Source organism: Emys orbicularis, chromosome 17 (assembly GCF_028017835.1).
Source record: "Emys orbicularis isolate rEmyOrb1 chromosome 17, rEmyOrb1.hap1, whole genome shotgun sequence".
Classification (NCBI taxonomy): domain Eukaryota; kingdom Metazoa; phylum Chordata; order Testudines; family Emydidae; genus Emys; species Emys orbicularis.
The window spans coordinates 2230491-2352247 of NC_088699.1; the positions used below are offsets into that span (position 1 = coordinate 2230491).

The 121757-nt window shown below is 50.1% G+C and overlaps 4 protein-coding genes and 1 long non-coding RNA gene across 7 annotated transcripts; 2 read left to right on the forward strand and 3 right to left on the reverse strand.

Moving 5' to 3' along the window:
* Positions 1-1487: 1487 nt before the first annotated feature.
* On the forward strand, positions 1488-16847 carry TRAF4 (TNF receptor associated factor 4). Its single transcript, XM_065418393.1, has 7 exons — positions 1488-1669; positions 13240-13291; positions 14766-14870; positions 14968-15129; positions 15543-15704; positions 15874-16029; positions 16215-16847. The coding sequence occupies exons 1-7, from the start codon at positions 1527-1529 to the stop codon at positions 16845-16847; spliced, it is 1413 nt and encodes a 470-aa protein (XP_065274465.1). The 5' UTR covers positions 1488-1526.
* Positions 16848-34953: 18106 nt separating this feature from the next.
* Positions 34954-35781, forward strand: LOC135890980 (carbonic anhydrase-like). The gene has a single exon (XM_065418465.1). It carries the CDS (start codon positions 34954-34956, stop codon positions 35779-35781), a length of 828 nt encoding a protein of 275 aa, XP_065274537.1.
* A 16088-nt stretch (positions 35782-51869) lies between these two features.
* Positions 51870-102150, reverse strand: FAM222B (family with sequence similarity 222 member B). 3 transcript variants are annotated; one of them, XM_065418265.1, is made up of 3 exons: positions 102100-102150; positions 63957-64084; positions 51870-56115 (listed from the first exon to the last, which is right to left on the reverse strand). In XM_065418265.1, exons 2-3 carry the CDS (start codon positions 64036-64038, stop codon positions 54530-54532), a joined length of 1668 nt encoding a protein of 555 aa, XP_065274337.1. In that variant the 5' UTR covers positions 64039-64084; positions 102100-102150; the 3' UTR covers positions 51870-54529. The 3 variants fall into 3 exon arrangements, with proteins under 3 accessions (XP_065274337.1, XP_065274335.1, XP_065274336.1); XM_065418263.1 differs by lacking the exon at positions 102100-102150 and adding an exon at positions 97842-97903; XM_065418264.1 differs by lacking the exon at positions 102100-102150 and adding an exon at positions 86180-86278.
* Positions 102151-105181: 3031 nt separating this feature from the next.
* Positions 105182-112583, reverse strand: ERAL1 (Era like 12S mitochondrial rRNA chaperone 1). Its single transcript, XM_065418500.1, has 11 exons — positions 112517-112583; positions 110516-110677; positions 110053-110180; positions 109870-109947; positions 109652-109698; positions 109155-109216; positions 108577-108689; positions 107848-108249; positions 107367-107516; positions 106982-107062; positions 105182-106118 (listed from the first exon to the last, which is right to left on the reverse strand). The coding sequence occupies exons 1-11, from the start codon at positions 112581-112583 to the stop codon at positions 105996-105998; spliced, it is 1413 nt and encodes a 470-aa protein (XP_065274572.1). The 3' UTR covers positions 105182-105995.
* Positions 112584-114768: 2185 nt separating this feature from the next.
* Positions 114769-117259, reverse strand: LOC135890668 (uncharacterized). The gene is made up of 2 exons (XR_010562227.1): positions 116877-117259; positions 114769-115667 (listed from the first exon to the last, which is right to left on the reverse strand). It is a non-coding gene; the product is annotated as an uncharacterized LOC135890668 (long non-coding RNA).
* Between the last annotated feature and the right edge of the window lie 4498 nt (positions 117260-121757).

Sequence of the window (121757 nt, forward strand, 5' to 3'; positions counted from 1 at the left end):
CTCCAAACTCTTTGAGAAAAAGGTGAGACGCTGGGCAGGAAGGCTATTGCCTGCTGGGCATAGCTGGCCATGCAGTCCGAGCAGGGCCCCCCCAAGGGTACTGCCCAGGGGAAGAGGGCCTAAGCTGTGAGTCTTGAGGATTTGCATGGAGAGTGATGGAGAGAAATCGGAAAACAGGGAACAGGATTTTTCTTTGCCCTCATCAGGACTGGGGCAAATGTCCTTCGGTGGGGGTGGATGTATAGATCTCAGGAGCACACAAAACAGTTGTTTGAGATTAGCCACAGGGGTCACTGCAGAACTTTGTGCTCTCTGTAGCCTAGGGAGCCACACAGCACCGTATTCGCCTGAAAAGGATTGTCTAGTGCAGGGGGTCTCAAACTTCATTGCACTGCAACCCCCTTCTGACAACAAAAATTACTACATGACCCCAGGAAGGTGGGGGACTGAAGCCTGAGCCCCATAGCCCTGGGGGAGGGGGGGGCAAAGCCCAAGGGCTTCAGCCCCAGGCAGGGGGCCTGTAACCTAGTCCTGCCGCTCAGGGTTGAAGCCCTTTGGCTCTGGGCCCCAGCAACTCTTAGGCAATCCTGGTGACCCCATTAAAATGGGGTCCCGACCCACAGTTTGAGAACCGCTGTGGGTAGTCTCACCTTGCTCCAGATGTGTAAGGTTTAATAACTTGTGCAGGCAACAGGTGTGCTCGCTAGATGGCGCCCTTCTCCCCTGACTGTAGCCATGTGCCGCAGATCAGGGTTTGGGTGGCTGTGGGGAGCCGGGAGAGGAAACTGGAGTGTGGTTAGCCTGGTACTGGGAGTGATTCAATGCGGAGAAAGAAAAGGGCTAGTCCGGGAGAAACAACCCAGGGAAGTAATCGCCCCCCCCCGGGTGCTGAGCCAGTGACTGCTGGGCCACCACACCCACTAGTCACTGGGAAGCCCAGTCAGACCAGAGCTAATGCCTCCTCCAGGCACAGGTAAGTAAACAGCCCCAGCGGGGGACACTGAGGCACAGGGTGTCAGTGACTCAACCAAGGACACCCCCAGTGAACACGTGGCAGAGCCAAGACTAGCACAGAACCGGCTCCCCTGCCGGCCAGGCCTGGGCTGCTTCCCCGCGGGCTGCCGCACCGGAAGGGAGCCAGGGGCGCTCTGGCCCCCGGGGGCAGGGGGTGTCCCTGGCCTGGCTCCGGACTCGGACCCTCTGCCAGCCGAACGGGGGCTGTGAAACCCGCCCCCGGAGCGACCCCGCCCTGCCCCCGACGCCTGGTGGAAGAAGATGCGGTGACTTGGCTACGGGGCCGGGCCGGGAGCAGCCGCTGTGGCGTTACCCCCGGGGCCGAGCCGGGAAGGCCCCTGAGCCGCTGCCCCGGTGCAGCCCCCGAGGCGGCGGGCGGGCGCTAGGACCGCGCGGAGCCCGGGCCCGCCCTGGGCGGAGCCGCCCGCTGGACCCTGAGCCGCCGAGCGGCGCGGCGCGGCCCCAGTCGGTGCCCGGGAGGCGCGGGGGAGCGGCGCCGGCCCGGCCCCACCATGCCCGGCTTCGACTACAAGTTCCTGGAGAAGCCGAAGCGGCGGCTGCTGTGCCCGCTGTGCGGCAAGGCCATGCGGGAGCCCGTGCAGGTCTCCACCTGCGGCCACCGCTTCTGCGACACCTGCCTGCAGGAGTTCCTCAGGTGCGGGCTCGCGGCGGGCTCGGGCTGGGCTCGGCCCGGGGCGGGAGCGGGCAAAGTCCCGCCGCGCGCTGACCCTGGCGAGCCCCCGGCCCGGCCCGGCCGCCTCGAGCCCGGGCTCGCCGCCGGGACTCGCGGGACCTTTGGCCGCCCCGGGGGGCAGCGCGGGGGGGGGTTGTGATGTCAGAATTCCCTTCAGGCGGGGGGAGCCCCGCGTAGCGCCCCGGCCACCTCCGGGGTCGCGGCTCTCGCTGCCCCGGGGCCAGGTGCGGGCGGCTGGGACCGTGCGGGGCTCGCTGCTCCCCGGGAGCCGGGCTGGCGGCCCGGGGCAGCGGGGAGACGAGCCCGGCTCCTGCCGGGGGCTGTTTGTTCTGCTGCGGCTGGTGCCAGCCTGGCCCCGCACGGCACCGCTCCGCCCGCGGGCCGCCAGGTGCTTTGCAGCCCGGGACACCCGGGCAGAGCGGCCCGGCCCTGGGTTGCTCGCGGCTACCGGGCCCGGGCGCGGCGCGCTGGGGGAGGTGGGGCCGAAACTCGCTGCTTTCGTGACGCGCCAGGGGCAGGTGCGGAGCCGTCGCCGGAGGAGCCGCGGTGTCTGGCGAGCCTGGGGCTGGGCGGGACGTTCCCCCATCGCGGCCCGGGGGCGTGGAGCAGAACTGAGCGGGGGGCTGAGATCCAAGTGTCAGGCGTGGCCCGAGGCCCCCGGGGAGTGAGACTAGACCTGGGCTCTGCCCGTCACACCATGACAACCACCTGCGCCCGGAGAGCCCGGACGCCGAGCCACGTGGCTGCTCCCGCCCGCCCGGGCTGCCCGGCTCCCGCAAGCGGAGCCAGGGTGTAGCACTGCTGGGAGCTGCTGCCCGAGCCTGCCCTGTCTCCTGGTGCTCCCAGCTGGCCGGGCCCAACCCAACACCATCTGGGGAGCAGGTCCCAGTCCCAGCCGCTCTCCCGCTGCTGGGGGTCTCTGTGGGTAATGGCAGCCTTGTCCCCCCCCTTCTCCCCCGCCGCGCTTTCCAGGCTGGGTCCCTGCACTCCGAAGCCTCCAATGGGGCACCACAGGGGATGTCCCAGTTGCCCCCCTGCCTGGCCCACGTACAAGGTGGTGGTAGGAGCCCCACGTTTGGAGCCTCGCCACATGGTGACTGGGACCAGGCAGCCCCTACCCAGGATATACAGACTCGTGTTTCTCCATCACTCAGGCCCTAGCTGGGGGTTGTCCTTCTCTTGGCTCTCAGTTCTCGCTGGCTTCCCAGGAAGCCCCTTTTCCTTGATGTGGGCTCAGTCTGTGGGGGTGGGGGTTAACCCTTCAGTCCTGGCAGCCTCACACTCTGGTGCGTTCCAGGCACTGACTCTGCCTTGGGCGGTGGCGCCATCCTGTCCGTTCTGCTCTCTGCCCCCTGCCACCCTTTGTTTGAACATCCCTCCCCGATACCAGATACCAGCCACACCGCAGCCCTCTCTGCCTGCCCCACATGGCCTGGCAGTGGGACGGACGCTGCAAACATGGCTGGCTATGTGCCCAGCTCAGCAGCTGCTTCCCCGGCTCTGCTGCAGCTCCACACCACCCTGGGCCCTCCTCCGTTTGTCTGGAGACCAGCGGGTTCCCTGCCATCTGGGGGGCGGGGCAGGACAGCCACCTTACTGCAGAAGTGGGTTCTGAAGGTGGAGCACAGAGAGGGGAAACCCTTGTCCAGGGCAAGACCCTCTCTGAGGAGCCAGAGCTCAGCCAGGCTACATCCCACCCCGCTGCGGGCCCATAGACCCTAGACCCTTCGGCTCCATGTGGAGGTTTTGGCTACAGCGTTCTCTCCGGGTCTGCTGCAGTGAGCAAGCCCCTGGAAATGGGCAGACCCTGCTGAGAACCTGGGCTGTGTGCATGTACAGCGCCTGGCACAGTGGGGTCCTGGCCTCTGACTGAGGCTCTGGACAGGACAGTGAGACAGATCACAGTAGAGCAGCTGCAGGTGTGGGCAGGGCTGGGAGCTGTGCACTGGCTTAGGAGAGGCCTCGGGGAGGGGGATAAAGGCTGTGAGAGGCAGTGCGGGGTCAGCAGCCCATGCAGTGGCAGTGGGCAGAGTCCTATTCCCGGTGCATCCAGGGCTTTTGGGATCCCTGTGCCTGTTGTGCTGGGGACACTGCTGGGAAATGTGTCAAATGGGATTTATTTCAGCCCTTGCCGGACTTCCCTGAAGAGCCCCAGACCAGCTTAGCTCTCAGCAATTGCAACACGGACTTAAAAAGCAGAGTCTTCACATTGGTGCTTGAGCCCTGTCCACACCACAGCTTTTAAACCCTGCCGTTGGGGATCTCGTGCATGGGGCAGCAGCTTTCCACACTGAGCAGTTCTGCAGCTCACAGCCTGAGACTGGGCGTGAAACTAGAATTGCCAAATTGCTGCCAGCGCTTGGCATGTGCTGTCCCAGGTCCCCCCTCCCCTGCTGGGCAAGCAGCGTCTCGGGCTGGCCAGCTGTCCACAGCCTTGCCAGGGGAGCCTGGAGTGCACCTCTGAACACTCCCAGAGCCACCAGCCAGTCCTCTGCCTTCTGCTTCCCAGTTGCTCTCTACCTGAATGAGGCCAGGCGGAGTGACAGGCAGCTCAGCCTATCGGCGCTCAGGCTGGGGCCTGGTTCAGCAGAGCCCCCGGGGGTCTGATTCATTCATGTTCCCCAGCCTGTAGCTCCCTGTCTGAGGCTCCTGTCTGGGGGGCTCAGGGCAGGGCTGGGGGCGAAGGAAGCTCCTCCACCGCTGAGATCTGTGTTTGTGTAGAATGATTCGTGTTTAACCCCTTGGTGTGTGACTCCACTGTCACCAAGTGCAAAGCAGGCAGCTGTGGGATCTCTGGGGCAGAGTGTCTGTGCGATGGGGGAGGACTAGAGCACAGGTTGGTGCCAGGACCCACTGCTGGCCCCTGGGCCATGGCCGTGCTCCCTGTGACGGATGCCCAGGCCCACCGACCAGCACAGCAGCCTGAGTCTCTGCGGCGTTGCCCAGAGTTAACTAAACCCCGGCTTGGTAATGAGGAGCCCGAAATTGGCACTGGTGCCTGTGAGCAGGAACAGAACTGTCAGCACGGATCCCACTAAAGGGGTGCATGTGCCTCGCAGACAAGGCCTGGTTTTTCGTGACTGGCAGGGTTGCGTGTGCACCTTGTGCTCCTGCACAGGGGCATAACGGGAGGGGTGGCTGTGACTCGCCTCAGTTTCCATTTAATGCCCGTGGCAGCGAGACCCAACCTGGCGCATGTCCAACCCGCACGTTCCCTGACGCCAAAGCCAGCACAGCCCCTGAGGGGTGGCAGCCCTGCGCTGAGGGACGTTGGGTCTTCCCATAGGCACAGCAAGTCCTCCCAGCCCTGCCTGCAGCGGGGGCGGGGAAGGACCAGACGTTGATGCTTCCTGGCCCAGCATTACTGGTGCTGCCATGAGCGTTGGCCCCGCCAGCGGATGAGGCTCTGGCTGAGCCAGGCCCATCGTCTATGTCGAGGTGTCCACTGGCAACGGTACAGACTGGGGCTGAAAGCGCCTCCTACCTCGGCACTGCCCCAGGGGAGGTCTTCTCTTTGCAGTCACTGCTCCCCTCCTGAGAGAGCTACAGGTCCCCCCAGCCTGCCAGGACTGGCGCTGGCGAGCTACCTGTGTCCATCCGCGATGCCAGCGTGGCATGACCGGCCCTCGTCCCTGCTCTCAGGAGCCCTTGGCCGCCCGGGTTTCAGTTGTGAGGGGGTTTGCTGCCCAGCCGCTGTCTGGGAGCTCACGGAGGCACAGAGCAAGTGTGTGGCCCTGAGGGATGCTGCCAGCCCAAAAAAAGTGGTCTCGTGCACGCAAGGTGTATGGGCTCCTCTATGAAGCTGCACTCACCACGTCTGGAAGAACCACAGCTCCTGTAGGGCAAGGAACCGTCCTACCCTGGCGCCTGGGCTTCCCCGTCAGCACCCCTCCTGCAGGAGCCTGTCCCGGGGTGCAGCGTCCCCTCGCCAGCAGGGCTGGGCTCCGCGTGGCTTGCTGTCTCCCCCTGCGGCCCCACTCCCCAGAGGGGCTGGTGCGGAGTGCCATGGCAGGGTGCGAGCTCGCTGGGCTCTTCGGAGGTGTGCGAGGATGTGCTCCAGGCATTGCTCGCAGCTGCCATCGGGCTAATGGCGCGAGGGCTGGCTGCGGCTCACAGCAGTGTCTCCCCGGCCCCTGTGGCGCTCTGCCCTCCTGGTGGTGTGGGGGCCGGGCAGGCCCAGTCCTGCCCAGCTGAACCTTTCCAGGCTGGCTGCGTAGCCAGGAATTCGGAAAGCATTTTGTGATTGCTCGGTCCAGGGCCGGGAGTGGAGTGAGACCGGGCCTTGGGCTGCACCAAGGAGCTGAGCCCTCTGTAAACTGTGTCTGTTTCTGCTGTCCGATGGTCCCATTCAACAGCCCCTGACCCCAGCCCCACTTGGGGGGCGACCCCTCCAGCAGGGCGCCCTTCCGCTGAGCAGAGCTGTAGAGTCCCCAAGGCAGCTGGCTCTTGGGAGGAGCCAGCCGAGTGCCACATGAAGCCAAGAAGAACTTAATTTGTGCAAAATGGGGGGTTCCTCAAGGGAGGCTCCCTCCATCCTCTGGTGCTGTGGAGGGGGTGACTGGGCCGTAGCTGGGGGCAGCTGGAAGCTGACTTATTTCCTGGGTCACCTGCACTGATGCTGCCTGGAGCCTGCATCCCGCTCTTGGCTCGAGTTAGGATTTCTAATGTCAGGGAGGGAAGAGGGGAGACGGGAGACGTCTACTGGCTTGGAGCAGGGGGCTGGGAGTCAGGACTCCTGGGTTCTGTCCCTGGCTCTCACATGTCCTGCTGCCTCAGGGGATCTCTGTTGACCCTCGGGAAGGTGCTGACCCTGCTTGGGGCTGACTCGGGCAGGGTGCATGGCTGAGCTCGCTGCTGGCGCCTGGAACGGAGCAGGGTTCCAGTGAGGGTGCTGTGACCCTCCTCCCCCCTTGGGCAGCCCGGCCTTCAGACTGCTCCGTGTTCATGGACGGTCAAAGGCAAGGACTTCACTCGCTGAACTCCCAAACCGCTGCCTCAGCACATTCTCTGCCCAGCCAGCCCTGCTGGAGTGAGCAGGCTTTGTTGGGGATTATGTCAGTTCTTCCCCCCCGCCGGGTGGGACCTGCAGCCTGCTCCACTCTGTGCTGGTTAACCCTTGCTCTGTGCACGGCGCTAGGGTAGGAGCGTAATACGCTGCTGGAGCCGCCGGGTTCTGGGCGTGGAATCCAGGCCAGAGCCGAGGCTGGCGCTGTCCGAGCTATGCCCAGCTGTGGGAGCGGCTGTCGAGGGGGCAGCGCCAGCCTGCTGTCTGAACCGGCTCGGCTCTGTCCCCGGGAGGCCCCTCTGCATGCAGGGGGGCCAGGTTCCATTTCACAGCTGGCTCCTTGCAGCACAGTCAGGGGTGTGGAGGTCGCTGGCTGCTCCCTGGCGAGCGCCCGGCTTCCATGTAGCCTGCTGCTCAGGCTCTGCCCAGCAACTGTCGCCACAGGAACGGCGCCGCCCAAAGAAACAGGGAGCTGGGCTTAGGTGGCAAGGAAGCCACCCAGCCGTATTGGCGGAAACCTGGTGGTTTCCCTCTTGGTGCGTCTGCGGGGGGACCCCAGCAGTGGTGTGCAGAGGGGCTGAGCGCCAGGGGTCGGGCTGAGCGCCGGGCTCTGACTAGCCCTTGTTCTAGAGCAGCCATGGGGCCAGGGCTCTGCCTGGCATCGGGAAAGGCTTTTCCTCCTGTAGAAATAACCCGGCCAAGGGGGTGAGTTGGATGCCAGGCCAGGACGTGTGAACCGCCCCTGGGAGTCGGGAAGGGGAGCCCCGACTGTACCGCGCCCAGCGCCCTCCCAGCTGCCCGTGGCCCCCACATGTTCCTGTAACACCCTGCGGGCAGAAGTGTGACATGGGGCTATGAGGGAAGGGCAGGTGCAGTTTCCTGTCCAGCTCCACAAGGCATCCTGGGAAGCACAGGAGCTGTTGCTCCAGGGAGAGGGCATGGGGGGCAGCCCTGCCAGCCGGCCCCTGCCATGGGTCAGAGATCCCAGCTTTGCAGTGGGAGCCTGGCCCAGTCAGACCTCTGGGCTGGAACACCTGGAGTTCAGTCTCTGTGTCTCCTTCCCCGCTGCTCAAACCAGCTCCATGCCTTGCTCCTCTCCTGTCTCCACAGCTGCCCCTTGGCCCCCTGCTCGTTCCCTCCAGCCCTGGTTAGTCTGTATGAAACGCTGCTGCTCCCGTCCTCGCCCCGTGGGGCGGTGTCTCTGCTCCATGTGCCCCGTGTGCTCTCGCCTGGGTGCCCAGGGGCGCTCTCTGGGCCAGGGTGGGAGGGCGTTATTGGAGGTAAGCGCCAAGGTGAACACAAGGCTATAAACTGGCCAGCAACAAGTTTTGGGGGGGGAAACATCCAACTGGCTTCAAGCCTGAGGCTGATCAGTTTGTGGAGGGGATGGGACAAGGGACTGCCCACCTGTGACTGCCAACAGCAATACCTGAGTTACCTGAGGGCTCTGAGTTACTGCAGCGAATTCTTTCCCTGGTGTCTGGCTGGTGGGTCTCACCCACGTGCTCAGGTCTAATTGATCACCATCTCTGGGGTCAGGAAGGAGTTTTCCCCGGGGTCAGGTTGGCAGAGATCCTGGTGGGTTTTCGCCTCCCTCTGGGGCCTGGGGCACTTGCAGGTTTAAACTAGTGTCAGTGGGGGATTCTCTGTAACTTGAAGACTTTAAAGCGTGATTTGAGGATGTCAGCGACTCAGCCGGAATCGCAGAACTGGGAGGGATCTCGAGAGGTCGTCTAGTCCAGCCCCCAGCCCTCGTGGCAGGACTGAGTATTATCAGAGGTCGGGGGCTGTTACAGGAGTGGGTGGGCGAGGTTCTGTGGCCTGCGATGTGCAGGAGGCCAGACTAGCAGATCACGATGGTCCCTTCTAGCCTTAGTCCCGGAGTCTATGGGCTGTGACGGGGCGGTGCCCACGGAGGGTGTCCCCTCCCCTGGGCAGGGCTGTGGTGGTGTCTCTCTGGTCCCAGGGGTGGCAGTTCTGGTTGCCGTGAGCACAGTTCAGCAGTGCTGCTGTTCAGCTCTGTAGGGCAAACGCACTGTGGCTGCCTGCCGTGTGGGCTGGGGCTTTGCCCTGCCCGATCGGCTCCTGTCTCCTGTGTGCGTTGCTGGCGGGCCAGGCCCCTGGGAACACACGGTCACGTGCTGCTCTTCTCGTCTGGCAGCTTCTTAATTCTGGCCGAGCGATTTAGCACTGCCGGAGCTGTAACCCTGTCATGTCTGGAGAGCGGCTGCCAGCCTCCCTGCACTCCTATGGCAGGCAGGTCTTGCTGTGCCAGCGCGCCCCAGGCCTTGTCCTGGACACTCACCACAGGGAGGCAGGTGGGACTGGCTGTGTTGCAAGCCTGAGGCAGGGCGCCGTGCAGCTGGGCTGGAGGAGGGGGGAGGCGAGGGCAGGGCCCCCCAGCCTCGATCTCCTCGTGCTCGGGGTTCTCCAAGAATCTGGCAAGTGCAGCCAAGCTCCTAGTGGTCCCAGGTGAGACCAGGGGCCAGGGAGCTGCTGCGTGTTGGTGACTCTGGGGGGAAGGGAAGCGCTGTCTGCAGGGAAGGGCTGGGCTGGGCTGGCTTCTCGGCCTGTAGCGGCTGCAGCTCCTCTGCCCTTGGCTTAGGAGCAGATTTCACTGTAGGGCAAAGGTTGGGCGTTTTTCTGCGCTGCCTTGGCCGAGGCGTAGCTGCAGATTCTGTGCTGGTGCCCCCTGCCCCTCCACCACTCGCTGTGGGGCTCTGCATCCGGCCTCCAGGTCAGGGCCCTGGTGTCTTCCAGCCACAGCTCCCTGTTCAGTGCCTGAGAGAGGGCAGAGATCTGAGCCGGGGGGCTGGCCGCATGCAGGCTGGCAGAGCAGAGCATTGCCCAGGGCGGGCCCTCGCCGGATGTGCATGGGGGAGCCCAGGGCAGGCGAAGCAACCCCTTCAGCCCCCTCTGGAGGGGCCCTGGGCAGGGGCCTGCTGCCTGCCGGGCTGGCCGAGGCACAGTGCGATTCTTGGTGTGCTTGGCCCAGGCTGGCAGCAGCTGTTGGTCTCAGTGGGGCGACTGCTGCTGTCTCAGCACGCTGGGAATCCCAGGCGGGCAGCAGCTGGCAGCCTGGCTGAGGGACACCTGTTCCTGGGCCCTTCCCATCCCTGTTTGTCCAGCGGGGGATTTGATGGGGTGGGGGGGAGCAGCATCTGCTAGGAGTGGGGGTGGGGTAGGGGCATTTCCAGGGCCAGAAATCACTGCTCGTGGGCCTTGATAAAACCCGTAATCTGTGCAGGGGCCAGGTGGGAGCCCCCCTGCTCTGGCCTCCCTCGGTCTCTCCTGGGGCTCGGAAGCAGCGGGCGGGCGCTCAAACTGCAAGGAATACGGTGCCGCGCTCCGGAGTCTCTGTTTATTTCCATCGGGTTCCTGTAACATACCCAGCAGCTGGGGAGGGGGAGAGGAGGCCATGGGGCCTGGGGGAGGGGAGGAGCAGCTGGCTGAGCTGGGCCTGGGCTGTGGGGGGAGGGAGGGGGAGGAAAATCCCCTGCTGCAGTGATCACTGGCCCGGCTCTGTGCAGGGCTCTAGGGCTGGGACCCGCAGGGGGTGCCAGGGGCTCCATGTGCCAATCCAGCCTGTGCCAGGGGAGCCAGGCCTGGCAGGGGAGGGGGAAGTTTACATAGTCAGCCCCCACCCTGCCCCATGACTCACAGGGAGGCGCTGCCTGCGGGAGTTACCACTGGGTAACTGACCTTTGTCATTGCAGGGAAGGTGTTTACACTCCCTGCCTGGCATTGGCTGTGCCTAGCTCTGCCCTGCGGGGCAAGGAGCCCGGGGCCCGGCCCGGCCTAATGGGCAGCCGTGTGCTTGGAGCTGGGTATGCTGAACCCGGGGGTGTCACTGGGGCCTGGAGTGCAGCCCCTGCTCCCCATGGTCCTGCTAGATTAGCTCAGGGGGCTGAGTGCTCTGTGGCACCTGCCCCCACGTCGCTGCAGCCAGGCCCCTCTCCCCTCCTGGCCGTGGCAGTCCTGGTCTGCCTGCGCCTTGCATACATGCTGTGGCCTGTCAGCGCAGGGAGCTGGGGGGCCCAGTGCTGGGCAAGGCCTTTCCCATGGGACCCCCTCCTTTCCTGGAGCTCTGTTGGGGGGCTGAGTGCTCACTGCTGCGGCTGCTGCCGGCTCCATGAGCTCAGGGGTCAGGGGTAACATCTGGAGCTGAGCACAGCTGCCTGGAGCGCGCAGGGGCAGGTTCACATACAGGGCACGTTTCCTCGCCAGAGAAGCCTGAAGGATGGGCTGGGAAAGTCCAGCTGCCTGGCTCCCGGCCCACGGCTTCCTGAGGAGGGGGAGCCCTGAATCCGTGCCCTGGCTTGGGGAAAGGTCTGCAAAAAGCAGTGGTGCTGGCTGCAGGCTCAGGCGCCCTCTGGGAGAGGCACCACTGTGCTGTGGGCCAGCCCAGCCCAGCCCCACGTAGGCTGTCTGCGGAGAGGGACCCAGCGCAGCGTCCCCCAGGCAGGCGCCTTGCGCGGGTTTTGGCGCCTCTGGAAGCTGATCAGTGGACAAGCGGCAATTCCCCTTCCCTCCTGTGGGGCACAGGTGTCTGTGGGCCTGGCCCCTGGCAGGTGAGGGGCAGCTCCGGGGGGAGCCTGCTGTGCTTCCAGGCGGGGGGCTGGCTTTGGGGAAGGCACTAACCGGCGCCGGCTTTGCCTGGCCTTCCTCCACACCGCCTGTTGGCTAGATGCTCTGCAGGCAAACGCCGCCACCTGCCCCACGCGGGGGCACCTGGGCTGCTATTACTGGCCAGCTGGGCGAGGCACATGGGGCGCGGGCAGCGGACGCTCCACCAGGGTCCTGTTGCCTCTTTCCTTCTTGGACCTCCCAGCTGAGTCCCTGTGTCCAGGCTCCTGGGATCTGTGGGAGGTTGGAGAACATGTCTCTCCCCCTCCCCGCCCCGGTGCCCAGACCCTTCTCAGTCCAGGGCTCACCCACGGGGGAGGGCACGGGGGTGACCTGTCTCTGAGCTATGCACATAGCCGCCGCCCCCCCCTCCCAGATCCCAGGGTCAGAGGCTGGGTGAGCTGCATGGCTGGATGGGACTGAGCACTGGCGGTTTCCTGGAAACCAGGAGCCCCTGGGCTGCCTGGCAGCACGTGTGTCCCCCCCCCCACCCCAACATCTGGCAAGCAGCTGCAGAAGGGTGGGATCGGCTCCCGCTGTGCAGTGGCAGATTTCTCACCTCGACTGGAGCCTGGGAGGCGTTTAGCACCTGGCTGCAGAGAGCTGTGGAGCCAGACAATGGGGCTCCTCGGCCTGTTGTCCTGGACTACAGAGCCCTGAGCGCCCTGGGCTGGGAGCATCTGCCCTGCTTTCCCCTGGGGGGGGCAGCGAGTTACATGGGCCCATGGTGCCCAGGCTTCAGAAATATTCACGGCCTGGGGGCCCGGCTCCACCCATGTTCAGGGCCGGGTCTCTCCCCTGGCCCCACCTGCCTCCCCGAAGCGTCTCCTGGCCTCACCTGCTGCCCCCAGGCGATTTAAAAGGGGGCAGCAGGTGGCGCCCGGGGGCCCCCAGCAGCACACTGGGGCTAAGGTAGCTTCCTGCCCGGCTTCACTCCACGCCACTCAGCCCTATTGCCCCGGGGGACAGGGGGGTGTGTGTCTCTGTGCACTGCCCCCACCCTGAGTGCCGACTCTGCGGCTCCCATTGGCCAGGAGCTCCGGCCAATGGGAGCTGCAGGGGTGGTGCCTGTGGGCAGCGGCGGGTGGAGACCCTCTGCCCCCCCTCCCAGGAGCCACTGCCAGAGGGGTGTGCCCGAGGGAAGCGCTGCACCCCTCCCACTCCCCAGCCCAGAGCCTGCCCCCCGCATTCCCACCTGCACCCCTCACTCCCTCCCGCACCCAAACTCCCTCCCAGAGCCTTAGGCAGGTGGACGGGGGGGCAGGACTTGGATCTCTTCTGGGCATCACCAAACCTGCCGCCCCTGCTGGGGGCATAGCTCCATGCTGCTCTGGGAATAGGCCCGTCCCGCCCTGCGGAGGCTGGCGGGGAAGGTGGGTCACACCCTAGGAGGGGTCAGGCCCGTGGGAGAAGCAGACCGGGCGTTACAGGCGCTGACACTCTAACCCCGTGGCGCTGGTGGCATTGAGCAGAGCCTGGGCTCTGGGTTGCTGGCTCTGGTGGGGCAGAACACGGCCGTTCTTGGCTGTTTTCCCTCCTCTGTGGAAGAGTAGCCGGGGCAGCTTGTGGGACCATGTGCCCCAGAGGCTGCCAGGGAGGCTAAGCAGAGAAGGGGGCATTCGGTTCACTTGTGTCCCTCGCAGGGCTGGGGGAGCTTGGGCATTGGGCATGGCTGGGACATTTCAAATGACTCGGACAGGGAGGTGTCGCACACACCTCTGTGTCTTCACCTGCCCTCAGAGCAAACCTAGTCCTTTCCCCTGGTCAGGGGGAAGTGCTATGTGTAGGGGAAACTGAGGAACACAGAGGGCTTTTTAAAAAACAACAGAAAATTCCCACTTTGCCCCCCAGGGAGCCCTGCTGTCCCCCAAACTTTGACCTTGGCTCGTTTCTTTTGCAGTGAAGGCGTCTTCAAGTGTCCAGAGGATCAGCTGCCCCTCGACTACGCCAAGGTGAGTCCTCACCCTGCCCACGGGGAGGGGAGCTTGGTGCCCCATCAGGGCTTGGCCATGGAGCTGGGGGCGAGCTGTCCCGCAGGGAGGTCAGCCAGCGCGTGGGGAGCCGAATCTCCACCTTCCCCACAGCCTGGGCTCTAACTGCAGGGCTTCCGTATCTGAGCCTGGACCGGGCTGAATCTGGGCCCAGCCCAAGGAGCAGCAGCCTGCGCTGCCCCAGCTGGGCCCATGGGGGACCCTGCATCAGGTCCCCTCTCCACAGCCAGTCTCAGCCTGTGGCCTGGGCCTTCCCTGGCCTGGGGGGTCGGGCTACGCAAGTCCGTGTGGCAAACAGTCCTGGACAGGGACCCCCCCACACACACACACACAGCCCGCCCTTGGATTGCGCATTGGCAGGCCTGGCACAGGGGACCCCCCCCACACACACACAGCCCGCCCTTGGAGTGCACGTTGGCAGGCCTGGCACAGGGACCCCCCCACACACACAGGCTGTGGTGCCAACGGTGCAGCCGCGCTGGGAACCTGGCGCCTCTCCCAAGACAGGCTGCACGAGAGAGCCCGGCCAGCCAGCGGGAACCGCTCCACCCCAGGGGGGGGCCCAAGGACGCCCAGCCACAACTCCTGCGCCCGGCAAGGGCCCTGGGCATCTGGCTTGTTTCCTCCAGCCCTTGGAGCCAAGACCCAGTCCCTGCCCTCCCCTCCCATGGGTTGGTTTGTAAGAGAAATGCTAATGGGGCAGGTGCTGTCAAAACTTCCTTCCCCCAGCTCTGCGGTGCCCTCACTCCTGACCCGCAGCCCCCTGCTAGCCCAGTCCTGGGACACCTCCTCCCCCCGCCCCAGCTCTGCGGTGCCCCTCACTCCCGACGCGCAGCCCCCTGCTAGCCCAGTCCTGGGACACCTCCTCCCCCCGCCCCAGCTCTGCGGTGCCCTCACTCCCGACCCGCAGCCCCCTGCTAGCCCAGTCCTGGGACACCTCCTCCCCCCGCCCCAGCTCTGCGGTGCCCTCAATCCCGACCCGCAGCCCCCTGCTAGCCCAGTCCTGGACACGAGGAGAGGGGGGTTGATTTAACCCTGAGCTAAGTGGTTCCCAGACAGGTTCGTCCAGCCTCTCCCTTGTGGACAGGGCATTGCAGGCTGTGGGCAGCCCAGTGGCTCAGGCGGGCACCTCTCAGGGCAGGTGGATTTAGAGCCATGATGCTTGTGTGTGGAGCAGCTGGGAAGGGGGAGGCTCAAAGCCAGGACACTGGGCCAGCAGGGGAGACCAACATCCCGGGGAGGGGCAGGGGACGTGTCCATACTCGCTCTGTCTGCCTTGGGCCCCAGGACCCCCTGGCCGTGCCAGGAACGCCCTGCCCCAGCCAGCTTCGTGGGACTCCCCGTGCTCTGGGGGGTGGCTGGTGCCCTTGGGCTGGGCACAGTCCTGTTCTGCCCCAAGGTGCAAGTCCCCTGGTCTCTGTCCCCCTTTCCCCAGATCTACCCGGACCCCGAGCTGGAGGCGCAGGTGCTGAGCCTCACCATCCGCTGCATCCACAGCGAAGAGGGCTGCCGCTGGAGCGGGCCCATCAAGCACCTGCAGGTGAGGGGGAGGGGGCGCGAGGGTGGGTTTGGTGCTGGGCTGTGATCTCTCCCACACACACACACACACACACACACTCTCTGTCCTGTCTCGCCAGCCCCATCTCAGCACGTGCGGCTTCAACGTGATCCCGTGTCCCAACCGCTGCAGCATCAAGCTGAGCCGGCGCGACCTGCCCGACCACCTGCAGCACGACTGCCCCAAGCGCCGCGTCAAGTGTGAGTTCTGCGCCAGCGACTTCACCGGCGAGGCCTACGAGGTGTGGGGAGCCGGGAACCCGTGCGGGGGCAGGGGCGGCGCCGGGACGGCCCCACGGGGTCCCCTGGTGCGGGGAGCTGGGATCCCTTGTGGGGGGCAGGGGCGGTGTGGGGGCGGCCCCACGGGGTCCCCTGGTGTGGGGAGCTGGGGTCCCTCGTGGGGGGCTGGGGCGATGTGGGGACGGCCCCACGGGGTCCCTTGCGGGGGCAGAGGCGGTGCGGGGGCGGCCTCACGGGGTCCCCCTGGTGCGGGGAGCTGGGGTCCCTGGCACGGGGCAGGGGCAGAGCTGGGACGGCCCCCCCAGGGCCCCCTGGTGCAGTGCGGGGACGGCCCCCCGGAGGGCTGGGGCAATACAGGGGCGGCCCCGCGGGTGATGGCCCCCGGCACCAGCTCTTCGTGCTCTTGTTCCCCCAGAATCACCAGGGCGTGTGCCCCCAGGAGAGCGTGTACTGCGAGAACAAGTGTGGGGCCCGCATGATGCGTCGGCTGCTGTCCCAGCACACGCTGGCCGACTGCCCCAAGCGCACCCAGCCCTGCCCCTACTGCACCAAGCAGTTTGTCTTTGACACCATCCAGGTGAGGCAGGGCCCTGCGGGGGGTGGGGGTGCCGCTCCCTGGGGCCTGGCGGGGGTGGGCCCAGGTCGGGTCCCAGGCGGCTGCTGCGCTGAATGGGTCTGGGCGAAGGGCCCAGCCGGTCCCTGGGGGAGCGTTACTCCAGCTAACAGCGCCTCCCCTCTGCCCCCAGAATCACCAGTACCAGTGTCCCCGCTACCCCGTGTCCTGCCCCAACCAGTGCGGGACACCCACCATCGCCAGAGAAGACCTGTCCGGGCACCTGAAGGAGAACTGCAGCACAGCCATGGTGCTGTGCCCGTTCAAAGACGCTGGCTGCAAACATCGGGTGAGTGCTGCCTCCTGCCCTCTGCCCCTGTCCAGCTGGGCCTGGCCAGAGCCAGCGCTGCCCCCCCGAGCGCACAAGCTACTGCTGGAGCTCCCTCCCCCCGGGTCTCACTGACCCCCCAGCACCGCCCCTTCCCTGTCCTCTGTGCTGCACCCCAGTGATTGCTTGCTCCTTCCTCCGTGCAGTGCCCCAAGCTGGCCATGAGCCGGCACCTGGACGACAGCACCAAGGTGCATCTGGGCATGGTGTGCTCGCTGGTGAGCCGGCAGCGGCAGGAGATCCAGGAGCTGCGGCAGGATGTGGAGGAGCTGTCGGTCAGCAGCGACGGGATCCTGATCTGGAAGATCGCAGACTACGCCCGCAAGCTGCAGGACTCCAAAGTGCGTAGCAACTACGAGTTCTTCAGCCCGCCCTTCTACACCCACCGGTACGGCTACAAGCTGCAGGTGTCCGTGTTCCTCAACGGGAACGGCAGCGGGGAAGGCAGCCACCTGTCCGTCTACATCCGGGTGCTGCCGGGCCAGTACGACAACCTCCTGGAGTGGCCCTTCTCCTACCGCGTCACCTTCTCCCTGCTGGACCAGAGCGACCCCTCGCTGTCCAAGCCCCAGCACATCACTGAGACCTTCAACCCCGACCCCAACTGGAAGAATTTCCAGAAGCCGGGGGCCTCCCGCAGCTCCCTGGACGAGAGCACCCTGGGCTTCGGGTACCCCAAGTTCATCTCGCACGAGGACATCAAGAAGCGCAACTACGTGCGGGACAACACCGTCTTCATCAAGGCCTCGGTGGAGATCCCACCGCGAATCCTGGCCTGAGCCTGGGGCTCGGCGTGGCATGGAGACGTTACCCGGGGCCCGGCGCTCAGCCCGGCTGTCACTGCAGTCGACAGCAGCCTGAGGGCACCGTGGGCTTGTGTCTGACTGGGCTCTCTTGGTGTTTCCGCCCCAGCGGCCTGGCAGCTCCCTCCTGAGCAGGGACTGTCCCAAGCGAGCAGGTTTCCTGCAGCTGGCTTGGACTGTACTGGAGGCAGTGCAGCCCTGGGCCCCGCCAGCTGAGACTCGGTGCCGTGGCTAGAGCTGGCCGTGGGGTGCAGGGAGAGGCCCTGCAGACAGTGGGTGGGAAGGAGAGTGGGCCCGGCCCTCGCAGACCTGTTCCCAGGGGCTGGCTCTCACGACAGCCACGGGGCCCGTGCAGGCTGATCACTGCTGCCCCCAGCCCGCGCCCCACCAGAGTGAAACACAGCCTCTGTGGGGCAGCGTTGCAGTTGGGCCCAGGGGAACCCCAGCCCCCCTCCACCACCCACAAGCCCTGGAGTGGGGCCCTCCGGGGGGGGGGGGGGGATGCTGTCCAGATAGTGGCAGTGGCATCACCCCCTGGGATCTGGGGCTTCTAAGCTGCCACCCCAGAAAGTGGATCCACCTGATCTCCACTGTGACCCAATCTCTCCTCCAATCAGCTGGCCTGACGACGTTACCCTCCCCTCCTGCGGAGCAAACAGTGCCTGGGGCTCCCTGCAGGCTGCCCCCCTCGGGGTGGGACTCGCCCCTGTGCCCTGCAGCCCCCCCAGAGCCCCCGAGAGGCCTGGACAACACAGGAGCCATGTAGCGGGACAGGGACCCTCTCCCCTCCCCTCCCATGAGGCCTTTGCAATGAAGCCCTAAGCAGGGAGCCCCAGTGAGGGGTCCCCTTGTAGCTACCAGCCCCTCGGTGCTCTGGCAAGCCCCCCAGGGAGGCACAGAACAGCCAGAGCCTGATGCCCCAGTAGCGAGGAACCGGCAGGCCCCACGGCGCTGCCAGGGCCCCCAGCCTCCGTCTCCCTCCTGCTGCCTCAGGGACCCCGGAGGGCCGAGGGCCCCTCCCCACAGAGCCATGTTTTGTGAGCACCAGCCCCGCCTCTCCCTTGCGGGCTGGGCTGGGTGCATGTGTCTTGTCGCCGGGGAGTCTTCCATGTCGCTCACTCCCAGGGGAGGGCGTCTGTTATTTATTGTCCTGGCTGCGGCGCTGCCCCGGCCCTGCTGCCTTCACACTTTTTCAATAAACTCTTCTTGTATTTATCAGGCTTGATCCTGCTGCCTTTCCTTCCTCGCTCCCCAGGGGTGGAGCAGACTCTTAGGAATGACCAGCCAGACCCGCTGGGCAGCCCCGGGGCGCGGGGAGAGGCTGGCAGTGGGGCAGTTTTTCTAGATCCCGTAATGTTGAAATGCTATTGGGCATCCACTCCGAAAAGCCATTCCATCCCCCAAAAGGCCATCGCTTGCAGAACAGTCTAATTGTGACCCAAACTGCCAGAAAGCTTCTAAATACTGTTGCTAATAGAACGGTGTGCTCCAAATAACTGTCTGGACAGTTTGGAAAATATTTAGCCTCACAAGACTTTAGGCATGTTTCCTGTACTACTTTGCCTTCGGTTCATGCCAAAGCCTGTAGTTACATGGTAGAATGAGCTAGTTGGTATCATGCAGTAGTCATTAGTTGTAGAACTGATAGATTTAATAAGTTATTTAGCTGCTATTTTATGTTGGCTACTGTTCACTGATTCCTGCATTGGCAATGGATGTTAATACAAGACTGCAGCTGTCTATAGTGCCTCCTGTAACAGCTGCATGACAGCTACAACTCCCTGGGCTACTTCCCCATGGCCTCCTCCAAACACCTTCTTTATTCTCACCACAGGACCTTCCTCCTGGTGTCTGATAACGCTTGTGCTCCTCAGTCCTCCAGCAGCACACCCTCTCACTCTCAGCTCCTTGCGCCTCTTGCTCCCAGCTCCTCACACTCGCACCACAAACTGAAGTGAGCTCCTTTTAAAACCCAGGTGCCCTGATTAGCCTGTCTTAATTGATTCTAGCAGCTTCCTGATTACTCTAGTGCAGCGCCTGCTCTGGTCACTCAGGGAACAGAAAACTACTCATCCAGTGACCAGTATATTTGCCCTCTACCAGACTCCTGTACCCCACTGGTCTGGGTCTGTCACAATGGGCTTCTGCCAGCTCTCAAGTGCGTTTGCTCATCACGGCGCTAAGGGGTGTGCTGGTGTGGGGTGCTCTCCTCTCGCTGAAGCTGTTCCACTTTAGAACACTTGGACATTAAGCACAGGTCAGATGCTGTATCTGACGGTGCCTTCCTGGAGGGAGATGCTATTCCTGCCTCTGGAGAGACTTGCCTGAGGGCCAGTAATGGCCACTGGACAGGGGGGTTGTGACTCCGTAACCTAGGCAGGGCAGCTACCTGCTGAACCATGTCTGCCTCTGACAGCACAAGGTCTCTGTCCTTCACTTTGGGAGCACTTGTACAGCCGCTCCTGCCAATAAAGTATCGTTGAGTTGAGTAGAAATCCACCTTAAACCAGTCCCTTGGAAAGTCCTACACCAGCCGCCTTGTTTCCTGTGTCCCCTTGGAGTGAAACAAGAAAACTCCTCCCCAAGGCGAAGTACCTGCCGATCTCCCCAAGGCGAAGTACCTGTCGAGGTGAAACCTGCTGGCACCAACTCCACTTCAGGAGCCTCTTCTGGGGCTTTTACTGCATGAGAGATGCTGGTTTATAGCCACTGAAGGGCCATTTCTCAGCAGAGTCCATGGGGGATGGCAGCATTATGGACTGTGATGAAGCGAGGAGCCAACTCATTAACCATGTGCTGCCAGAGGGGAAGGCCCCAATAACCTCCCTTGTAGGGTGACCATGTTTTCCCAAAGGGAAAATGGGACACTGCACGGGACCGGCCCCCTCTCCCTTCCATGCATGGGGCCGGCCTGGGCCTGAGCCCTCCCTGCTGCCCGCCCACCTGGGGCTGACCCGGCCGAGCCGCTCTCTTGAGCCCTCCCTCTCCTGTGGGGCTCCTTCTCCTAGCATACAAGTTGTCAAGCCAATGTGACTGTCTGAACTGCAGAGCGCTGTGAAAGTTTCTCTCTAAGCAGCCTGTGTGGCTCATGCCCCTTTTGATGAACCAAAGGGCAAGTCTAACAACACTGGGCATGGGGTGGGGGGTCAGGTTGGGGGAAGGCTGGGGCGATACGTTCTAGGTGAACACTGCTTGTTTTCCCCCCTAGCTTTGTGCAAAGGTGATTTCTTCCCCTCCCAAGAACAAGCTGAGTTATCAGCTGTGGGCTGTAGTAACCTAACTGCAGGCTGGCTATTGAGGTCAGAGACAGAACACAGACATGGTCACACCAAGATGATCGGACAGTCTAGTGCAGTGGTTCCCAGCCAGGCGTACACAGAGCTACAACTCATCTAGACATTTGCCTAGTTGTACAACAGGCTACATAAAAAGCACTAGCAAACTCAGTACAAACTACAATTTCATACAGTGACTTGTTGTGACGAAGTGGGGGGTTTTCTTGTTTTCTGTGGGGTTTCAATGGTTTGCATGTGGAGGGGGTGGGACTCAGTTTCCCTGGGTGTTACTGGTTTAACGAGGTGAGGGGAGAGGGAGTTTGTTTTGCAGAGGACCGGAGAGAGGACTTGGGGACCCAGCCGATGGCCGGGAGGATGGATACCCCAGCGACTGGTGACCTGGCGACCCGGAGGCCCAGCTGAGGAGATGCAGCTGGTTCTGGCCAGTGGGCGGACAATGGGCTGCAGAGTGAGGACCCAGTGACCTAACCAGCCGGTTCCAGCCAGAGGACAGAAGCGAGGAGAGGAGGCCCCGGTTTATGACCCTGTTTACCTGGAGAGAAGACAATGGACAGAGGCGGGGCTTGGGGCCGCGGAGCTCAGAGGCCCAGCTGGGAAGCAAGGGGGCTCTGGGCTGGAGAGGGGGAGCAGGCAGAGCCCACCTGGATGCAGAGAGACTGGGATGTGCTGGGCTGACGGAGGCCAGGCCTGAGGCCCTGAGAGTTTCCTGTGCTGTGCTCAACTCTCAATGAACCCTCCTGTTTTATGCTGGCTGAGAGTCACTCCGGTCTAGAGAACAGGGTTGCATCAACCCCTTTGGGGGTCGAGGCCCCGGGGGTCCAGAGCGAGTGGACTCCCTGAGGGGGCCCACGGCAGAGACAGACGTGCTAAGGCTCAGAGAGGTGCGGCTCCAGGAGGTGGAGGGGCCTGACCCTGAGAGAGAGTGGACCGCTGAGAAGGGCTGTCTCACTAAAAGGGGCACCCCCCCCGGACCGCACGGGGCCAAGAGTGGGCACGATCTGTGAGTCCGTGACACTTGTTTATACTGCTCTATACACTGAAATGTCAGTGCAATAGTAATATTCCAATTGATTTATTTTATAACGATATGGGAAAAAGGAGAAATTCAGCCATTTGTCAGTTACCGTGTGCGGCCGAGTTCTTTCTTCTTCACATGCTACGTTCATACAAGACATTCTACAGCCCTTCTACTGAGCTCCCTGACTGGTATGTAAGAGGTTTACATGTACTACCATTGTATTCAGAAAGAAGATCATTACCATTGTAATGTGTGTGCTTTAGACTTGTCTCCCTGGCTGAGCAGAGAACATCAAAAATAGGCTTTATAATTGGGGGGCAGGGGTCTCATCTGCATAACTTCATACAAATAGCAGCTAGACAAACTTCTCGAATCAGTCCATTCCACACAGAGAGACAAATGTTCTGATGTATTACAAGGTACAAACACGCTCCTGCTGTTCTGTGACTATAGAATTTTGCTTTAACCAAAGGCAAAAACATACAGGGAAATGCACAAACTATCACCTGAGGTGAAACATTTCCCGAACTCTCCAGAACAGGACTACTCTGAGGACACACTTGCATTATCAATGGTATTTAGAAGCTTTCTGCCAACTGTGGGCACAATTAGACTCTGTTTTGACGTGGTATGGCCCTTTGGGTGCCGTGATGTTTTCGCAGATTGGATGCCCAGTAACATTTCAACATTACTACATGATACAGAAAAACTGCCACCAGCCACATCCCCCTTGGTATGTGCCTAACGTGGTGGCAATAGCATTTTTCTAGCTGATGGGTGCCCAAAATGGGTGTGGGCGGGTAGACTAAAAGCTGAAGGGATGGGCACAAGTCACCCCATCAGAGCAGCTCAGTGCCCGGATCTGACAGGGACGTCGTGTTAGCAGGGTGGCTGGGGCTGCAGCATTTTGAGCTTTTGTTGATACAAATGTACATTTCTTCTTGTGTGGGATGCAAAGAAAACCTGCCAGCACAGTGCCCCAAGCAGCACATCCACCACCACCTGTCTGCAACCACCCCGCTCACTCGCTGAGAGTGGGGAGCACTCCCCCAGTCAGCTCAGGGGGCGTTGACTCTGGTCCCTAATGAGGACAGTCTGAGGCAGGTAACACTAACTATTGCATTGCTGATCATCCCCTGGCAAGGAAGACAGAGCGCTCACTGTCAAGACCTCTCCTTAACTACCTCTGCCCCCCTTGCTCCACAAGGCAGAGGAAAGCACTAGTCCCCCCACCCCAGCCCCGCTGGAGTGCATGTACCTCAGGGAAGGTGCTGCCCAGCAGAGATCTGGCCTGGGCTTTGCAGTTACTGATTAGGGATGTCAGCCCCTCCCTCTGGCTCAGAATTTGCCTGAAGCTGCAGGAGAAAGTTCAGCCTGTTCCCAAATGCACAGGAGCTCGACTGAGCTGGCTTCTTCGGCGTTCTGCCACAAACCTGGCCTGGCCTCACCCCGCCGTGCTGCTGCCCCTGCTGCCTAGTCCAGCCCCTTTGGCCTGTGGCGGCTGCTCTGTAATGCCAGGACCAGCTTCTCCCAGCCACAGCTCTCCGCTGCCGGCACGTCCCTGCCCACGGCCTAATGCACTGGCCCAGCTGCTCGAGGGGCCAGAAACCTATCGGGCCCTGGAGCCGCCTGTCCTTGGGCACCGGGCAGCCAGGGGGCTGAGCATGGAGCTAAGGGAAGGGACGTGGCAGACAACTCAGCTGCGCTGTGCCCTGGGCTGTGTGCGGGCCGTGCGCCGTGCTGGGCCAGGCCAAGCTCCGGGAGCTGCTCCCCCTGCCGCTGGGCTGGGCTGTTTTCTCTTGGAAACCAGAGGTATAGCTAGGCCAGGCAAGGCGCACGCTGTAATTTGTGTCTTTCCCGCTAGCTGTGGCCACAGGCTGGATTGTAACTAGATCCTGAGAGCTGCGGGGGCCCAGCCAGTGGGAGCTGCTGCAGCTGGAAGCCCTGGGCAGAGCAAGGCCTCCATGCAACTCACCCAGCCCCGCCCTGCCTCGACCCCCTGCAATGGGGGCCAGTCCCCCCTACAGCCGGGTGCATCCTGCCCAGCCCATTCCAGCCCCAGTCCCACCCTGGCCAAGTGGGGACAAACGGTGCCAGGAGTCACCCCTGCCCACCCCCAGCAGGGAGCAGCATCTCGCCCTACAACCTAGGGGCCCAGCTGCTCCCCCACCACAGCAGAGAAAGGTGCAGTCCAGGCATGCAGACACCGCCCCTCAAGCAGTCCCAGAGCCGAAGGGTGAAGTGGGCAAGACCCCTTGGCACAGCACATCCAGCAGGGCTCCCGATGGTGCCAGGGATGGGTTGGGCGCTGCCCGGCTCAGGCTTTAGGCTGTGGGAATTCTCTGCGGCATCTCCCTGGGCCCAGGCCTGGCTGCAGGGGCATGGGACTCGCCTCACGCTCCTCCAGCCCTGCTAGTGGGCGCCAGCACACAGGGCCCTGGCTTGGGGCATCCCCATGCCAGCTGCTGAGCAGAGCCCTGCTGGCCTAGGGGGCCCAGTGCCGCCCCATCACCCCCACCTGGGAGTCTGCAGCAGTAAGAGCCACCTCTGAAGGGGAGGGTGAGCCGGCACTGCTCAGCCATGCATCAAGCAGCCACCACCCTCAACGCTGCACTCACCTCATGCCATGCCATGCCCTGGCCCCAGCTGGCCCAGCCTGCCCTATCCCCTGCCCACCCCACACACCCCTGCATGCGCCCCCGGCTTCTACCCCCGCCCCCCCATCAGCACACAAAGCTCCCACAACACCCCCTGTTTTAAGGGGGGGGTCCCCCTGCTCAGCATGCCTGACCGCGTGCTGTCGCTCCTCCCGAGCGGGGCCCTGGGACCAGCTCTTCCAGCGTGTGCTTCACCCTGGACCCAAGGTGAAACAAGCTCCCCACAGCTGCCCCCAATGGCTCGTCAGTGGGTCGTTAGGTGTGTGTTCAGCTGGCAGGGCGGGGGCCGTGTGCAGCTGGGGTGTGTGTGTGTGTGCGTGTGTGTGCGTGTGTGTGCGCGCGCGCGCGCTTGCAGGCGATTTGCGCAGGCTGGGCCGAGCCCATTGAGTGGGCTGTAGCCCACGAGAGCTTATGCTCTAATAAATTTGTTAGTCTCTAAGGTGCCACAAGTGCTCCTGTTCCCATTGTGAGAGTTTGTCCACCAGGCGTCCGGCTCCCAGCTGCAGGGGAGCCATGCCCTGCGGGGCCCCTGCGCCTCTCACCAGCACCAGGCGCCAAAGCGAGCTGCCTGGGGGCAAACAGGAGCAAGCAGAGCTGGGGGAGGCGAGGGTAGGATGGGGGCTGTGGGGTGGGCTCCAGGGGCACGGGCGGAGCTGTGCAGGGGACGCTGGTTTGCTCTCACAAGCCCTGGGGTGTCTGCACCCCCTACCCCAAATAAGAGCCAGGGCCGCAGGGCGGCGCGCGAGGGTTCTGAGCTCACACTCAATGAGCCTGGGAGGCCAGGTGCTCACTCAGCTGGCGCCCCCCCCCCAAAGCAAGCCCCCTGGATCCCCCCCCACATCCTGGCCCTAGAGATAAGCTCCGCGGCCCATGTCTCAGCAGCTCAGGCACCTCAGCTGTGCTGTTTCTGTGCTGAGCACGAGCCGTTCGGGCCCTGAGGGCGGCTGTGATGGAAAGGCCTAGGCCCCAGCCCATGCTCACACTGCAGCGGACCAGGGACCCTGCGCCTGCCGGCCCCCCGCCCCCGCCCCTGCCTCTTTACTTGACTGGAGCCCTGAGCTGTGTGCCAGGAGCCAAGGCCGGCAGTCTGGCTCTTATCAGCCGTGCAGGCCCCGGGGCTTAGCAGCCAGGCGGGGGCGGGGGCAGCACAGAGCTCAGCCCCTCAGGCCAGAGAGGGCTCTGCTCCCCCCACCTCCCCGCCTTTGAAACGGTCAGGCCCTGGGAGGGGCTCCTGACACAGAGGCCCACCAAGCTGCCATGTCCATGCTACAGAACTAGGCCCTGTTGCTCTGCGCTGGGGGACGGGGGCCTTCCCTACCTGCCCTAGGCAGCTGGGCACGGCTGTTAAACAGCCGCCGTGTTCTAACTCAGAGGTGGCTGCATTTCTGGGATGGGCACAGCTAAAATCAGAGGCAGAGGCCTTTCTGCTCCCGCCCTGCTGAGACAGTGGGGTGTAAAGCCCCCTCCCCTCATACGTGCAGCCCAGAGACTGTGGCCAGGAGAGGCCAGTCTCATCCAGTCCAGCCTCCCGCACAACTCAGGCAGCGAGCTGCCCCTGCGAGCCCTGCGCTGGCCCCAGCGCCCTGGCTGAGCTGGAGTGACCCGGTTCGAAAGACACCCGCTCTCTGTCACCCCGCGAGGGAGAACCCACCGCCTCGCCAGCGCTGCTCCCACCTCGGGGGGGCAGGGAGACGTCTCCCCCAGGGCCCTGAGCCAGCTGCCCCTTCTCCACACACAGCCCTGAGCGCGGCAGTTTTGTGAAAAGGGGGTGCGGCGGGGCTGTGGCAAAGGGGCGGGGAGCCCCCCGGGTCAGACGGGAAGTGCCGGAGCACTAATCCCTGACCCACATACTCCGAGCAGATGGGGCTCAGATGGAGGTGGGTAATTCAATAATCGCTGAGTGCCAGGCGGCAGCTTGCTCCATCCCCCCCCCCATTGTTCAAAGCAGGCAGTTCAGAGATGGGGGAGGGGGGGACAAACTCTCACAATGGGAACAGGAGTACTTGTGGCACCTTAGAGACTAACAAATTTATTAGAGCATAAGCTTTCGTGGGCTACAGCCCACTCAGTGGGCTCGGCCCAGCCTGCCCCCAACAGCTCAACACCAGCCCCAGGGAGTCTCTTCCGCCAGCAGGGCCCCCAGGGGCTCCATGGGCAGGTGAGGCTGGAGCTGCGTCCGGCCCAGCTGAGCAGAGCAGCCGGGGTGACTTTGGCCAGGCAGTGCCAAGGCCCGAGCCAGCGCCGAGCTCTGGAGACACCAGCGCTGCCCAGCCTGGGCTGAGAGCCCGGTGCAATTCTGGCCCCATTTTAGTGCGTGGCAGAGACAGGGGCATTGGCGGCCAGTGGCAACTCCCTGCCTCCTGCCTGGCCTTGGCTTGGGGCATGATCCTGGCTGGGCTCCAAGGCCAGGGGTGGCAGCATCCATGTAACCCAGTGCCAGCCCCCTGTGCAGCCTGAGGAGGGATGTGACCCTTGAGTAGTGGTGCGGGCATCTGCCCTGCCCCTCAGGGCAGCCCCCTGGCGTCTGTGGGGAGGCCCGTGGGTGTGCGGGGACCGGGGTGGGAGTTCCCCAAGGGGCAGTATGGGGTGCAGAAGGATGAGGAGGCCGTGGCATGGGGACACTGCAAGGTGGAGAATCCACTGCAGGACCTTCTGATCCATGCCCTGGGCCCTGGCTGGGCACATGCTCTAGCCGAGCTCTGCAGCTGAGCTGCCAGGGAGGGGGAGCAAGCGCCCACCCTGCTGTCTCTGCTGTTCCCTGCCCCACCAGCCCAGGAGCTGGAGACAGAGCCCCCGGCTCCCAGCACTCCTGCCTGCAGCAGCAAGTCTCTCCGGTGACCCTGCTGAGCCTTTCAAGCTCAGGGCACTGAGGGGAGGAGGGCTAGGACCAGCCACGGGGATGGGGGGAGGGCAGCAGCCCACGAAGGAGCAGCTCATCACCACCCCTGCAGGCCCCACAGCGCCCCAATTCCCACTGCTCTGCGTGGCTCGGTACAGAACCAGGCTGCTTGGCCTGGGGGTGCCTGTTTGCCAGTCCAGGAGTTTTCTGCTGCTCATGGGGGTGGAGAAGGGTTGCTATATAAGTGCCCTCTGGTGCTGGCCCTGTGTGGGGTGTGAATCTCCCCAGGCCCAAGAGCCCAGCTGGGCAGCGGAGCTAATGGGCTCCCCAGGAGCAGAGCAGGGGTCACTTCTCGCTGCACCCCTTGAACCCCTGCACTAGGCCTGGCGAAGGAGCTGCGGACTCTCCGCCTGCCCCAGGGTGTCAGGCAGCAGGGCCTGGCAGGGTAGCAGCCCAGCTACCTTCTGGAGGGGAACTGAGCGTCAGCCCCAGCCCGCCACGGCCAGTGAAGGAAATCCCCCCGGAAGGAAGCAAAGAGCTGCCAGCACAGGGGGCTGCCAGCTGCTGCCGCGAGCTGCTGAGGAGCATCTGGTCGCTGGCCCCTTTGGTGTTTCCCCTGAGCCACTCGCTCCCCATGCAAACCGCCACTCGTTAGCAGCTAGAGCCCTCACAGGGGGACTGCACAGGGCTGGGCTGCCAGCTCCTAATTAGCCTGGATGTAATTAAAGTGCCATTTGCATATGACAGGGCGATAATTCAAAGCAGACAAGGGTGAGGCGAGGCAAGGAGGGGAATAAAGACCCAGAGCAGCGCTGGAGCCAACGGGGCACAATTACTGTAATTAGTGAGATGGAAAGGGGCTGGCCTGGGCCTGCCACGCGTGTGTCTGGGCACCAGTTAGTGCTTGTGCGGCTACGTGGGAATGAGCGGCTGGAGGCAGGACCCAGCAAAAGAGGCCATTGGGGGTCATAGTCCCTGGCAGTCATAGACTCATAGACTTTAAGGTCAGAACGGACCATTATGATCATCTAGTCTGACCTCCCGCATGATGTAGGCCACAAAAGCTGGCCCACCCACTCCTGGAATAATTCTCTCCCTTGACTCAGATGTTGAAGTCCCCAAATCGTGATTTAAAGACTTCAAGTCGCAGAGAATCCTCCAGCAAGCGACCCCTGCCCCATGCTGCGGAGGAAGGCGAAAAACCTCCAGGGCCTCTGCCAATCTACCCTGGAGGAAAATTCCTTCCCGACCCCAAATATGGCGATCAGCTTAACCCCGAGCATGTGCGCAAGATTCTCCAGCCAGACCCTCCGGAAAATGTTCTCTGTAGTAACTTTTAATATCCCATCATTGACCATTGTTACTAATTACCAGCGATGGCACGTTATTGACCTATTGACTAAAATCACATTATCCCATCAAACCATCCCCTCCATAAACTTATCAAGCTTAATCTTAAAGCCAGAGAGGTCTTTTGCCCCCACTATTTCCCTTGGAAGGCTGTTCCAGAACTTCACCCCTCTGATGGTTAGAAACCTTCGTCTAATTTCAAGCCTAAACTTCCCGACGGCCAGTTTATATCCATTTGTTCTCGTGTCCACATTAGTACTGAGCTGAAATAATTCCTCTCCCTCCCTGGTATTTATCCCTCTGATATATTTAAAGAGAGCAATCATATCCCCCCTCAGCCTTCTTTTGGTTAAGGTAAACAAACCGAGCTCCTCGAGTCTCCTTTCATACGACAGGTTTTCCATTCCTCGGATCATCCTAGTGGCCCTTCTCTGTACCCGTTCCAGTTTGAGTTCATCCTTTTTAAACATGGGAGACCAGAACTGCACGCAGTACTCCAAATGTGGTCTTACCAGTGCCTTGTACAATGGAACCAGCACCTCCTTATCCCTACTAGAAATACCTCGCCTAATGCATCCCAAGACCGCATTAGCTTTTTTCACAGCCACGTCACATTGCCGACTCATAGTCATCCTGCGGTCAACCAGGACTCCGAGGTCCTTCTCCTCCTCCGTCACTTCCAACCAATGCGTCCCCAGCTTATAACTAAAATTCTTGTTAGTCATCCCTAAATGCATCACCTTACACTTCTCACTATTAAATTTCATCCTATTACTATTACTCCAGTTTACAAGGTCATCCAAATCTCCCTGCAGGATATCTCGATCCTTTTCTGAATTGGCAATACCTCCCAACTTTGTGTCATCCGCAAACTTTATCAGCCCACTCTTACATTTACATTTGGTTCCGAGGTCAGTAATAAATAGATTAAATAAAATCGGACCCAGAAAGTCACCCCCAGCTATCAGCCCCGTAACCCTGAGGGCCCCAAGCGTGCACCACGCAGTCGGTGACCCTAGCTGTGCCGCACATGGGGGGAGGGGACTTACCCAAGATCACCCAGCAAATCAATGGCACAACTGAAATAAAACCCAGGTGCCCTGGTTCCCGCTCAGTCCCCCACCCCACAGCTGCATGGAGAGAGGGAGAGGCTGCAGGGCCCAGCTCCCCACCATCCGCCTGCGCCCGCAGGTGTTCGCAGCTGTGCCCTCTCTGTACCCCAAGCACAGCCTGAATCCAGAAACCCCGCGTTGCACCAGTTTGGTTTAAGGGGGGGCTTTAGCATGACTGAGTGAACCTGCTGTCGCCAGCTGGGTGGATGCGCTCACTCGTTTACATCAGGCTTGCATCAGTTTTCCTTAAATGAGGAGCAGGTTTAATCGAAAGCACAGTCAGCCACTCTGCCACCCAACCAAGGGCGTCCCCAGCGCTTTCCCAGGCCGGCGAGGGGACAGGCCAGCCTGGGAGGAGGGCAAAGGCTCATGTGGCTGGCAGAGGAAATGCCCTAGGGCTCCATGTGGCTCTTTCAGCTCGGACCCTCCCCAGCGCCTGTCCCAGCGCAGAGCAGGGTTGCCAGGGAGAGAGAGGCATCTGCGCTGTGGCCTGTCTTCAGTAATAAGGCCCTGGGCATGGCTTTAGCTGGGCATGAGCGGAGGCCAGGGCACCACTTCCCTGCGCTCAGAGCACTGATTAGGGAGCAGCCGTGGGAACACTGCTGGTCACCCCAAATACTCCCCCAGCCAGGCCCACTGCTGCTGGCTGGGGGGACTTCTCTGCTCTGCCCCACCCCCCTGGAGTCACAGGAAGGGAGGCAAATGGAGGCAGGGTTGGCTCAGCTGGGGGGTGTCACCTTTCCAGCCTGCTAATCCCACAATTGCATTAGTGCTGCCCCAGTTTAAGGTGATTATCCCATTATCCCTGGCGCACAGCACTCCCGGCTGGGACAGCAGCTGGAGAGAGGGCTGCTTCCCGGCCCATGTGTGATCTCCTTTTGTGGGGGCCCGGGAGGGCTGAGGCCATGGGAGGGGCGGCTAGCAGCAGCAGAGGGGGAGAGGGCTGGGCTGGACGTGTGTGTTACAGGCCCAGCAAGGCCAGATGGCAGCCAGGTGTTCGTGCCCCTCCGCCCCCTTGCTGGCTCAACTTCCTCTCTGCTGGTTGTGCCATGGCCTCTCCCCTGCTGGGTCCCTGCTGTGATACACCCAGCGTGGGGCCTGGGCTGGCAGCAGGGCGGAGCTCATCCCCCAGCGTGTCACTCGGTGCATGGCAGGCACGGTGCTGGGGGGTCGGTGTGTCTCTGGGCGCGTGTGAGTACGTAGTGGCAATGCCTGGATCTGGTGAGTCACCGTCCAGCCTGGAGTCAGCAGGGCATGTGCAGGACGCAGGGGTACGTGCGCCCCATGCCCAGGGCTGGGAGTGCCCGGCTGTGCCCTAACTGCTGCCATTGGATGAAGGTGTGAGGAGCTGGCAGGGGGTGGCTCTGTTACCTCCGTGCAGCCCGGCTGGGAAGGGCGTGTGAGAGCCTTGTGTGCTGGCCGGGCTAATGGGGACCGGGGCACCGCCCTGTGTGGTGAGAGCTAAGCCTCATCCCTCTCTTCCGCTCCTAAGCCGAGCCAGAGCACGGCCTAGCTGGGTTTCCACAGCCTGGGCCCGTGGGTGCTCCCGGCTCCCGCCAGTTCCGCCTCACGCCCCGCGCTGGAGAGCTCCAATGACGGCACCGGGGAGAGCGTTTATCACTCTGAGTAATGGACTGAGAGGGGTTCATCGCTCGCCTTCCCGGAAGGGGAATCTGAGCCGTCACTAAGAGCCTCTGCACACTGAATAATAAACGGCTCCTGGAGACAGCTGAGCGGGGAGCTGGCAGACGGGCATGAGGCTCAGACTTTAAAGGCACCAATACCCCCCGCAACCCTGCCATGGGAGGGGCAGCAGGGGGGCCAGGCCTGTCTGGGATGCCAGCTCCAACGTAGAGTTGCAGTACAGCTCTGAGGGGACAAACACCTCTGCTGTCAAGCTCATTTCAGGCTGCCTGGTCCAGGCTCCACGCTTCCCATGGAGGGACACAGGGGGTGGCAGAATGCAGGCAGGACAGGGCAGGACTGTGCACTGTCTGCACATGGGCTCCTCCTGACCCAGCCGAGGGGAGGTCTGCTGCTTGTGCACAGGAGTCTGGCTAGGACACCACTGAGGCGATAGGTTTGTTCTGATGCCCAGGCCCAGCACAGACACACGAGGAGCCCTACCCTCGACAAAGTGCTCCAGCTTACTGAGCCCTGCTGCTGGTTCCTGAGCCGTCCGCTGGCAGCCTGGGGCGCTGGCTGCGCCCACGCGGCTTGCTGGGGCGCTGGCGCGGCCGAGCGGGCTAGCAGCATTTCCATGCTAACAGGCGCGGGCAGGCAAGAGGCCCTCACAGCTCTCCCTGGCCAGGCATTCAGCAGTGAGCCCTGGGACGGGGGCTCCCAGCAGCATCTGTCCCCTCATCCCCAGACACATCGAGGGTACGGCTCCAATGGAGGCAACGCAATCGCGAGTGACAGGAGACGGGGCACAGCCATATGGAGACAGGTAGGGTAATTAGGGTCAAATGTAAATCTTGGATGTAATGAGCACTAATTGCATTAGGATGGCCTGCATGGCTCCACAAAGGGGGCTGCGGCCTGGGGGAAGGAGGGGCAGCAGGTGCCTTGGAGGCAGCTCAGTGAGACTCTGTACAGAGTTACGAGACCAGCCGTGCTTCCTATGGGGCACCAGTAAAAGTCGCTGTGCTGGCCTCACCCTCAGCTACGCCCCAACAGGAGCGGCTCCATGGCCACGGTGGCTCTCCCAGCAGTTGTCCCCCTTTGGTAGCAAGGCAAGACTATCTGACGTCTGGTGCAGGCTGGGGGCCCAGGACTCCACCCGCAAGCAGGACCTGGGCCCTTCTAGGCTCCAGGGCAGGAAGGGGCCTGAGCCATGCTGGAGTCAGTGGCATGGGTAGGAGCAGGCTGGGGTCCCTGCAAAGCCGATCTCAGCTCAGAGCTGAGAGTGCTCGTGCTCTGGGGCCGGAGGCTGCAGCAGACTGGCTGGGTGGGAAGAGCTGGGAGGTTTGTAACTCAGGAGGGGATTGAATCAGGGGGCACAGGGGTCCTGTTTTGAGAAGATGGGGCCTGCTGAGGAAGGAGGGGAGACAAGGAGCGCAGCAGTGAAAATAAACAGAGAGAGGAAATGACTGTGAGGTGGGGGAGGAGAGAGACCAGAAGAGAGGCAGGAAATAGTTCTGCTGCTGCCCCGGAAAGTCCTGGGGCTGCCTGGGGGCAGCTCTCAGGATGTGTGTGCGCACGCAAAGCCCCAGGGAAGGCCGCTATGAAATGGCTGGTGAGCACAGGGCTGCGTGGCTTCCATCCTGACCTTGCTTCCTAGCTCTGGGGAGGTGATTCACTGCTGCTGCTACTGAGCCGGAGGGAAGGGAAGGAGAAAGGCAGCAGGTCCTGAATGCGCAGGGGGCAAGAGGGGGCAGAAAGCCGCCATGATCAGGACACACAGCTGGTCACTAGGTGGGGGGGCACTTGCCCACCTCCCCTGCCAACCCAGCTATTAGGAGGTGACAGACAGCCAGGGATCGTGTCACAAAACATGCCAGGGCCCTGAGCAAGAAGGGAAAGCTGCCCGTGGGGTTTGTAACCCCTGGGTCTGAGCTGAAAGTGCCCAGATGTGCCCTGGGTGTTCCCATGAGACATAACGGCTTCAGCGTGCCATAAAAGGAGCCGGACACGTGACATCAGGGGCTCAGAACCCAGCAGCAGCTGAAGAGCTCAGCTCCACGCCACACGGCAGAAGCCCTGCCCATGTGCCTCACCCTTCCCAACACCATCAGCCCTTCGCTCTCAGGCGCACACCGGCTCGGCTCTGCTCCGAGAAGGAAGCCGTCCTGCCCTATGACAGAGAATTTGGCTGTTTGAGTAGTGGCAGCACCAGCAGCCAAGTGGCATGGGACTGAGGCACCACAGGCTGGGCAGATCGGCTGTGCTGAGCGCGGTGATCTCGCCTGGGGCCGCTGCTTCCCTCTTTACCGCAAATGGGCTACACCCTGCTCTTGTTCCCAGGGAAAGTCCCGCAGCTCTTCCCGATCCCGCCAGGAAAGCTAGAGGAAAACGCAACACCCGCCATCAGAATCCAGAGGCAAAAGCAGGGGGCCGGATTGGCTTGGGAGGCAGGAATACCAACCACCCTGTGAGGTGAACCCCAGGCCTTCTCCCACACTCCACAGCTGAACCCCAAACTGTCCCCGGCCATCCCCCTGACTCCCAAGACTATCCCATCCTCCGAAGTGACCCCGGACCTTCGCTAAGCTGTCCTGTGCTCACTTCCTGATGCCGGTGGGAGGAAACCAAGGTCCACTGGCCCTTGTGACCGAGCCGGGGCCTCAGCAGGCAGCTACAGCAATGGGAAGGGCACCGCGCCGCAACACCCACCCATGGGAACAGGCGCTGCAGCAAGCCCCCATCCCAATACAGCATCTGTCTCCAGCAGCGTGACCACAGGGCTCCGGTGGAATCACCAGCCTCTCCCACTCAGCCGGCAAACGGCCCTTCCAAGCCTGTGTTTGGCCTTGTCAGGCTAATCCTCGCAGGGCTGGAGTGGCACTGAGAGCAGCCCGAGCGTGTGTCTGTCCGTTCGCACTGTGGCACTGCATGGCCTCCCTGGCTTTTGGAGAGGAAAATCCTGCAGGCTCCTGAGGCTGGAGCATGTGCAGGTGCCCCGGAGCAGCGGGCACAGGCTGCAAGGGGAGCTGGGACAGATGCCTGGCGGGGCTGGGAAGTGCTGGCCCCCTGGGGTGGGGGGGTTCCCGGAGCCTTTGCTTCCCTGCCTTGTTGAACAGGGTGGGAAAACCTCTGAAGTGTGTCTCATGCCTGAGCAGGCGCAAGAACTGGTCAAGTGGGCTTGGGCCTCCGAGTGCGTGAGAGGCCCAGGCGAGTGGGTCCTGGGCTGCTCCTGGCCCTTGGCTGGGAGCATTCAGAGCACATACTAGAAGCAGGAGAGGAGAAAATAAACATATTTCCAGCAAAGAGAAACCCCCATCCCAGCCCCTGCCCTGGATGTCTGGGGATCCCGGTGGACCTGCCTGGGGAGATTCTCCAGGGAGGCTGGGGCCGAGGGCACACAGGGAAAGACAGAAATCCACAGGGAAAGGAACATGAGTCAGGAGGAAGTGACTGGTCTCTCCGCCTGTGCTCCAGCCCTGCCGCCCACCCAGTCCTGCCCTGTCCCACTCCTGTGACTCACACCTGTGCCCAGACCAGCAGCCTCTGAACTTGGGGGGCGGGGGGATGGGGTGGACCAGGGCAGATGCAGGGATCCTTTAGGGCAGTGGTTCTCCACCAGGGGTACGCATACCCCAGGGGTTCGCACAGGGCTTCCAGGGGGTAACAACTCCTCTAGATATGGTGGAGTTTTACAGCAAGCCACATAGAACGCACCAGCGAACTCAGCACAAACTGACACTTCATCCAGACACACTTGTGTCCCCTGCTCTGGGTTCAAGTATCCGGGGGTAGCCGTGTTAGTCTGTATCTACAAAAACAACAAGGAGTCTGGTGGCACCTTAAAGACTAACATTTATTTGGGCATAAGCTTTTGTGGGTTGTGCACCCAAGTGTCGGCCCAGGGGCTGTCTGACAGTGGAGGCGGCGGGTGCCAGTGACAGGGCGCTGCCGGGAGGGGTTTTGCAGTGAGGTGTAAATCGGGGTGCGCCGGGCAAATCACACCCCGAAGGGGCCCAGAGCCGCGGCCTTAGGGGCAGCCTGGCGCCCTGCGCAGACCCCCGCCCCGCGGGACCACAGCGCCGCCACGTGGGCACCGGGCGCAGGACAAGCGGCGGCGCCCCCGGCTGTGACGGGCGCTGACCGGACAGTCGCGGCCGGCGCCCAGCGCAGGCGGCCGGGTCCCCATGAGCTGCTGGAGCTGCTGCGGGAGGCCCGGCTCCGGGGGCGCAGGCGGAGCCGCGTCCCACGCGTGGGGCTACGGCCCCGAGGACGGCCCGGAGCGCTGGCCTGAGCACTTCCCCCTGGCCCGGGGGCGGCGGCAGTCCCCCGTGGACATCCGGGCCCAGGACACCCGCTACGACGCCGCCCTGCGGCCGCTGCAGTTCAGCTACGAGGCGGCCGCGGCGCAGAGCCTCGCCAACAGCGGGCACACGGTGCAGGTGCAGTTCGGGGAGGGCGCGGCGCTGGCCGGGGGGCCCCTGGCGGGCCCCTACCGCCTGGCCCAGCTCCACCTGCACTGGGGCTCGGGGCCGGAGCAGGGCTCGGAGCACACGCTGGAGGGGCGCCGCTTCCCGGCCGAGCTGCACGTGGTGCACTGGCGGGCCCGCTACCCGCGGCTGAGCGAGGCGCTGAGCCGCCCCGACGGGCTGGCCGTGGTGGCCGTGCTGCTGCGCCTGGGCCCGCCCTGCCCGGCCCTGCAGCCGCTGCTGGGGGCGCTGGGCTCCGTGCGCACCCGGGGCACCCAGGCGCCCTGCCCCGCCTTCCAGCCGCGGGAGCTGCTGCCCGCCGGCGGCGACTTCTGGACGTACCCGGGCTCGCTGACCACCCCGCCGCTGCTGGAGAGCGTCACCTGGCTGGTGCTCCGGGAGCCCGTGGCCATCGGCGCCGAGCAGCTGGGCGCCCTACGCGGCCTCCTGAGCAGCGCGGCCGGCGAGCCGCCCTGCCCGCTGCAGGACAACTGGCGGCCGTGCCAGCCGCTGCACGGCCGGGAGCTGCGGGCCAACTTCCGCTGAGCGCCCGGCCCGGCCCGGCGGCTGCTCAATAAACGCCCTGCCACGCTTCTCCCACGCTGCCTCCTTCCTCCGCGCAGACCGGGCTCGGAGCGCCCCCCTGGGGACAGCGGCCTCTGCCCTCCACGAGAGGAGAGCCGGGGCAGGAGGGGCCAGGCGGGATCCTGGCGGCAGGGGCACAGGAGAGGGGAAGGCACAAATCTCTGCCAGCCCTGGGACAACAGCTCTGGCCATACGCTAAACTCCCCCAGTTGCGGGCTCTGTGGGGCACCCAGCCCCGAACATGGGGGGGGGGGTACAGGGGCTGCCCAGGGGCTACAGCAAGGATGGGAAAGGGCTCTTCCCAGCACATTAGGAACCAGCGAGACCCCCACCCCCTCCCTCATGATGAAGCTTTAACAAAATTCACCCCAGGGCAGCATCCGGCATCCTCCCCCAGCACTTGTAACAGGCACAGGAGAGCTCAGCCTACTGCCCCAGAATGGGTCCAGGTGGGACTTAGAGTGCGGTTTAATTAAAGACAGTTCAGTATCTAAATAAACCCAAACAAGCTCCTTTTAAACCAAACTGGGTATGGGTACGTACACAGGGCATTAAGGAAAACAGATGTAGGTTTCACTAGTACAGCTTTGACTCTCGCAAGCATCTTCCCTATGCCAGCACATGTGAGTTCTTCAGGGAGCTGAAGGACGGAGTTACCCGTGCTGCCATTCAAGTGGCCTTGGAGTCCAACACTCTGCCAGCCCCCAGGTCAAACTCCCAGGCCTGGAGCACACAGCGCTGGCACCAAGCAGCCCGGCCGGATAGCACGCCCCTCGTGAAAATGACCAGACATTGCCCCGTGCAGCAGGAAATGCAAGTCTGTCTTAGGACAGCGACAGCTAGAACTAAGACAAGAGGGGGAAGGGGAGAAGCACTCACTTGGGTCTCTAACAACCTCCACACCCTGGCAGGTAAGTGTCTGAAAACAACCCCAAACAGAACTACGGTGATAGGCACCTGATAAGCTACACGGACAAAAGAGGGAGAGAGATTATATATAATGAGGATGGCTTCATGTGACAATACCCACAACACCCAGTTAGCAGGGGAGAGATCTGAGTGCAAAGCTGTTACCATAACGCCTTGGACAACAGCAGCATCCCTCTAGAAAACCAGGGTTATGAAAGACTTAGACCACCAGGTGGCATCATAAGAAAACAAATGACAACAGAATTGGACCAGGAAGAGACGCCTCAGAGCTAGGGCAAAAAAGGGCTGAAATGTTCCTCACGGTGGGGGAAAAGGGAACATTTGCTAAAGGAGAGAAAGAGAGAGAGAGAAAGAGAGAGAAGGAAGAGCAGGCCTCAGAGGTCTTGGCACATGCTCCAGAGAAAGGGGTTTGGAAAAGCCAGGCAGACTTGGGCTGGGAGACCTAGGGAAGATGGGAAATTGGGTGATAGGGACACATGCTAGAGCAGGCCTGCGAATGCAATAGGAAAGAAACCAACTCTAGCCAGTGACAGATCCAAATCCGCTTCCTCAACCTATTACAGCATCACCACCACTCTACTGACCTGAGACCTCAGCTGCGAGGGAGAAAGAGGCCAGATGACAGGCAGGTGAACTAGCTGGTGCAGGTGAAAGCAGGGCAGCCTGCAACAGGGACAAGCTTAGTATGGAAATATTGTATTACTTTGTACGTCTGCCTTTCATCAGAGGAGCTCCAAGCGCTCTACAAACACCAATTAATTTAGAATCCGTATCCTTTTTTAGAGAGGGGGAACGCAAGGCACAGAAGTGACTCAATGGCTCACAACAGTCTATAGCCGAGCCAGGAGTAGACCCCACATTTCCCAAGTGAGCACGAACACATCCTCCTCTCTGTGCATTCAAATATTGCTGTGATATCTGCAGCAACAGCAGCCTCCATTACTGTGATCTCCACTTACGTACTCTACTCCCCCCGTCCACCACAGCAGCTCCCTTTACACGGGTGTCGCTGGGGGAGGGAGTTACACGGCACAAAATGTGCCCAGTCAATTTGCCTTGGGAAACATCAGCACATTAACACCCCCCTCTTCAAATTCACTCCCTGAGCTCAGAGAGGCTTGTTTGCATAGAGGATTTATAAACAAACCGTCTAACTTAGGAGGAAAATAGCCTTTCTAAACCACACAGCAGTAGCAGAAAACCCACTTAGGCAAATGCCCAGAACAAAACCCAGACAGCAACAGTGGCATATGTTGTTAGAATCCAGCTGTAGTGAGAGTCGGCTGAAGGCCTTCGTGGTACACGAGCAGTGAGGTTCCAATTATACACAGCACTGTGCAGAGACTTCAACAACTAACCCTCACAATAGGCTGGGGAGTGAGTAAATAGTGCCTCGAATGGCTAGGGAACCCACACAGGGTGGCTGGTCCAAGCTCACACAGCAAGTCAGTGCAAGCAGGGCCGGCTCCAGCATTTCTGCCGCCCAAAGCAAAAAAGAAAAAGAAAAAAAAGCCGCGATCGGCGGCGGCAGTTCGGCGGCAGGTCCTTCGCTCCTAGAGGGAGTGAGGGACCTGCCGCCCCCAAATTGCTGCAGGTGCCGCCCCTCTCCCTTGGCCGCCCCAAGCACTTGCTTGTTAAGCTGGTGCCGGCCCTGAGTGCAAGAGGGTGAGCGCGCCATCCGAACAGCCGCAGGTTTACCCCGATTCGGAATGAAAATGGATGGATTAGTGGATGAGTGTCTCATGTCTCTGCCTAGACCTAAAATACTCCAGCTAGGAGTTGCAAAGGCACACATACAGAGTGTGGGCTGGTAAGCGCCTTCCTGATCCTGTCATCTGCATGCAGAAGCTGCTCCTAGGGCCAGGCCAGCCGTATGAGGGGTCAGTCTCAAAGCGGGGAGGAAAGGAAGCATCAAGAAACGGCTGATCATTTCAGACACAGCAGCATGGTTTGAGGATCTGTGGAGGCAGGAGAGGCTGCAATGATCTGTCTGTCTCACATCTTCGAGGCTAGGCTGGCACTCCCCAGGTTGGAGAACGCGGTTCTAAGTCCCTAAGCCAGGCAGGGTGTCTTAGCCTTGCCTACAGTAGTTTTGCATCCTTTGCTCCAGTAGCTCAGACCCTGGAACCCTGACCAGTTTCCTCTCTAGTTCAAGAGAGCCAATGAAATTAGTTGCTTTTTCTGCAGTAGCCTGCCCTTGGAACAGAAACAGGCCAAACCCCATCCCTGCACATCCCTGCACAGGCCAAGCAATTTGAAGTACCCACCTCTGCTAGGACCTGGGTTCATCACCACGTAGAGAGCAGGACACCCAAGTGTTTTGGATGTGACATTGGACTGAAGCAGATGGTATGAACCCCAGCAAAGTGTGAAGTGCCCTGGTGCCAAGACCCAATTATTCAGGCAGTGTGGGCATCACTACAGGGATATGGCCATTGGTGGAGAACAGCCCCTCCTCAGCCTGCCAGGAACACACAGTTCCTATTATTCAACCCGTCTGTTTATTATACAGGCTCATACACCACCACCCCCCACCATCAGTTCACATGGCCAGAGCTCACCAACCCTACACTGGGTCAGTAATCTCCCTCCCCCGGGTTATTCTAGACTCAGAGCATTACAAAGTATTACCTCCACCGCTTTCCCTCTGAGAACTGCTGGGACAGTCTCAGCCAACTGCCTCCCCCAGGTTCAGCACAAAACCAAGCGAGGGAGAGAACGCCAGTGACCCCCTCAAGGTACGATGCACACTTCCATAGCGTTTCACATCCTCACAGTTACCTCGCCCTTGGGGAGGGAGAGAATCACTCACCCCGACATTCTCAAGGGGCGTTTGGAGGCCAGAGGGGTAGGAATTACCTCCATTCACCATTACTAGTGGAAACCTGCCTTTTGTGTAAGGGTCTGTTTGCCAGGTCCCCTCCACTCCAAACGGGACTAGCTTGTAAGCCAATTGAGGAGGGAGGCAGGCAGGGAGAGGGGTGTGACAATCTCAGCCCCAAGTGAGAGATGGGGGGAGGTGTGGGGAGAACAGCTACCTCTCACATCAGGGGCCTGGCACCCCCAGAAGCTCTCCAAAGAGGAGGAGGGAGGAAGCAGAGGGGTGGGGAGCCGGCGAGCTCCACTCCTACAAAGCCTATTACATTTTCCACAGGTACCAGCTGTAAGAAGTGCCTAGCACACAGGGGCTCCGTGCACCACTGCAAAACAAGCACAATGCTTTGCATGGGCCTAGCGCTTTCCTGCAGGGCTCTCAAAGCACGTTGTGTATTTTTTTACACCTGGAGAAACTTGTCCCAAACCCCAAAGGCAGTAGCAGAGCGCCACAGGAGTACTGATCAGTTCCCAGTTCTAGCCACTAGGGCATCCTGACCAAGCGAGCACTGCCAAAGAATCCCGACCATTTGAGAGCCAGCTGGGAAGGACTGGTATGGGGTTGGTGTTTACTCCATGTAGTGGTTTAGCGCTAAGGCCAGTCTGTGTTTACCAGCTCATTTGCAATGCAGGATGAGGGAAGTATTGTAACCCTTTGTGGCTGATACCAGGGAAAAGAAAGCCCTTTGCACTTAGCTAATCTTTATATAGCACTTGTTGGTTGAAGGGTCCACAGTGCAGGGCCGGTTCTGGCCAACTCTGCTGAAATGTTACCTTCACCCCATTTTTTTTAAAAGTGCATTGCAACAGGTGTAGTAAGTGTTGCATAAGCGTCTCCCCACTCAGCTCTGCCAATGGACCTCCATGTTCAGGGTTACCTCCTGCCCCAGAGCACCAGCCTAGCCCAAGGAGCCTCCTCTCCCCCAGCAGCTGTGTCAATGCAATGCAACCCTGTCATCTCAGTCCTACCCCACACAGCTCTGACAACACACTCCTGCCCCCCAGCCCACCCCGTGAGCTCATGGCTCCAGGCACCTCAGGCCTGACCAACACCACTTTGCTATGTTACTGACAGCAAGAGGAGAGGCATAGGTATTTCTAGGAAGCTCCCACATACAGTATGGGACACTTCACCTGTCTTTAAACTGCAGTGACATTTCCTAACTGTGCCAATTATATTCCGATCCGATCCAAACCTCACTAAAATGCAGAGAACCACTGTCTGGGCTTCAGAGAACTCACTGTCCTATGTAAATTATCAAAGGAAAAAACTCAGGCTGCGTGAGGCAGAACAGAGCTATTGGACTGCTTGCTAGAAGGGCAAACTGCTAGCTTGTCTGTCCTAGTAATTATTGTTGGGCAGGATGGGGTTAATTGCTTCACTGTTGTAATAGCCTATGTACATCAGGCAAAAATATACCTCCACTGTTACAGCACATGCCATGTACCAAGGTGCTTAGATATCACAGAGATGAGTGTGGTACAAGACTACAGTGAGCTCACTGGCATGGTGTTTGTAAAAGAATGCTGCTTCAGCACGTATGCATGGACGGGGTCAAGACACCCGATCAGAAAGGTCACCTGTGTTAAAGAGTGGGGTGGTTTTAGGAGAGATGTCTCATACCTCGGATGACAGAGCCCCAAACTCCTTCCACCAGAACATTTCACCAAGGTCTGGTAACGGAACAGATGGGTAGCTAGAAAACATGGACACTAAAAAGCAGTTTAGCTGGTCATTTCGTCTCTCCTTGGCCATTTCAAAGGGGATGGTGATTGCTGACCTGCACTACATCCAGCTTCCTCCTCCTGTTTTTGCGGTTTTCAATGCACTAGTTGCCACAGTCCAAGGAGGATAGAGATCGAGAGCAGGAGCCCAATCAGGCCAACAGTTATCAGTCATTCATAAGCCAGTTTAAGCTTTTGCAGAGCACCTATGAACAGCCACCTCCCTACTTCACTAGGGCCCTGTCACGTCAGAGACACTGCAGCAGCAGCAGCATCTACGGAATAGCTTAATCACTTCGGTCCTGCAGCAGCCCTTGCCTAGCGAACAAGCTGCTAAAGTAGTCGTCTGAGCTATTAGTCACAACTGCATGGCTGATGGGCCGCCGTGCTTGCCAGGCCCTGCTGCTAATCAGCCTTGCCTTCCCCTCATTCTGTATCAGCCTCAGACAGCACTCAGACCTGAGCCTCTCCCTTACACAGTGGTCTTTTCGAAGGTGCTTTCCAGCACATATACATGAGATCTTTTGTGGATGTATTTTCCCATCAAGCATGGCAGATGCACAGGATCATTCTCTTTCTTCTCTGCCTGCAGTCTGTCGCTATTGATCAGCCCACACCTCATCATAATCAGCCTGGCTGAGGTTGAACATCTTAGCCAAATTCAGCCCTGTTTGATCTGCTCCATCATTTAAATAGAGAGAGATTTATTGGGCACAGTGGAAAGGGGGAGGGTGACTTTAAAAAAAAAAAAAATGTTGTAGGTCACCTAGGACATGCAAAGAAACACTACTGAAAGACCTGCCTTTAAGCGAGAGTCTAGAGATTTAGAAAGTAAAAGGAGGCTGAATAAATTGCACTCGGGGCTAAACTTGCTGTAAAGGGATTTATTTTTGTTCAGTGCAGCCCTACCATAATGAATCCTAGAGCCGTCTGACAGAATTACATCTAATCTTACAAGAGACAAACAGCAGAGTGGCTAGTTTTCATCTTACAGTCAGACTGCACATGCTCCCTTTCCACAGAGACAGCCAAACCAGGGAGCTGAAAACGGCTGCAAACTGAACCTCTAGTAGCATTAGGTATAAATACTTATTAGATACATGCACCAAAACCAGCAGGACATTTTGGGGTGCAGGGCGGGAAATGCAGATCCAAGAGGTGAAACTACTCTCCAGATGATAAGCGACAGTTGAGAGATGGGAGACAGACAAAAGCCTAAAAATATACCCCACAATATAGCTGCATGCTCTGGTAGTGATTAGGAGCAAGGCCCTATTGCAGGAATTAATTTCACGCAAATGTGGCTAGTGAAATAGAGGAGAATCAGGTCATCCAGCTGAGACCACTTGAACACATGGACTGCAGACTGCTGATGGTTTTAGGAAGGTTGTGACCATTCTAAGATCTATAGAGGGTAGAGGTACAATTTAATTATTAATTTAAAAACTGTTCATGCAACATTAAGGCTGAAATATCCAGCATTCAGGGTCAGGCACTTCCAGGTGAGTCATTCACACTTCTGCAGTATACATTAACAATACAAACCCCTGAACCAGCCCTGTGAAATCCTACTGAACCAGAACAGGTAAGGGAAAGTACATTTATTATTGTAAACAATGGGCAAGTAGATTTTGTGCCTGGACTGATTTAACTTGCACCTGACAGATCGCACCAGCATAGGGGAGCCTCTTGTGACATGGAATAGCTTAGTGACTCCTACACTACTGTCCTGCCGGCTGCACTACTGCATCTTGGTGACCTCAGCAGCTAGAACAGCCTCTTTGGGGCCAAGTGCAGTCAAGAACTAAAAGCATCCTGAAGGCTGCTCTGAGTTGCACTGGAGACTGGACCAATGCCAGGATAGCCCAATTTGGGGAAGCTCAACCGTGACTTAAAGCTACCTTTGTGGGTCCAATACCCACCCGTGCTCCTCAGTTGATTTTGTGACTCCTACTCCTAACCAAACGATCCAATCTTACACCAAGTCCAGTTATTCTCCCTGAAACTTTGGTACCTTTGAGTCCTGACAATGCTACAGCTACAGATCTTACCTCTATGAGCTATTTAGACTCCTAAGCCCCATTTTCAAAAGTGGTTCAGGTCCTTAGGAGCCTAAAGATACATTTACAGTGCAAAAATCCCCGTGTTCTTAATTGGAGTCAGCTACCAAGTTAAACAGCAGCATAGGCATTGCAACTCAACTTTTCACTTGGGTTAGCAGGGGGAGTGTTGGCTACCCTTCAGACTTCAACTCACTCGGCGAGTCTGAGTTCAAGCGGAGCTGCCGTATCGTCACTGATCATTTAACCCAAGCCAGCTAACCAGATTGTGTGGGGTTTTTTGCAGTGTTAACATACACAGTCTCACTGGGTTTGTCTGCACCGCAGCTTGGAGAGAGTCTCCAGCCCAGGTAGACAGACTTCCACTGGCATGCTAAAAATAGCTATGTGCACCCTGCGGCTCCGGCAGAGCCTCAGGTGAGGCACAGGAGCTCAGACCCAGAGCATAGGGTGGGGGTGAGCTCACGTGGTTAGCCCAAGTCTCTGTCGTAGCTGCAACATCCACCTCACTAGCATGAGCGTCTCCCCGGGCTGGGAGGCTCACTCCAGCTGTAGTGTAGACGTAACCACCACCAGTCCATGGGACTCAGGAGTTTTTGAGTGTTTCCTTTAAACCTTCATAAATTACACAAAATGGTGAATGTGTGTGTACTGTGCCACACTAACCTAAGCTTCTAGCTTTACACTGCTTCAGCCAAGATTGAACATGACTGTTTTGAGGCCCCTTTTCATCTGAATTTCTATTGTCTGAGGGTTTGCACATGTACAGAATGAGTGTCATGCTTGGCCGGCTTTTCAATTTCTACTTTCCGAAATGAACCAGAAGTGTTATTTCAAGTTTTATTCTTACAGTAGAAGTGTTTATTTCCACAGAAACTATGAAAGTAGCACCTTTCACTCTCACACACCCCCACCCCCTCCTGTAGCCTTATCTATTATAAGTATTTACTGTCTTGTAGCATGCAGTGTGATAGCATAACTAATGTTACAAAAGACCGTTAGAATTAAACATTCACTGAAGTTAACATAAGAACATACGTTTTTAGAAATAAAGTCAAATAAAAGTTCATTTCAGAACGGTGTACCACCAAGTGCATTTCATAAGACAGTACTGAAGATGGAATATTTGTGTTCAGTTGTGATGACTCCATCTGAAGAGAGATGTAGCAAAAATAGGAGTCTAGAGACCGTCAATAAAGAATTAAACAGCAGAGGGATTTGTATACGAGAGACTGATTCAGAGAGGCAGTGAATAAGCCCACAGATAATAGAGTATTAAGTCAATGATACATATAGCACAGGTAAATTGGGTGCTCCTGTTTATCCTCTCCATTACAGCATGAGCAAGGGACATCCAATGAAACTGAAAGGCAAACATTTTCAGCTGATAAAAGGAAACACTTGTATACACAGTGAACAAAAACTCGAACTCTGCCACACCACATCCCCTCCTAAGTGAAATTCCAAAAAGGAGACACTTGAGTGGATCAGCACACATCCAGAGTTATACTAAATAGGCCATCTTTATTTAAGGGATTTAAACCCTCATGCTAACCACTCACCATCAGAGCTAGGAAGACACTTCACCTAAGAGGTATGCCAGAATGGTGCACTATATGGTTTCTTACATCTTCTCTTAAGTATCTGGTACTGCCCAGGTTAGACACAGGATACTGGACTAGATAGACCACTGCTGTGACAACTCCTGAGCATTTCACTTGGCTACTTAGGACAATTTATTACAAAACAGGATGCAGAAAGCAATCTGCACTTGGCCACAGGAGATGGATTAGATTATCTAACAGGTTTTTCCATCCATAACTCCTGTGCCCAGCTGGAGCGACCATTTGCAGTGCTACCGTACATATCGCTGATGGCTCTCCCCCCACTCCATGTATGCATGTTACATCAAAACTATTGATGAAATGATGTAGAAGCATGGGACATGTGATAAAGGGTGTGCTACACCCCCTAGCCAGGGCACCATCTGCTTAGCTGCAATATTAATTCAGAAATCAAAGCCAGAATGCAGGGCTCCAGGGCAGCAGGCAAGAGAAAAACAACCTTGCTAGACCCATGGGCAGAAATGATCCCGAGAGTATGAAATGCTCCTTCCACTACCAAAGCATTTATGTTACACAACCTCTGCTTTCACTGCTACTTTGCACTTTATTCCTTTGGAATCTTAAAAGTGAAGATTGCCTCACAGTGTTGCTTTAATAGCTCCCAAGGATCACACTTAAAAAAGATAACCATTGAAATTGGTAACTTGTGATTAACTTAGCACTCCAAGACATGTCAGTTTACTTAGTTACTTTGCAATCAGGGAAATCTTGCACTTCTCATGCAATGCATACATTTAAATGTCAAAGGAATCTTTAAGCACCTCTTAACCTTAACATGGTTTGCAACATTGGTTTTTTAAACCAGGTTGCAAAACCACTGCAAGGATAGCACAGCCAACTTCTACGAGGAATCAAGAAACAGAGACCATCTCTTAGGCCTGGTCTACACTACGACTTTAATTCGGATTTAGCTGCTTTAATTCGAATTAACGCTTGACCCGTCCACACAACGAAGCCATTTAATTCGAATTAAAGAGCCCTTTAATTCGAATTCTGTACTCCTCCTCGACGAGAGGAGTAGCGTCAAAATCGGTATTGTTAATCCGAATTAAGGTTAGTGTGGCCGCAATTCGATGTTATTGGCAATTAGATGTTATTGGCTACCCACAATGCAACGCTCTGGAAATCGATGCTACTACGGTAGCTTGGACGCACACCACCAAATTAATGGTGCCTAGTGTGGCCGAATACATTCGAATTTATAAAATCGGTTTCCTAAATTCGAATTATATAAATTCGGATTAATCCTGTAGTGTAGACATACCCTTAGGATTCATTTGGGGAAATATTCTCAGCTTGTCTAGTACTACATGAAAGCTCTCAAAGTGTCAAGTTTTAAATAAAAGCTTCCGGGAAATTTAAAATAAAAGTGTAGTATAGATTTACCTTGTGTCTAAAACGTAGCCCCACTAGTTTAGCATCTTTTCTCTGACAGAGACCAGTACCAAATGCCTCAGAGGAAGCTGCAAGAAGTGGATAATTATGGAATAACTAATTGATAGGGGGTATGTCTTCTTACCCACAACAGTCAGTGATTGTCATATGCCCTGAGGCATGGCATCACTTTTTTATAATCCTAATGTAACTGTGGAGTTCTCATTATCTAAAGCTAACCCTTTTTTGAATTCTACTAAGCCTTTGCTATCTAGGTACAGAGCAGTTTTCAAAAAACCATATGATGCCTGCCAGCTTGTTTAAGGATGATGAAGGCTGTTTAAAGCAGGCATCACTTGGAGGATTAATTAGAATTGCCATCCATGGTCATATAACACAACTAGATTCCCTAGTGCCAATACTCCCATGGATTAAATCAATGTCACTCAGCCAAAATGTCTGAGATGTTACTGCTTCACCTTGATAAATGGATTTGAGACTTGCTTTTAATTTCTCTTTTAAAAACTGGAAAAGTTTCTGACTTTTTCTTTTCAGAAATATGAGGTTTGGACAGGGGCCAGAGGAGGAGAAAGTTTTATTGTGGGACTAATTATATCCTAGTGTGACTTGACTGCTTTAGTTTTAGTCTGTCCTCAGGATATCAGAAGCCCCAAGTGAATTAATGGCTCGTACCCAATTGCCTTGAAATTAGGTCATATTAGTTAGATAAAATACTACAATAACCTTATTACAATTTGCCAATGTGCCAGTAATAGTCACACTTCAAACAGTTATTGCTAGTGTAGCTCTACTCTGGGTTCCTCAAGTAACACAGCAATTTCCCACCGAGAAGTGTATTCCTTATTCAGACCAGGGCCCCACAACGCTGACGCAATGCAAACCGAGTAAGAGACAGACCCTGCCTCAAAGAGCTCACAATCTAGTCTGTCCTCTCCAGGTCATTCAGAGCAGAGTTTTATAACCAGTAAAAATCCATGTGTGCATTTGTTCAGGGAGGACAGCAGATCACGATGGGCACAGGGCCAAAGCTCCATTCATATTTAAACTGGTGACATTCGGCATGGCTAGATCTCACCAACATTAGGAGTTTGATCACATCTCTAGAAATGGCAGTGAAATATCGTCCCATGCCAAAATAAGGTGCCATGGCACTGAAGGGAAGCACTTCATGAAAAATATAGGCAGCAGTCTAGGACTGACTAGAAAATAAGAATAAATCTGAGAAGGATACAGGAGTTTTGATAGACTTGGAGCAACGCAGATGCCAAGTTTCCAAAAGATCTCCTTTGGCCATTGTGGCCAAGAGGAAACCCAATGGATCACTGAAAGGAGGAGTATTTATATTGAGTAACACACAGCTTGCAACAGCCAATAGGTGACATGACTCACAGTCTACCTTGCTACTGCTGCTCTCGAGGCTCAAAAGAACCATTAAAAGTGAAGAGATTTCAGCAGTCTCATGCCAAGGAGCTAAAACCCAGCTATGGAAATCCTGCAGCAATAGATCACCTTTAGAGAGTGGGACATTCACAGCTCATCAGTAGCGAAGTCTAGTGTTATGTGTATTAGACTGCACAACTTAAACCACTGCTGTGGTCTGTAACCCGGAAGAACTTGGCAGGGCTGCCTCACCAGCACTGACTCACTTTTAAACCAACCCCCCCCCCAGATCAAGAGGCAGAAAATCTGCCAATGCTTTTCAGTTCAGGACATGAGCTAAGCTGACAAGCGCTGCCTTGCATCAAGAACTCAAACACTTTCCCAACATACAACAGCACCAGGGGAATTTAGAGTGGAGAAGAGGTAACAACACAAACACAACCCCCCCCCCCGCTGATGAAAGCAAGCATCCAGTGGAGAAGCAGCATTTCAGCTTAATCCCAATTGAACCAAGGGAGAGCTTCAGAGAAGGCCCTAGAGACTTTGGAACTCCTTGTAGTCTGCAGCCGTTTGGGCACGATGCTCAGTGCCTTTGGTTTAGCTTGTTAATCATTTGCATTTACTACATTCCCCAACTGGTTGGCAACTTAGCTCTGGGGTGTTTTAACTCCTCTCACTGTGGGGGTGTTCATACAAGCTCTTAATATTTGCACACAGTCTCTCATTACTACAGCTATACAAGACATCAGTGAAGTAGAAAGGGATTTATGGACAAGCAGGTAGATTTTAACCCTTCCTTGACTTCCTACTCCTATCCTGTGCCCTTCAAAGATACAGCAACAGTTGGAACAGGTCAAATAAATTCCAACAGAGTTCTTTTTTAGTGACCTATGAAGAACCATCTGCATAAGCAGTTCAGACCTCCTAATGTACAGGAGATATGTATTTCAAGGACTGTCCTCCCCCAGTAGATAACAGTTTACAATTAATGTTCCTGTGTTTGTGGAGAAGATGAGAGACCTGTTGTATAAATGGAATATTTTTTCCAGTAGCGGAACCAGACATCCACACCAGCCCAAAATACCCAGAGTTCTGAGATCAGGGGAATGATGATACACAGCCTGGAAGATACAAGTTAGTATCAGTGGGATTTAAACGTTCATTGAGTGCATTTCCAGCAAGTCCAGGAGGGATGATTTGAAGCCAATACAGTCCCTTTCTCTGCTCAGGGAAAGATGGACTTTGCCTATGCTCTAGTTTCATCATGTAAATTAGATGTATATTCATTATAAACTGGAAAAAGTGCCCCTGGCTATAACCTTCAGTTATAGGAGAGAATCCTGCAAACTTGATCAACTCCCTTTTAAAATCCAGGTTTAAAAATTATACTAGTAAATGAAGAACCTTGTGTGGCTATGACACACCCAAGTTACTTGCTGCACATCCTTAACAGGAATAAAGGGAGTCTCCACAGTTTCACCTTTCCAAACAGACACATGCCACCTTGGATTTAGTTTGCCCTTACATGGAAAGGGCGTACAATCTAATAACTTCTGAAAGTCACACAGCAGGTGAGCAATGGAGCAGACTTTCCAACTAGCACAAGCTTTGTCCCTCTCCGCAAAGATTTTTATTCTCTCTGCCTTGTTAAAATAAGGTGTGTTAAAGTACCCTTTTAGAATCCTTTAAAAATCTCACCCTGAATCTTCCTCCTATTCTCCTCCTGAGAAGTAAGAGGTAAACGCCAGTACATTTTACTAACTGGCAAGTCACAGTTTATTTGAGATGGAGGAGGTGGTAGATTAGTCTGCCTTGCCATAGCCACTTTGCCCATTTTCCAATTTGAGTGTTGTAGAACAAACAATCTGTTTACTTTGGGGTTTGCTGAGACCTGACCTACCCAACCCCTGTGGGCGTCTCCAATGGGGTAAGGTGGTTTCTTTTCAATATTCCTTTATGCTAGATTCATAAGGGGATTCAGCTTCTAAGATCAGCCAGAGCAAGGTGTGCTTGGGAAAACTGGAGCTGCTCCCAAGAACTGGAGTGCACCACAAACCAATGGGTTAATGGGAAGTTTCTCACTGAACACTCACAAAAGATGGTTACTTTGAAGAGGTGCTCAACTTGCCTATGCAGCACCTTGTTTCTGCTTCATTCAAAGCCTTCCAGCTGGCAAAGCACTCATACTGTCATCTGGGGAGAGTTCATCTCCACTCTACCTGAAAAATGCAGTGGAGAGGAGACAGGAGGACAGTGACAGTAACTTTCAAGTTTTCAAGGTAAGAACAATTTTTCATGACATCAAACTAAAAGGGAAATAACATCCCCACAGCTCTCGAGATAGAAAGACCAGGAATGGAGAAAACCCAGCCCCAAAACAGACTTCAGGAATTTCACCATTTTTTGGCCTACAGTTTTCCACACGACATAATAGTCTCACAGAATTTCTTAGTGCTTTTACTGCAAAAGGATATCTAGGATGCTCCTAAAGTATTTGAACTCCCAGATGCAGCCCTTCCCAAGTTTTTCTGGGAACATGTTTGACCAGAAGTTAGACTATTACAGCAAACGTCCATCCTGAAGCCATTGGTTACATCAGTTGAATACCATAGGCCAAGCAAGCCTCATTCATTCGCACTGCATAAAAACAGCAGAAGGGGCAGAGGGAACAGGACTTTTTGGCTTTACTTTTTATTTTTCCTGAAGAGCAAAAGAAAGAAAAAAAATTGAAAAGAAAAGATTCTCGTTATACCCGTAGCACATGAGAAGCAGCGTATATAATCAGTATGTGTTTTAATGAAATACAGCAGCAATTCCCGATTCTCTCCACAGCAAACATTTCTGTTTGGTTTCTACGGGAATGGCCGAGTTCTGTGGAGACATCTTTCACATCATAAGCTTCAGAAAAGGTTCTCTAAGAAAGAAAATTCACAAGTGTCATCATAAAATGTTAACTTTGGACTGTAACAAATTGGGCTGATGATTTAACAGCTTCAAAGCCTCTGCTCAATAGAAAAGATACAGCAGAGATGGAAGTTTCCCATTGGAAGCCTTTACACCACTTTCACACTTCTCCCCTCTCTGCTCTGTTTAGTAACAACCTCCATTGGGCAGAAGTCAGTCATTAGAAACCAGCAGAAGTGTCCATAGAGCAATATTCTGCTGAACCAGTGTAGTGCATTAGGAGGGGATAGATTATGGTGCTGACAGCACAGCATAAAATAGTCCAGAGCTCACTGAGAAAAACATATGAAATATTTAGCTCCTTACTTTTCCCCCCAAAGGAAAGAATTCTTCCATAAATGTCCAAGACTGATTTCACCCATATACAGTCATGGAAATGGGGAAGCAAGAGATTTGCATCAGAGGTCCTAAGTGCTTGACCTTTCAGTGGAGAAGGAGTGGAAAGCTGGAAGTGCTCTAATCGGAACAGTGGTGTAAATTCCAATGGAAGACACCCATCTATGTCAAAGACCCAAGTGAAAGCCTAGAGTTTACAAAAGTGCTGTACAAATTAAACACATGCAAAACCGTGTTCCACTAGCTAGGGAGACTTTCACAGCATTCAATATTGCATGGAACGGGACCAGAATGCTCTATTTTCCTTAGAGCCAGTTATCATCTTTGTATTAGTAAAATTATAGCAGTAACTGGAAGAAGGAAAAATATCAAACTGAATGAATACAGCAAAGTGTTTCTAGAAGTCCAAAGCATGGCTCCTACTAACCACACCAGAGCATCACTCTGCACAAGACAGTCCCAAAATAAAAAGATTCTACCAAATGATACTAAGTACCACTCTATCCTTTGTCATCATTTGAGCAATCGTGCATGTCCAGTGGGGCCCTTTATTGGACCCTTATTGCTGGGTTCATGTTGGAGTAGAGGTTTCTTTTACAGGTTGTGTCTATAAACTAAGCATGTAAGTGAACAAAAACATTGATTAAAAAAAAGGGTAAAAATCTCTTAAGTACAAGAAAAAGCTGTTAGTCATACACTGACGCAGAAATGTAGTTATTTTCAATAAAAATTGGACTCCGAACAAGGCAAAATATCTGAGTAGGTTTTAATAGCAAAATTGTTCTTATTTTTTGAACAGGCTAATGGAATGTCCTACCTGGATGTGTCTTGAATATTTTTGCTTCACAGTCCTGCTGCACCAGGCCAGTCTCAGAGGTGATGATTCTATTTGCAGTTATTAGTGCAGAACAACTCAAGACAAGACTCTCAGACTATCTTCCATGGCTTACTGTAACATTAGCATAAACTTCAGACATTTAAACCACTTTTTGTCAAGAGCCAAAACATGGGGTTTCACTAACTCTCTGTTTTGGGGGGAGGGCAGAAGGAGAATCACAGTTTGGGGTTTGTATTTGCAGCAGGCTAATGAACTGAATAAAAAGTAGGTATTTCAGTAGCAGAACACCTTACGATAACTAACTTAGTGGGAAATGTTAAAGTCATAGCACAGCCCTAGATCAATTTGGAGGAGGGGAAAAGGCGACAGGGAAAATGGAAGGGAAGCAGCTTCAGACTCAATCCTTGGCTTCCAAGATAATGTATTCAGAAAAATATTGCATGAAAAGCCTTAGGTTTTAGTTCTTTCATAGATGTATATTTACCAGTTTTCACAAAGACTGCAGGAATACGATTATAAACAATAAATTAGGACTTCATGTTGCTATCATTTGGCATAACACAATCAGGCAATTTTTCCTTTTAAATATAAGGCAACACAAGCCAACACATAATTTAATCCGTCTTTAGTCAGACTGCTTAACTTTGCTAAAGAGTAATCACTAAAGAACGGTTTATAGTACACTTAAAAGAATTTAAATAATGTCATGGTGTAAGTGTACTATCTTACGCAAGGAATCAGAAAACGTACTCTGCTAAGCTTTGAAACCTAAATATTTGTTACAGCCCAGAACTACACGTCTAAATTAAAAGATACAAATAAATGTTTTCTAATTTTTTCCATTTACGAAAATCTTTAAGAATCTCTAGCCAACTATGACATCACTTCAAAACTTGTAAGTTTGTTGTGTTTTTTTTTTTTTTTTTTTTAAATTTTGTATGATGTCTTAAGATTTTAAATCATGCTCATTAAGGAAAGTTCAAGGAGCAAATACTTAAGGCTTTGTTTTTCAAAGGGCTGTGAGGGAGGCCAGTGAATGGCAGAGGCCAGTGGGTTCACTCATACACAATGCTACTCAAACCCACGCTACCAGGCGACATTCATACAGAAATATTACACTTAAAAGTTACAGTGTAGAGCAATATTTTTAGCCAGTGTACATATAAAGAATCAATGCATTTACTTTTTTTTAAATTCCAAACTCGACTGTGATCATTATGTTCAAGTATTAGTCTCACTTACAGAGATGAGAAACTTCCTACTTACAATAAATTTAGCTTCAAAAGAAGGGATGTTTCAATATGCTGAAGAGAATGAGACACTGAGGTTATCCAATAGTTAGTGTTCTATTGGTCACCAACTCATTTAGCTGCTTTAGGTGACGTGGGGAGGGAAGAGAAGTAGTTAGGCACAGAGACTCTGGGAAAAGAGTACTTTAAAAATAGCTTAAATGGTAATTCCCAGATATGAGAACTGTTCTATCATATCTATGGTGGTGCTTTAACATACAAGAATATAGAGTTGTAAGTCCCACCATGTCTCATGGCTAGAGCTTCATTTCATAGCAAATACCTTTCATTTCATTGATGCTGTCGGAATGTGAGAACGCCATGCCAGTCACTATGTGCCCTTACCTTTATAGTGGAGACAGACTTCTAAATATGCTGATCTACCCTGAAATTAATTCTACCTACTGGAGGAGCAACTGAACCCTTTGTGGGGTCGTCAATGGGTCTAGATTCCTGGAATAAAACCTCAATACAGCACTTTGTATCAGGAAATCCAGACTCCTAGCAGCGAGGGGTTCAGACATAGTTAGCTTTAAAATGGTGAAGTGGAAGCAAAGAGGGAAGGAGGCAGCTACTATTGCAGCTATGTACCCTACATCCTAAAACTGCCACTCCCATACCCTGTCCTCAACAATATGTCCAGAAGATCTGTGAGGGACTTTTGACTCTGGAGATAGACCAAAGTCAAAATGATAAACGCAGAACTCTCTGCAAGAGCTAGCAAAAAGCTTCTTCCTATGTTAATGCCTAAATATATAACCCTAGCTAAATCCTTTCAAAGGTAGGCTTCCTTTTCAATTAAATAAGCCTCTAGACAGTGCAAATGGTCAATGTTTAATGCATTTAATGAAACAGGCTTTAGAGTTGAAAATAAGCCCTACTTCCTGACAAATTCTGTTGCTCTTAATCTGCAGAGGACATTTAGATGGAAATGTAAGCATCTATGCTACCTAGCTCTTTAAAGAGCTGGCTATCAGATGCAACTGTGAACCCTGCAGCAACTTAATAGTCCAGCAAGTAGTCACCAAGCAGAAGGCAAAAGCTGAGCAAAGAGGATTCTGTGGTGAAGAAACAGCTGTGGGGTGCAGTAGTGTAATCAAGTTATTTGAAACAAAAGACATGTTATATATTTGATGCCAACAGGAGAAAATGTGGATGTAAAGCTTTTAAATATACATTAAGTCTTGTTTCAATGATTATAATGATCACACAAGTTTGCAAATTAAAAATACTTTGCTTATTAATTAAAATTAAGACTAAACCTCTAATTTTGTCTGTGAAAGTGACTGCAGCCTATCTATACCCCGGGTGCTGAATATGAAGATTTCGACTATCAGTTGGTTCAGGCGCTCGGTTCATGGGAGGGCGATGGACTTTTCCCAGCACAGCCATACTCTGATCTCTGAAGCAAGCCTGCTGGAAGTCCCCACTTAGGTAATCCATGGTCTGCATCACACTATTCTGGCTGGATGAACCAGCTCCGGCTCTATAATGAGCTCCTGCTGCACAATCTAGTGGTGCCCCTGCTGGCTGTCCTCCATGAAAAGGCATGGCAAGGTCCTGTGAGCCAGAGCTGTCACTGTTCGGTGTGGGCAGAATGTTATTCCATATGGGCTGGAAATAGTGCCCATTAGTATATGGCAAGGGTCCCTGCAATCCATTCACAGGTGGGGAAGGTGTAGGCTTCTCAATAGGAGGCTTTAAGTTGAAAGACTGGCCCATGCACAGTTCTTGAGGGTAGTTTGAAGTTTTACCAGGAAAACCTTGCCCTGCAATCTCTCTCTGAGGGTGCTTCCCCGCAAGTCCAGTAGGTCCAGCAGCATCGCCACACATTTGCTGGAGATGTGCAAGCTGATGCTGGTTCCATGCAACCGATTTCATTTCATTCTGGTATGCAGAGGGCACCCTGTTGATGTTTACCATGGGTACATTAACAGAGGCAGAAGAAGGAATAGCAGCAGCATGATCTACAGGGTTTACTACACAGGAAGGCATGGGAGTGGGGACATTGTGAGTAGATACCCTGGTACTTGCATTGATAAGCAGGTTGCGACTTATGGGGCTAGGGTTTGCAATCTGTCCCTCACATACTGAGGTAGTGCTAATGCCAGCTCTGGCCTGGCAGAACTGGTTAATCTGGTGCACGATGCTGCTCAGGTCTGGTGGCTGGTTCTGCTGCAGAGTGGCAGCCATAGAGAGGGGAATGGTTGAGGTAGACACGGTCACATTCGGCGGCGCATCTGCATCCGGCATCTTTCTGCTTCCATGTAAACCTGGCTGCAGCAAAGTGTTTGCAGGGTGCTGCAGAGTCTGATGTGCCATGGTCTGAGGATGCTGCAAGCTCTGTGGCTGCTGCATATTCTGAGGGTGCTGCAAAGTCTGCGGCTGCGGTATACCCTGAGGGTGTGTTAAGCTTTGTGGCTGCAGCATACCCTGAGGGTGCTGCAAAGTCTGAGGCTGCGGTATACTCTGGGGGTGTGGCAGAGTCTGTGCATGCTGAAGGGCCTGCTGGCGAGCAAGCGCCTGGGGGTGGTTTAAAGTGCTAGGTGCAACGTATGGTGTGGAAGGGGGATTCATCATTGCTTCCGGCAGCAGACGTGCGCGTGTTCCGTCAAAGTCTTTGATCATTCCTTTAGCTGGAGATTTGACTATCGCGAGCAGGCCTGTTTTTGTGGTGGGCTGAGACGGGTAAGGACTATACCTCTGGCCTGAAGTATCAAGTCCATTCACAGTACGGCGTATGTGTTTCCTCTGGGGAACTTTGACGCTGTTTGGAAAAATTTTTATAGTCAGTGGATTGTTGGCAACCTTCTTAGCATAAGCATCCAATTCTGCTGGGGTAGGATACTGTGCAGATCTCATCTTCTGTGTAGTGTCCCCTGTGGAGAAAGAGGGAATCCGTCAGTACTGACCCTGGTAAGAAACCGCTTTCTCTCAGAACAAGCAAGTTATAGTAAAAAAGCATTCAAAAGATAAAAGAGCTGTATCTTCCCAAAACCAGCGGGTAAGCACCAGTTATCTGATTCTCTTCATCAGTGGAAACCAATATGACGCACCACTCAACTTCAGGCAAGACCAGCCTGAAGGGAGTAAAAATTGAACCAAACCATTTCTTAAACTAAGTTTATTCAGAAAATGCTTGTAGTTACATTAATCCTTGAAGAGTAATGGACAAAACAGATGTGCCGTTACAAACATATCGGATGGCCTGCACCTCAGAGTATTTTCTACGCAGGATAAGGTGGGGGAAATGCCACAGCCTAATGAATATTCTCTGAATTTAAATCTCCCTATCCCCCATTCTTAATCCGTTCTTGGAATCCTGAGCTTCTAGTTTAGGAAACAGAGAAAGCAGTTAGCGAACAGAATGGAAAAATGCACAGAATGTTGGTGTGAGCCCCATATAAAGTCACTTCAACTAAAAACTTCTTGAATTTCAATTTCAGCATTATTCTGAAATTGAGGCATTAAAATTTTTTTAAACTGTCGTCTTTGGCAAATACGCAAAGGTTCTTTGAGAAGTCTTTAGCAATTCTAGTTTCGCCAGGTTATATTGAATAATTCCCATTCTGGTAAAGATGCATTAATTTTGTGCCTTTCAACTCTATCCATCCCTACCCAACTAATCTCCATATTCACTATGACGGTCAGTTTGGGAGAGTATCCTAACAACAAACAGTTAAAGTCAGGGTACCACAATAGATCCTAAAGGCACAACTATCTACCACATGTGGGCAAAATTATTCCAGACAGTCATCCTGTTCCATTTATTCTCACTTAGCAGATATCCACCTGGCTGAAGGTTGAGCACCAGGCTGTCATTTGTTCATTTCAGCAAAGGCCGTCTGAAAATCTAGGAGGGTGGAATGCACTTGTAGATTGCTGTCCTCTCATTCCACGCAGACAGCACATTTCCCTTCACAGCTATACTGGCTGCCTCTCATAAGCTATTGCTTTAAAAGCAATTTTATAAATCTTCCAATATAGGCTTGTGTCTTCCTCAATCCCATTCCCTTTTTGCTTGATTTTTCACCTTGCAGATTCTGTCCACCAAAAAAGCAGCTCCCCTCTAATAGAACAAGACGTTCAGCTCCTACGCATGCTCCTCCTCCACAGATCCTCCACATGCTACTGCGGTGCTTTGCTGGTAGGGGGTTCTGCAGCTGACTTCTCCAGAGCTCAGCAGGGCCATTGCCAGTGCGCTTGGTACCTCACTGTCCCAAGCAGAAGAGACCTAGGAACTACAGCTCACCAGAGATCAGGCTGCTACCAGGGAGGCAAATCTCTGCTTGAACATATGCACTTGATTATAGCCGTTTGGAAAACAAACAAGAAGAAGTTATCTACCAAGTACGGTTAAGGTCTAAGCAGCATTACTAGCTCCCTTTCAATCACTGTCTACAGAGCATATGATTTTAGTCTCTAAAACTGAAGGCAGGGAACTGCTTCTATAAGAAAAGCTGTCCTTAGAAACCAAGGGCAATGCAGGAGATGATGGGATGGATACCAAAAGGAGAAGCAGTTATAACGACATTAAACATATCCTTTGTAAAATAGGAATATTTATAAGCTAGTTGTTTCTTTAGCACAGCATGCACTCAGCTACGCCAGCTGGCAGTTTACCTATCCATCTTCATTGTTTCTGAGATGTCTCTCACCATGGTGTTTAAGCACTGGCATCTACCACCCTCCCTACTAATAAGAGAAATATCAAATGAGTATTTCATTAACCTCAACATCCGCATTTCTAATGAAGTCAGGAATGTCTCCAAGTTAGGCTTAGCAAGGCTACTCCTCTGTTGCCAGGTTTCTGTCAGCAGCTCTCAAAACTTTGTTGGCTTTATTTTTAGCAGGTTCTTCTATTCCTTCTGATCTTCTCTGCCTTTTCCAGAGATGCCTACCCTGGAAACATGCTAGGTAATTCTGATGAAAGAGTAACTGATCAGGCTGAAGGGAATCCATGCCTTTCTGCACCATGGGTTGTGTGAACTTGGCCAATTTCAGATAGTTTCTACTTAACACTTCAAGACATCTTTTCTTTTACATTCTATGGAAAAACTAGACAAGAATTTCAGAAGTCCAATATCAAACTGGGTAATAAATGTTATTAGTGATATAGTATATTGGATAGTTTGCCACCTTTCCAGTCTTGGGTGTATTTTGACAATGCATTACAAGGGAAGCAGTTAAAATATCTATCATCTATAGCTCTGAACCCCAGAGTTCCTTAAATAGTTTTACTTTAAGAGTGAAAACAAGCCTCAGTTCAAGTTAAACATGTGCCAAGATGAAACTTGATGTCCCATCTTAAGTAACTGACAAACCATTTTTCATATCCCCTTTGAACAGGCCTCTCTGAAGTGAACAATTGATTCCTTCACCTTCCCCCTTCTTTCCTATGTAATTCTAGTTTACAAAGTCAATGCCTCTCTTGCCCCGAACTAGCTAAAACATCCATAATTTACTTAGGACTGATCAAGAGAACGTATTCCTGAGGCTCCCATATACGACATAAAATGTAATTATGTTACACCAGTAGTTTTTCTTCACAGTAGACTCTAATCTTTGTTGGATCAATTTGGGCAACGAAACAGAAAAAACTGTGAATAAGTCAGAAACAGGAATTAAGGTGTACTCAGGGGACCTGAAGAACCAGTACAGGGATTCCAAGACTACAGTGAAGCAGTCATGGGGATTAGGTAGGATAGAAAAAACAACAACAGATTAGCTCAGTTGACTAAATGAATGGGAAAATATCAAGCATAATTTAAACAAAATGTGTCTTTGTTGTCCAACATGCCCATCACTTGTGATCAGTTCAGATTTCTGTGCCAGTCCATACAACAATTAGATGTGCACCTCTCAATATCAGAAATATTTTCTGGTTAGCAATGGCATGTGTCTCTGCTTAATTTCAGTATGAAATTAACATTTTTCTTTATGTGCATTTCACATTAGGGCTTTAAACCACAGCTTTGTAACCTACTTATGGTTATGTTTTCATTAAAATTCATTAAATTATAACAAGCCTTAAGGATCCTTACAATAATCAAATTCAAAACAAAAAAAGAAGAGCTATACCCAATTCCTGGGTAAAGCTCTCAACCGCTGCAATTTTTCTGTAGGTTTAATGAGTCTCCTCAGTCTTTGGGCAGGAGTTAATTTTAGCCTGTGGATTTGTCTTTTAGTCCAGGAATATAAAACCCACACTTAGTCTCAACTGTGGCTACTCCACCATCATCTCAATCAATCTTTTTCTTTTAAGGGCCTGAGGCACCTGTCTTTACAGCATCAGAAACTATGATAATTGCCCAATAAAAAGGCATTTTGCTTTTTTGACAATGCATTCTTTGCCTCAAGTATTTTGATATTGTCTTCGGTATTATATTTAAGAAGCAGAAGGAAAGACAGAATGCAGATAAGAGACCAATGAGGAATCCGAAACATGGGTGAAGGACAAATTTCAGGTTTACTCTGCTTTCCCTTGAAATCTTACAAAATTGAGTTTTTTGGGTTTTTTTTTTTTTGCAAAGTCTTTAAAATATATATACATTGTTATCAGTTTCAAAAAAGACAAAATATTTACATGTCATCTAGTAGCTCCTCCTTCATACAGTATCTTTAGGAAAAAAGCCCTTAATTTGGAGGTGGACAGAAATGAAGGTAACTATGTACAGCTTTAAATAGAATGCAAGACCAATGTGATCCAGAGAGCTATATCTAGAAAAAATTCCTCAGGCTTTCTGAACTTATATTACTAAAGGTTATCTGGTATAGTTATACAGTTTCTTAAGGCTTCTATAAAAAGCATGGGACTATTTCAAATCCTCTTCCCCAGCCATCCCCAAACAACAACAAAAGCCACGCATTGTTCATTAAAAATGATTATTAACTCAGCTTTCCTTTGGCCAGGAGCAAGACTATTTATGCATATACTGGATTTGGAGAAATGCACCAAATAATCTTATACACATCTGCCGCAGAGGGGGCATCTTGATTTTCAATATAAATCAGAGCTAACTGGAACTGCTAAGCATTAGTGCCATTTAAACGTCTGCCAGCTACTTTATGTGCTAAATTCTTTTAAACACAGTACCTAAACTCTTCACTAAGGGCTTGTCTACACTAGGAAAATTAGTGAGCAGCAAGCTAGGGTGCAAATGTATAGTGCACTAGCTACTCAGCACTAACTCCGTGTGGACACACTTATTGAGCACTTCTTGGACAGCTTAGCTTAATGCGCTTCCAAAGTGCAGTAAATTATTGTGCACCAAGACATGCAGTGAACAGCAAGAGTAAATGTGGGAGTAGCTACTGCAGGCTTTTTCCCTGTGTAGACAAGGCCTAGATGAGGTTATGGTAGTGCTTTCAGTCCAATGTTAAGCAGTGCCTGGAAAGAGCTGGCAATATCAAGCTAAGAGATGCTAGCCTGTTACCTTTAGAAAATATAGAACTAATGCAGTATGAAATTGGCCCACAGTTCACACCCTCATCTCACCAAACAAATATATTAAAAGATTTCACTAATTTGCCCTTTCAGTATGAAGCTTTCCAATACTCTGAAGTGATCTCCAATCAAGGAAGCCTTTTAACAAATTGTAGGTTTTCTTTGTGAGAAAGTGCACTAAGTTCTATCCCCTCCCACGCCGTTTTAGTCAGCAATACTTCAATTGAAAAGACAAAATGCAACATATATTATTAAGATGGAAAGGGGAAAAAAAAGAGGAGGGGGGGAGAATGCCATGAGCTGGCAGTTTACTTGCATATCACATTGTGAAAGCCCCTTTCTGGGCACATCGTCTTGCTCCAATCACAGAAACCTACTGCTAGAAAGGGGCTTTGAGAAGTTGCCCAGCCCCTTCCACTGAGACAGGACAAATTATACCTAGACCCTCTCTCACAGGAGTTTATCTAACTGTTCTTAAAACCGACAATGATGGGGATGCCACGACCTCCCTTGGCAGCCTATCCCAGTGCTTAACTATCAGAAAATGTTTTTTCTAATAACCTAAATTTCCCTTGCTGCAGATTAAGTACTTTACTTCTTGTCCGACCTTCAGTGGACATGGAAAACTGATCAGGCTCTTTAGAACAGCCCTTAACATATTTGAGGACCGTTATTAGGGCCCCACTCAGTCTTCTTTTCACAAGATTAAACATGCCCAGTTTTTTTTAGCCTCCCCATATAGGTCAGCTTTTCTAACCTTTTATTATTTTTGTTGCTCTCCTCTGGACTCTCTCCAGTTTGTACATATCCTTCCTGAAGCGTGGGGTCCAGAACTGGACATAGTATTCTATCTGAGGACTCACCAGTGTTGAATAGAGCAGGACAATCTCCTCCCGTGTCTGACATAGTATTCTGGGGTGTATTAACAGAAGTGTCCTATTAGCCTTTTTCGCAACTGCACCACAGTGTTGACTCACAAGGCTTGTCTGCACATCCAGAGCTCTCCTGTCAGCATAATAAAACCACCTCCACAAGTGGCAGGAGCTAGGTTGGCAGGAGAAGCTCTCCCGCCGACATAGACTTGTCCACACAGGCACTTATGTCTGTGTAACTTATGTCGCTCAGGGGGGTGGTTTATTCACCTCCCGAGCAACATAAGTTATGCCAACATAAGCCATGCCAACATAAGCCGTAGCGTAGTCATAGCCAGAGTCAACTTGTGATTCACTAGACCCCCACATCTTTTCCAACAGTATTACCACCTAACCAGTTATTCTAGATTTTGTAGTTGTGCATTAGATTTTTTCCTTCCTAAGTAGTACTTTGCACTTGTCTATACTGAATTTCATCTTGTTGATTTCAAACCAATTCTCCAACTTTCAAGGTTGTTTTGAATTCGAATCCGGTCTTCAAAAAAAGTGCCAGGTTGGTGTCATCTGCAAAATTTATAAAAAGATACTTGCACAATGGAGTGGAGAGTATTAGTGAAAATATTGAACAGACCCCATGGGATCTCACTAGAAAAAACCCCCCAGCTTGACAGCAAATCATTGACACTACCTTTCAGTTTTGCACCCACTTTATAGTAATTTAAACTAGATCACATTTCCCTAGTTTGCTTATTAGAATGTCACGTGGGACTGTCAAAACCATTACTCTTAAATCAAGATATATCACATCTACAACTTCCCTATCCACTAGGGCAGCAACCCTGTCAAGGGAGGAAATTAGATTGATTTGGCATGATTTGTTCTTGACAAATCCGCACTGACTATACTTATAACCCTATTATCCTCTAGATGCTTAAAAATTGATTGTTTGATAATTTGTTCCAGTATCTTTCCAGGTACCAATGTTAGGCTGACTGGTCTATAGTTTCACAGGCCCTCTTTGTTCCCCTTTTGAAAGATAGGTGCTATGTATGCCCTTCTCCAGTCCTCTGGGACCTAATCCATTCGCCATGAGTTCTCAGAAATAATTGCTAATAGTACCGAGATTACTAAAGGAACTAGCTGAAGCACCCTAAATTTCATCAGGCCCTGATGACTTGAATACATCTAAATATTCTTTAACTTGTTCTTTCCCTAGGCTGGCTTGCAGTCCTTCCCACTGCTTGTTGATATTAACTGTGTTAAAGCCACAACTGTTACTGCAATTACAAAGCACATTTGGGGAAATTACAAATATTGTGATGTAAGAGACACACGTGTCAAGAATTTGTTCTCTCCTGGCAGGCCCCACTTACACAACTAGCAGACTATTACCTTTACTCCTCAACATTCCCGTGCCAAATTGAATTAGCAAGTCATGGACCATAACATGTTGTTTAGTTTGACTATAATTGGAGTGTAAATTATTTGATTTGAAAAGATGATAGCAAGTCCAAAATCAAAAGCTAAACGAAGAGACATGAATTTCCCCTGTGTACAAGTTGCAGATACTAGGGACAGGCTAAAGTACATTTCTGTAAGGAGATCTTTATACCCAGTTCTTTAATAAACACTCTTGGAATAGTTTCTTATTTGCCACCCCAACAGTGGAATCAATTTGTGACTCAAGTGATCTCAGAAGGATGAGGGGAAGTGGGGGGGAACAAAGAGAGGATGATTTAAACCATTCCCTTAATAAACTAATGCTGGCATCTGAATAGAAGGTTCACCTGAAATATTAGTGCAAATGTCACAGGAACGAAAGAGGTTAGTGAAAGTGAATTTGTTTGTTACCGCTGTACTCTATGCAAGAATTTTCAGAGCCACAGGAAAGACAGCAGGATGGAGAGACAGCACTCTGAATACTGGAAATACTGGCCAGATTACAACTATTTGTGTTTTATCAGAATGCGATACAACCCTATATCAACAAAACAAACTTCAACAACTCTGCATTAAGAATGATTTAACTTCTATTGGTGCCTGCTTTTCAATTCAATTTGGTGAAAAGGAACCAGAAAAAAAGTTATATTAAGAGTCAAATCAATAGGCACAGTTTCACTGCCTAATGCTTTTAGTAAAGAGGCAAGAATTTAAGTGTGTTGTACTATGAACTATGATTAAAATTAACCTCTCAAACGCTGGAAAGGGAGGGCTAGCTGCTAATGCTTGAATTTTGATAGCTGTTTCTCACAACCATTATTGATTAATGCCTTGAAGGCACGACAAAACATAAAAGACAAATATTCAATAGATTTTCCGCTGTACCTAAACGTTTATTTCATAGCTATCCCAGTGCCAGATTTAACAATTAACCACACCCTGAAGGCAAAGCCTCACTCACATTTCTGAAGTCCAGTGTTCATCTGCGGGTAAGAGAGAAGCTGAAAGGAGAGGTCACCTGGTCCTGGCAGACAGGCCAGCATGGCAGACAGGCACTAACACAACATGGGGCATTCACTCCTCCGCACACTGCAACAAAAGAGACACAATTCAAGGTTCTAATACACGGATGAGTACTGTGATGAAATAGAAGCAAACAGCCATCCCTATGTGAAAGAGGGACTGGACCCATGGTTCACCGATGCAATTTAATTAGCAGTATTGTTGATAAAGTATATCTTATACTTATCTATAGTAACAATGTGCTTTCCAACTGTTGTGATGGTTAAACTGACATTTTAAAATGGCACATCTGTACATCAATTGGGAAATGAAAAACGCTGACACTCAGTGTTCACCTGTATTGGAAGGTTTCTACCATTTAACCTACAAACTACAAATTTTGGCACTTGTATTTGCAGGATTATTCTGAAGGGGAAAAAAAGTTTTCGATTTCCTATGACAGGCCCTCCTACTGTGGTTCTAATGAATTGCATAAAAAAAAGTTACCACACTGCTGTTCAAAGATAAGACATAAAACAGCTATAGTCCTTGAGTAATGGAGAAAGCTGCACAACTGCAACCTAATAAACCCAGGCAATAAAGTTATTTTATCTATAAGCAAAACAGCTTCCCTGAAGGTTACAAGACGGATGAATAACCCATATCCAGAGTTATGTGGCATGTAGCACATTGCACAGAGGAGCAAAACTGACATACACTATGTTCCCTTTCAGGGTTACAAAACTCCCCTAACAGCGAACCTATACTGCCTTTTCAGCCTTGGATCTAAACAGATCAAACCTACTTCTAAAATGAAGGAAGATAGAAACTGTAGGTGCACATCAGCTAACTAACTAAAGAGGATAATTCTTTTATAAGCATTTATACCTAGGCACAGAGTTAAGAAATGGCTTTTGCAGCACAGATAACTCAGTCTTTAAATCCCTTCATAACACTAACAAGACTCAGCTAGTGGGACTGACACTGCAGACATATCTGCTTAGGTTTCATCCTGCGAGGACACAATGGTAGAAAACGCAAGCTGATTGTCCAGCACCATGTCAGGGTGGCTAAGACTAACCTGTGTTTTAAAACGTACTGTGAAGGTAACACAGAGAGAGGTCAACAAATGAAAAATGATCAACTATCACCAAGAAGCCATACCAAGTACTGTATATCCTGACTTTAATGGAATGCAGCAGCCCATTTATCAGCATGGCAGGTCAGCAGATAAGTGATGATGGGGTTTTGTTTGCTCCAGGTAAATAATTTTAAAATAAATACTGGGGGGGGAAAAAAGTTAAAGTGATATTCTTGCACCATTTAGAGAAGCACAAAAAGCCATGAACCCTCCTTAAACAAAAACAAGCACCTTCAGAAAAAGCAGCCTTCTATGCAAGGTGCTTGCCACTCCAACAAGATGCCTTTGGGGAAATAAAGGCAGTGGAATGCATGCACTTACTAGCCACCACACTAACAGGTTAATCCCTTTTGCTCCAGGTGCTGTTCTCTCAAACAGCAGATGTTTCACTGGAATTTCAGCACCGCACAGGTAAATTATTTAAGGGAATGATGAACTTGAAACCTGCTAACAGAAGGCAGGCCAAAATCTGGGTCTCCACAGGGATGTGTATGGGTGAAAAATATAGGCGGGTAGGACTTTTAGGCCTCGTCTATACATTAAAGTTGTACAGTTAAATTTTAGAGTGCCTTGTGTCAGTTCTGCTTACATTTATTCCCAGTTAATGTCAAACTAAACCAAAATATGAGTGTCCATGCAAACCGGTGCAAATCCCTAACTATACTGGTTTGAAATCGCACCTTTAGTTAAATTGATGCTATATTCTCATGTTAACAAGATCTTAGTGATAATATCTAAAGCTCAGACTGTTCAAGATAGATTTTGTAGAAGAAAAGTGATGGACTTCACAACTGAATCTAAGTTTTCTAACAAAATTCTTTTCAAGCAGTTGGGAGCACTTGAAACAAACCTCTACCCCTACAAGGAAACAATTGAGAACAAACATCCTGTATCCTAGCAAGGAAGTTTAGCAACTTCTGTGGTCTAATGGGATCAGCTATGGCCTTGGCAGTTAGAAGAAACTTTAAGGGCATGGCTACACTAAAGAGTTTACAGCTGTGCCGCTGTAAGCTCTCTAAATCAGCTGCTCTAAGCCGACAGGAGCTTCCCCTGTGGCTTAACTACTCTAGCCCCTGCGAGCAGCAGAAGTTATGTTAGCGGGAGAAGCTCTTCCACCGACATAGCAGTGTCCACACCAGCACTTATGTCAGTGTAATTTACGTTGCTCGGGGGGTGGTTTATTCACACCCGAGTGACAGAAATTATGCTGACATAAGCTGTAGAGTAGACATAGCCTAACAGTAGTGGGCAATGAAGAACATTTGTAGCATTCTATGTTGTTCTCATCTTCAAGAACCTTGGGCTATCAACAAGAAGGTAGAGGTTCTTTGGAGCTCCAGGGGTACCAGAGCTCCATGTGGATGCCTTTTTGGAGAGTACTACACATTTCTGAATTTGAAACTGGATTTGACTAGACCAGTTCCCATTAGATCAATGGGACTGACATCAATGATACACAAGTTGTGTGCACACACTCCATGACATACCCACCGTAAAGCACACATGCCCAAACAGCTTTGTGTTGAAGTGACAGTTTTAATAAATGAAACTGAATTATCATTTCACCACTACCATGCATTAAAGGCCATGTGGTGTAACCCAGAAGCATGGATCTTCACACTAAATTTTGTTAAAACAGAGAACTTTCTGTGGGGTGGAAGGGTCCCAGAACTTGGGCTTCAGCCCAAGCCTGAACATCTACACCACAATTAAACAGCCCCTGTGCCCGAGCCTAAGTCAGCTGTCACAGGTCAGTTGCAGGTTAATTGCAGTGTAGACATAACCAAAGTTATCCATGTCATAACAGTTGGTCAATTTGTACAATACATTAACTTGTTTATTGAGCCAACCGATTGATCAAAGGTTGATCAAAACCAAGCACCGGAAATCCTATAGGTTTTTCTCCGCAAATATTTATTTATGAAAAAGCTGTATCTTCATAGCATGAATACTTTCAAAATATTATCAGCAAGTCTCCCAGGTATATTGTCAACTAAGTTACATGTGCAAACAAGTGCCAGTTGTGAGTAGTGTAGAAGTGGAGCTCACCATAATTTTGGGCACTGAAAGCCAGCATGACAATTCTATGCTACTGATCAAGGCAGACAAGCCCAAAACAGACAGCCCTTTGAAAACCTAGAGAAATATAAATACTCAGAACTCTCCAGGCAGTGCAGAATTCAGATAATTATGCAAAACACCAAGAGAACAACTTCATTTTGGCTCGATATTTAATCATTAGTAGATGGTAATAACTGCATTAAACTCATAAATCTTGCATTTTCTTTAAGACCTCTAAACCTGAACCTGTAATTTGTCTCAGCCTGTAACACACTGAGTTCTCAATGGGATTTAAAAAAACCCTCAGTGCTGGCACATCCAGAGCTTAAATTAATTATTTTAGGAAGAGACACGTTGCTTGGCCTCTACATTTAAGAAACTTATTCACAAATATAAACAAAGCTGCAGAATTCCATGAGAACTTTCCTGGCATCCTGTGGACAGTTCCCTCCTCCAAATTATGCCCAACATAATGAAAGAATGAAAGACAAAACAAGCATTCAGATGCCTTTTAATCCAAAAATGACAAAACCATTGTAAATTGCCACAGACTTTGGCATTCTTCCTTTATATACTTTTACTGCTTCACCTGAGTAAGCAAAAGCTCAGATTCAGCAGAAAGTATCTACACTCTCTTTCCTCACTCCTCTATTAGTTTCACAAGTCTGGCATAACTGAGGCCTGTTTCTCAGTGAAGAGTAGACAATGAACAAAGATGACAGAGTTCCAATGCAAACTTCAGCAATGCAGAAGATTTTAATCAATCATCATCAGGTCCTGTAAGCACCTCATTTGTACTCTGTTAAAAACAGCAGCTAATCCAGGATCTGGTGCTCTCTCTTATGTCATGGTTAAAACAGCTCTTAGCCTCTAATGTTTTATGTAACAATTTTTGTACGTACTCCCCCTTAAAAAAAAAAAAGAGCATCACTATATAAAGTACAAACTGCACTAACAATACTTTATGACTGAACAAGTAACATTTCCGAGAGTGAGATATGCAGAGGATGTATTTAACTGTTCAGTCTTTAAATAGCATTATAGTCTTAAAGTATTGTGACTCTTAGGAGCAAACCTCTTGCTAAAATGCCACTGAGCACATCAATGCCTTACACATACCCACAGCAACGAACAGGATAATGACACATTAAAAATGTGAGCAAGTGGCTAAGAGCAGCCGAAGACAGCATTAAGTTTAGAGTAGTCAGACTCCTATCATAGGAAAGCAGCATTTCCTTGGTGTCCAAAGCATACCAATTTACATAGTTAAGAATTCCATTTCATCTACAACTTACACAGAGCTTATGTTTGCTGAAAGGCTGCAAAACTAAGCTTTGCCTAGTTCATTCTATGTAGAAGCCCACAAGCTAAGTTACTCATTTTAAATATAGGAGATCTGTATATAGGAGATTTGTGATGACAAAGGCAAAACATATCTTAAAGGAAGAGTTTTATTTATATGATAATTTTTTTTTTTAAATGGAAGCGTTTTAGAAGAATTACCACCTTTTCTTGGTCTCCACTGTAGGCTGACTGCCAATAATTTAATTCATAATGGCCAGGGAACTAGTGGATATTAAGAGAAGCAATGTAGGTGTTCTGGCTGTGCTAAGAAAACATATTATGGAGGACCTGGTTATGACTACATAGTTAAAGTACAAAATGGAGCTTAAGACATCAATCTCTATCTCTCTTTTTTTTTTTAAATGAAAAATACAGTATTCCCGCCCCCTGAACGTACTCTGAGAACACAATGAATATTCTAAGATTTTACAAGTAAATTCATTAGCTGATCAGTTAAAAATGAACATGTCTTCTAATAAATTTAGTATGTCAGGGTTTTTTTTGTCCTTAATGATCTCCATAATGGATTAATGCAAACACTTTATCTGTTATAATTATATAGGCTAGAGACAGGGTCAGCTAACTCTTAAGTGGACCATTGGGACAGAAGCAACTCAACCCTTCCTCACCAGCTGAAATAAAAGCATTAATTCTATTGGTTGGAATGACTCAGTGGTAGGAGAGACTGAACCAGGCCCAACTGTCACTGTCTATGAAGACTCCAAGGCTGCATACTAGCTTGGGCATCAGGGCTTCCTTTGAGGCAGCATTGTTGGGGGAACTGAGGCAGCGACAGAGGACACAGTCTGAGCTTTCTTTGCTCCCTCCCAATGCTCTTCACTCACTAACACAGCCCGCTAATTTGCAATTGACTGAAAGACTAGATTCACCAGTATATTCTGGCTGCTTTACACTGCTACAGCAATGCAAAGCAGCTGTAAACCCAGATTAATTAGGTGCTCTGGCTACTTGATGGATCACTAAATCTGCTCTTAAAAGTTAAATATAAAAATAGATTTAAAGCTGACACTACATATAATCAAATCACTAGCAGTCTCTTTGGGCTTCTTGTTCCCGAAATTTAAAAATATTTTTTTTAAACGAAAATTCCCAGACAAAAAACTCCATTAGTGATTTTTTTGAAGTCAGAAGATAAAAACACTGACTCTTTAAAAATCAATCACATCTAATCTGGGACCACAACACTAGACTGCCATCATCGTAAAAGTGTAGTTATTATAGGACATCACTATAGGGCCGAGTTAGGGCTGTTTGGATGCCTTAACTGAATTTTTTTTTCAGCTTAATTCTGAATTTTCTGGATTTATAATGCTTTGCTTTGGACTAATCATGAACACCCCTAGTATGTTTTTTTACCATTAAGTTGCCAATATATTGAGATGAAGAAGGCTGAGAGTATGTATAGTTTTGTCTGGGTAGTAGAAAGCATTCTGTACCCCATTCCCAGAGTGGACTCAACTATTTCAATGAAGAGTCCTTGTGGCACCTTAGAGACTAACAAATTTAATTGGGCATAAGCTTTCGTGGGCTAGAACCAGTTCTAGCCCACAAAAGCTTATGCCCAAATAAATTTGTTAGTCTCTAAGGTGCCACAAGGACCTTGCTGTTTTTGCTGATACAGACTGACATGGCTACCACTCTGAAACCTGTCAACTATTTCAGCTGTCACAGGGCAAGCAGACCTACACTTAACTTCATCCTAAACCGAGGTATCTATGGAAGGGCTCCATCAGTTTTAGCAAGAGACTTCTCAGAGGTTGCCATAGTAGAACTTAACATTTCAAGAAAATGCTATGCTTATCAACCAGAAAATAACAAACTTCAGAGACAGCAGCTCTATCGGGGAACATAGATGCCTCTGGTGTCTTGTACAGCATAGAGTAAATTACTTGTTCTTAACAGCCCAGTGCTAGCAGTAAAGTCCCATTACTCTAATTTACAAATTCTGCCACTAATAAATAGATCAAATGCTCAAATTAAAAGTTTTTGCTGAGCGTTCAAACATACCATACTGCCTGAAACTCTCACACAGGCAAAGGAAATGGTCCCCACAAAACTGACATAGGCCAATGAAATATGAGAAACAGGTCTGATTTAGAAAAAAGTAAGCTGGTGAAGTCTAACTTTAGACTCATGAAAATAAACATGCATGTTTGAAATTCCAGCATTAACTATAGACCTTCACAACTGAGGTCACAAAGCTCAGATTTGAGAAGGCAACAGAAACTACCCACACAAAAGAAAAGCTCAAATCTATTTAAAGTTTCCAGCACCCTGGGGTCCCTTAAGTCTTGTGAGGGCTTTAAGTACTTATGGCTCATGGATGTGCTTCACTTCTTCCCCTTATTCATATAGAAGCTGCATTAAATTTCATAAATAGTAACAATGCATTATGATTATGACAAAATCCCAAATACACACTGCATAACGAAGTTCAGCCTGTATAAAATGCTCCAGGACAAACTAGGGTTGTAAAGTTATATGCATCCGAAGAAGTGGGTTGTAGCCCACGAAAGCTTATGCTCTAATAAATTTGTTAGTCTCTAAGGTGCCACAAGTACTCCTGTTCTTTTTAGGGTTGTAAAGTTGCTTTGGTACAAGCCTATGTAAGTGCCTGCTACAAACTAACTGCATGCAAGCTGATTTTCATGCTCCTAGTGAAACTGTCTTGTTTACTCCCAGTTAAGATACTAAAGACAAAACTACAGACTACTGAAGACTGAGGCTCATTCCTTTTTGCTCTCCCAAAGTACCCCATAGTCTAATTTTTGAAGTATATATTATGTTCTCCTGAGCACATTCATACCAATTACATGGGCAGGAATTGTTTACATAATTCACACAATACTGAAAGGAAGAATTCTATATTTTCAAAAAGGTCAGTGACTTAAGAATCAGCATATTTAAGTAGTAGTAGTTAGGGGTTACGTTTTTGTCTCCTTTCATAATACACACCAAGTGGCATTGCATTACATTTTTTTTTTTTTTTTTTAAATGGAGATATCCTATCTCCTAGAACTGGAAGGGACCTTGAAAGGTCATCGAGTCCAGCCCCCTGCCTTTACTAGCAGGACCAAGTACTGATTTTTGCCCCAGATCCCTAAGTGGCCCCCTCAAGGATTGAACTCACAACCCTGGGTTTAGCAGGCCAATGCTCAAACAACTGAGCTATCCCTCCCCCCCATTTTAAGAGCATACACGCACACCACACACCATCCCCGCTAGCCAACATTGGTATTTATTACAATTTCAGTCAGTTTCATCACTTGATGCAAAGTCTTCCTGCTCTCCCCTTCTCCCATTTTCCACCACCCCTGCATTTCTGGAAACCCACAAGGAAACATTCTTGTGTAGGATCTCTGCTGTAACCTACTAGAGGAACAATATATTTGACATATCTAACCATTTTTCATAACTAAACTATCAAACCAGCACTGTATTCACAGACAACATGCAACAACCTTTAAACATTTTATAAGCAGAAAATTGCAAAGTAACATTACAGAGGAGGCGGCTTTTCTTGATACGGCAATAAATCACTCTAGCAAGTTTATCTGGGGGTAAACAAGGAGAGAAGCAATGAACAATGGAGAGCTGCCTTCTGTATGAGCTGAAGTGTCATATCAGCTTCTACCAATATAACGTTTTTTGATGGTCTGAATCAAGGTCCTCTTCTAGATCTCTGTAAGAGGTTCAATAAAATCAATGTTGCTCCTTGCAGTTTAATTAAGATTTTGCTTGTAAACAATTTCACTTTTAGGCTGACCACCATTTATAATGTTAGTCAGGCAACAAAATTAATTAGTTTGAAAAGCAAGAAAGAAGAAACTGAAATGTATATGGGTCCACTTTTTGCCCCTTTTCCCAACCCACTGAAGGCAACACTCAAAACAGAAAACTAAGGGGCTTTAAAGTTAGAGTTCATGAAACAAACACTGGAAACATTACAATCCTTATGGACTTGAAAGCTATCAAGAAGGGCTACCTGACTTCAAATCAATATCTGTAATTTTGAACAGATGTTAAAAGGCAGCCAAAAGACTAAAATATCACACCTATAATCTCATAACAGGTATGCATTACTGTGAACAGGAGTATTTGTGGCACCTTAGAGACTAACACATTTATTTGAGCATAAGCTTTCGTAGGCTACATCCCACTTCTTCGGATGCATGAAAAGCACGAAAGCTTATGCTCAAATAAATGTGTTAGTCTCTAAGGTGCCACAAGTACTCCTGTTCTTTTTGCGGATACAGACTAAACACGGCTGCTACTCTGAAACCAGTCATTACTGTGAATGACATCAGTACCATCAAATCCATTTTACTGTGATAAAGCAGCAAGCTCCAATATATGATTTTTGAATATAAAAAGCCATTTTAGGTTGGTCTTAATAGATTATTTTAAAATACAGCACTACATGTCTGCTGAAGAGTAGAACAGTAGGTTTTAATTGTAAAATGGAGCTTTACATCGCTTCTGGCCTTTGGTATAAATGAGGACTTAAAAAAAAAAAAAAAAAAAAAAGGAAGAGCAATGCGTCACTTCAGTTATTACAATCCATCCAACTTGTACTTTAGCCTTGGGATAACCACCGCCAACAAACGGACTTGGAAGTAATTATCACTGCTATCTGCAATAAATGTTAATTAGACATAATTGAACTAAAGCCCTAATCGGAATGACGCTGTTGCTGGCAAGAAGCGTACTCCTGCTTGTACTCTGCAAAGGAAGCTGCTAGCAATGAGGTGGACAAACAGGAAATTGCTTGTGTGGCTTACCCATTGCAAATCAGCATGCAATTCCACTAGTGCCTGGTTAGTTGGGCCAAAATAAAGCCATTAACAATGCTTCTCACTAAATATGTTTTAACAAAAACCAAAACACAAAGGTGCAGAGTTTCTAAAATACGTAAAGTTTCAGTCTAACTTCATAACTACCTAGATCCAAAATGGCAGCACCCGATTAATTCCATAATGTATCTACTGACTATGTAGAAAGGTTAATTCAAAAGATAGTAAATTATCAGTACTAAAAGTATCTGAAAAAACTCAATAGCTTGTCCTGTTATAGGAGTGGGCGTCTCTGATCTCTGCTGCAATGGAGCCAATTAACTGCGTTTAGTGCTCAGACCCACACAGGTGGTTGGGGGAAGGGGAGCTTTTAGCTTAATTTCTGCTGGTTGGCCCATTTATATTTTGCATTTTTGTTAGCCAGACCAGAAAATGGTTCCACCCATTTACAGCTTACTTCCAATTTTAATTAACAACTCTTTGTCCTTCATCAAGGCATCTCAACGAACCTTACTAACGCTACTTTGGCCTCCCAACCACTCTGAGACAGGCATGAATTGCGCACATCCCATTTTACAGATGCATAAAATCAAGACAAAAATTAAATAGAAGGAAGGCTGGTCTTGTAATTAAGACACTGGGTTGGACTCATGAGACCTGGGTATAAATCCTGGTTCTGCCATGTGATCTTAGGCAAGTCATTTAGTCACTCTGTGCTTCAACTGTCACTTATACAAGGGATGATCTCTTTCTTGTCAGGTATGAGAGGATAACAAAGTTTGCAAGGTGCTCTATACTCCAGTGATGGGGGCCCTTATTACATGAACAGATCAGCTGAGGCTTTGGAGGAAGTGGCAGAGCAAGGGACAGAACGTGGAAGTCTAGCTTCTCAATCCCCTCCTTTAGCCACTATTCCTCTAACTGCAATGTTTCAGAACAAGACAGCATTTCTCATCTCACATAACAAAGATCAAAGAGTAGGGTAGATAATATTCCCCTTTATGCCCACACCCCAAATCTATGGTTCATTTTAGTGGATTGAAAGCATCCATATTATGGGAAATCTATTTTTAGAGTTAATTTTGCATTTTTAAATATGCAATGTGAGCTGCCAGGCAACAAGATGTAGGTAGTAGCTCCTACCAGGTGTTGAAGGTCTATCCTTAGGCTAGGATAAAGAAGGGAAGATGTAGAATAGACAGTAAGCAGAATGACTACAGGGCCTGGCCAAGGCTCCAAAGCTGTATTTAGAGCACTCTATCACACTCGAAACAAACATGCTATTGCCCAGTCTGGGGTTAAGCAGAGAGACTACTTGGACCCTGAAAGTTTGGAAAGAAATAGGAAAATCAACTTGTTTGTATCCAAAGAGTGGTCTGTATTAATTTACTCAGAATTCATTGAATTCCTCTTCCCTTTATAAAGGGACTTTCAAAACAAAGGCCTTCTAACACTACATCCATGTTATGATAGACATTATATGGAATATGGACCAAAGACAATAGTATCAACATTATAAATATTATAGTATCTGTATGGGCCAGAGATTGTATTTTGGCTCCAGGGGGCAGTTACAGGAGTTTCCTAAAGGAACAAAAATCACTGGGGTGTAATTAAGGTCAGTAACCAGTTTGGAGAAGTCTCATCCCCTGGGGGAAACTGCATATACCAGTGTGACTGGATGGAGTTGTCTGGCAAACAAACAACTGAAACCTGTATAAAGTGGCCATGTAAGAGTACCTGAAATACTCTGAAACCTGGCAGGGTCTCCATGTGGAAGATGGGTGACACCTGGTAAGTCAGAAATGCAGATAAGTTGTTTATTGTTTTAACAGTACGTTTCTTCTGTAATGATTTTGTTCTAAATAAATAATACTTTGCTTTATGATGGCAGGTTGGTCATTGGTTAACCCTGTCATTGCCTGAGAAAACAGGACTGCATGTGCTGAACCAAAGCCAACTTGCTACGGTGATTACAGGGAGTTGCAGGAAGAACTGCAGCCTAACTCCCCAGTCTAGAGGGAGAGTGGTGTTGGACGCCATCTTCTAGTGACAGCTAGAAGCTTGAGAACTAAGGCCACGCCATCAGGGAAGCTACAAAGGGGGTCAGAGGTGCCATTGACTCAGGAACGGTGACACGTTACCCACCAACAAAGTGTAGACATCCTGCAGTGGATTGTGACAACTGTTTCATAGTGACCAACACTACACAGAAGTTTTGAAGGAAACTGTATCCAAGGTAGTGCTGTAATGTAGGTAGACAGAGTGCAGTTATCAAAATCAGAATTTGGCCAGAACACTAGGCTAAATTCCCTACTCTTAAAAGATGTCACAAGGGCTCTTCAATGACTAATATAATATCCTAGGAAAATGCCCTCCAGATTCCTGACCAGATCTTTGAAACAACAAAAGGCATCCATCTTCTTCAGGGCAGGGATCATGCCACTATTTCATAGATATTTGCACAGCACCTACCTACCAAGTCGTGGAAGCTATTGGAAGCTAAATAATTCCATAACAAATGGATTAAGATTGGTTAAAGTGTAACATCTGCCCAATGCAAACCTTAAAAAGAAAGAAAATATCAAGTTATGGGAAACCTCTTAACCGCATAATTCCTACAGAGCATATTTTCACAGACAGTGAAAGATTCTGCATCGTCACAAGGAACTTATTCCTGCCTGCAAGTGATAAGGAAACATACTACACATTAATCTCCCTTACAGTATAATGCAAAACTCAATTACCACCCCAGCAACATTAACAAACATATGTGCAGAGGTTAACTGCTGTGTTTATGGGAAAAGCATGAAGCTGTAATTAAGGATTTGTATTTTATTGTAAGGGACATAGCTGTGTTGCATGTAATATTTCTTCACTCCACTTCCAGAGTCAAAACTCCTAGGTCCCAGTCTCCCCTGCTCTAACTACTAACCACTCTCCCCTCTAAAGCTGGGAACAGAACCAGGAGTTCCAATTCCCAGCATTCTATTGGTGTCAAGCAAATAGTTGTGTAAGCCATTAGTAAACACTGTGTGATATTTCTCTCTAATGGCTGCTCCACACACAAGATGTGTTACTCCTGTAGTTGAAGGAACAGAGGACTAATGTGGTGAATTGAAGGTCAAGGATTCAAACCCTGATCTTTAATCATATTGGGAGTGGGGCGGTCCTGGTGGCTGCATACGACAATCTCTGTTTGTTCCAGTTTTTTCTTTTAAAAACTCATTAACAAAATAAAATTTACTCAGGGTGACACTAGCTTGGCCTACTTTGGGTAGCTTCAGTTTACTCACCATAGGTTTTGGGAAATGGTAGCCATCCCGAGTAAGGAAAATTGTGACTATAAGAAGACAGTTAATTAATATTTTCCTGTGCTTAATTACAACCAAATTTCTTCAAAATGTACATTCAAACCAACAAGCAACAAGTTTTAACTATATGTAAAGTGTGAAGAATAACTCAGCCATTTAGTAGCCAGACACTGCAGAAGGAAAACACTCCTAGTTTTTAAATTAATTTTAACTTAAACCAAACAGATCTAGTTGAAAATAAACAGAAAATCCAATCTTTATCCGAGATTATGTACTGTAAATTTGGGGAGGAGACACTAGTCTCCATACGAAACAAAATGAAAAGCCAAGTCCAGCCTTAGTAAGAAAAGTGCTTCGGCACCTTTATAGTACAGCAGGCCTGATGCATGCTGGGAGAGGACTTTATAGTCAGTGCTGGGTAGATGCCTGTGACATGTGGACATGTTCAATAAAGCTGATAGTTGCTTCAGTATTAAATTATGTTAGTATTGAATTTAAGGTCCCAGCTGCCATACAACTGTGTAACCCAATTATAATGCAGTAGTTTCTTGGGTGGGAGGAACAGTAGATTTGTGATTAAGATACAAGACTGCAGATCTAGGTTTTATTCCTTGCTCTGCAGCAGACATCCTGTGTGACGTTGGACGAGACACCCTCTCTACAGCTGTTTCTCCATCTATAAAATGGGGATGTTCTAGGAATTATTTGGGAAGTTCTTTGGCCTGCATTATACAGGAAGTCAGACTAGATAATCACAGTGGTCTCTCCTGGCCTTGGAATCTATGAATCTATACTTTCTTACTTCACAGGGCAGGTGGTGAGGCTTAGTATTTGGAACGTGCTTTGAGACCCTCAAATGGAAGTTGCTATACAAGTATTCTCAGTAGTAGTAAACTTTGCTAGACACCTGCTACTCAGAGGTTGATACAAGAGGGGTGGACCAACACCAGGAAGATTTAGGAGCAGCCTCCTGCCTTCAGCTATTGGGAAGGGTGAAGGTAATGAGTGTCCTACCATGGTATTAGCCCAGACCTATTTTTCATATCAGCCTCCATTTAGTAAATTTCTGAGAAACAGGAAGGCCACCCTTTAAAGCTTCTGAATGGGAAAAAAGGGCATACACACACACTCACCCACACACCTACCACCTCCTAGCTACCCTGAGCAAGGGTCTCTGTATTTGAAACTTTCCCCAGGAGCAGAACAGACCTGCTTCTTCTTGCCAGTTTTGCTGTTACCCACAGTTCAGAATAGCAACAGAGAAACTGCCCAGAAAATGCAAGAGACTTTTGGAAGCCTAAAGTATTAGCAGAGCCAGAAATTTCTGTCTGCAGACTCAAGAAGGCAGAACTTCAGAGTATGACCTGATGCAGTTTCTCATTAGAAAGAAATCTGTGGTTGCAGAGAGAAAGCTTAAATTCTTCTGAAGCTTTCCCACTTACCAGATAAAATTTCCTACTTACCTTTGATCAGTAGTTTTTTCAAGTTCTGACGACAAATTATGTGTAGACAGAATCAAACCATGTTGCAACTATGCTATAACCTGGAAAAGGTGGGCAGGGTGTGTGGGACCAAAGCCAAATAGTGTCACATTTGACAAATGCCCCAACATCATAATTGCAGCTGTAGCATAGATATGACAGGACTTCAGTGCATTAATTCGCAGAACTCCCAGTAATCTGGGATGTAACAAACCAAAGAAGTTAAGACCACTATTTTACATCTCCTACAAAGAGAGATGTCTCCAGAAACACACAATCTCTTAGTCTTAGGACTATGCAAGGGCACTGGTCCAGTATTGATTGAGAAAGAGCACCACTTATGGACCCGCCCCCGAACCACTACAGTAACTCCTCATTTAAAGTCGTCCCGGTTAAGGCTGTTTCATTGCTGATCAATTAGGGAACATGCTTGTTTAAAGTTGTGCAATGCTCCCTTCTAACGTCGTTGGGCAGCTGCCTGCTTTGTCCACTGCTTGCAGGAAGAGCAGCCCGTTGCAGCTAACTGGTGGGGGCTTGTAACCAGGGTGGACCGGCAGCCCCCCCATCAGCTCCCCGCTCCCCTAAGTTCCCTTTGCTGCAGCCGCTCAGCAGGCTATGAATCAGCAGTTCAGCTGTCCTTCCCCCCACTGCCATGTGCTGCTCCTGCCCTCTGCCTTGGAGCTGCTCCCAGAGACTCCTGCTTGCTGTGCAGAGGGAGGGGGCGCTAATGTCAGGGTGTCCCCCTCCCCCCTGCTTCCTGCACCCCGCTTACCCCTTCTCCATATAGAGCCAGGAGGGGACACAGACGGAGAGAGCCAGAGAGAGCTTGGGGCAGCAGCTGCTGTCTCAACTTCCTGATCCACTTAAAAAGACAATGCACTTAAGAGTGGGTCAGCTTACTTAAAGGGGCAGAGTGCATCTCTCTCTCTCTCTCTCTCCCCCACACACAAGGTGTGTCTCTGTCGGCTATGCTGTCTCCCCTCCCTCGTATTCGTGCTGCCTTGTGCGAGAGGCTACAACAAGGTGTTGAGGGCTCAGCAGAGTGCTAGTTCATCATTTAGCAGCAAGGCATTCCCTGGGAAATATCCCTCCCTCTTCACCACCTCAACCAAGCTTCACAATCATCATAGCTGTGAACAGTATTAAATTGTTTAAAACGTATACTGTGTGTATATCTATATAATATATAGTTTTTTGTCTGGTGAAAAAAATTTCCCTGGAACCTAACCCCCCCCCCCCCCAATTTACATTAATTCTTATGAGGAAATTGGATTCGCTTAACATCGTTTCGCTTAAAGTTGCATTTTTCAGGAACATAACGTTGTAGTTAAGTGAGGAGTTACTGTATCTCCTAATATTAACCTCCAGGCAAATTTGACCATGAAGAAACTGACCTGCCTGAAAAACACTCTCTCAAGGTGGCGGAAAGGTAAAATCTTCCACTTTCATTTAACTGCATTCATATGGCTTATAACTATGTGATTGATAAAAGCTCTACAGAAGTTATAATTAATGTTTTTTCTTGGAAGACATGCTCAACTCTTTGGCACTGGTACCTTTAATGAAAAGCAATTATCAACTTGCTTTGACTAGCTGAATCTGCCTCTTTAATGCAAAGAGAGAGAGACTGATTAAAGCAATATTCTGGAAAAGTAATGCACACAACAAAATTCAAGAATGCTGTCAAACGCAGTGCTGATTTTGAAAAGGATGACACTAATCAGAATTTTTACCCAGCCTGGCAGAAATATGTGCTTTATGGTTTTCCTGGAGCTCTTTCACCTATGATGCAACTCAGCAGGAAATTAACAGATGTGCCCTTACACAACTAAATTTAGAATTGTTTTTTGGGGCATTAGAAATGGAACCCAAAATTTTACATAAACCACTTGAATGGCAACAATCTCTCACCTCTGCCTGCACTACTGAGCCATATTCAAATGCATAGTGAATTACCATATTTGTATAATTCAGTTTGTCCTATTGACTGCTTACAAAGTAGACAAAAATAAAGTGCTTAGAGACTATTGAATGCTATTTTCTTAAATCTAATGTTGCTTTCTACAGTTGATATATGCTAAAAGCTTTCATTTAAGAGAAAAGGCTTGACATTAAAGCAAATTTTATGACAGTATTAACTACTGATGTGCTTAGCCAACCTTCAGTAGGCAAGTTAAAGTCTGAAATCGAAAGCTTTATCACCAGAACTGACTCACTATACGTCCAACACAGAACTTTATATTCCTTATGTTGACTTGAATTTAAAGGCTAAAATATTTCCATTAAGCATGTAAGTCTGTTTTCCACTACTGAAGAGTCCTGCTCTTTTTCCATGTCTTACGGCATAGATAAAAGACAGCATAAATTACATTTGTTGATAAAGAGGAAGGAACAAGATGCAGTATTTCCTGGGAGTAAGACAAAAGGTGCTCAGGTGCTGACTCCCAGAGCAGATCAAGAAATTGTAAAATTGTAAAACTAGAAATCAGAGCAGTTCTGAAAAAACTTCCTCATACTTCAGACAACACAGTGAGAAAAAAATGTGATGGAACTGAATCCTAGCGATACAGACTCACTAAACAAATCAAGGTAGCTCAGATACAATGTGGGATAAGCTATTTTCAGAGGAGTGAAGGGAAACTGAAGAGGTAAAGTAACATTTTTTAAATGTGTTGTCTCCATTGATCCCCTCTGACAGTGCATGACCTGCCAACAGAACCCATTTCAAAGCAAACACCGAAGGAGTGCATTACTTATATTACCATAGCCCCTGGAAGCCCCAGTCATGGACCAGGGCCCCATTGTGCTAGGTGCTGTACAAACACAGAACAATAGGGACAGTGCCTACCCCAGAATGCTCCTATCTAAGTAAAAGACAAGAGACAAAAAGATGGATACAGACAGATAGGGAAACATGTTGCTCCAGCATTCTGGAGCCAAGGGCACACCTTTTAAATCTCTAATAGGGGGGGAAGAGTCAGTGGGGATCTGCAGAGGGAACAAGTTCAAAACACAAGTAGTACTTCAATAAGTAACCTATTATTCCTTTGTGATATTGCTCCCACAGATCCCTCTGAGAGATACTAGTTAGCGGTGACAATCCTTAGGAAAAGGGCCGAGTACTGTTAGTTGAAAAGAGACGTGAACATTTTCTCCTAGAATGAAGCATTCAATGGGATTTGTGATAAATACTGACAGAGTGATGCTTTGGAAAGGTGGGACTCAACTGTAGGTATCTCAACAAATGGCACTCAACAAATAGATGGTAAAGAAGCTGCTATCCACTCCTCCCGTAGAACGAGCTTTAAGTTCTCCTCATACAGGATCTTCAGTAAGCACAGACCATCTGTATACAAAAATGGATCTGTTTAGAGTGCATCTGGACTGAAAAGTACTGGCTCTTTTCTCTAATTATACACCATAATAAAACTGAGGATTAAAAAAACAAAACAAAACAAACTTTCTACTGCCAAGGAAATAACCAATAGCCTTCTTCATATTCAAGGGGCACCATCAAGCCTAACATGGAAGATCAAGAGGCTCAGCAAAGTGTTTGCTTTAAAGGAAATTTGGAGGCCACCAGAGTCAAGATTTTGGAATAGGATTTTAGAACTCAATCCTTACAAAATTTGTACAAGGACAACCTGTCACCAAAACTTACAGTTATGAATCTCTCCTGGCAATTGCTATAGTTGGAAGGAAAGGATCTTTCAACAGAGGTGCAAGAAGGAGCAGGTGTCCTCAATACAATTGAGAACCAAGATTTTAATCCCACATATTCCCAGGTAACGACTTTGAATATACACATTGATCAAACTTTGTAGTGGGGATGTGAAGTATTTGTCTACACAATACTGACATAAATCGAAATGGAGGGAGAAGATGAGGCTCGGTGTCCATTTTCTCAAGGCAGGAATGGGGGTATAGTTGGATGTGGGGACTTCTGCACTTTTGTTTCTAGGATGCTGGAGCACAGTGACAGGCACACATTCCTCCAACAGCTAGCTGCTTTGAAATGGGGTCTGTCTCCACGGATCAGGAGACAATCTCACAGTGGAGATGTGAGAGTCAGGTCATGAAGAAGAAACCCTATTCCCAAAGTATTGCACCAGTACTGCAATTCTCTAAATGCCAGGTGTTCCTTGCCTATTTCAGCCATCTGAAGGCCAGGTTAGGCAAATCTTCTGTTTTTTTACAATCTGATCTTAACACTCCTGTGCTGTACTTTACAGACAGGCCCTCGATCCACAGCACATAATATCTTCACTCACATAAAAAGTACTCTATGATCTCACACCATTCTGTTTAGAAGACTTATTCCTTCCTACAGTGAAACTCCAAGTGCCGGCTTGGTTTTGCTGGTGATACAGGAGACTGCAGATGCTCCATTTGGAGAAGCACACCTCGTGATTTTTTTTTTTTTTTTTAAATATACTGATCTCACTTTAGTCAAGACTATTTCAAATCATTTTCAAAATTTCAGTTTCAAGAGGCTCACATTAACTTCTGCAGCAGCTTTTATATTGCTTTCATTTATGCCTAAAATATGTTTAGCTCATAAGGCCTACTAAGTTCCTACCTTAACTTTTCATGTGCAGTTTGTAATATAATTATGCAACAGACTCAGATCTCATTTCAATGTGCAGTGTCTATAAATGTTACTAAAATGCATTTATCAGTCAACAAATCCAAAGCATTTTCCACTACTGCTCACTCTTCAATTTTCACTTACAGTAGATCAAACTCCTATCATGCAGAATTTAAAGGAAATCTTCCATGCAAAAGGAAGATAGCTCACGCAGACACATTCTTATTTGCAATAAGATGAATATCTTTCATGGAAAACCTATTTAAAAAGAGTGCCTTAGTATTTTATTTTTTAACAGGCCTGTTAAAGTTTAACCATGTTGGGAAACTGCTTTTCTTTGCTCTATACTGCCAGCATAAGACATTTACATAATACACAAAACATATATAATTACTTTCCTGAATCCTGCTTCAATGGACTTTCACCCCCAATTTCACAGGAAGATTCTTAAATTGGGAATTTATTATTTATGCCAGTATTTTGCACTGTCCTATTTTCTCAGACATGTTAGATAATACTTTTTCCTCAGTTTAACAGTTTTCAAACGTTAACCCTAAAAAACTGCCCTAGCTAATTCAGCCAAAATATAAACACTTCAACAAGCCAGAAAGCAGTCAAAATTTTAAAATAAGGAATTCTTTTACTTCATCTTAATCTATGGTCAAACAAGTAAACTGTATACTAAACTGATCTAGGAAAGATACTAATGACATTGTTGTCTCTTATTTATCACTGGAGACCTAATCTAGCACGTGTCCGTGAAATGATGGCCCTGTGACACCAGGCGCTTTAAAACTGGATCACTCAGCAACATCTATCTATCTATCTATCTATATATATATACACACACACACACACACAATTCTTGAACAAGCAATTCCAGGCTGCTTTGCCAGCAAATTCTGGCCGGTACAGTTTGAAAGTGCATAGTTCTGGCACTCACAAAGAGCAGACCTGTAAATGACATCTTGAGGATTAAACTGATTGAGATGCAATGCGCCTAGCAACCATTCATTAAGAGAGTTCAGAAACAGGACAGCAATCTATTCCACCTCCTTATCTGAGCAGTAAACAGATAATAGTCTCCACTGTGTCCTCTACCCTCTATTTCAGACACATTGTAAACAGCTTTCTCAAACGTTAAGCCTCCTACAGTAAATCTCATGGAATAACCCCCTCTCTAAACACACACAGGTTTTAATTTCAGCAAGTGTCTGACAAGCTTGAAACAGCTAAAAAACTATCGTAATGCAAATCTCCATGTGAATGTATTCACAGTTCTGCTTTGTCCACTATTCTCTCACCTTGAGCACCAAGAGCCCATCCCCAACCTTAAAAAACCCCCAACATTTAATCATGCAAGGTTTTGGCACTGCTACTCCAATCGTTAAGAAACTCAATAACAATCTTATTCCTTTCCTTCAACTTCTGAAAGGAATCAATTTATATTTCTGAAGGCTTTGATATAGGTTCTCTCTTAGGGAAGAGAACAAAAGTCACTTTTCCTCCCATTAAGCACTGCTGCTCATAAATAACCAGGACAGAACGAAAATGCCATAGGAGAAAATTAAACCAGCTACTTCAGTCTCAGTAGTGCAATGTGTTTCAACCACTTAGCTATAGAGATTATGGTAAGTCATGATTTCACATAATTGTTTCCTCATAAGTAAACATTTGATGGTTTCCTATTTTGCATCTAAGTTAAATGATAGAGATTAGTGTAGACCTCCTATGATTATATAGATGAATGTTTCATCTTCTGAGTACAGTTTTTGGGAAATCACTGACATACAGCATATTACTACTATTACATTTTTAAGATAAAAAATTAAACAGAAAATAAATTAATGTCATGTAATACATTTTCATAAAGGTAGGCTGGCTGAATACTCTCACAGATGAAAAATGTGAGCCCCATCAAAATTTGTGACTTTACCTTTATTAGGAAGTCAAAGGTACTTGATGACTCAACGGTTCCTACGCAATTCAATGCCTTGTAAGTGTCTCCAGCCGACACTGCCACTTCACCTACTCAACTAAATCTCATATTTAAAAATAATTAAAAAAAGCTTTTAAAAACCCAGTGTTGCAATAGCTGCTGCAATGTTCATTTGTGTTTTAGAGTTAACAGGCTTCCCAAACATTGCACTTTAATACACAAAAACTAACTTCCTATTAGGGAATGAAATAAACATGATGATGCAACAGTTACTAACCTGGTATCATGGGTGGTAAGAAAAAAAAATTCATCAAACGTATCTGAAGGAGCTAGCAAATGTAGCTTACTTTCTTAAGTGGAAGATCTCAGTTAATTAAGAACAGACCTTTCTGCTTTAAGTTTACAGTTTTTGTGGCTGCTGAACTTAAGCCATGCCAATGCTGCGATAAGAACCTACTAGTCTCTAATACAGCACCATATTACTGACTGCCTTCTGGTGACAATGATCTCTGGAAGCTTTGCTTCACTTACTAGAATGAACTCCGTATCACTTTAATTAATATCTCCAAAGTGCCTGAAAAAAACTGATATTCAACTCTTAGCATTTTGCACCTGATATTAGTCATGCCAGCTCTTGGCTAATCAACATAAAAGATATACTTGTTCCACATGTTTAGTTGGAAATGCCTAATTACAGAAAGTTTACAATCAGCATAGCCACCTAATTAGCACATGCACCAGCTGGTTACAAAGCATTAATTTTAAAGCTTTACATTTGAAATCCATTTAGGAATTATTTTAAATTGTCAAAATCAGCACTACCCTGATTTCTGCTGGATTCAAATGCTCTTCCTTGTCTTACAGGATAGCTCCAAAGTTATGATCCGGTAAGGTCGCTTAGGCCCAAACCAGAAGTGAAGTATCTCAAATCTGCTTGACTTGCTAGAGCCAGGTTCAGGCAAAACTAGATGGACAGTACAGAATGCAAACCAGAAAATCAAAGCCAAGAGTCCTGTCTACAGACAGAACAGGGAAAGTTTAAAAAGGGATGGGTTTAATTGTAATCCTTCCAATCAAAATTAATAGGGTCAAATTAAATTCGGTGGGAGGAGGCATTTCACAGATGCTAAGGAATAGTCTATTTGCCTGAAAGGAGGAGGAAGATACAAGGAAAATCAGGGATCACCGGGTTTCTGCAGGAGAAAAAGGAGAGGAAGTCCATAAACGCAGTGGCCAGGGAGGGACTCCTCCAAGGCAGACTAAGCTCTGCGTGGCGACCCCGCCGCTGGAGCCCTGCCCCAGGGTCTGCGTGGAGCCCACCCCCCTCTCGGGCGGGCTCGGTTTTACCCCCATCCCCGGGGCCGCATCTCGAGCCGGACAGGAACCCGCCGCCGGAAAGGGGCCCTTGCAGGCCGCCGCCCCCACCCTGCTCCCCTGCACCCCAGGCGTGCGGAGCAGAACCGGGCTGCTCCCTGCCTGGGCCCAGCGCCGGAGCCTTACCGGGGCGCAGCTCGGAGAGGCGGTGCAGGCAGCCCCCATAGTCGGGGCCGCGGGAGCCGCGGCTGCTGCACCGGGCTCGGCGCTTTGCATCCTCTTTGCAAACTCAGCTCCCAGCAGCTCGGCTCCCGCAGCGCCGGAAACCGGCCCCGCCCCGGCCCTGACGGATGGCGGCCTCCCGCCAATGGCAGCCGCCGGCCGGGCCGAGCCGAGCCGCGCCGGGCGGCAGGCGGGGCCCTTTGTTAGCGCTCCCGGAGCGGCGCCCCGCTCGGCCGGGCTGCACCTGCCGCGGGCCTTTGCGCCGCACCGCCTGCGCCAGCCCCAGCCGCGTCCCTCCAGCAGGCCGGGCAAGCGGCGAGCCCGCAGCCGGCCCCCGGGACGGCGGAGATGAATTTCCATCCTTTCAGGGTGACGCTCCCAGGCCCTAAGCGATTCCTGCCCCAACGCTGCTGGGCTCCCAGCACGGACTCTGGCACCAGGCGTGGGCAGTGAGACTCCTGCACGCTGTCGCCCCCAGGCTTTTGTGCAAGGGGGTCTACGTGCCCTCATGCATTGGAAGAGTTTAACAGCAGTTCTGGAAGAATTTAAGAGTTCATTGTTTAAAAAGGGAAGGCTTGATGCTTGTAAAGATAACTCTGAGGACGCGAGCCACTTTGGCACTGATTTGGTATTGTCTTCTTGAGTCTGGGGCCAGACAGCTCCTTCGGGGCTGCCACTCCTCTGAGCTTTGCCACACAGCACAGTGCACCTAGCGCCTCTGGTCCGTTTCATTGCTGCTGGGCAGAACCTGGGAGACTGCGCTGACCCTCTCAACAATACAATTAGAGAGCTCTTCACTGTGGAATTACTCAGAGGGAAAGGGGGCTTAAAAACACAAACTGAGGGAGATTACAGACCTGTTCCATTCTCTTAAAGCAGGCAAAAGTAGTGGAAACCCTTCCTTCCCTCCCACTCATCCCCATACACACAAAAGAGGGGTAAAGTAGCAGAGACCCTCCTTTTTGGCAACATTCAGAAGGTCTGGGAGGAAGGGTGCAGACTCCCCCTTCCAATTTAGTAAGGGGCACACAATACTAGCCAGAACTGATATGAAAGCTGGACCCACTGGGATCTAGAGCACTAGGTCGAAGCACAGCTTAAGTTAGGCCTGGCTGACTCCCCCTTAATGACAGAAGGGCATCCAGGCCAATCCTGAGCAGAGGTGCAATTCATTAGGTCACAACAGTTGGAGTAAGGATCTGGCCGTAGGCCCCCCCTGTGGAGTGAATTTTTCATTCTATTTCTTTTTATAGAGTGGTTTTCATTTTAGTTCATGTTATTTCACATTTGCAAAAAACACACAATTATATAAATAAGCATCCAACAAATGTTTCCAATCTTGTGCATTACATAGGAAGGGACTGAAGGTTCAACTTCATTAACATGAATAGGAGACTTGGCCTGAAAGATGGACTACAGGGTAATATGATCAGTACTTTTAAGGCAGCACACAAAATTTTCCAAATTATGTGTCTTATTTATAGTAAAATATAGTGATCAAGGCACAAGCTTCCATCTTGATCAATAGATGCAAAGGAAAACAAAATTAGTTTGTTATTCGAGTCCACTGGAAATTAAAGTATACTATATAATTAACATTTTAACTGTTGAAGATGATTTTGTAATGGTTACCTTTTTTGATTGCCAATGCTTTCTAATCGTTCAGCCTACTCTTTCAGTCCTAATTTGACTTGTCAAATTAGGCCTCCTGCTGGGAAGTATTAAAATTGCAGTCCCCCATTGAGACAACTACCTCTTTCACTAAACAGATACTGAATCAGTAATGCATTCCTAAATAAATGCTTTACATTCTTTGACATTGTCATTTAGTAAACATTTAGAAAGTTTAATTATTGAGTTTTCCTTAAAGCATTTCATAGTAACACAGCTGATGCATTAAGAGGCTTCCATAAATACTTTTATCAGCTCTAATCTTCTCGCAAAACCTGAGGACTCCAATAATGCTCTGCAATTCTATAGCACCTTCCAACATTAATGAAATAATCTTCAACACCCCTGTGAGATATGATCATATTGTACAGCTGGAGGACCAGAAGCACAAATAGATGAATTGCACAGCCACGAGGGGCTGAGTACTTCAGGTCCCACAACGTCAAAATATGGGGTTCAGAATCTGGAAATCAGGGTATGTTCCCCTCTCTACCACTGGACTTGTGGAGAAGGTGCAGAGACCTACACCAGGTCCAAACTCACATGCCCAATGCTATACAGTCAGTGACACAATGAGAACTGAACTCTGATAGACAAACTTCCATACCTGTGCATTAATCACTAAACTGTAAGTGACTGTTATAATGGGAAGTTACTCCTGCTTAATTTTGGTTTTGATATATTTGCAGGTGGCTGGAGGACAAATTTATTCTAAATTTTCTTTGAAGTAAATGTGATATTTGTTGAAAAACTTAACATGTATAAAATTAATTCAACATTTCTCAAAACACTACTGTAACCAACAGTTGGAATCTGTAGCAAATATATGATGCATTACCTTTAGGTATATTTACTACCTTATTTTCTGTACCATGTTCATAAAAATAGAGTTTTAGCTGGGCCTTCAAAAGCTACAACTCATTTTTTCCAGCTCCAGGTGTTCTTGATAGACTTAACTCTGAAAGTTTACATGTGCAAACTCATCTAGATTAAATAAAAACATATCTTGCACCATTACTTAACTTTTTTGAAAAAGTTAAGGAAATTAATGTTTCCCAAAAATAAAATATTCTCAAGTCCTCTATATGACAGTAATATACCAGTAACAAATCAGGAAGCTATATATTCTTTAAATGGTCTACAAAATTGGGAAGGACATGATAGTTTCCTCCCAGTAAGAAAAAGCAAAGCGGAGAGTAGTATTTTAACTGGTAACCAAAACATCTCTACCCACTCTACTCTATTCAGTACTAACAAAATTAAGAGATCAGAGTGCTTCATACAGAGAGAATTTTTTGGTACAATAAACATTACACTCTGTTCATGCCCTTATCAGACCATTGGGCACAAGCTGATTTCTCTATCATTGTGCCATAGTTCTAACAGATCAAGGTTTTCCTGCATAAACTGTCCAGGGTTCTAGGAGGATCTGTGTGACCTTCCCTGAGAAGTTAGATTCATAGCACTTTTTGAAAGACTGAGGGAGAAACTCCTTTGTCCTAGCCTATTACATCTCCCAGAACAGGTTGTCAATTTTAAGGATGTGTATAAGATCACATAATGGCTACCATATTTCCTTACACAGTCACTGCACTTCCAGCATCAAACTCAATTGTATGAGATTTTAATTGAGCATTTATTTGGAAAGTCCCAGTGGTGTAAGACATAGCTTATGGGAAAAAACGAAAACACTAAACTTTTAGTACAATTTTCACCCATACACCAAGTTTTATGCATTTTCATAGGAGATACTACAACAGAATAAAATCAAATTTAATTGCCTTTTAAATAACTGCAACAGCAACTTTAATTTTGTTTCAACAGCAGTAAGTTATTCATAAATCAAATAGTTCACATGCTAGCGCAGAATGACAAGTAAATAGAGCAGAACACATTCAAGCAGAATATAAACCCTACATATGAAAGGCAATTTTTCTTAAACATGGTGCACAGCCATTTTACAAATGTTACAAATAAACTACCAAGATGCAGGCACTCTAAGCCTTAATCTTCATTAATCCTGGGATGTCAGACAATTCTGGAACATCAAGGGAGGAAAAAAACCTACTGATGGAAAGATACCTTGCCAAATTGGACCATGTTAAATGGGAGTAAGTATCTACAATTCCTCTAAAAAACATGCTTTCAAAGTGACCTGTTCCAAAACAAGTAATTTCTAAATCCAAACATTTGAAGCCTTTACAGGAGGGGAAAAAAAGTGGTATGAACAGAAAGAACATGGAAAATTGGTTAGAGATACTTTTGTTAGCCTGCTTTGGCCTTTTCATGTGGTTGGTTTTCATAGATATTAGTTCACAAGTGCTCACAGCTGTGGGGAATTTAATAATAAAGGAGATATGAATTAAGAGCTCTAGTAAGAATACATTATCAACTATGTACAGATGAAAAAAAATGAAAGCCAGCATCCTGGAAGAATTTCCAGTAGTTGAAGATAAAAACTAACTAAATAAGAGTAAACCTCTGAATTGTGAGCAATTTGGCAGACTTAAACGAACAACCAAATATCCTCTCAGCACTGAAGCCAATGCCTTCTACTTGTATTTAAAATGGCACTGTTCTCAAAAAGCACTGGAGGACTTAGTTTCCATGCAATCCTATTATCTCACAGAATTGGGGGGAGGGAGCAAATACAGCCATAAAGAAGGAAGACAATTATAACCAACATAAAGGCAACATTAGACTCTCAGATGGTTCTACACCTAATTTTTCATCAGTTAGGGGAGATTGCATTCAATGTATCTTCTGATTATTATAGACATAAAACAGAGAAAAGAAGGTACCTTAAGATCGGTGCAATTTAAGAGATGGTACCAAGAGAAACAATGACAGAACAAATGAATGTTTTAAAACCACTGACCTGGCTGAATGGAAAAGTGATTGGGTAATTACAAAGGACTGTCCTTTCCAGATGTTGTTCCACTGCATATTTGCCATAGAATACAAGCGGTGGAAATTTACCTCAGAGATTAGTAATACTGTCTCACTTTTAAACTCATATGATGCTCTTTCCTTTCCACAGTAATTTTTATTTAATACGACTATGGCTTAAGTTGAATCTTGGTATTAAAATAAAGATAATGCTGGATTATAAATAGTCTTTTGGAAAGTGCTGTATGCTGTGCATTCAGGGATGGATGTAGACAACACAATATCCATAAAGGATAAGACTGCAATATACAAGTCATCTCAAATGCATGCTCGAAGTTTTGAGTGTGCAAGCAAGAATATGGATGGCATGATACAGCAAGTCATGTTGTTATACAATGGTAGCAGAGAATGGAAAAAATCCATTACTGAATACTGAAAAAACAAATATGCTCTCTGATGAAAACAGGTAAAAATACATGAATACAATGAGCTTTTCATTCGTTGTTCCTCTGGAGGTTAGTCATTTTGCTCTGCCAGGAACCCCATGCCCACCACACACGAGATTATTTGTGGGGAGCTGAACTTGGTTATTATTTTAGCAGTGAAACAAAGAAAAAGGAGAACACCAAAGTACTTTACCTCTTCTCAGTACAATACATTACAGGTTACATGAGAAGCAAGATTCGCGGGGGGGGGGGGGGGGGAAGATTGATACTGGACTCACTATGAATAGCAAAGCACATCACCTCACCTACTTCCACTTTCTCTCACATAGTTCCAAAATTAGAAACAATCAGAATCCTACTGGAAACAATATACAGCATCTTAATTGGGCTGCCTGTACTAAATACGTCAGCAACGTATCACTTTGCATATCATTTTTTGACTTACTGGTTTAAAAAAAATAAAAAACTTTAATGGTTAACCTTTTTCTTTGTAACACTACTACTTTAGCCATTGTGACAAAATAAGAGTTTCAATTTTTACTTACACTGCAGACTTAATGACGCTGAAGATTTGTTTCACTCACTGAAGACAATCTAACACATACAATTTTATTAATAAGAATAGGAACATGCTTAATAAAATTCTACCTAGAATTATGTCTAAGATTAGAATTTATAGTGTTACATTTATAGTAAATACAATTTCTAATAAATTGTCCTAGAGTAGATCCATCTACTAATCTATGTAGGTGTTTTGATTAGTTTAGTTATTTATATAATGTATATGGATGCACTTAAATTTCATTGTTCTATATTCAAAAAGCACAGCACAGTTCTTCAAATTTTACAGAAGCTATTCTATCTTAATTTGGGTCAACCACAGTAGCCCATGCCAATTTAGAATATTGTATTGAAAATCTCTCCTGCCCACTCCCCCCCAAACATAGATAAAGCTATCCAATCAAGACTTATTCGATGTCAAAAGCAGACCTTAACTAATTAAATTGTGCCCTTCAGGAGTTATTCCACAAACCAGGATATCTGTATTTTTTCACATGTTCTGGAGAGGCTAATTTTCAGATATGTGATAAGATTCTGAATATTATGAGCACAAGCAATTCATAATCCCTGTGCACAAGAACAGAAGCATGTTTGTAACAAGGTTATCTGAAATACAAAACGAACAGGAGGCTCTGAAATAATGAACAGATATAAGTATCCTACCAGTAGTAGAGAAATGGTGGCAGTAAGTATTCGATCCCCTGCACCTCAGTAGTTTTTAAAAGATGCATGTTTCAAAAAGCATTGTTACTAACACTAAATATAACAAAGCTTTTGAAAAAGAAAGTAGTATGAAGATTTAGCCTTCACATAGACTGAGCTGAAGAAGTCAATCAATCAATCTGTCATACCCAAATTCATGTGGTGCCAGGCAAGCATAACTGTCAGAACTATTCTCACTAGCATAAGTCAGTATTTGGAATAGCAATAAGACTCTTTTGGGAGAGGTTATCTTTCTTATGAAGAATGTTATCCAAACTCCTCTCAAACAACAACATGCAATTAAAAATATATATACTGTATACTCCCACATCCAGATTGCTAGGCTTAGAAACTTATTACTGGGAAAGTTAAAAATACCACTGGGAAACGGGAATATTATGCCACCCCCCGGCCCCAGTACAATTTGCAAGTATTAACCCCATCAATTTACAGTGTGAAAAAAGTTTAAAATACTTGTGCAGTGCTCTGAAGATGAAAGGCACTGTAGGGGAGACTGTGAAACCCTTATTCATATTACATCATGAGTAATCCCACGAAAGTCAACTGGCCTATTTATACACTCAGGTACTACTCAGTGTGATAAATATATCACAATGTGGCCCTATATAAGTATTCAGTTACACCAGATACTACCATCGTCTGTGGAAAAAATATGCACTTTAAGCATTTATCTAGTAATCCCAGCCATTTGATCACTAATCCCTTGGCAGACAAGATTTTGGGATATGTTCTCAGTGGCATTTTTGGAAGTTCCATAAAGCCCTGCATATGGACTGGGTGGTCCTTGGAGTAACTGAGTCAGGCAGGAAACACAAGAAGGTCCCCAAAAGTCCATTTTGCATCCTTACATTTTTACTTTGGGAAAAAGTATGGACTGTATTATCCAGGAGGTCAGACTAAATGATCACAATGGTCTGTCTGGCCTTGGAATCTATGAATCTACCAACCTGTTAAATTAGTTATTTCTCTCACTATTAAGAGTTGGTCCATCCACCAAGACAGACAAAGCAATTTATGGAGAATGCAGAACGTCTTGGTTGTGTGGATTAGTTGGTGGGTGTTGGGGTGCAGGAGTCATTTGCTCTTGCACCCTCATGCGCTGTCCAAAAATGACCAGAAGTCAAGAGTGGAGGAGAGGTTGATGAGAACAGAAAAAGCAGAGTGACAGAAAAACACAGTACTCAGTAAAGAGGAACATATTGCAGACCTTAAATCCCTCATGCAGTCATGAATGTGAATACGGAAGAGTAGACATGCTAAGGCATGTGCACATTTCACAGCAGGCTGCATTTCTGGAAAATGCAGATACTTCATGGTTTGAAAGAACCTAATTTCACCTCTTGAACCTCTCCCTCAGCAACAGTCGCCAATGCAAATGTAGGTAAATAGGTATCTACTAGATGAGAACTTTAAACATAAATAAAACTTGCTTGCCTTACAATTATAGAAAACATATACAGCTAGAGAAAAACATTCCTAAGTGGGCATTTACCAACCTCTTTTTTCAAATGTTATTAGCAGAGACACTTTTGGCAAACTGTTCTACAGATGAAGCACTGTGGATCTGTTTGGAATATGGAGAGAAGGGGGAACCCACACCATGCCCTTATGCAAAATGCTATTTATTTTGCCAGAGGTATGTTGTTTACTCCACTGAGAAAATTCACAACATGATGGATAGAGCATTAAAAGCAAGGTCATTATTTAATGTCAACATTAAAGCGGTACAGATTCCTGTAAGTATCTTCAGGCAGTGTGCGTAGTCTTATCTCAGGATAAAATAGAATTTTTTACACTTCAAAATCCATGTATACAGCAATTTATATGAAGAGTAAAAACTGAGATGCCAGCATCTTCCAGCAATAATCTCTCCTATGTTGTTCTTTAGATTTGTCTATTTTTGCTCATTTCTTGTTTCAGTGATACACATCCTTTTCTCTTCTGACTCTGTGGAAGGACTTCAGTATAATTCAGTGCAGTTTCTTCATATATTTTCAATTTTTCATACCATTCTTTCAAGTAGGCTCATAAATTTGAAGTCAATTAATCTAATGCTCCCCCAGCTCTTGCTTTCTCTGACTCGGTCAGTCTTTCCCTGAGAGATGCCAGCTCTTTAGCCTCTCGGTCTCTGACTAGATCTATTTAATTTCTATTATGAGAACTGTGATGTAGATCCATTTACAGGGAACCCAAAGAGGTAGGTCATTGTAAGAAAAGAAAAAAAAAAAAAAAAAAAAAACCCATAGGTCCATCTCTTGCTGAAAGTCTCATCTCCCTTATTTCCCAATCTGTCCTGTTTTGGCCTGGATCTTCCTCTCCTCAAAAATATGAATGTTACTTCAGGACAGTTAATTCTCCAACTGCCCCACTAAAGGAAGTCTGGCTTCCTCCCTACCCTCCAACATTCATTTGTTCTTCTCTCTCTCAACAGACCCTCTGATACTACAATTAAATTTATTCTACTTATAAAATACATTTCATATTATATATGTTATACTTCCCCAGATTTACCACACACTGAATTTTCATAAGAGCAGAATATTTATTGCTCACCTAAAGTTACGAGTCTTGGACTGACAGCGCAAGTTCTTACAGAAAAATAAAATGTCTGATCAGAAACATACCTATTCATAGATTTAAAGGAAAGAAGGGCCCACTATGATGATCTACTCTGACCTCCTGCAGAACACAGACCATGGGATTTTACTCAGCAATTCTAGAACTAGAAGACATTATTTTTTCCTATTGCATACCTGGAAACTATCAAGCCCAGTATGCCTAATAAGATTTACCCTATTACAGTGACATCACATTGGCTCTTGTGGAAATGACATCACAGAGGAATCCAACAGAGCAATAAACTATTAAGAGAACCTGTGTTTTTATAATCAGAGGAAAAAGTACTTCAGCAGAAAAATATTTATTTAGAAACCTAACGGTTTTCCATGAGGCTTGTGGCTAATGAAAGGAAATAATTTATGTCATCTTAATAAACATGAACAATAAACTATTGTTATTAAACCCCGGTGTAGCAGGGCTATGCACAGCCTATATCCACAATTTATTTTAAAAGGCATACACAGTAATTTAAAGCAGAGCCAACAGGAAAGCATACCACATACACCTATAAACCATTCAGGTCCTGCTCTGGAAAATCATGTATTGCATACCCAAAGGCAGTGAAATAGTTAACTTGCTGAGTGGGCCGGAAACAGACAAGTAAACCTCTGCAATGCGAATGATTTTCATTATGGTTTGGTATTTATTGTACATACTTTTCCTGCCAGGAAGCTTCAAAATTTGCCAAAAGGAAAGAATTTACAAAATCTTGATTAATATGAGCCTTTGTGACTCATATTTCTGCATTACAACATCAGTAAAGATAACAAACCACTTACATGCTTTATCAGGAATAAACGTGCATTAGCACTGTTGTACAGTAACTAACTAATGATTCCCCTTCCTGTTCCAAACCCAACAAGAGTAATTTTTTATTACAGTGCTGATACATTAGAGCAAATCTAACACCACATTCCTCGGCATAAGGACATTTTATAGTTAGTAAAAGTGGTTCAAAACCACCCTCTCTCTCTGCAAGGACTCAAATGTGTGTGCACACACCTCATAAAAAGGCTCATGAAGGTCCTCCCCTTTCTTTGCCTTTCTAAAAAAAGAACTGACCTCTCTCTTCCTGCAAGAATCTGGGACTAGTTCCCCAAAGGCAGATACAGTAGTCTCTGCTAGGAAAGAACCAGAGCTAACCTATTGTGTTCAGTCCCTGAAAAGGGTACATGTGTCCTGGACCTGGTCAAGAAGCCATTTTCTTTCTGAAAATATCGTCTTGGATTTTCCTGACTTTGTTTCTTTTAAAAAGGATCAGCTGAGCCTGTTCCCTTGTTCCAAAATTATTACACACACACTTCTAAAACATCAATCACATAATTGGGAAATACAGTTTCTTACAAAGGGGTGGGTAGGACCAAGATTCTCCTTTCCATCCTCTAACAGTACAATCCACAAAATTATACTGGGGAAACTCACCCACATAATTAGAGGAAAACCAGAATAAAGAGGTGTTTGCATTGTGCTGTGAAGGAAGCAAAACTTTTACCCAAGCCTCTATAAGCAGCAAATTCCACAGCTGAAGATTCTAGATTGAGAATGCCCTGGCTCTGACAAATCCACATTGGTGCCTAATAAACAAAACATCCCTGGTAATCACAGCTGTGGTCACTGACATAGATCACACTTCAATTAGGATTCTAGATAATGGACAGGACATTGAATTAAACCTAGAATTGACTTAGCAGCTATCATAGACAATGGAGCCAGTTTGTCCTGCCTAGAAGTGGAACACTGGATTCTGAACAAGCTGAAGCTTCTAGGTGGTCTTTATGGTCAGTTCCAGAAAGAGCATGTTGCAGAGGTCTACCTAAGGTGACAAAGGCAAGATCACCATGGCTAGGTTCATATCTGAGGGGAAAGGACAGTCTTTTTGTCAGTCAAAGAATTGTTATATTTCTGGTCACTGATGCCAGGTCTTAACCCACAAGCCGATGAGATAATATGCCACTTTGGACAAGTCACATTTTATCAACTCTCGCTAAATGACATGGAACAATTCCCTGTTTTTCGTTATAGTTCCTGCCACCGTGGCATTTTACCCCGGTTAGGGAATCGTGTGTAAACTCTATTCCAGCCTAACTGGTTTCAAACAGAGTTATGGTTTGCCAGTGTGAACAGGAGGAAACTGTTAAGATTCTAGTCAGTTCCAGGTAACAATCCACACTGCCGCCCTACCCACGGCAGAAATCAGTTTGGACGGGATGAGTTTCGAGCAAGAGAAGAGCCCGCTACGGGACTAAGAGGGGGCATCGCAAAGCAGCACAGAAAGCCAGGCCTAGGGACTGCAGCCCCGATTCCTTTGTCACGTCGAACGGACTCCTCGCCGGCTCTCTGCCTCCCCACGTCCGCTTTTGTCAGACCCGAGCCCCGCCAGGCCTTGCCGAGCCCGCCCGCCGCTCGCGGGGTCTCTGCTCCCGCGGACGGGCCGGGGACCCGCCAGGCGAGAGCGTTGCTGTCACCAAGGGCAGAGGTGGGAGTTTCCGACTCCTTCCTCCCGCAGCACGAAACAGCCCCGGGGGCGTTACAGGCCCGTGCTCGCCGGTCTGTGCCCCCCTGGGGCAGCGGGGCCGCGCTGCGCGTCCCACGGACCCCGAGAGCCCAGCGCGCGGAGCCCCCTCCCCGCGGGGGGGGGGGGGCGGCCCCAGCCCCGGCCAATAAAGACCGGCCGACGCCCCCCGACCCAAACAGGCGCGCGCCCGGCCCGCACTTACTCTCGGTGTCCCTGCCCGGGCCTCATGGCGCCGCCGCTCGCTGCTCCCCGGCCCCGCTCTCGCTGTGGTGGCTGCGCCAGGCCGCCACCACCAGCAGCCTCTTGCGCATGCGCTCTCACCGCCAAGCGCGATGCCGGTTGCGTCCTGGCGCAGGCGCGTTCCCCTCCCCTCGGGGCCCGCGCAGGCGCACTTCATAGCCAGGGTGGGAGGGGTCCTTTAGCTTTTGTCGGTGTGGTGTCCCCAGACGTGCCTGACGGAAACGTGCGGGCGCCGAGCAGCAGCTACCTGAGCCCCAGCCCTAAGCCCGACTCGCCGCGTCCGCAGACTGCGGGTGCTGGGGCCAGACTCCCCCGCCCCCGCCGGGGTGGCCATACCGCTGCCTGCCCTCGCCGTGCTCCGCCTATGGCCGTTGTCACGTCGCCGAGGCGGGCGCGAGGGCCCTGGCAGCACCAACCTCCCCCCCCCCCCACACACACACGGGGGCTGGTCTCAGCAGCGCCCAGCGCAGCCCCACCCCCAGCTCGGGCTGAGCTCCTCGGGGCGGGGCGCTGACTCCATGCCCTGGTAAAACATTGCCCGCAGCCCCTGGCTTGAAGTAGTTGCCATTATATACAGGGGTTACGGTTTGGTTCAACGGCTCTCAGCAAACCCCCCCCCCCCCCACACACACACAATACAAATTGTCCCAGCAGCCCTGCTTGCATGGGAACGAAGCTGCCCTAATGATTTTAGCCCTACCGTTCCCTGGAGCCAAGGCCTCCCTTCCCCATAATGCACTAAAGCTGGTCTACCCCCAAAGCCCTTCGTCTGTGGCGGAATAGCAGTATAGGGTACAGGGCTCCTGGGAGGGCCACAGCTTTAACAGCAAAGCTGTGCTTTGTAGCGGTATAGGAAAGCTAGCCCCACCCCCAAAACAGGCTATACAGTAAAAGTGCAGCTTTGGTAGCGTACCTGCATCTACACTAGGGACTTCTGCAAGTATGACTACAGTGGTCAGGGATTACACCCTGATCAACCTATGGCTGCAGAAGCTGGTAGTGTAGATATGGCCTCAGAGAGATACACAACCAGCCTGCTATAGAGGGAAGCTCTGTGCTGGTGGGAGCGGATGCTGAATGACAGGGGTTGCACCAAGGCCCTGAAGATGACACTAGTTGGCACACCACCTCATCCTGTCCCAGTGTAAGGGGAGACAAGGTGAGCAGCAAGGAGCTGCTTGTTGAGATTCAGTTGTTTATGCTGTAAATAAACAGCTTCTCTTCTCTAGGGCTGATAAAGCAACAGGTTTTTTATTTCTTTTTGGTATTTCAAATACTTTTCAAAATGCTTAGGAACTGCCCAGAGGTCAGACCCTACACAGCTCCTAAGGCAAAAACCTCTCCCCCTTTATCTTAGATTATAAGTCTTGTCATCTGTGCACATACACCACTATGTACACATAGGCCATACTCAGCACGGGGACCAAAAGGTGCTACTGTAATAGAAGTACAAGTCATAATCCAGAGCCAAGGCTTGGTACCCAGACCTGCTGGGCACTGCTGCAGAACAGTAATTAGCAGAAGGGGGAACAAAAGTGAAAGCAACTCTGCTGTGCAGTGCATGAAGGGACCATACATCCTTCAACAGACAGCATGGACGTTGCTCCTCCAGTCCAATCGAGCTGTGCTAGCCACTTACCTCCATCCTTTCAGAGCTAGCAGCTCAGGACAGAACTGTGCTATATTCGGTCTGGACTGTGCAGTGGGCACTCCCATAAACGGGATCATCTCCCCTCTACTAGCGACAGGCTAATTAAACCTGTTTGTGTCTGTTTCCCCAAATGTAAAATGGAGAGAATACAAACCTACGGTAACAGGAAAGGGAGGTGGAACCTGTTGCATATAGTTTACAAAACAGCTTTTTTGGCCCTTGGCGTTGACATTTTGGTCACAGGCCCAAGTGACATTGAGAGAGTTTAAAAGCTTATTTAAAACCCGTTTCCTAATATGCTACTAGGCCTATATAGGCAGTGGGATAAACCTTTCAGACAATACTAAGGTGATAGAACCACTCTTACATGAGGAATGAGGCTGAAGGGTTTTCTACCCCTGTGTAGAAAAACAAGGTGACAGATAAATTAAGCGGCATATTTAGTCTCAGCTAAATTGAGGGCTTGGGAGCAGCATTCATCACTTTAAACAGCTAACAAATTGCTACACCACCTGCCATCAAAGAATGGAGCAGGTGCAGCCCAGCCGGAAAGCCTGACAGTTCACACCTTGGGAAGGAAGAGGAAAGGGAGGGCATCTTTTAGAGAAAGTAATGGCAGCCTAGCCTGAGAATGCACTGGCAGCCAGAAGGATGTAGACTGTTGCCACAACTGTTACTAGGAGCCAGGGAATTCAGTCAGCATTAAACGTTAGCAATCTTGTCCACACTTTGTTGGGACTCTCCTTGACAGCACACCTCCCTCCCAACCAGCCCTCAGAATTCATTCCTTACACCCAGGGGGAACTGCGGTTCTTTGCTTCCTTCCAAGGTGGCTGGTCTACTGCTCTCTCCAGCTGTTTCACCTGCCTCTTGCCACCCAGGCAAGTGAATGCTCTTCCTACCTAGCAGTGAGATGAGGCGTGACTTCCTATTAAGGGCTTGTTGCATGTGCTGCACTTGCAGCACAAGTAATTGTAAGTGCACGTTACAGGGGGTCACTTGTGTTTCCATACCAGGGAAAGCCAGGACTCTGCTCTGTATAGCTGATATGGCAGTTACTCGCATATCATAAATAATTACGCCTTGCTTTCTCATTTCGGTCCCTATCATTGGCTGCAAAGCAGATGCCCCATGGGGGTTAGTTACCAGCATTGATATATGGGGCATTTGTCCACTCTACAGGCCTTGAAGTCAGTTGCACGATCGGTTAAACAGGTGCATCCTCCCTAGAAGGTTCTGCTCAGACATGATGAAGTTTGGGCTTCAGTCCAAGAAAGTGTCCACATTCTTGTCCTTGTAGAAGAGGGAGGAATGGCGCATGCACTTGCCAGCCAGCGTAGAGCTCAAACCTGCCACTCCATCATTTTTGGTTTTATTTCATGAGTGATGATTTACTGATCCCCTTTGTACCATGATACAGATTCCTCTCAGGCTGCTGGCACCAGGAAGAGACCGCAGACATGCCAGCCATTGACTGGTAATGATGTAAGATCCTGTCCAATTTTAGTTGCATCTTTGCAACCGTAGGTTGAGCCATGGGAATGCAGCTAGCAACACTGTCATCTCTGCCCTCAGCCCAATGGTATTTTCACACTATTTAAGTGAGAACGCATAGCATTTGTAGAGCCCAGAGTGACACAGGGCTCTCAGTACAGCTGCTACCACCACCATAAACATTAGGTGCAATCTCTTACTGTAAAATAAGGACATTCTTAGACAAACAAGGTCAGTTAGAAAGTTACCACCCATTCAGAACCTTACCAATAACTGAAATCAAACCTCAGTCTGTGACATGTAAGTGTTTTCCAAGAGACAAACAAGACTCCTAAGCTTTTTCTGAAGACTATCAGCACAGCATCTAGATGCCAGGCATTACTCCTTAGCCCAGTAGCATCTCACTCCACGAGTTACTATCCCTGTCATCTAACTGCATTGTCACCTGACCTCCAGGTTCCCAACCCCTACGGACACCTGATCGCATGGCTGCCTAACCCCATTATCATTTCATCCTGTTGTCTCCTAACTAGTACAATGGCATTTGTTAGCTTAGTATAATATGAAGAGCCCTGACTAGCCCCCTCCATGCCCATGTTGCCTTCCCAAAATCAGGAAGAATTAAAATATATCTGTGCTCCAGAAAGACAGCACTTTCCGTAGTCTGGGCCTTTAGACAAATGCTAACAGTACCTTTCATATGAGAACTGATTGGCTGATGTCTAATTAATCTAATTGCCAAGCCTTATTAATGAGCTATTGCCTCACATTTAAGACTGAGCAGGCCCTAAGCACAGTCTCTCACTGAGTCAGTCGGGTAGTTAGGCGACTAAGCATTTTCACACACACTATTTCCATTTCAAGGAAATACATTTTGCATTGATTCTCCATCACCTCTCACTCCTAGAGACCAGCTCCAGGCACTGGGCTCTGATCTTCAGCCTGGAAAATCACTGAAATATGCTTTGTGGCAGCTTGAGACTGACCTTTGTCTGTCAACACTCCACAAAGGAATGGTTTCCTCATTGTATCTGACACCAAATGAAAATCTTTTGAATCCTCAAAGCTCGCTTACCTGTCTTTCTTCCCTGCAAGGTGTCACCTTCAGAAGCACCTGCGAACAATCCACTGCTATGGAAATGTGATCTAAGGTCAGCTGGGAAGAAAGAAGATACATGAAAGTGTCCTGATTTTAGTCGGAATAAAACAGATCCCAGGTAGCAGCTGTGTCCTCTGACTGACAGAAAGGGGAAGAGAAACGACTGCTTGAGCTGGGACCTCATTTTATTGTCAGTGGAATATAAAAGCCAGTTAGAAACATTCAAGGAACCAAAATATCCCCTGCATGGAGGCAGAGAAAGTCAGGCTATTACCTCACTATCTGAAGGCAGCTCACTGTCGCTTAGAGATGCTCTTATCTTCTCCATGGCACAGTCTTGAATGGCTCAGTGGGTTTCGTCAGTGCCACTAAAGCATCCCCTTTTCTTTGGAGAGGGATAAACTGGCACTGGATTTCATGAGAGGTTTGGGTTCAAACAGGAGCTGGGCGCTCCCGGGGGACCTGAAGGATATCCTTATTTTAATTGCCTGGGCAGCTCCTTAAGTGCCTCCTCCCTCAGGGCTGCTTGTAAACACCACAGAATGTGAAATGTAGCTAGATGTCTCAAGAGATCTCGTACCACAGGCAAAATCCTTTAGAAAGTCTAGCTCTAGGAACACAGAGATCCACAAACCAGAGTGTTAGCTGAATAAGGGAGTCAAACACCTGATTTATATAGCAAACCCATACGGCAGGGGAATGATGAGTTTAGATCGGGGATTCTCACAACAATTTTTTTGGTGGCCTCAGAGTGTGGCCACCAAGTCTTGCTGGTGTCCGCTCTGACAATTTTTCCTAAAATACTTAATTTTAGAAAAAATAAATATGCACATATACATGTCCAAATCATTGTAATTTATTTAGGATTTTTTTTCCAGACTCAATAAAAATAATGTACAGTTGTCTCTATTCTTTACTGGGCCTAAACAATAGAAACAAATAAGGTGCTTTGTATGTTCTTGTCTTTTTTCTTAGGTCTTTTGCTTTTTTTTGGTTGCCCCCCCCCCCCTTTTTTTTTTTTAAAGACGTGCTAGTTACTAAGTCTGCTGTGAAAAGTGATATTAACAAACATACAAATATCACCTTTCACAGCAGACTTACTCAGCCCCGGCAAGCCTGGGGACAAATTAAGCCCTGGATAGGGAGGCAGCAGGGGCCAGGGGCACTGGAGCAGGGAGTGACCTTGTGGCCAGAGCTCACTACCGTACGGCCGGGGAACGGAGCCTGAAGCCTTGTGGCTGGAACCTGCCACCCAAGGGCTGAAGCCTGACCCCACCAGCCCTGGGAAGGTGGGGAACTTACTGGCTGCCTGCTCCTCCAGCTTGTGTGTCTCCAGAGGTGGGCAGGACCCAACCACTGCTGGTGGCCCTGGGGGAGGAGGCTGCTGCTCCCCTCCCCCACACCGCCCAGGAGGCTGTGGCCGCAAGAAAATTCTCTGGTGGCCGCATGCGACCTTGGTGACTGCATTTGAGAAACACTGGTCTAGATACATATCTATAATATGCCAGTCAATCCATCTCGGTGCCAGTAAACAGCTCATCTCATCTTTGTCCCCAGAGGCTGTGCCAATCCATGCCAACACCAACACAGCTACTGCAAGGGCAACACAAGGCTATAGACTGCCATACAATCCAGATTTTACTCTCCACCTCCACGGCTTTCAGTCCTGACCTGTGTCACCTGCTACCAGTCAAGGCTAAGGTCCCTGACAGCTCTGCAATGCACTTCAAGCCTAACCTGCGACATCCCTGCGTCTCCAACCTGGGGCTTCTCTTCAACTGCCTCAAGCTAAGGTGGGCACTCTGCAAACAACGGGACAGGCAGGGCCTCCTAATGACACCTAGTCCTCACTTCACCCCAGATCTCTACAGGTGAAGTTGGTGCAATAAAGCTGTTCTAGCACCCAGTCTCCTCCCACCGACTGTGCCACTTGGCCCCCCAAACAGGCTGAATCCTCTCCCCACATTCTCTTCCCCAGTAAGGTTTCACTAGGAACAACAGTAAGGGATGGGTGCCATTTTAGTCTTGCCTTGCCATGACAGCACACAATTGGGGAAGAGTGAGGTAAGCTGCTGGGGGCACCTTTATATTAAGCTACTGAATATTCAGTTGGTAGCCAAATGCAAACTCTTGAGGCCATGCTGGAGCACACCTAGAATCCCCTGGGGCAGTGCAAAGGAGATAAGGAGCAATGGGCGTAGAGAGAGCCTGTCAGTGGATCCACTTTCCACCCCATGCCAATTTGCTCTAATTGCTGCTTCTAAAATCAGGCAGCCCCTTGGGAGGCACTTCCCTTTCCCCCAGCCTCCTGCAGCAGCCCCTCAGGTATACAGAGCTTCATATTCAGACAGCAGCCCACTGACCCACGCTCCCCTTCCCTGCTCTCCTGATACTCAGCTCAGTCACAACAGCAGGTGCAGCCTGGCCCCTCCTCCCCAGAGCCCCAATCAACATCCCACAGCCTTCTGGCGAGTGGGAGAAAAGGACGATAAGGGAAAGAAAACAAGACAACAAAAATGCTTGCAAAATAGAAAAGAGGAGAATGAAGAGGCCAGGGTGCCAACTGCGTTGGGGAAGGGAGACAGTATCCATGCATCTATTGCAGGTGCACTCTAGTTGGGAACCACTGCTGTTAGCCAACACGTCCCTCTTTGAGGGTGACCAACAGAGTGATTCCCTCAGCAATACCCACCTGCTATCCCAGCTACACTAAAAAGGCATGAGAGGCTCTATTTGCAAGCAACATCCCCTGCTCCAGCCCCCGTCAACAAACATCTGGCTCCTAAAGGCCCTGTTTCCATGATCCCTCATTCATTCATCTTCCACAGCCTGCAGAAGAAGGGCCAGGCAGACAGCACGATGTGCTGCAATCACAGGGAAGATCAGCATGTGAGTTGGGCTGGTGCAGCCTTTTCAGCTGGAACGCCACCATTCCAAGTTGTACAGCTACTCGGCCTTGCAGCACTGAAGACATGAGCCGAGGGGAATACACCCGATAACCCTTTCTTTGCCAGAAGACAGCAGTCCTTTTGAACTTTAAAGGACAGTTATATTTACAAAGCCACTTTCAGGCCAAAGGACCCCCAAGCACTATACAGGCAGCATTCACTTGACAGTACTCACTCAGCCTACTCAGAGCTGAGTCTGCAGTTTTCCTAGAACACTAATTACTGTAGAAGTGTTTTAAGCTCTTGCCTGAGGGAAACTGGAGAGTTACTTCTTCACAGTGGACATTAATGGTCTGGGGAGTATTTGACAGACCAGTGCTCATATTACTCATGCCCACTGAGGTGCAATACAATATATGCATCTGGACATGCATGCAGGTGGCACCTGTTTGAGACCTTCAGAAATGACCCTGGCCTTAGAGATTCAATTTTTGCTCTTGCCTCCTCCCTTCTCTCTCCACCCCATATTCTGCCACTGCAGCATCATCATTTTCAGCACAACATCCAGCCACAGTTGTTTGCTTTTGGCAGTACAGATAGTGAGTCCAAAGGACGCGAAAGCCAAGAAGCAGCAGAGGGAGCAAAGACAGATGGCTCTGTAAATGTAGCACTAAAACTGTGTGTGTGTTTCCCCAACATCCACTCCAAGTTCTCGCTGGATAATCTGTTGGGGTGGGTCAATGTCTGAAGATTTCACTACGTTCCAGCCTTAAACTCATTGCAGTTCAGACCCCCACAAAGAACATATTTCTACTTTAGTTCTTTGGTTTACTCAGCATCCCTCTCTATGCCTGGGGGGAATCTCAGTGCCCTGATATTGCCAGGGGGCGTCAGCCCACCAGAAAGGGGTGTCTCCATGTTCTTCAGCATGCCCATCTCTTCATTAGTGGTCAGACAAGAGTCGGTAACATCTAAATAAGCAGCTCATTTCTTTAGCTTCACACAGAGCTTCAAGTGGACGTCACACAGGAATATGTTCATCAGGTCCTCACCGGCCTCCTGAGCAATCCTGCTGATCAGATGGCCTCCCACACCAATCAGCATCTTCTGTACCACAAAACAGAGACAGGGGATTATCACATTCACCTCCCTTACTTCTGGCAGTGCCACCTAACTGCAGAGAGAGGCAGCCCTAGAGAGCAACATGGTGACTGGGGAAGCAGATAAAGAGGATGTTTCATTTCAGTGTTTCTCAACCTTTTTGATACCAGAGATCGGCTTGCTGCCTTCCTAAACGGTGTCAAGGAGATCTCAGGGACTGGCGCTGGTCCACAGACCGGTCGTTGAGAAACACTGATTTGGAGCATCCCTGAACCCTGCCTTAGGGTATCTGTCACCACATAACAGTGCAGGCTCGTGCCCCATATGTAGAGAAACTGAAAAACCAGCTGCTTGGCACTGGGAGGCCTGTACCCTCTACCTCAGATACAGAGAGCGTGATCTGTGCCAAAGGGGAGAGAGGCACCTTGAGTGACTGACTGGCCAACTCACAGATGAGGCTGGCGCATGCTGTGCCTTCATGCTCTAGTCAGAAGGTAAGGAAGGTACAGAGTAGACCCTGTCACTGACATGCTTCATCTAGTACATAATGGGAGGTTTGGCCTCACTCTCTGTCTAGATGTACCACAGGGTTACAGATATTTAATGCACTTTACACTGTGCCTCACCTGCAATTCACAGCCCAAGGGACTCAGAGTCTGTACAGCAAGCCTAGCGCAGGGCACATTAGCCTATAGCAGAGAACTGGCTAAAACAGGATGTCTAGTACACTCCGTACAAATGTGACTGAACTCCATGGATGCACAAAGGATCCTATTCCTGCACTGGGTCTGCAGACCCTCCTTTCTTATGCCCCATGGACTCCCCCAATCAGCGGCAAAAGAGCATAGAGATTCTCCCACAATACTCACCACATGGGTCTCCTTTTGGACCAGCAGGTTCTGCAGGATGATGAGCTCCCCACTCGGCCCTTCCTCCCACATCTCCGTCTTCTGCAACATGAGAGCACAAACCCAACCACTCAGCAAACCCCTCAGAAGAGCAAAGTCCCCTGCCTCCAGGCCCCAGAGACTCCTATTCCCAGCTGCCTGTCCCTCCCGTGGCCAAGCACACATGCACAGCAGGCATCAAGAGGGCCCCACTCCCCAGTGAAGGACTTGGGGATAATGCAGTGCCACATGCCCTCAAACGTTAAACCCAAATCTTTAGAGATTTCAGCAGAGTATTGTACCAGGAAGGGTCTCTCTCATCATATGGACACTTATGAAAGGCTGCTCTCACTGAGTTGCTTCCTACCTGAAGCACAGTGTAGGGCACTTCCTGTGGCAGATACTCCAGTAGCTTCCCCCTAATTACATTATCACAGATCTCCTGGGGCGACTGGCTTGTCAAAACCCTGCTGTGGTACTCCCATCGACCTGGCTTGGCTTGCATCAGGAGGTACTTCTGTCGACACAAAGAACAGGGGCAGTTAAAGGGGACCCAAAGTCACCAGTAAAAGTCCTAGGTGGAAATAAATCAAAGATTGTGCTCTTAAGTAGTCTGACATGATACAGTTCCCTTAGTCAGATGGCACCCCATCACCAACCTACCAGGGACTCCTCAGGGAGCTGCAGACCGCAAACCAGGAGAAAGGAGACAGGTCAGACAAAGAAAGGCTATTTGGCTATTTCCTCACACGATATGAGGCTCAGTATAACTAAGTTATCTAGGGTGACCACAAGAATGAGAAGGTGCAAGTCACAAGGTATAATGCAATTATTTCAGGCTAATTTACCTTCAGTGTCTCCACTGCCTCTCCATTAATAGCGGCTAGCATGAAGATCTCCTGGAAGTGCGGCCAGCCTTTCTTGTTCTTTAAGTCTCTAGATACCTGGTGGTTTGCAATTTGCGCTTTCTCTGTGCCTTCCAACATATGATCAGAGTTTGATGCCCTCATGTTACAACTTGTATCTGAGCCAGAGCCCCTCTGGACTTCACTGGCATCCTGGAGATAACCAGACTCTTTGGATGTATTCTCAGACAGACAAGTTTGGATGCTTTGAAGGGGACTGTTTCTGGTGGAGTCTGAATGCATCTTAGACGTAGATTTCACTTTCAGTTTCTTTCCATTTACCACTCCCTCTGTGAGCTCAGTGACCAGGTCCAGCAGAAGGGCCTTTCTCTTCAGCAGATCCACCTGAAATAGAGAGATTGGTCAGGAATTTGTTCCAGCTGGAACTGGGACAAATGTAACTGTCTCAAGTAATAATCCAAGTCTTGAGGTGAAAGAGAGATGAATCACAGCTGTAAGGTCGGCACTATTTGCTGCAGGCCTAAGTCACCCCTTAGTAAGTTACAAAACACTGGAAACCTTCAATAGATTGATCTCTTCTGTGGCATTTGCCAAGAAACCAACATTTAGTTTAACCTTCAATAGAGGTATCAAGGAAAGAGGCCCTGTATGTAATGCCCAAGCACTAACTCACTGTATAAAACAGAAGACCCGGACCCCTCTCTCATTTACCTTGTTCATGACCAGGATGCTGGGAATCTGTGGGAACTGAGAAAGACACTGCAGCACCTGGGGACTCAGATGGTTCTGTGTCCAGCGTTCTGACACATCCACCAAAACCAGAACTGCCAAACAGAGAGAGACATTTGAAACCCCTCTTGGCAGACATCAGCCTTTAATTGCCCCTCAGCTTGTGGCCTCTTTCTTCAGATCACTGCCTTTCTTACTTCCACAGCAGTGTGTGTATGTCTGAGTGTGAGTGTAGATAAAGTGCGAGTATGATAAAATAATGCACTTTTCCACATCTTCCCAGTGCCATACAAACTAATCCTCAACAACCCAGCCCAGCCCAATCATCCACACTGCCTCCTTAAGCAGTGTACAGGTGTACCATACTCTTCCCCAGTTACAGATGTGGAGAGTTCCTGTATGTACTTCCCCGCCACTCTATCCCCGCACACCCAGGAGCTGCCATTGCTGCTCCACTCCGTATATGGGCATTCGGATACCAGGGCAATGGCAGCCATATAAGTACCCACCATAGACACATCAGGATTTGACTTGATATAGTATGAGAATTGGGTTCCCACCTAAGTCTGCATGTTTCATGCTGTCCCATGGATCATGTATCAGGGATTTGTCCAGATTATGCCTGAAAGACAAATATCCATTATGGAACTACACGTGCATCTGCTCATAAACTGCCTCCTTTTCCACCCCATGGCACAGTGGAAGAATTTCACATTCCCTTTTCCATTTCACATTCCCTTTTAGTACCCAGCTAGCGTAGTGCCACCTTTTGGCCTACCATCATCTCTCTGAGAGTGCAGTGCCTAGCACAATGGATTCTCAACAGAGACTGTGGACTCTAGGTGCTACTGTAATGCTGGTAATTGTAAGGTAGTTCAGAGACAAGAACTGGGCTCAAAGACCTTCTCATTCTATGAACACCACACCTCTATCCCAAGTAAGTACCCATTACACCCCTTTCATTCTGCTCTACAAGCTCCTACAGTGGAACTCATGTTCCGGTCTCCTCAAACCTTGCCCACTTGGATTTTCCATCTACCCACATTAAGAGAGATACCTTTTGGCTTTCATGGGGCTGATGAGGCCAGGTGTGTCCAGGATGATCTAGAAAGAGAAAACCAAACCAATAAGGATCATCCTGTAATTACTGACAGGAAGCTAAAACTCATGTTTGTGCAATTGAAGTAGACTGCAGGGGGTAAGCAAAATGCTATGGATCATCTGAGTAATAATGCCTGTTGCTGATAGTTACCTTATCACATGTGGAATACCTACCAGCTGAGTGTCTTCTTCTGTGATGACCCCATGGGCTTTGCAGCGTGTGGTGTGCACCTTCTTAGATACTGGGAAAATCTGCAGGAAACAAGTCAGATGTGTACAACATCTAAGAAATGTCGACAAAAACAATCTGTAACCTGGTTCTCAGATGCTGCAGGGACTGAGGTATAACAGCTTTACCTTTCTGCCCAAGAGTTTATTCGAGAGGGTAGATTTCCCAGCATTTGGTGCTCCAATGATGGCAACTCTCAGAACCTTGGGATTCTCTGGCTCATCTGGTTGGTGCACCAACAAGTTATCTTGCTCAGCTGCAGAGAGAGAAAAAAGGTGTTCAAGTAATAACACTGCAGTCACACCAGACTGTACACATTTAATGGATTAGTCCACCAGAGACTAAAAAGATATCACTGCACAAAACACAATATTAAGTGGCTAAGAGATTAATCTTGAAAGACTACAAGAATGTACAGCCTTTAATCCCCACCTCATGGGGTATCCAGCTATTTACAACTGCCTGAACTTTCTTTTGCAAGTCACTTCTTCCAAGGCTGTTTTCCAACTTTCCGCTATGCCCTCTTTAGGGGTTGCCTCTAATGCTTATTGTTCAACACCTCTGAGAAAAACCATGCAGGCAGCTGTTTACCTTTGCAGTAAGACACTGGTGGTGGATGCTGCCCTAGTGCACATTCTGTCTTCTCTCTGGAAATTCCTAGGATGGTATCCAGGGCAGAACTGTTTCCATAAAAGCAAGCAGGAAAAATGTTGACCCTCTGGACTCTGTTCTCCAGGAAACAGGCACCACTGACTGAAAAACGAACACAGCAATACCAACTTAAACCTGCTGCACGCTGGACCAAAAATGCTACAAGAAATTCTACGCAAGACGGCCTCAAAACACAGCTGAGAAATTTGATTTATTTTACCAATATGGGTTCCTCAATCCCACTAACAGATTACAGTTACAGTTGGGATGGTAATGACAAGGACACACACACTACGTAGCCAGAGAATTCCATAATCAAGGCTCCTAAACCATTAGTATGAACTATGTACAAAGGACTAATCACTTCGGAAGAGATATTAGCAAACACTGTGCCTGAAGCCCCTGCCTGTAATTCTCCCCAGCCTCCCTCCTTGCTGCCTATTACACTTAGAATGCCTTCTCATGTGCCAGTTCACACGGCTTCTTCCACGATGCTTTTCAAGTTCAACAATGACCTGAAAAGGGGTCAGCACCATTTCCTAGCATTCGTTTAGGGAATTGTGTCTGAATTGTATTGTCCAAATCTAGCAGCCTCTTTGGCAACCTGTGCAGAGAGAAGTTTTACCAGTTCCCCCACCTTTGGTCTAGCATTGGTGCTAACAATGGAACCACAAGTGCAAACCGGGCACAAGCATTTTTACCACCAAGTCACTAAGCTCAGCTATGAGTATATTAGATAACATGATGATAAAGGCATCTGAGCTCAGTCTACACTAGTACTTCTAGCATTGCTGCAATGCTGTCAGACTGCTAAGAATTCTCACTTTCTACAAGATGCTTCGGGGCTAGTAACTTGTCCTTTATGCCTGTACATTGAGATTTACTATTTGTAACATGCTAGCACCTAGGAACCTCAGTCCCGGACCAGGACCCCACTGTGCTAGCTGCGGTAAAAACACACAAGAAGATGGAACCGACCCAAAGAGCTTACAATCCAAGTAGAAGACAAAAGACAAGAGATGGACAAGTGCAAAGAAACAACGAGATGATATTAGTCAGCAAGACACACTGGTTTCACACCAGTGGCCCGGCCACTATCAAGTTTTTGTAGACATCACAGCAAAGGAAGAATTCAACAGAGGATAATGAGATGGCTTTGCAGATGTGTATTGGGAGCTCCTGACAAGTGAGGGGCAGCAAGGGAGAAAGCACAAAGGGGCTTGTTTGGGAGATGGAGGCTGGCTTTATGGACTGATTTGAGGTGGGTCACACAAAGCTAAATAGCGACTGCACTCAATACCAACAGAAGTGCTGAACAACGACTCCTAAGGACTGAACTCTCACGGGGATAGCAGGAAGAAGAGCTGGTTGTGCTCCTTTTGCCAGGAAAAAGAACAGGAGTACTTGTGGCACCTTAGAGACTAACAAATTTATTAGAGCATAAGCTTTCGTGGGCTACAGCCCACTTCTTCGGATGCATCATCCCCACCCCCAGACCCATCCCACTGGTCTGTGGCTCTGCAGGTCTGGGGAGAGCTCCCTGATCAGAAGACGGGGGCTGCGCACTGCAGGGAGTGGGGAGATTGGCTCCTGGCGGCTGAGGCTGGCAGTCCGGGGTGTTTATCAGCGTCTGAGCAGCGGCAGCAGAGCATCTGGGACGGTTGTGCTGCCAGGGTACCAGAGTCCTATAATCACTCTACAGCAGCCCCATAGTCCGCCCTAAGTGCGCCAGAACCAGCCCTCGGGGGCCTTCCAAAGCTTCACAGCCCCGCGGCTCCTCCTCCCCCACACCCCGGCCCAGGCCCCCCTCCCCAGCTTCCCCCCGGCCCGGGCCCAGGCCCCCCAACCCGGCCCAGCTTCCCCCTCCCCAACAGGCCCCACAGCCCGCCCCAGCTTTCCCCCCTCTCCCAACAGCCCGGCCCCACCCCCAGGCTCTCCCACCTGTGCGGGCCCAGCCCGACCTCCCCGCCCGCAGCGCCCAGATCAGAGCCCGGCCCACGGCGGCCATGACACCCCCGGGCCTCAGCAGCTGCAGCCCCCGCCGCCTCGCTCTCCGGGCGCCGCCATCTTCACCCGCCGCGGGGCATTGTGGGAGCGGAGTGCGACGGGCCCGCCCCATTGGCTGGGGGAACATCGAGGGGCGGGGCCCGGCCCTAGTGTGGGCGCGGGGCGGCCGTCGGGGGCGCCACAGACACGGTCTGCGCCGGGCGGAGCGCCCCCTGCTGGGGCAGAGCGGCGGGCAGGGTCTGAGCGCTTCGCCCGGCAAAGCCGCCCAGGGGTCCCTGCCCTCAGGGCCCCTGCATCCCCCCCAGGGCCCCCGCAATCCCCTCAGCCCCCCCCAGGGCCCCTGCAATCCCCTCAGCTCCCTACAGCCCCCCCCAGGGCCCCCGCAATCCCCTCAGCCCCCCCCAGGGCCCCTGCAATCCCCTCAGCTCCCTACAGCCCCCCCAGGGCCCCCGCAATCCCCTCAGCCCCCCCCAGGGCCCCTGCAATCCCCTCAGCTCCCTACAGCCCCCCCAGGGCCCCCGCAATCCCCTCAGCCCCCCCCCAGGGCCCCTGCAATCCCCTCAGCTCCCTACAGCCCCCCCAGGGCCCCCGCAATCCCCTCAGCCCCCCCAGGGCCCCTGCAATCCCCTCAGCTCCCTACAGCCCCCCCAGGGCCCCCGCAATCCCCTCAGCTCCCTACAGCCCCCCCAGTGCCCCCGCAATCCCTTCAGCCCCCCCAGGGCCCCTGCAATCCCCTCAGCTCCCTACAGCCCCCCCAGGGCCCCCGCAATCCCCTCAGCCCCCCCAGGGCCCCTGCAATCCCCTCAGCTCCCTACAGCCCCCCAGATCCAGTGCAATCCTCTCAGCTCCCCCAGGGCCCCCTACAGCCCCCATGGTCCCTACACCCTCCCAGTTCCCCTCCAGTGCCCCCTGACCTCCCCCAAGCCCCCACCTCATAGGGTGACCAGATGTCCTGATTTTATAGGGACAGTCCCAATATTTGGGGCTTTTTCTTATATAGGCTTCTATTACCTTCCACACCCTTTCCCAATTTTTCACACTTGCTGTCTGGTCACCCTACCCCTCAGCTCCTGCAGCCCCCAGCAATTCGTGGACCCACAGATGCTCCCCCAGCTAACACGCCCCACTGCTGTGTTGCTGTTTGCATTGCGGAACCCCCCAGCTCTGGACCCTGTGATGCTAACCTTCACCCAGCCCCCTGCTGCTCCCCACCCCACCATCCCCACCTCTGACCTGCTGGGCCGTAAACTCTCAATGCCCCCAGCAAGATCAGCGTTGATACACGCCCAGCCTAGATCTGCCCAGGCCCGTGCTGCTGACCCACCTGCCCCCATGGTAGCATTGTTGTGTTTGGCCAAAGACTAGTTGCCATGTGCTGGCCTGATCCTGCCCCATTGGCTTTATTTACTGCACATCAATAGCTTGCTCAGCACCACCTCGAAGAATAGGGGGACAGGGCCCCAGCCGTGCAGGCGATCAATGCAGTCAGCATGGGGTGAGCAGCAGGTGGCAGTGTCCAATATGATCCAATCACCTTTCCTTATTGAGAGAACGGCCTCTCTCTGAAGGAGGAGCCCGGCAGAGGGGTTTGGCCATCTCTCACCCCTGAAATCCTGCTTAGCCTCACAACCCCCCTGCGGGGAGCGGGGGAAATCGTCTTTCCAGCTGGGTGGAGGCCAAGGCATAGAGAGGTGAGTGAGGTGCCCAAACCCCAGAGGGAGGGGGTACTGAGCTGGGGGAGAGCACAAGAGCTCCTACCTGTCGGGCGTCAAGCTGAGGATACGCAATGGGGCAGTGGAGTAAGGAAGGAGAAGGCCAGGAACAGAAGAGCAGGGGGGCTGCATGGCAGGAGCAGGGTGCCTCACTAGAGGGGAGCAGACTGCGGAGTACTTTTTTCTACCACCCGCTCCTTCCCCCCTGGAGCAGCTAAATGAATTGCCTGAATTGCTGGTTCTCGCTGCAGGCCTGTAGCCAGCACCGTGGCAGACGGAGACGCCGGGTGCAGGTTCTAGGAGAGAAGAACAGAGATCCCGGGGCAGGTTTCGCCTCGTGTGCTCGGTCTCACTCCAGGAGGGGAAACTCGCTGCCCCCCACCCTGCAAGGGGCAGAGGCAGCACCAATGCTGGGCTCTGCCTTTGGAGGGCTGTTTTCTGGGATCATACAAATAGGGAAAAGAAATCCAGACATCAAAGAAAAGACCTTTATTTCTCATTGATGGGCAGAGGGACTAGGGAGAGGGGGTCTGGCCCAAGGGAATCTGACCCCCAGGCAGGGCACCCCAAGCTCTCCCCCCCACAGCTTGGAGAGGACGTAGGGGGAGGATCTCATTGCTGGCCTCCCATAGAGGCTGGCACCCTGGAGGGGTGCTGCTCCCCCCGGCAATGGGGTGCTGCTCCTCTTGCTCTCGCTGGCCGGATGCTGGGGCAGCAGTAGAACCGTTACCATTACTAAAGTCAGTAATGGTAACGGTTTCATTGACACCCCATGGGCTCAGCTTCCTGGCAGGTGCCTTCGCCAGCTCTGAAAGCGGTTTCTTGCCCATGCGGCAGTGGAATCTTCCCTTTCCCACCCCCCATGGCTTAGCAGGGCAGTGCCTCCCAGCCTGGCGGGAGGAAGGGTTGTTAACCCTTTCTTTCCCATTGGCTGCCTCCCCACTTGCAGCCTGTTCATGCAGGTGTTCCAGAGCAGCAGCGAAGGTAGCGCTTGTTTCCGTCCCACACTGGAAACCCAGGGAAAAGGAGCACCCTGAATGCAGGAAGAGGCTGAAGGGGTGAGGCTGCCACAGGCAGGGCCAGGCCTTCATGGGAGACTTTAGCCCCCCCACAGTGCTTAGCCCTCCACCCCTCTGTGGGAGGGGGAGGAACTTGTGCTGTGCTAGAAGCGCTTTGGGCCACTGCTCCCAGCTGGCCAGGCGTTCTCCCGTACGCTGGACCTGCAGTAGAGCTCCTGGCTGAGGGGTGAAGCTCAGGATAGTACATCATCTATACTGTAGTGTCTCATAGCAAACTTACAGTATACGATGATATCCTGCCCAGAGCCCCCACGGCAGGTGGACACTCTTGCTGCCTGCGCTGGAAAAGGGAACCTAGAAAAACACCAGGAGATTAGCGTTATGAGCGAGACCAGATAGCTGCTGAGACAGGACAGCACGAAGCCAGGCCGGCCGGCCTGCCTGAGAGCAGCCACTACTCCCTCTTCTCACCAGCTTCTCGGCTGCCCTGGGACTTCCTAAAGCCACAGAGTACACTATAAAGCCAGGGCAGGCCTGGACTCTGGGCCTCCCAGCTCCTGGGCAGGCAGTTTGGTGCCAGAGCCCCACCTGATGTCTTATGGGGGTGGGGAATAGTCTCCAGAAAAGAAATGCCTGGATCTTGGCCTTGCTTGTCCTGCCCTCCTAGCATCCAAGGGAGGCGAGTGGGGCATTACCCTCCAGTTACCATCCCCAGCCAGCACCAGCCTCCTGCCAAAGGGCTTCCCAGAGCAGCGTGAGCACTGGACGTGGCAGTGCCCCTCAGACACGCAGAGCAGGGAGTGCTCCTGGAGAAGGGAGCCCCATAACACAGGCCTTTCCGCACGCAATGCCCCAGCCTCCAAACAGAGCTTCCACACCCACAGCGCAGAGATGGGCACAGAGCCAGCTGCCTGGCCCCCCACAAGTCAGGGGTACACGGAGCTGGGCTTTGGTCTTTTGCATCCCTAGGGACATTCCCCCCTCCCATGGTGAGGGGCCCCTCTCTGTTCCCTAGTGCAGAGATTGTCAGGTGCCTGCTGCCACCCTGCTGGCTGCTGAGAGGGAGCTGGGACTTAAGGGAGCAAGCCACGAAAGTCCAGCCTGTGATAAAGCAGCATCAGGGGCCCCAGGCCTCTCTGCCGGGGCTGCCCCACTGATGCAGCTCTGGGGAGGGAAGTCTAAGGGGGCACTGCCAGAGCCCCTTTCCCTTAGCCTGGCTGCCATCACCAGGAGAACCAGCTTCCCTCTGGAATCTCCAGGGACCAGCCCTGGCAGAATCTGCCCCAGGAAGACTGAACAAGCACGTGGCAGTTACCACCCAGGCCAGGGGATAGTAGCATGTAGCAGAGTCCAAGCCCTCTTCAAATGTGACCCACCCACCCACGGGAGTCTCCAGTGGGGTGGGACGGGATGCAGCCAACTCACCCTGATGGGCCAGAGCAGAGCAGGTTCACCCCTGGGGACTACGGACATGTCATTAAAGGGAAGAATCAAAAGAATAAAAGAGAACAAGGCCCCTGCTGGTGAGCCTCAAGGAAGGCAGAGCAGGCTCGGGGCACTTACCTGGCTAGGGCCGGGCCAGGGGGAGTGGGCTCCTTCTTTCCACTCCAGAGCTAACTCCTCCAGCTGAGTCACTTATAATACCTATTCTGGCCTCATTTGCATATCAAGTATCTGCTCATATCAGGCCCTCCCCCTTTTAACCCTTTCCTTCCTGGCTTTGGTGCAGCTGCAGCAACCAAGAGTCTGCCCAGGAAATGACAGAGCTTTGGGGACAGCGACTGAGTCTGCTTCCTGGGCTCATGTCTGCTTGGTGTGGAGCTAGCACCCTGCCTGCGAAAGCCCCCTGCACATGGTCACAACCCCCACACCAACCACCTGGCCCAGCATACTGCCCCCCGCCTTGCTCCCCTGGGTCAGAGAAGCACTGACAGGGCCTGGATGCAGGGGCAAGTTCTTCCCATTGGTAAATGGCCTGAGACAGCTGCTCCAGAACTTGGGGTGTCATTACACACATTCCCCAGGACTGCCGTCAAAAGGAGCCCAGCCCAAGTGCCCTGGTTCAGGGCCAGCAATGCCCAGGGGCCTGACCCCTACTCCAGGGCTAGCACACGCATTCGCACACTGCGAGAGTGGGGGGACTTGAGCACCAGCGGGAGGGGCCCTGGAAACCGAGCAGCAGGAGCAGTTCTTCCCCCTACCCCACTAACGTATCCTGGAGAGAGGAGCGCTAGGGCCAGGGGTGCTCATGCCCCAGGGGCCACTTTCTGCCCAGCCTGCCAAGAACAGGCCCCAGCTCCAATTTGGGCCGGTTATAGCCATGGTGTTTGGGCCAGGGCACCCGTCTGCTAGGAGCTGGGCTAAGACCCACTAAACTCATTCCATGTGTGGGCCACCAAACAACCAGCCCAGGGCTACAAAGCTGGGCCCTGACCACGGCTCTGACCAGGAACCAGAGACCCCTGCTGGCCCAGAGCTGGGCGGTTGTCAGCTTCCAAATGGTCTTGCTTTTTTCCAAAAGGAAACCCCATAAACTAGCAGGATACGTGCAGCACAAACCAAAGCCCCCCCCGCCCCCCCAGCCTGACACAATCCCTGCCCCCGACCGTGGGCATCCCAGACCCACCCAGGGACAACCCTGACGTGGGTGGCTCCCGTCCCCGCAGGTCTAGGCACTGGCACCTGTGACAGCGCTACACACGCAGTGCCTCCCTGGGACCCCTGCCCCCAGCCAGGCATGGCTCATTTCCCTGGTGTGCCCTGAAATTGCCTGTGGAAGCTGCAGGCTCAGGAGCCCTGAGAACCAAGCTTGGGCGATTCGACCGTAGCCCCTGGGGTTGCTCTGGTCCCCCCTGCCATTGGGCCATTGCAAATGCCTCTTAGGAGAGCCACTGAGGCAGGGGGCCAAGCTAGGCCCAGCCAACGGGGGGTATAGAGGCTGTTCCTGGTGCAGAGCAACACATGGCTATTTCAGAGGGACTCAGCACCAGTATAGCTGGTGGCATCTAGGTGGGGAGGGACAGACGTGGGTGTCCATGTGTCCACATGCCCACCCACAGAGCAGGGCTCAGCCTTGGGGGTGGGAGGGTGGCTGGCGGGATGCCTGGTCACCTCAACCCAGCTGAGTGCAGGCTCCTCCACTGGAACCCTGGGGTAGAACATCTGGGGGGTCACTGTGTGCGTGGGCTGCGTGCCTGTTTGCTGGCCGGTTCTTTGGCCCGGCAGAGGGGTGGGGCTCAGGGTTCCTGGAAGCCGCTCGCCTGTGGGGCCTGTGATAAGGGGCTGGATGGAGCGCTCTGCGGAGGAGTTGCTGATAGGCAAGAGCCAGCTGCTTATCAGGGGCCCTGCCCTGGCACCTGGGTGGGAGCCTGTGCTCTCCCAGCAGCCCTGCCAGCACCTCGGCACTGCCCAGGTTGCAGCAGGACCCCAGGCTGGAGCTGCTCTGATCCTGGCAGGGAACAGGGGTGGGGAGGCTGCTCCTGTTCTCCCAGGAGCTGGGATAGGCAGGAGGTGTCCCACAGCGCCGGCCTGGGGGAACCAGCTGGCAGCACCCAGGAGACTTTCAACTTGTGCTGGCTTACGGGACAGGAGCCCCCTGGCAGGTCCGGCCACACTGGGTCAGACCAATAGCCCAGCGGTCTGTCTTCTAACAGTGACCAGTGCCAGACATATCAGAGGGAATGAACAGAACAGGGCAATTCATCGAGTGCTCCATCCCGTCTCCAGTCCCAGCTTCTGGCCGTCAGATTTAGGGACAGCCAGCGCGTGAGTTGTGTCCCTGCCCAGCCTGGCTAATAGCCACTGATGGACCATCCTCCATTAATGTAGGGAATTCTTTGTGTAATCCAATTTTACTTGTGGCCTTCACAACATCCCCTGGCAATGAGTTCCACAGACTGACTGTGCATTGTGTGAAGAAATACTTCCTTGTGTTTGTTTTAAACCTGCTGCCTATTCATTTCATTGCATGACCCCTGGTTTGTGTGTTGGGGAGGGGTAAATAACACTTCCCAATTCACTTTCTGCACACCAGTCATGATTTTATAGACCTCTGTCGTATCCCCCCCTTAGTCATATCTTTTCCAAGCTGAACAGTCCCAGTCTTTATTTGTTGCCCTTCTTTGTACTTTTTCCAATTCCAATACATCTTTTTTGAAAGGGGGTGACCAGACCTGCCCACAGTATTCAGGAGGTGGGCGTACCATGGATTTATATAGCAGCATTATGATATTGTCTTATTATGTATTCCTTTCCTAATGATTCCCAACATGCTGTTTGCTTTTTTGACTGACACTGCACATTGAGTGGATGTTTTCAGAGAACTATCCACAATGACTCTGAGATCTATTTCTTGAGTGGTAACAGCTAATTTAGATCCCATTATTTGGTATGTATAGTTGGAATTATGGTTTCCAACATACATCACTTTGCATTTATCAACATTGAATTTCATCAGCTGCTTTTTTGACCAGTCACCGTTTTGAGAGAGCCATTTGTAGCTCTTTGCAGTCTGCTTTGTAACTATCTGGAGTAGTTTTGTACCATCAGCAACTTTTGCTATCTCACTGTTTACCCCTTTTTCCAGATCATTTATAACTATGTTGAACAGCACTGGTCCCAGTACAGACCCTGTTATTTACCTCTCGCCACTGTGAAAACTGACCATTTATTCCTACCCCTTTGTTTCCTATCTTTTAACCAGTTACTGATCCACAAGAGGACATTCCCTCTCATCCCATGACTGCTCACTTTGTTTAAGAGATGTTAGAGTGGGACCTTGTCAAAGGCTTTCTGAAAGTCCAAGTACACTGTGTCCACTGGATCCCCCTTGTCCACATGGCTGTTGACCCCCCTCAAAGAATTCTAATAGATTGGTGAGGTGTGATTTCGCTTTACAAAAGGTGTGTTGACTCTTCCGCAACAAATCATGTTCAGCTCAGGCTCTGATAATTTTGTTCTTTACTATAGTTTCAACCAACCAATTTGCCTGGTACTGAAGTTAGGCTTACCTGCCTGTAATTGCCAGGATTGCCTCTGGAGACTTGTTTTAAACTTCAGCATCATGTTTGCTTTCACCAGTCATCTGGTGCAGAGGCGGATTTAAGCGATATATTACATACCAGAGTTAGTAGTTCTGCAATTTCATATCTGAGTTCCTCCCGAACTTTTGGGTGATACCATCTGGTCTTGGTGACATCTTACTGTTTAATTGATCAATTTGTTCCAAACCCTCTTCTACTGACACCTCAATCTGGGACAGCTCCTCCGATCTGTCACCTAAAAAGGAATCGCGTGGGAAATTGCCCTCACATTCGCTGTAGTGAAGATGGACACACAGAATTCATTTTGCTTCTCTGCAACGGCCTTGTCTTCCTTTAGCACCTCAATCATCCAGTGGCCCCACTGATTGTTGGGCAGGCTTCTTGCTTCTGACATACTTTATTTGGCATTCAGCAGTTCTATGCTGAGTTGATTAGACAAACAATGGGGGTTGGGATGCAGGGTTCATTACAGCTTCAAAGTTACACAGAAACCATTTTTAAAAATATACATGACATTTTATTGCATGTACTGTCCATTGCATTATACAGTTTTGGATTGGCTTAAACCACTTCCTGTGCTGCATGCGCTGTTTATGGTTCGATTTCCTCTTTTCCTCATCATTACATTTGTAAAACTTGAATATAAACTAAAGAACAAAAAAACTAAATAGTTTCCTGGGTGTTCTCCCCCATTGGAGATGGCTGAGACAGTTTGGTTTTTTAGCCTACTGACCTATTTACTTATTTTATTTAGCACAAACATTTTGTTTTAACCTGATGATTTACTGACCTCCCCAATTCTATCTGCAAAGAAATGAGCCCCCCACCTCTCCCTGTGTTAATTCCTCAGGTCAGACCCATAGCCCAGCAGCCTGTCTTCTAACAGTGGCTGGCACCAGATGTTTCAGAGGGAAAGAACAGAACAGGGCAATTATCGAGTGACCCATCCCGTCATCCAGTCCCAGGTTCTGACAGTCAGATTTAGGGACACGCAGAGCATGGGGTTGTGTCACTGACCATCTTGGCCAATAGCCATTGAGGGACCATCCTCCAGGAACTGATCTAATTCTTTTTGGACCCGTTATAGTTTTGGCCTTCACAACATCCCCTGGCAACAAGTTCCACAGGCTGACTATGCGTTGTGTGAAAAAAACACTTCCGCTTGTTTGCATTAAACCGGCTGCCTATTAATTCCACTAGGCCCTGCTGGGCCCTGCACTGCAGTGCCAGAGCTAGGACAAGGTGGGGGAGATGCTGCCAGCGGTGATGCAGCCAGAGGGGCTCGGGGCCAGTACCCCAGGACCTGGCCTGCACACACGCCCTGCTCCCTGGATGTGCCTAGATAAGGGATCCTCCAGCTCTCAGCCTCTGCTCGGACTGCAGAAAGTTTTAACTGTCCCCA

Coding starts and splice junctions, on each gene's coding strand:
- TRAF4 (XM_065418393.1), top strand. CDS start 1,527: ATGCCCGGCTTCGACTACAAGTTCCTGGAGAAGCCGAAGCGGCGGCTG. Junction 13,292..14,765: donor TGCCCCTCGACTACGCCAAG/GTGAGTCCTCAC, acceptor CCCTTTCCCCAG/ATCTACCCGGACCCCGAGCT. Junction 16,030..16,214: donor ACGCTGGCTGCAAACATCGG/GTGAGTGCTGCC, acceptor TCCTCCGTGCAG/TGCCCCAAGCTGGCCATGAG.
- LOC135890980 (XM_065418465.1), top strand. CDS start 34,954: ATGAGCTGCTGGAGCTGCTGCGGGAGGCCCGGCTCCGGGGGCGCAGGC.
- FAM222B (XM_065418265.1), bottom strand. CDS start 64,038: ATGCTGGCCTGTCTGCCAGGACCAGGTGACCTCTCCTTTCAGCTTCTC. Junction 56,116..63,956: donor GAACACTGGACTTCAGAAAT/GTGAGTGAGGCT, acceptor CTTTCTCCACAG/GGGACACTACACAGAAGATG.
- ERAL1 (XM_065418500.1), bottom strand. CDS start 112,583: ATGGCCGCCGTGGGCCGGGCTCTGATCTGGGCGCTGCGGGCGGGGAGG. Junction 109,217..109,651: donor AGCCCCATGAAAGCCAAAAG/GTATCTCTCTTA, acceptor TTTGTCTTTCAG/GCATAATCTGGACAAATCCC. Junction 107,517..107,847: donor AGGCAGTGGAGACACTGAAG/GTAAATTAGCCT, acceptor TTGTGTCGACAG/AAGTACCTCCTGATGCAAGC.